This window comes from Sphaerodactylus townsendi, linkage group LG07, assembly GCF_021028975.2.
Source record: "Sphaerodactylus townsendi isolate TG3544 linkage group LG07, MPM_Stown_v2.3, whole genome shotgun sequence".
In the NCBI taxonomy this organism is placed as follows: Eukaryota; Metazoa; Chordata; class Lepidosauria; order Squamata; family Sphaerodactylidae; genus Sphaerodactylus; species Sphaerodactylus townsendi.
The window spans coordinates 42617951-42762129 of NC_059431.1; the positions used below are offsets into that span (position 1 = coordinate 42617951).

Here is a 144179-nt window from a genome sequence, read left to right on the forward strand (position 1 = left end):
ACTGTAGTTTAGTGCAACCATAAAGGATCCCCCCTGGCAAAGCAGTATCCCATTACATCATTGCTTCACATGCATTCATTCTGTTCAATATTGTTGGCTGTTTCAGGTTAACTACCAAAATTATTTGCCTGAGAAGCAAGATTTAATTGTCTTACAACTACCTCTGTGAAATACAATAGGGATAACAAGTACCCATTGATTATACTATTGGATAGAATAAGGGTCTCTTTTTCTTGCATTTCTCATTCATTTTGTCATTGCATTCTCTTTGAAAGAGACCAAATGGGTCCCAGCAGGTGAAATCAAAGAAATGTGAAAGGACCCCTTTGATGAATGACAATAACACAACTGCCCTCCCAGTTCCTTCATGCCCTCCTAAGCCCCCCTATTTTGGAAGATTATAAAACCTTATTAAAACATGCCTTGGTAGATATCGATTGAGGCAGAACTAAAGTAAAATCCACAATTGCAGTACGGATCAGAGAACAGGACTTTCCTCAATGGCCACTAAAGCCAACTAAGCTTACTAGTGGGATTTTTTTGGGGGGGGGGAGGGTACTTAAAATAGTTGTACTTAACTTCACACCACTATTTGAGAAACTCCTACAATAATACCAGTATTGTCAATTACCATACTGTTGTGAAGATATCAATAGTAACAGAAAGAACTCTGACCTACACAATGTCTGTAGTAAAGATCTTGGCCCAAAAGAAATTGAAATAATTCTAATAACCTGTTGCTAATTTTGAGACAATAACAGTGGATATTTAAAATACAATGCATAAATAGTTAAAATAAAATTTGAAAGATTATCCCAAACTAGATTATTATGACAATATTTGATGTTAGGTCAGTGTGTTTTCATGACAATTTTTATTATACAGCCTTCCTGAAAATAATCACTTTATGACAGTCATCCAACCTACCATAATATGTCAGCTGAGGAGAACGCTCTCTAATAACACTGTGTGTTAATTAACTGTCAGTGGAGGGCTTTTATCACACTGCAATTCAAATGATAGCTGGAAATCACATAATAAGTTCTTTTTAAACCTTCTACATTGCACTAATGTCAATGCCAATGATCAGGGTTGATTCTAGTGTTTCTAGATTATGCTCAAACTATACATTACAGCAATGAGAATCTTTGTCATGGGTTTACATTTGCTTAATTTGAATACTTTGCCTTTGTGTTACTCTTTGCAAGACATCTATCGATGACTATGACTGTTCTCCACCAGAAGTAGATTCTGAATTCAGTTATTGGTTGCGGGGGGAGGGAGGTGGGAGGGGGAGAAGGAATACCGATTAAAACAATCCATTTCCAAATAGACACTATATTATGCTATGATAATAACTGATGGTTTGATTCAACAAACGGCTGAAATGATTCTTCTCAAATTAATCATTAGTGCAGAATGAAATAATTGTCTAGATTATAATGATACTGATATTAATTCTGATCCTAGTCTGCAAAGATAAGGACTTTTGCTATTTATTATTAATAGACTGAGTTGAAGAAACAGCACAGAGAAAGAGAGTGAATAGGGGGAAGTGTTCTCTAATAGTCAGCAATCAGTTATAAAAATTAGCAATATGGTCAGGCATTTGGAGACAAAAATGTGTGTCACCTTTCAAATAGCTACAATGTTTTGATGTCTGATGGTTTAAAAACTCTCAAATATGTGCTCATCGAGGAGGTGGGGTCTGTTATCTGTACAGAACATATATTAGGGCTTTTGTTGCCACTAACATGCTGCATGTTTAAAATATTAGTATCAAAAAACATCTGACAGAAGAAAATCCTGGAAGGATAAAAAATACTGCCATGATAAAAGAAATCTGATGAGACATGAAAGGTATGCATACAAAGTAAGAGGCTTTTTGAAAGAGAGGACTACAAAAGAAAAGAATTAATTATGTTTTCCCTATATATTTATGACTGTATTGGTTTTTGACGGATCTATATGCATTTTTAGTCTAATAGTTGTTTTGGCTGTGTTTATTTTCCTTCCCCCGTGACATCTGTCAGTGTTCACCTTTGATTTCACACAATGCCTGTTGCAGTTCTCCCATCCACAATCCAATGATGCATCCCTATCTCTATGTAATATGTGTCATTAATAAATATTTTGATTATGATTTAAATATTGTGTTCAAAACCATTTGTAATCTAACTTGGATCTAACTGCAGAAAAAAGTATGCGAATCACAAAGCAGTGCTGTTCAGCTGGGAAGCGTTAAAGCCCATCTAGTTTAAACTGTGGCAGTGTTCCATGGCAGTTGCCTGAGCAAATTTTATAAAGATAGCATGCTAGCTGCAAAGCTTTAATTTTTAAAAATGCCACTCAGGATGAACTGGCTGAATTATAATGCTAATTGTATTTTCATTTGATTCTACTTTTCAAAGGAAAAACACTGCATGTGCAGTTTATATTAAAACTGATCTGGAGGTTTTGCAGCTCGTGTTCCCTAGAGGACAATCATTGGCTCAAAAATGTGCTAATTCATCCAATACCTTTTATTTACAAAAAAATTACCTATCTTCTACCTGAAGATGCCAGCCCAGTTACAGTACACTGTGAATAAAAGAAGACTCTCTTCTTGTTCATACTTCTTTGTCTAAAAATAGATTTGTGCAAACCTCTATCCCAAATTACATTATGTATGCTGAGAAATACAGTTGTCAACTAATTGAGGATAAGCTGTAACAAACTATTGTAGTTGCCCTCATTGCCTACCAATTATCTACAGTGATTATAATTAGGACTAATATTTTTTCATATGTTAGGAGCTTATGGGCAATCATTTGCTGATGGTTATTTTATTGTTGCTGTACATCATGACATTTTTCTCCAAATAAAGTAAAAAGTAAAAACAGTCTCGCTCTTAGATATCAAATGATTTACAGTGTATTTAATATAAAAAACTGCTAGTTTGCCATGCGACACATTTCTATTTCCTCACCTCTTTTTTAAGATCTTTGATTACAGATCATAAAATAATATGTATCAGCTACCTATAGTATTACTTATCAACACAAACACACGAATAATGAATTTATCTTCTCTTTCAGGCAGTCTGACACCAATGGAGTTAAAACAACCTGTTGAATAAAAACCCAAGTACTTGGCAGAGTTGTGTACAGGACACCAAATTTACCCAGGAAAAAGATGTGTGAGTCAAATACTATCAAGTTGCAAACAGCTTTCAAGGCATTGGAGAAACGGAAGTGGTTTGCCATTGCCTTCCTCTCCAGGGCCTCCTTGATGGTCTCCCTTCCAAATACCAATCCTGCTTAGTTTCCAATATCTGACAATATTGGTCTATCCCATGCTGCCTTCCCTCTCCCAAGAAACAAGATACCAGCATAAATGTACATTTTGCAAACAGAAATGGGAATTCTCAAGCTCATCCCGAAGAGCATGGACTAAAGTTAATGGACTACATTTGATTCTCACTTCATGTGGCAGATAAAGCTTGCACAGGCATCCTGGAGTGAACAGGCTGGATCCAGCACAAAATTTCTGCTTGCACTAGAGCTTTTGCTAAGTGAAAATGCAAAAGGAAGACTTATATAAAGTCAGACTTGTATTACCACTGATATTTCAATTTGTGCACGACCATATGTAAACAATTTCTGGACACTATGATATATAGGGTTGAAAGTGCAGGTTGTTGCACAAGATCTTGTGAAAGTAAGACCATGCTTCAGTCCACATGTTTTTGCCCGCACATCACTGGATCCAGGCCATCTGTAATATTTGATAATGAAACCTGTAATATCCTCTTCTTCACTGTGAATATGAATTGTATGTTTTTATAACCATAATTCATTTTGAAGACAATGTGAATATCAGATATTAATTGACTTTAACATCTGATTTATGCCCACCTGAGCTGAACATGTTGAAAAGTATAAAATAAGATACTGGTTCACTAACAGATAATAAAGTTTGTTCAGGAAACAGGATTTCTAATCAAACAGGTCCATAATCAAGAAACTCTGACAATAGAAAATCTCTGATTTTATGCATTTATTTCTATTATTCTTTCACTTCCAGTTGCAGACATATCATTTAACTCTAGATTAATTAGTTTCTACTAAATCACAGCACTAGAATCAACTAGGCCCGTAATTGTGACAGGGGGCAGGGCACGTGGTAATAGCTCCTGGAGGCAGGGAGCATGCGTGACCCTGGGCCGGCCAGGCGGCTGAGCCTCACCACCCGGCAATGGTCATGCAACATGCACATGGGCTTGAGGGTGGAGTATGCTCCCTATATATTAGGCAGTGCGCAGTTGCTCCTGCCTTTTTCGACGCCTGGAAGCAAACTGACCCACCCTCCCTGAAGTAAGGGTTGGGGTTTTGTTTTCTCTTTATTTTTGCAGCTCTGGGTGGTTTGGGCAGAGGAGCACATCCTTGGGGGGGGGCTGAGCTTGCGTGCCGGACCTCCCCATGTATGGGGGCCTCCATAAGAGGCTTGAGATGGGGCGGGCTCAAGGCGCATGCTGCGGAGGCCTCTGCAGGCAAGTCTGACACCCTAGCAGTTTGGGGGCCACAAGGACGGGCAGATGCTCCCTGGTCCAGTACCTCTCTGTCCTCCCCAATAAGAATTAGGGTTGTCGCCGGGGGCAGCAATGGGGGCTGACCGGCTCCTAACGATGTGCTCCTCTTGCTCACCAAGCTTCTGTATAATAAAGGGCTGTGGCCCAATTTAATCCAAGCCGTGTCCTGTGATTATTACAAAGCATCTGCACATCTGGCTGCAAAGACTAAATCACACAAGTGCTTCGCGGGGAAATTATTACTTATAGGCCAATTAGTATTTTCCGTGGAAGACCTCAAGATTTTCAAGGTGGCATGCACTTATGTGTATTAAGAACTGAACCTTCTAACTGGAAGAAATAAATCTTGAGATTTAAAAAAATACTTCATAGCTACTATACTGTATCGAGATATCAGGACAATTTCCTAAACCCTCTTAACCCCTTCCTTAGGTTTTTCTGCAATCCTACAAACAATCTCCTGGGAGTAAGACCCATTGAATAAAATAAGATTTACATCTGAGTACATCTTCTTGAACCCCTGGCAGTTGCCTTGTTTTTCATGATCATAAGTTGTTGGGTCATCCTCACACCACTGCAAGAATTCATGTCTGTCTAACTACTGTTTCATACATCATGTAAAATAGTTTCAGCTGGATCTTTCATACTGGCCTTCTACATGCAGAATATCATATAACCTATAAAATAAAAGCATTTGGAACATCAATTATTTACCAGGAAGGGGTTAAAAATGAACAGGAAAACATCTTAAATTGTCTTTTATTGCTGAGAGATTTCCAGGTTTCCATTAAATACCATTGTGCTGAAATTGTGGAAGAAGGTTAATTTGGTTTCTTTTCATTCAAGTGCAAAGCAGTTAAAAATAGAAATTAAATTTACACCAAGTTCATTTGGTTTTGGAAACACTATTCAGTTAGGCTTGGGGATCTGTAATAGACCCCAAAATGCATCTCATCGCAGAGCATTTATGCTTGCCAGCGTAAACGCCTTTCCTTTTAAAGTTATGGCTGGTAGATTTCAAGGTGTTTTGCTCTCAGATAGATGATGCTCATGCCCTGTTAACGCCATGGATACAATTCAGCATATCCTAGAATGTCAGCTTCACTCCGCTCTATGTAGTTACTATATAACCCTCCGGGGGAGGGCCGGTATAAAAATGTAATAATAAATAAATAAATAAATCCCGATCCTTAAAGCCAAAACTAATTTCCCTTTGGTCTATGTAATGAATTATCTATTAAATGATGCATCTTCTGCATCTAAGGTTGCTACGTATTTAGCAGAAGTATTACCTCAAAAACGACATTAAAATGTGATTCTCGATCTATTCAAATATTTAACCACATAGATGCAACTTTTGAGACTTAAATTATTGTGCTACACACAAGAAGTTACTTAAACCAACTTAATTAACATTAGTATATTATAATAGGTCTCTGGTGAGTCTGTACATATAGTTTATCCTAACTTTGTGACTTGGGATTTTTATAGCTGTATTGTTGTTTGCGATACGAACATACTATATGTAGAATTATTTATGCCTAATAAAGGTTTACTGAAGACCCCAAAATGACATCACTGTTCCTCTACCCCTTAATTTTTACCCAGATGCTTTCAACTTGGCTTCCAGGATTTAAATCATGGACCTGTTCACAGGCATAATCATCCCTAACACATAGTGATACTCTTCCTCCTTTCCTATTTGGTCTATTCCTCTGAAATAGATTATACCCCTCAATTATTACATTGTATTCATGAGACTTATCCCACCAGGTTTCAGTGATGTTTATATCATATTTGCTTTGCTGTGTTAAAAATTCATTGTGTCTATTTCCCATGCTCTGTGCATTAGTGTAGAGAACCTAAGTGTATGGGTGAGCCAGCGAACCCAGCAGAGCCTCAGACAGAGCACAGGAATGCCTGCACCATCTGTTGTCTTCTGGGTGCACACGCTCACCTGTCACAAGACCCCCGTGACTCACGGGTCACAAGATGCCCCAGACAAAGGGACAAAGGATACATACCCCCAGGTATGGATTAGGCCCAGACAGGAACGTTTCCTCCCGCACGTACGCAGCCCCTATGAGTCATGTATTGTGCAACATTCTCCCACTCTCCCGCCTTCCCCAAAACTCTAATAAAAGGTGCCAGGGACCGCAGCTCGGCAGATTAGCCTGCTGCTGGCTTCTCTCCACCGGATGTTATCGCTGCGTCTCGTCTCTTCATTGCATCGCCCATAACGACTTCACCTAAGGCTAGGGGTCATTTCCCTGGCTGTTTTTAAGGTTTTCTTCCTCCCATTGTTGACATCTTGAACTGTTAACTCGTCTCTATAATGTTCAGACTATTGTGTCCAGAACTTGATGAACTCCTGTCCTCAAGAATACTGTCTCCCAACCTTACATAATTCAGTTTAAAGCCCTCTTGATCAGGTTTGTAAGCCTCCTAGTAAAAATATTTCTTCCAGATGCCATGAGATCCAACCCACCCCATATCTCTATCTCTCTATATTGCTGGAGGGGAATAGGAGGCAGTTTGGTGATAGAACCACTCCCAATTCTTTATGCTTTATCATAAGGTCCAAGAAACTCACTTTCAATGCTAGCACATACACCAAATGATTACAAGCTGTTCCAAGAGATTTCCTTGCAATAGAGATAATGCCACAGAAGCTGATGCAGTTCCAACTGTTACCTCCATAGCAACAAATAATTTCATGATTTAATCAAATTAAATATTAGCAAATGTATTTCAAACATTGATAAGTGCCAGGAAAATTGTCCTAAATCTACACTGTACAATTTGAATGTACATTCCAACCTAACATGAAATTCCTTCAATGAACTGAATGTCAAACTGAACTCTAGAAAGTAACCACTACATTTGCTGGAGACATCAAAGGGTGGGTAGAATGAGAGAGAAGTCAATTCTGATTTTTGCAACTTCTCTGCTATGCTTCTGAGCTACACCATTACATTAACACAATTTGAGCATTTAATTTTCTCTGTTAAAACTAAAATAAAGTTGATGATGCTTTTATAACACACATTTAATGTGAATGCTAAATTATACACTGTTACATAGAGTTAACATGTTTCACATTGATATATTTTTATTCACTTGTTAAAAGTCCCTCTTTCATGAATACTTGTGACGATGAGGCATTTATCCACCACTCTTGCATGCTGGAGAGATGGTTATTCTAGTCAAGAAACCCAATTTCCATACATTACAATTATTTGGGATTGTTACTAATGTATGATAATGTAAGGAAAGTGTAGGCTTTCTTCCTCAATTTCTGGGGAGGAGTTATTTTATATCATTAAGTTACAGTACTCTCACTTTGAACCAAATTCTCTAGATCAGTAAATTTATTGCCAGATGATTATTCAAACAGAAGAGAATGGAGAGGGGGATCCAGCTAGCTTTTCTGCTGCTTCTAGAAAGAATATTTAACTCCAAAGTGGCTACCTGACATTCACAATGAAATCCTAAAAAGCATTACACCTTCTAAATCTATTGAAGTCAATGGAATTAGAAGGGTACTATTTTGTTTAGGATTGCACTATTAGCCCCGTTCATTTGGCCTGACCTGTGCCCAATCACAAAGCACTACATCTCTAAGCCATCTTGTATTTGAACACTAATATACAAAGTTTTTAAAGCAATGTGCAATTTTTCAGTTGACTATAGGTAACAGTTTAGATATGAGCAAGTTACACAATTAAGAACTTAAAAAAGAAAACTCCTCTCTCATGAGCGATTTAAATCTCTTCAGAAGAATGATCAAGAATACTTGCAGAATGTATTCAAGAAAACATGTTATAGCAGTGGTGGCGAACCTTTGGCACTCCAGATGTTATGGACTACAATTCCCATCAGCCCCTGCCAGCATGGCCAATTGGCCATGCTGGCAGGGGCTGATGGGAATTGTAGTCCATAACATCTGGAGTGCCAAAGGTTTGCCACCATGGTGTTATAGTATTCTAAGTTCCGCTCGTGAAATTGGTGGATTCTTTCTGCTTACATTAACGAAATAAGCTGACCTGTGTTGTGCACTTGAGAAAGTACATTTGATATTAGCATAAGAGACTCTTTTAGGAGGGAGTTCCACTAATGGAGTAAAACTACAGGAAAAGTCTGCTAGCCTGTCGACACTAATCTACGTTCTGAAGGGTCTCCATTGAGAATCTTAACTGATGGGCTGGTTGAAAGTGGCAGGCTATTTTGTCTGAGTGGACAGCCTCTTTGGCTTGGTGCATTTCTATTGGAATTTTTTAAAATCATGTAGCATGGAAGCATTTATTGATATTCCACATCCCCTCTCCTTTTGCTAGGGATTGCCTCGCCCATCAACAATAGAGGGTGTCTAGGAGGTAACAGCATGAGATCTAGTCCATCATATCAGTGTTTTCGTTTTTATAATTGGAAGCCTGCTCTTCCCAAGATAGTTTGTATTCCTTTGTACCTTTGTAATCAAATCTGTGCCCCTTTACCTGTTAAATTCTATCCCTCTGATTTTTGTTTTTGTTTTTTAAATATATTTTAAAGGCATATTGTACAGTTTGAAAAAGGTTTGAAGCAACTTTGGCTGGAAGATCTTCTGACTGATTGGCAATAGAGACCCTCACAACATATTTGTTTATTCTCACACATTTCCATTAGAAGAAGAGCAGCTAAAGCAACTAACAAGGTAAAATACATTCGTATTAAAACAGACAAAATTTAAATAATATCAGATAGCAGCACATTTAAATAAATCAGAGAATTAGAGACATCAACCAGTAAAAACAACCAACAGATCCTGAGAGACAGAGGCTGTTTCCGCACAGCCCAATAACAGCGCCCTAGGGACGGTAAAAACACCATCCCTAGGGCACTGTTCGCACAGCAGGTGCTGCTGCATTGCAGTAGCGCCATGCTCGTGCTGCCCAAGCGGCGCAAAAATGCTGCTTTTGAACCTTGCTCAGGGAGCAAGGTTTTTTAAAGTGGCATCTTCCACCCGCTGTCATGTGAACGGCAATGGGTGGAAGGCGGCATTGTTCCTGTGCCAGCCCCAAATGCCTCCTTACATCCTCCTGGCTTCCATCACTCTGTGGAGGTCAGGGGACATGCCACCTGGCCTCCATCCCTGCAGCCATTGCTCTGGCCATGGGGGCATGTCCCCTTGCCTCCACAGAGCAACAGAAGCCAGGAGGAGGTAAGGAGGCATTTGGGATGCTGCACAGCTGTGTGGAGCCTGCCAGCAGGGCTGTTTATGTGAATGGCCCCGGGGCTTGCATCAGCATGGTTCATGCCGATGCAGCCTTGCTTCTCTGGCTATGCAGAAACAGTCAGAGAGAGAGAGGGAGAGAGAGGGAGGGAGAGAGAGAGAGAGAGAGAGAGAGAGAGAGAGAGAGAGAGAGAGTTGCTGAATGGTGTGAAGAAGAGGGCCAGACAAGCCTTTTGAGCAGTGAGTGCCGTAATATGAATGCAATGGAAACAAAAATCCTCACTTGCAGAAAGATGGCTTCTTCTCTTCACTGGCTGTTTCACTAAGGTTTGTTGTCATGGGTAGCTTTGAAGTAACTGCTTGATCAAGAATTCTAGATGCCACTGAGTGGAGATCCCGTCCTCCAAACCTAAGAGACCCACGTGTACATCTGAGCACACACAAATTCCTGGATCAGAAAGGCTTCCTAATTTTTGAAGGGTGCTGAAGCTACCTCTGAATGCAGTCAAACTATATCATATCCTCCTCTTAGCTGAATAAATATCAAAAAGTACATCATACGTAATGGCACTGTTTTGTCCTACAGTTTAGTTGAATATAGGAATGTGATGGTATGCAGTAGGCCTTTCTTAATGGTTATGTGCACACAGCTTTGTTAAATATACAGCTATCTACCAGGTTCAATTTCTGATGAAATTATTATACTCACATTGATTGGGATGAGTGATCTAGACTGTCTGGTTCTATCCAATTCAATTTCCATCAGGAAAACAAATACTGGCAGCTGGGCACATAAGCGTCACAAAGGAAACAAAAGATATATATGGCTTAGCCTTTGAGAACTGTGTGCAAAGGCTTAAAAAGCTACAGCTGAATCTCACAGCATTCCCCTTCTCCTCAGCAAGGCTAGAGAAATCCTCCCAATAGGAGTGAAATGCACAGATATTTGACATCTGATAAGGGTGTGTTAAAACTGACAAAGGTTCTCAAACTCTTGGTCAATTTCAGCTCTACACAGAAGGGACTGCTCTGGGCTTGGGGAAAAGAAATCTTGCCAATTACTGCTTACAATCTTGGCACAGTCACTGGCAGATCAATTACGATGAACTTAGAAAGAGTGTGTACTTTTTGGGAAGGGTATTTGGGGGGTTCAGGTTTAGTAGACCCAGAAATGTTTGAAAAATCCAAAAAAGCTTAAGCCCCATAAAGTTACAGAGTTTTCCCCATTTTCCCCCACATGCAATGTGTGTGTGTGTGGGGGGGGGGGGGGTCCTATTAAACCAGAACCCAAAAATTCCACGCTGCCTCCAAACTCTACATGGGTCTCAGAGATGTCAGGTAATGCCCAGCTGAATGCTGTGCTTGGAAATACCAAGCCCAGCTTTCACCTGTGTGCTGCCTGACACCTCTGAGGGCACATGAATTTTGGAGGTGGCAGGCAGAGCTGAATGCTGGACTCAGCTGTACAAAGGTCATTGTCAGATCTGTACCTCCTGCTGCCTCCAAGAGCCAACCAGCAGGTAAGTGATAAGGGGAGGGAGGGAGGGAGGGAGAGGGAATTTTCCGGGTATTTCCTGAAACATGCTTTTTGACTCCCTTTAAATCACTACCTTTTGGTTTAGATTTGGGTTGGTTCAGCTTTGCTGAATGAACACCCCTATTTAGAAGGGTGTGAGTTTGCTAAGGTCTTTGCTGTAACTTGCACTGAAATGTGCACAGCTGGGTAAGGGTAAGAGGAAGCAAGCAAGTACAGTGAGGGGGAGGGACATGAACAAAAAAAGGTTTCTGAGAACAGAAGAACTTCTTCAGTCAGAAATGTAATCAAAAAGCGGAAAAAATCTCTTTTTTGCACTAGAAGTAGAATAATGCAAGTGGGAAGGTAAGTTTCACAGATGCTGAATAATGTACTTTCAATACTCTTTTAATGCACTTTTACACTGGATTGCACTGTGTGAAATGGCAAAACCCACTTGCAAACAATTGTTAAAGTTCATTGACTGTATTATTTTGACTGTGTGAAAGTGCGAGGTCTCCTCAAAATCCTGTTCAGATGTACTCTAGGAAAGGGTTTTTAAGATTGTGCTGTCCTGATTTGTTGTTGGTCTGTTTACTGACAGAATCTAATTTCCACAGATATATTCAACTTGCTCGCTATTTTTGTGTAGGCAAGAGAGCATTTTGGAATTTTAAAAAATGAGCTTTTCCAAACATTTGCTTTCTGTGTCCCCACATTTTCCCAATTAAATGAAGAGACAGGGTCTACCGATGGTTTCCACTCATCTGAGTCTATGATCTATCCCTGATGACATATTTATAGTATGTATTCATTGATAACATTTCATATCCTGCTTTTTGTCCCCAAATTAACTTCCCAAAATATGATTTAAACAAACACATTAAATTTATAAAATGACATTTAAATAGAAAGGGATATCCTGAACAACATCCCTGCCAAATCTTGGATCTGGGATTGTCATTCAAGATTTATTGCCCAATTCAGGGAGTGGCGGGGGAATCCACTTGTGAAGGCAGATGGGTCTGCGCCAATGGATTTGCCCTCCCTGGGGCACTTACCCTGGCGAAAGGGCAAAAACACCAGTGAATGGTCACTGCGGCCCTCTGGAACACCTGGGCATGGTGCTCAGGGCCATATCAGCTCTCCCACACCTCTGCTGGTGCTGTCAGCACAGCAGGGGTTTGCTGGAGGCATGCCCAGGGATGGAACCAATGTTAGTCAGCTTCTACTCCAGCTTTTGTGGCCTGGATCATGGACATTAAGCCATATGGATTGTTTTTAGTGGTGTGTGTGTGCTTTTCTTCTGCTTCCCCACTTGCCAGAAAGCCCTCTGGAAGGGCAGGGCAGAGGGGCAGCAATGCCATCCCCAGTTGCCTGGGGCTCTGGATTGGGCTGACAAAACCAAGAGCTTTTTAGGATCTCAACCAAATTCCACATCTCTAGCTATACCCAGACTTTAAGTACCTACAACAGGAAGGGAACCCAGGCCTGGATTATAAGCAGCTAGGAGACATGTTCCCACAATTTCAAAACAAACATTTAGTAAGTGAATATATTTTTATACTTCATCCTGAACAAAGAACTGCTGTAGTATAGTGGTTAGAACGTTGGAGTAAAATTGGGCAGGCCTAAGTTCAAATCTACACCCTGCCAAAGAAACTCACTGTAGTCAAGTTAGTCTCTTCTGGCCTAACCTACTTCACATGTAGAAATGTGTTCCCTATTTGAAGGAAAGAATAATATTTATCTGAAGAAGATATACTCTGTTACCAGCCATAATAAATGTTATTAATTAGGCTTCCTTTGCAGCTGATTTTTAAATATGTTATTCAGTTCTTTTCTGTTTTCCTCATTTGTGTTATTCATCTGAGTACTTATTGCATTTGCATGCATTCTGATGTATATATTTATCCATTTTAAAATAGAATTTAATTTTGTGGGTGGTTGTTATTTTTTCTGTTTGCTTAGCATTGCTAAACATGGCTGGTGGAAGAGGGGAGAGCCAGGAACTAACAGGGGGATAATCGTCTCCAATGCAATGACACAACATTTTATAGCATGACCTGGAAGTGACATGCAGGGGGTGACAATGACACCTCCCCCCACTTCACCAGACTGTTTCATTCCACCATCCAGTTCAGTGGTGGTGGCAGGTAGTGGCATAGCAGGCAGGAGATCTCCCACTTTAAGCAAGATTATGATAAGCCTACTTTTCCTTCTATTCCTGTATACCCTGGCAATGGCTATGTAGAGACAGGTTGTTCCTTGTACTGGGCTGCTATCCAAACTGCAGCAGCTCTTTGGCTCACAGTTCTGAAAAGCAGCACCACACAAAATGCGGATGTTTCTGAGAAAAAACATAAAAATGACTGCACTAGCAGGATCAGGAGAAGAAGCAACAAGACCGCAAGAAACAAGAAAGAAACCAGCGCCAGATATTCAGATCTATCCCTCTACCTCATTTTAACATCTGGATGGAAAAAATGCTAACCAAAATATTTGTATGATTTGAATGAGTCACTGCATTCTTTTTTCATTAATGAGACAGCTAGAGTATCCGCTTTGAAGCAGCATTAGTAAAGTTGTATTACATTTTTCTATGGCTGGTCCTTCTCCCAGAGGGTGTGATTCTGAGCTGTTGAAATCAAAGGGGGTTCTGCACAAGGCACTAATGGGATATGGATTGTACCCTAACTACTTTTTTTCTTGGACTTCCCTGGACTTTTGAATAATGGTATCACATCTTTGCCTCAAGGGCCAGTTGCTGAATAATTTCCGGCTTATTAAGATAGTCAGGAAAAGAAGGTAAGCAGGTCTCTAGTTTAATGTTGCCCTATTTTTTGTCATTAACAGTGTTTGACACATTCAGATCTTCCCCATACTTCCACATTATTTTCTGTTGCAAAGACTCCTCAGCTTTCAAACTCCTGCTGTTTTCTCTGTTCTGTCAGCTAATTAAATACACAAATCTGTGAGAAAGGCCCAGTTAAATTCTCCTTGCTAACAAAGCAGATTTCTCAGTAGGCCCAATGTCATATACATTCTGAGATGTCTTGTGAAGCCTCTTCATGAGTAAAATGTTTAGCTACCTTTGTGCCACTTGAGGTTTGTGAATGTCCAGAATTGCAAGAAAGGGACTAAAGACATAGGAAGACATGCCCAAAACAATTGGTAAAAACACCTTTAAGACTAACTAAAATGACATAACACAACGTGCAAGCTTTTTCATTCTTCAGAACTCTTCAGCAAGATGGACATTCAAAAACCAGAAGTGGAAAAGGGAAAAAAATCTTGTGTCATTCGCACTCATTTGACGCTTATTCAGAATTGTGATAATATGTGTATTTGCTTGCAAGTAACTGCTTTCAACTAAATATACATTGGTTCAATCCCCATATTAATTAACTTATGCTGAATTTAACTGAATAAAGCAAAGTGTTATGAAAAGGATATGGAAAGATATTCTGAATCATTTTTATCAAGAATAAAGAGCTATTTTGGAAATGAACTTCTGTTTCAGTCTTAATTAAAAAATAAATCTACACATATTTCTAGGTACATATGCTGAAGAACCAAATGCAGTGCTATCCAAAGAATACATACAGCATTAGAAATCTGGTGGTTTAAATTTCTAAAGTGTTATGATCCATTTTTTCTCAAAATGAGAATCTGAGTGCTACCTGTGTGATCACTACTGTATCTTTAAAAATAGGCCTTCATTATATCTTAATCTTGTGCAATTGTATGAGAAGGAAAATATGGAGTTTCCCAAATTCAATTTTTTTCTGATTCATAAACTATTATTGCTTGAGGTGGCGGGCAGATATGGAATGGTATGGCATATACCTGTATCTTTCAAGACCTCTTGCTGTGGTCACTCTAAGTTGGTTGCACTTTGACAGTACATACTTACATATATTTATCGGGGCCTTTGCAATCATTTATATGCCATGGTACTTCAATAATGCCTTCATTCTTATCAACCTGATACTTCATGCTGGCTTTTTTGCCTTCTTTTACTTTTCCTCTTTCTACATGATGATCACTTGACCAAATCATGTCAGGTTTCTTCTTTCCTCCTATTGCATGGTGGGACAGAGGCACTATTAGTATGCAATCCTAAACACCCTCCCAAACCTACTGACTTCAACTTATACATACCCTCCCAAACCTACTGACTTGAATCAATTTAGAACATTGTAGCTCTTTTTAGAAATGCCCTTTAAATTCCCCTTCTCCCCTTCTTCTATATTTTACAAATCTCTGTCTGGGGGAGGGGGGCACGACCAGGGGACAACTTATTTTTGCACCATTGCAACCCTAACCCTAACCCCGCCCCCCCCAAAAAACAATCCTTTGTAATCTGTGCTATACTGTCCTTGCCGTGGAAATGACCACCATCTATCACAGGAATGGCTGAGGTTATTATAATGGGTGTTGGTAAGTATTCATTTAAATATTTTCCCCTGATCTTTCTGACATATGATTTCAAAATCACAAAACTGTACAGTTTTCTTTACAATATGAATAATGTAAACCTTTCCAAGCTTTACCCCAATATTACCCCATTTTATGTTAGCACTGTACCAGCTTCCAGGCCGGACTGCCAAGCATTACAGCATATCCATACTACAGCGTCCAGGTTTCCTGGGGGAAATGGCAGCTTCAGAGGGTGTACACAATACACTGTGGCCCACTGTGATCCCTCCGTTTCCCAAATTTCACCCTCTCTTAAACACCACCATAAAATCCTCAGGAATTTCCTAAGCCAGAGTTGGCAACAAGTCTTCATTATGTGTTGAATCCAGATAATCTCTCAAATGCAAGCAAAACTATGAAACTGTTCACAGGCTGATTCATAAGGATGCTGAAATCTGCATTTCCTTTTAAACCATTCTGCTCTGACCTGTATCTGTGCTTCCAAGTATTTCAAAGGAAAAAGTTACACAAAACATGTTGTATGAAGCTGTAATTAACCAGTAGGTTAATTACTTAATCAGTAACTGGACTTCAAAAGAACAATAATGCCTAACATGTGAATTACCGTATATACTCGTGTATAAGTCGACCCGCATATAAGTCGAGGCACCTAATTTTACCACAGAAAACTGGGAAAACTTATTGACTCACATATAAGTCGAAGGTGGGAAATGCAGCAGCTACTGGTAAATTTCAAAAATAAAAATAGATACCAATAAAATTACATTAATTGAGGCATCAGTAGGTTAAATGTTTTTGAATATTTATTTAAAAAAACAGTAAACTAGCTCTGTAAGTGGAAAAGAGGGTCAACAAAAACAATATGGTCTCAACAATAACTTTAAAAGTACAAAAACCTTAGCTCAATCAGCAACCAAGCTAAAACACAAGAGTTACAATCCTTCAAAACTGGATTTTTGGTCAGGGGAGGAATGTTTATGTTAACAGTACCAACATTTCTGAGTATCTTTAGGAGACCCTCCTGATGATACCACCCAGGTTTGGTTTAGGGTTAAAGTTGTGAAATTAAATTACCTTGGTCAAGCGTAAGAAACCCAGGCAGAAGGCAGCGGAGATAACATCTAGTGGAGATAAGCCAGCAGCGGAGACGGAGGTCCGATGTTCCTAGAATCTCGATCTGCGGACACAGCACCTTTGTATTACTCTCCAGTGAAGGAGGGAGGACCAGAAATTCGGGAGAGCAGGAGGAGTCGGAGATCATCAGGTGATACATGATCTCATCTGACTCACGTCTTGGGAGAAAATGCAGCGTCTGAGCCTGAAATCACCTGGGGGCAAGATCATTGTCCCTAAGCCCGGTGGTGAGCCAGACAGTTCCACGACCTGTGACTCCTTAGAGGGATGAGAATTGGGGTGCGATGCACAACGGCAAGGCCGCCCAGGTCCGTTGGCGTGCTAGCGTTCTGACACTGCACCTGGTGGCAGTGCACTACTATCTCCTCGCACATTTTGCAAAGCGGGGGGCGAAGTACTGAGAGGCGATTTAAAGGGGCGCTTGTCTCCTCACGATAGGCCCATGGTCAAAGCTGACCAAGCAGCATTGCAACATTAGAACGGATTGCGGGGTAGGGAAATCACGAGGGGTTTCCTACACGTTACAGGCAATATTAGACAGCATTGAGCGAAACAAGATCCGATAACAAGGCATACAATTAAACCAATGCAGGAGCTGTACAATAGCACTCAACCATCCTCCCGGCAGCCAGCTCAGGGCTGACCACCAATGGGGCAAAGCATCATACTTCCAGATTAGATACAACTTCTTGCAGCTCCGCTTTCGTAGCTGGATCAACTGGGAATTATCAGAAAGATTAAAACAACACATATTATAGTACATTCCCACAACCAAGGTGATGCAACAACAACAAATAATCCAATAGCTGACGCGATTGTCTGGGGTGCAGCAGCCCGAAGTTCCTGCTGCTTTCGGAGGCCAGGGCATCCAGGCGGTGGAGATAGGATTGATGGACCCATGCAGAGCCAGCAGCCAGCAATAGTCTTAACATTGTAGGAAGCAGGTCAGGGACCCCACTAGGGGAAGTTGCGAGGGAAGCCGAACTCCGCTTGGAGACGTGCAGCTCCGACAGGAAGTCGAGGAGCAGGCGGAGGCGGCGGCTGGCGTCGGGCTCCCGAGGTGGAGCCACCTGGGAGTGGGACAATGGTGAAGCTGACTGGAGGCAGCAAGAGTTCCGGCAGAAATTGGCGGGGATGTGGATTCGCGTCCACTCTCCCGCAGGTGAACAGCCCCTGGGGAGCAGGATGTTTCGAACGGAGATGTCCTCATGTGTGTACGGATTCCAGCTAGCCCGAGCCCGGCCAGGCGGGCGAATTACGGTTCCCGTTCGCCCGGTGATGCAGGCGCGGAGTGTTGGACTTCGTGGTTAGCGACGTCTTGGTGACAGGGGAAAGCCAGCGGGTTTGGGCAGCCCGGGTCCCCAGTGAAGCTCGCAGAGTACCTGATGGACGAAGGGGCTCAGCCCAGACTCCGCTCCAGAAGTCTCAGGCTTACAGGCGGGGAGCAGGCAGGAGCTTAGCGGCTCCGACTCCTGGAGTAGCCCAGGCAGAAAGATGAGACGTTGGCAGCGGCAGCAAACTGCTCCCAGATGTTGGTCTGGTGGCTTCGTCCGGGGGGTGGCGTCGCCATGACAGGAGGCAACAGAGCAGGCAAAGGATGGTGGTTGCTGAGTTGGTGGTGATGTCGCCAAAGAAGGCTGGGGTTCTCGGGTGTCGGGGTGGTCTTGCTGGCGCAGCGGCGCTGGGAGCCTGGCTGGTGAAATTCGCCTTAGCGTCTCCCAGGTCATCCAGTTAACTGGGCGTTGGCGGCAGCGTTCCTGTCGAGATAAGCTGGGCGGGATCCTCTCTAGAGATCGTTCCATCTCTGGGATGGGGTGTAGTTTCCTCCTGGCGCCATTCCATGGGTGGGCCTCAATAGAGTGTCAGGTCCACGGGAACCTGGGAGAAAGGGACTGAAACATACCCCCCTTTCCCCAGGTTGGGGCTGGTCCCGCCAGGCTCAGTTCTAAGCGGATGGTGGAGGTGGGGCCGAGTTAGTGTTTATATTTAGTATGGGAAGGAAGAAGGCTTGTTTTGCAGCCTGTGAAAGGTTGCTGTCTACAACCCTCCACCGGGGCACTTCCCCTCTCCCTCTTTCTTTAATTGTTCGCCAGGGAGGGCAGGAGGTAGGCGGCCCTGGTGAGAGTAGCTTCAGGCGTCATCAGGGTGCGTCAGGCGAGGTCCGAGCCTGGGGGGGGGGAGGGAACAGGCGAGTCCTAGAGTTGTGGGTATGCATGCTAATCAGCAACACAAAGGGGCTTTGGAAGAGCACCTTTAGGGGGGATGGGTGCATCGAGAATGGAGCAATCAGGCGATTGAGGCCATTCCCTTGCACACACAAGGAGAGGGGGGTTTTCTTTAAAGGGAGTTACACTTACGTGACCTTGGTGTGGCTAATGCAGGAGGCTGGATGGTGCTAAATTTTTTGTGATCCGAATTATCTGGTGCAGCCACATGAGAACCGCTCACTGAAATGACCTGCCGATGAGGCGGAATAAGTCAGAAAGAGCCGGAGAGCAACCTTGTTGGGGTTGCCCAAACCGGTTTATGGGTGAATTTGGTGCAGCAGCACCTAACAGGGCCTGTCCTGACAGTGCCTGCGGTATCAGGATGGGCCCAGATTTTACTAATCAGGGAGGGCCAGTCAGCCATTGGCCCTCCATGCCTAATTCCCGAAAAACAGAAGGAAAAGGGGAGGGAAACAGATTTCCTGTGGAAGTGGGAGGCAACCCGGAGAACACGGTGGAATCAATGATCCGTGGCGGCTTTACCCATCCCAGACCAGAGTCGTTTTAAGCCTGACTCATGGGTCTCTTCCCAGAGATTGACATGGATGTATACGAGCGATGGGGACTGTGAAACTGCCTTTCGAGTCCTGGGCGGCTGTTGACCGTGGCGGTCTCCGTCTTGCCCGGTTTGTCTCCCCACCCCCCCAGATGTGCGGGCAAACTGCGGTCGGCCACACTGGTGAACCCTCGGCTACTCTGATGGCAGTGCTTTATCAAGCGGTGTCCACCAGGCCCTTGAACTTACATCCCCTTCTATAGGCAGAGCCAGGGCTGGGCTGAGAGCTCCCGATAAGCGTCTCCACCGCTTCACCCGGCAGTGGCGTGGGCCTCTTGCCATGTTGGCTGCTGGGGCTCGTAGCCTTTGTGGGTCGGCAGCGGGCAGCGTGTAGAACAGAAAGAATCAGCTGGCGCCCAGCTGGCTCAGCCAGGCAGCTCCTGTGGGATGTTGTCCAGACCTGGAGGTGGATGGGTCCTTGGAGTGCGTGGAGTGATCACTCGAGACGATGAGCAGTCCCTGCTCAGCCCGACATAGAAGGCCTTTGGCACTAACCCAGTGTCCCAGTAGGGATGGGCTGGAATCATACTACTGGGTTGGGGCGACAAGAACCTCGTGGGGAACCCAAGGAGGCAGGGCTGGCCTTGCATTGGCCGAGATGCCACGAAGAGGGGAGTGGTTTTGGCAGGGGCCTTGGCATTTGAGTTTGCTCTAGTACTCTCCTCCTTGGTCCTGGGCTGGGGAGACGCCGGGCGGGAGTTTCCAAGCGAACGTCGTCTCTCAGTGGAAGCCAGCACAGCTTAGCGTGGGCACGGGTTTTGGTAGCCTTCTCTCCTCCTGAGGGAGGACCCTCCTCCATCGGGGTTGTAAGCCCCGCGGGCACCCTACACTCCCTTCCCAGTGTCAGGAGTCTGCAGTTCAGCAGTCATCTGAGAGACCGTCTCCCGCCCGATTGAAGTGCTGCGGCCGAGGAGAGCTAGCAGTGGGCGGAGGATCCAATGTCCTGGCAGGCTTTAGCATGTCGGCCAGTTCCGATTTTTGCCTGAGCCCGTGATTGCCCTGCGGCCTCCATGCGACGTTTACTCACTGCGAGGCATGAGGAGCTTCGCTTTGGAGCCTCCCTGTATCTACCTGCCTCTTGGCTTCCTGGAGCCAGCCTGTTCACAAATTCAGCATAGGGCTCTTGGGGTTTCTGCAGGATGGAGGAAACTCTGTGGGATTGGCTGGCGGCATTGGGGACTTTGTCGTACCTTATGACTCAGAAGGCGACCGTAGGGTAGCCTCAAGCAGGACAATCTGATCGTTAAGGGTTGGCAAAGCATCGAAGCCGTGGCTGGCTGGCGGTGTAGAAGCGCCCGCCAAAGGAGTCGCTGACTCTATTTGAAGCTTATTACTGGCGGAACTCACTTTCAGACCTAAATTACGCGGGGAGCTCAGAACTGTCACGAAGGTGGTTCCAGTCATCTGGAACCATTAGGTGGTTCCTTGCGATGGCCAGCATGCCTCTCCGTGGGGGCTAGTGACTCCGTCCCGCGTCTAACTGCGAACTCGGTAAGGATATTATAGCTCAGAGGCGTTCGACCAGCCGAACTATGCCATCCTCTTGGTATCCTGTGAAGTGGATGGGGCACAATCACAAGAATATCGGCATGCGTCTTCCGTCAGGGTTTCCTTCTTCTGCAGATGCGTGGCTAATGCGGCTCTGAGAAAGTTTCGAAACAGCATGTCACGATGGCGCCGGCCAGTGCAGTGGCCGGAGAAAATGAAGCCGAACAGGAGGCTGACTGAGCAGCAGGAGAGTTAGATGGGTGAAGAGGCGAGGGGCAGAAGGGAGGACAGTCCAATTTAGTGGATAGAGAAAATTCCGGGGTTGAAGTGAAGGTGAAAGTGAAAGGAGGCTGACCTACAGCAGGGAACCCGTGGAGTCTGCAAGGCTGATGGCGACAAAACATTGTCTCCACGTCAGTAGCAGCGACATTGGCGGGCTCTGTGTGTGAAGAGTCGCCCGATGTTTCCCAGTCCTTAAGATTCAATGTCCCCCCTCTGGGTACCATATGGACACTGAGCTTCCAATCTCCTCTCAACCAATTTGCGCAGCTCCCTTCTCTTCACCCGGGGACCCTGCATTTACGTTAGCGCCTTCAGCTTCGTCAGCGTGCTTGTGGTAAGCCCTACTTTTGCAAGCTCCCATACTCACCGGTGTTCGTCGGACGAGAGTGTCTAGGGCCAGCGTGTCTCTGGATCGCCGATCCAGAGGACAGAAGCGATACCAGCAGGAGGTCAGATGCGCCGATCCAGCGGACTTGGTATGGTACCCCAAGCGAAAAAGGGTGGAGGTTCAGGGGATTCGAGTTTGGCACCAGCTTGTAGTCGACCGCAGCGGTCAGCCTGAAACCCGGAGCGAGGCCTTGGAGATAACATCTGGTGGGGGTCGCCAGCAGCGGGAGACCCGAGTCCGTGTTCCTACTTGAATCTCCCGTCACACCGGTTCCCTAGCACCTTTTATTATTTACTCTATCGAGCGTGAAGGAGGAGGAGGACTGGGGAAGTTCAGGCGGGAGAGTGAGGAAGTCATCAGGTGATACATGATCTCATCTGGCTACGTCTTGGAGAAGCGTGCAGCGTCTGAGCCTAATCCTCACCTGGGGGCAAGATCATTGTCCCTGCGCCCGGTGATTGAGCCAGACAGTTCACGACCTGTGACTCATGGGGGGATGAGGAGTAGGAGTGCGATACAACCAGCAGAAGCCACCCAGGTCCGTTGGCGTGCCAACGTTCTACTACGGCACTGCCTGGTCGGCAGTGCACTACTACAAAAGTTATGGACCCTCAAAAGGGTAGCCCCATCTACTATGAGCTTCCATTGGAAACAATAGGGGATGGGAGCACCCACTTTGGGAATCCATAACTTTGGACCCTCTGAACCAAACATCACCAAACCTGGCTGGCATCAGCAAGAGATTATCCTGATGATACCACCCAGGTTCTGTGAAGTTTGGTTCAAGGGGTCCAAAGTTATGGGCCCTCAAATGTACCCCCATCTACTATCAGCTCCCATTGGAAACAATGGGGGATGGGGGCACCCTCTTTGGGGGTCCATAACTTTGGATCCCCTGAACCAAACTTTACCCAACTTGGACGGTATCATCAGCAGAGTCTCTTGAAAAATCCATGAAATGTTGGTGCTGCTAGCCTAAAAAGTGTGCCCCCTGGTGGCCAACAAAATAAAAACCCTAAAATATTTTTTAAAATACATTTCACTCCCATATAAGTCGAGGGGGGCTTTTTAGCACAACAAATGTGCTGAAAAAGATTACTTATATGCAAGTATATATGGTACCCACCTGATCCACAGTTCATTTAAACTATACAGCTGCATTTTTGTCATTCTAATTCCATTAAATTCTCTGGAATTAACTAAAGTTTCCTTTACATAATGTCACAGCCACAGAGGAGGCACTCTCCTAGAATACAATTGTGCATGGCTGCAAGAGACATGAGAACAATATAACTCCTTGGACAAGGCAGGTTTCCCCATCAGATTGGCATCATTTCACAGAGAGTATCAAATGGCTGCACCATTCACACAGTTTGCAGCCATGAATGACTGCACTACCAGAAAGATGAAGGTGTATGTGAAGACAGTCTAATAGTACACCATGGATAACACTTTCCCCACTGAATAGACATGAAAAGGATTCTTAGTAAGTTTGCTTAGAATTGCTCTCTTAAACCCTCTTAAATTCAGGTAACAAAACATGCATTTTCCCTAAAACAGGACCATGTGGCATGTTCCAAATGCAGCAATCTGGATTAAAAGATAATTGTCTTTCCAAACCATGCCAGTTCCTCCTTTCCTGTGTTCAAATTCGGCACACTGCTAATAGGAAGAAAGTTACTATTTCCTATTAAGTTCTGCCCCAGATTTTAAAAATGAATTGCTAATTCTTTTTGGTTTACTTATATCCAGTCAGTTACAGACGCCATGAACAAAATAACATTTCAAGTTATATTGGAGTACCTAATGAATTACAGACCTCTTGATTAATGACACCAGCTTAGCATCACATGAACAGAATATGAAATGTAAAAGAGTACAGTGGTTAGGGGCGAGAAATGGTCTATCTGCTTGGTGTGTTTTCTCCAGTGAGACAGGTCAGACACATGCAAGCTGATCTTTTTTTATTACCTTCTTCTGTTCATACAGTGGTATATTTTTTGGGGTGCTGTGTGGTTTCTGGGCTGTATGGCCGTGTTCTAGCAGCATTCTCTCCTGACATTTCGCCTGCATTTTTTATTTTACAAGTGTACTTTGCCATCTTGGGCTGATGCTCAGTATCAGAATCTTTATCATTCAAATGGCTTGCTGCAGATTCTGCTGAAGTGTCAGTCCTGAGTGCCGACTGTGGCAGCCAGTAAACCTCAATCTCCTAGCCTGGCATGTGGAGTAGAAGAGGGTGTGGAGAGATGGAGTAGGAAAAGCTGAAAGAATACGACATTGGTCAGAGCCATCATCAAATAAGTAAGTGGCAATGGAGTATCTATCATAAAGCCACTGGTGAATTGCAGTTGATGAAAGACATACTTCACCCAACTGTACTGGAGTTTATGTATTTTACTAACCTTATTTCATTGGGCTGAAGCCACTGAGTTTTATGAGACTCCCAATCTTGCTCCAGTCTGAAATAAATTCCTTGTAAGTTTTATATCAGAGCTTGACAATAGCTTTTGGGCCAAACATACACTCCAACTGACTGATATTTCTCTCTGTTACTTAGGAGCCTAAGATGGTACTTAGCTGTTTGGTGACAAAGGAGGTAGATATAGGACTTATCAGTATTCTCCTTTGTTATATCCTTGACAATGTTTTATTGGATGGCTGCTTGGAAATTTGTAGAAGGAGGGAATCAGGAAACTGGCTTGCTACAGCAGGGTAGCAGCAGCTTAGTCCCACCTTACTTTTCCCTTTTCCTGCAGATATTTAACCTGGCAAGCTAATCAGCTTGGTAGATCTGGATAAAGCCCCTTCTGCACATGCAGAATAATGCACTTTCAATCCACTTTCAATGCACTTTGCAGTTGGATTTTACTGTGCAGAATGGCAAAATCCACTTGCAAACAATTGTGAAAGTGGATTGAAAGTGCATTATTCTGCATGTGCGGAAGGGGCCTAAGCACAGATTTGCACATTTTTGTTTGTACACTAAGTTTGTTGCAATCTGGAACTCTTTTCTTTTCTGATGTAATTTGAGAGTGTTATTATTATTTTTAAATACCAACCTCCACTTAACAGCCCTATTTATAGCTGTTGTCCTGGTGAAAGCACCACAAGGTGCTTCATGGAAAGATTTCGCTACAGTCTCAACCAACTCATCCTTCTCATCTGCACATGAGAAGATAAACATACTAAACTTCTGGACTCTCCACTTTGGGTTCTGGAGTCTTGGTTGCCCTTCTGAACTCCATATGTGGATAAGGTCCAAAGAATGAATTTTGGTACAGCTAAATGCTTAGATGTACCTACAGGGGAGTGCCCTCTTATTATAATAAAGGGAAGGGAGAGAGGAGGGAGGGGGCCTGACATGTGGTTGTGGCCCGCCCACCCTGCTTTCTCTCTGGGAAATACAGCAGCTTTAAAATACCTAAATAAATATATTGTTGGCAGTCATCCATGTTTGCCTTTTCCTCTTTGCCTGGTAGAAAATTGAATCTGTGGCTTTTTTGTATGGGTTGCCTCAGCAATGATAACCTTGGTAGATATTATTCAGTCCACATGTTTGATTAATGGACATCATGAAACTGTAGGTGACAGTAGGTGTGATCCAGAGAAAAAGGGCATATATACACATAGTTTCCTACCATACTGATGGGTGCTGTCAACTTGAAAAGCACCAATTGTTTACTGATTTGGGGTGCAATCGCAATTCCTAACCTGGGAATGGGAATTGTGTTCAGTTCCCTGTTCACGATTTATGTTTGTTTCTGTGTGTACTGTGTGTTTTGTTTTAGAAAAATCTTTTGAAAGTTTCCATTCATCATGTACAGGACTCTCTCTCTTTCACAGCTAGTATGCCTTACATTACTTACAACACCCTGTGAGGTGGGTGGGGCTGAGAGAGGTCCGAAAAGCTGTGACTAGCCCAAGGTCACCCAGCTGGTGTGTGTGGGAGTGCACAGGCTAATCTGAATTCCCCAGATAAGCCTCCACAGCTCAAGCAGCAGAGCAGGGAATCAAACCCGGTTCCTCCAGATTAGAGTGCACCTGCTCTTAACCACTACGCCACATTGAAAGTGATGCTGTTTCACGGTGGAGGATAATCCACTCCAAAACAGCATCACTTTCAATGTTGTTTAACTGGGGACCCCAGATTCTCCCTTTAAGGTGGATTTAAAAGGAGAATTTGGGCTCTCTAGTTTAAACACCATTGAATGTGATGCTGTTTGGGGGTGGATTCCAGCATCACAGCGGCTGCCAGGGGGTGTGGGTGTATGCAAAACTCAGATGTTGCACTGGGCTCCATTTTCCCTCTATGCCTCTGCCCAGAGGGGAGGGCAGAAGGAACTGCCAGCTGCTGGCTGGAAGTCCAGCTGGTGGGGGGCAGAGGAGGGCAGGGTGGGGGAGTCTGCCGTCCCTGGCCTTGGAGAGCTGCTTTTATAAGCACTAGATTGGGGGTGGGACTTGGGGAGGCATGGCCATTCCCTAGGGGAGGGTGGGGGTGTGACCCCACCCCCAAACCACCCCCATAGAAAATCTATACCTACATCCCTGCTGGCAAATATAGAACATTTAGGATTGTATAGTGACTAAACTCTACAGTTCCACAGTATACTCAATGGCATGTACTTTTACAAAGCTCAAGTAGTGAAGTTCAAAGAGGCTCTAACTTTCCTACCCCCTAATAGGGCTATGTACCTCAGCATTAGTGAGCTGCAATAAAATGCTATGCCTGCTACTGAGGCAGCTCAGATAGAGCAGAGAAGAAATTAGGGTCCAGCTACTTCCAGCTACTTACAATGTGGGAACAAATTGCAAGCTTCAGATTCTATTAAAGCTACATTATTTAACTACCCATAATAGCATTTGACAAAATGAATTATGGCTGTTGCTGCTGGTAAATGGTCTCCTTTTACATGGCACCGGATGGTAGCCAGTTGCACTTTTACAATAGCGACAACAATCTGCTTTAGCAGATAATAGAATAACCCACTTTAAAAGCACTTGTGTGTGCTAAAAATAAAATGCTTGTCAAGAGAACAAGCTACAACAACCTGGCTGTCCCTTGAACAAGTTACAACATTGTTTTATTTTGTAGTATAGATGGGACTTTTCCTGTATGGTATATCGAGACTGGAAGGTCAAGGTACCATCTGTACAGCACAATAAGATTGTGTTGTAACTGAGTCCCTTGGTACAGATGTATTTGTAGTAAAGTGGAACCTTCAATGCACTGACTGCTACAGATCACATTTCCTCTGTTCTCTTTCTTCATGCTTACGCGCACACAGAGAGATACAGACACACACATGCAATGTGCCCTGACGAGGTCTCTAGAGAATCATACTTTCCCACTTACTGTAATAGGAAGTGCTTTGATTTAATGACAAACTCATTATCTGTCAAAATCAGGAGATCTAAAGAATCACAGTTAACTTTCTGCAAGTAATCCAAAGTGGGGGTGGGGGGGGTGGGCAAAGAAAGTGAGCAAGCCAGCTCATTACTCTCAGCAGGCAGTTGGGAAAGAGATTTTATTAGTTTTCTCAGGGAGAAGAGGAAGAAGAAGAATGGAGCCATAGAAACACAGAAAGTAAGGATGGCGGTTTTGTACTAGTTGGGGAAAAGCTATCTAAATGGCCTTATTCTTGTATGGCAGCAGCACAGCATTATTTCTCATATATTTTATTCTGCTGTTGCACCAAATTGTTCATCCTCTGCTTTATCCTCACAATAGATGCGGGTAAGGCTGAGATAGATTGACTGGGAAAAGCTCGATGTCAACTAAATAAATAATAAGACTCATGGCTGAGTTATGATTTGAACCCATGTCTGCCCAGGAGTCCTAATCTAACACTGTAATCACTGTATATACTGGTCTGGAACATTGCTTCTAGATAGGAGGAATGAACAAATGAATAAGATACAAAGCAAAAAAGAACTAAGCCCCCAGTATGGAATCTAAAATCCAAGCTTCTCCATGAATTCACCCAGAAGGAAAAGTTATTTTGGTTCTGTCTATTTGTTATTCTATTTCTAGACATTGCTATTTCTGAAGTTTAAAATGAAGAGGATTTTTTTTAAAGAAAATGGTTACCTGAGCTGATAAGACCACCAGTGAAGCATGGCATTAGAATTTGTTCCATGATTCCTGTCAGAAATGTATTCAACTCTAGGGCTAAAAAGGTTCTTTGCTCTGACAACTGTTCTGAGAACACAGTTCATTTTCTGGTAGTTAGTAAACCAGTAGATTCTTCTCCATCGACTGTTCCATTCTACTAGGTGTTCCTAGAATATTTCTAGATGAAACAGAACTACAAGCCAAGATGTGGCTGGTAAGTTCTAATCACTGTTCAAGAAGCAGACTTCTCCAATGTCTCTGTCTTCCTCAGTATGTCTGTATACCTGGATATTGACTTAAGAAAATCCAAATGGAAACCCCTTTTTCTTTAATGTTTTTAATACAACTAAAATGAACAGCAAGTTTTTAATCCCTGAAAACTTTTGGAAATTATTGTTGTTCCATGTCTCTGTCACAGCTGAATGAACTGAGGTCAGTAAAAGGGGCAGCAAGGGAAGATAGCAACTCAACATATAATCTGGCAGGGGTTTCCACTCAGAAGAGGTGTCAGGTGTCCCTGTAAAGTTTTATCTCAGTAGCCATGTTGTATGCCATGGAAGGCCAGTCAGCCAGCAGGCTACTTCATAGGCAGTTGACTGGAGATAGAGGCAAACTTGTTTTCACAACAGAACTAAACTAGACAAAATGTGAGAGATGTATATAATGAGGAAAAATGTGAATGTTTAGACTAATGGTTAATGTTTAGACAAATTCAAGCCTGCAAGTAGCAGAAACTCATAACCTTGAGCCAGGGGTATACCTGCCAGAAGGACATGTGGGGTCCCCGGGCACCACTCTTTTGATCATGTGGGGGGCACAAAATTGCCCCCCACACCCCTCTGGCAAAGCTGCAAATTTCTCCACAGTCGCTGCTGGCCTGTGCTAAGTCAGACCCATCAAGCAAGGAACGTGGAGCTGTGCCGCCTTAAAGGTGCAGGAGGCACCATTGCTGCAACCGCCATCCCTCCTCCCCTCCCCTCCTGGCACACAAGCAGGGGGGTGGAAAAGTCTGGTTTTTCCTTGGGCGTCATTTTCTTCTGGTACACCTCTGCCTTGAGCTGTCTTTACCTACATAAAGTTAAGCTGCTGTTGCTTACAGATTTCATGTTTAAAATAATCATAAATGGTAGGTATTTCCCACAGGTACCATTTATTTTAAATAAGTGCTTATATAGAAGTATGGAATGAAGGGCTACAAAGGAAAATCTGTATCCATTGATCCAGGCAAAACTGAAGTGTAACATGTAGCACTTTTTTAATCAGCTTCAGATTATATGCTACCTAAAGCTTTCTTTTGAAAGTCATTGATCCCATGAAGGTTTTGTTGGTGTAGAAAATGTTAGCAGAGTAAAGTATCACAGTTGCTGCTGGTTAGCGTAAATAAACTTTACTAAAAAAAACAGAACAGAAGCGTAAAATAGTAGAAAACAATAAAACTGTCCTCTCTAATCTTAGTTTCAGTGCTGCATTGTGAGAAGGTGTGACTCCAACTGACTTAGAACAAAGAAGTTTACAACTTCCCTCCAAGTGTGTGCAGGGGCGGAGCGAGGGGGAACTACGTCTGGGGCACATGTGTACCCTACACCCCCACCCCACCCCCACCACGCCCCGGAATGCCCCCCAAACACCCAGCCATGCCCCCGGCACTCCCCAACCACACACCCCCAGTGTGTGCCCGGGGCATTGCACCCCCCCCCATTGGCACTACACCACTGAGGGTGTGTGTGCTTAGAAACACATTGTTTATGTCAATATATTGATTAGCTAATGACAATCAATAGATCACTTCATTAATGCAGGTAACTAGTTACTCGACGCCTCATTCGCTATGCTAATCTAGGTAATGTTTACTAACTAACAGCATCATTAATATGACTGAAGAGCTGAAATTTGCACATACATCCTCTAATGATCTTCACATAATAACTGACTGAAAACTTAAATTGGTCCAAAATGTGGCAACCAAGTTGCTGGTGAAGGCTGGATCCAGAGATTATATCAGTCTGCACTGCCTGTCTATTTGTTACTGGGCATAATTCAAAGAAACTTTAAAGCCTCTAAACAGCTTAGGACCAGGCTACCTGAGCTGCTTTCTCCCATATTGTCCTGCTTATCAGTTAGGGTCATCACCTCAGTGAGTGGAAGCCAGAGGAGGGCCTTCACAGTGTTGGTATCCCATCTGTGAATGTCCTTCTTTAAGCTACCTGATGCCAACTCTGTTAGCATATAAATGCTAGACTAAAACTTTTGATTCATACAAATTTGTAACTATTTTTTTCCCCTTTTAACTATCCCAATCCTAGCAGTTTTTTCCTACCTGTTGGTGCTTTCACAGCCACCCTTTAAGTACATTTTATGCTGCTGGTTTTTAATGACTGCTGTTTCTAACACATACATGGTTTTACTATGAAGAAATTACTTTTAGTGACTTTTTCTTAGTAGTTCTACTGATTTATTTTTATGTGATTATTTAGTGTTTTATTTTTTGCATGCAGCCTATAAATGTGCTTAATCACTTAATTAGAGATGCCAACAATTTCTTCAATAAAGCATAGTGAAGATTTTGCCACATTTTTCAATGCTGACCGGTACAAGTAGAATTTTCTAGCTAAATGCTGTTGTACTGAGATTATATCAACAACCTGATTTATGTCATTTATTTGGAAGCAACCGCCATAGATATGTATGGGAAGTTGTTCAGACCAGGATTGTGAATGAAGTTACAGATTTATCATCAAATTTTTAGATGAGGTTTTTGATGTTCCTGAAATTTACCACTCACAATCACAGTCCTTTTTCATGATGGTTGCTTTTTACAATATTAATTAACAGCTATATAACAGTTCTACTGCTGCAGCAGCTCTCTTTCCACACCTTCTATTAATTTCAAGGAAATCTCAAGATGAGCCTATCCCCTCTGAATGCACTATTAGAATCTGAACAAGAGGTAGACCAAAAGCACAAGTTTCAAGTGGGACATTCCAAGGTTGAAACAATTCCTTCAGGGCAAACTCATCTATGGTCCTTCTGATTTCATAGCAAAAAGTTTTTTTTTAAGCTGACTTTTTTTTTTGCTGAGAAACTTTTCCAGAGCAGCAGAAATCTAGTGCTCAGAACTGGGATGGGATCATTTGGGGTTTCCATTTTTGTAATGAAATATACTTCTAGAAATTAGCAAGACACAGAGCCTCATCCTCCCCTGGCATTTAAGTAATTGAACCATCTTAAGTGTTTCTAATAGAAGAAGTGGGTTATAAGGTATGTCATTAAATGTAAGGGTAATTTGTTCAGTTTCTCCCTGAAGGGTTTTTATGAAGGGACATTCTCACAGCATGTGTAAAGAACCAGTTGGCCACAGACCACTCTTTCCTTAGGTAACAAAGGTGTCCTTTTGAATTAAAGCTGTTTCACACTATGCAGGAAAGGATACATTTGTGGTATACCCACCTCATATTCCCAGAATAAACTCAGTAACCTTTGGAACTGAGAAGTGTGTTGTTGTGATGTAGCAAACTTAAGCCAGGAACTGCAAGTGGCCACAGGTCCTTAGTAAATGTTGAAGATTAGCTGAAAATGTCTTCCTTTGAAACTGTACCATAAACAATGAAGAAAATTGAACCCAATCAGAAATACAGACAAGCAAATTTAATGCATAGCAATAAAATGACAATGAAGGCTATGAAGCTGGGTGTATTAAAGCTGTCTACTCTTGTGCAGCCCGCAACCATTTAGGGCTGGTGGGATCCAAAAATTTTAGTAACAGGTTCCCATAGTGGTGGGATTCAAACAGTGGCATAGCGCCAATGGGACTGGGCAGGGCACAACGGGGGCGTAGCCAGGCATTCCGGGGGTGGGGCATTGCTGGGCGGGGCTGTGGCAAGGACGTAGCCACTGCGCCGGTCCTTGGGCGGGAAACGAATGCACGCAGGCGTAGGCTGCCACGCACGCCGGTGCACCTCCTGCTGGACTGCTTCAAGTTCTGCGCGCTACTGCTGAGGAGCGGAGGAGGGGCGTAATTAAGGCAAAAATCACGTGGCAAAATCACCAATTAGTAACCCCCTCTCGACATACATAAATAATTAGTAACCTACTCTCGGGAACCTGTGAGAACCTGCTGGATCCCACCTCTGCTTGCACTGCTCTAGCAGCTAGAGATGTGTAACAACAACTACAAATGAGCCCCAAATACATCAACATAGCAATGTATCATTCCCAGGGAGACTTATGCCCATTAGAAGTGACTGAAGATAGAATGTGATCTCTGGTCACTCTTTAAAAAATCCTTGTTTCATGCAGTCTGCATCCCTTTGTCAGCTATCTTTTCAAGTTTCAACACTGTCCATGTTACTTCTGGCGAAATTTGTTTAGGTGTTTAACCCATGCAAAAACTCAATCGGGCTAAGTAGCACTTGGAAGATTCTCTAGCGTTGACTTGGTCCATCTTATTTCTGGCTTGTAGATTTATATCCTTCTTCCATTCCTCTACTGTCTCTGGAGTGGATTTTCTGAGCATAGCTGAATGTCTGATTTGTGACCCTTTCAGAACGATTCCATCTCCCCCTGTTCCTGCTTCCACCTTATTGATAGTTTAAACCTCATTTTCAATCTTTTGCTCATGATCCAAAGAAGTGAAAATATAATTATAAATGGAATAGAAGTGTCTCTCTTCAAAAGCAAGTACTGTTGCCGCAGTTGGGAGACACCATAAATGAAGTTCCCATTGCGCATGTGGTTCTGTTGCTGTATGCATACTGTTCCTTTGGAGTATAGCCTGTGGCTGAAGCTTGAGTTAACAGATTGCCTTCCTTTAAAATTGTATCTTATTCCAGAATGTCACAGCTTCATAAAGCATAATAGGATCTATAGAATATGTTTAAGAAAAGTACAGGCCTATATACAAGAGATAACCCTGCTCTGGCTAAATTATTATATTAAATTTCGCCCCTGTATTGGCTGCACACCTCAGCAAATAAATGAAATCTCCATCACCATACTTCGGTAACTGCAAGCTAAACGCTGAATGATTTTGCTTGCATATGTGTACATTCAGTGTCCCCTTTTATCATTACAGTCTTAAATTCCAGGGGACGTCACAGGATCTTTCTCTCTGGTCCGTTGGAAAGCCAGTTTAAGAAAGTCACAAAACTCATGGCAGGGTAATATTAATTTAAAAATGACAGATTTGTTGCATAAGGTGAACATGCTAGTATTGATTGAGATAAAATGGTATCCTACACAACATGAATCATGTAGCAACCAACCTGAGCATAACCTGAAAAGTGACTTCTATAAGATACAAATGAAAAAAAAGTTCAAATGACTGAAAGCTTTAAAAAAATGGTGAAATTCTACAAGAAAGAATAATAACCGACCCCTTCCGTTCGCAGCCTGGGGGTCCACCTGGATTCGTCTCTTTCAGTGGAGACCCAGGTGGCCCATGTAACCCGGGTTGCGTTCTTCCATCTACGTCAGGCCCGGCGTCTGGCCCCCTTCCTCTCCCAGGCGGATCTGGCCACTGTGATCCATGCAACGGTCACCTCCAGACTAGACTATTGCAACTTGCTCTACGCGGGCCTTCCCTTGCAGCTGATCCAGAAACTTAAACTGGTCCAGCATGCGGCGGCTGGCCTGCTTACGGGTAGTGCTATTAGAGATCATATCCTACCTGTGCTGCACTGCTTGCACTGGCTTCCGGTTGAATTCCGGATAGTCTTCAAGGTTCTGGTTTTAACCTTTAAGGCCTTACGCGGTCTGGGACCCTCGTATCTGCAGGGCTGTCTGGCCCCATATGTCCCATCTCGGCCTCTGCGGTCAGCAGAGGCCAATTTGCTGGTGACCCCTGGCCCCTCCATGATGCGGCTGGCCTCCACCCGGGCCAGGGCCTTCACAGCCCTGGCCCCTGCCTGGTGGAATGCTCTCCCTCCAGCTGTCCGGGCCCTCCGGGACCTTAATGAATTCCGCAGGGCCTGTAAGACTGAGCTTTTCCCCCGGGCTTTTGGAGAGACCAGCCGCTGATTGGTACCCCCTCCTCCTCCCCTCCCCCCTTTTTAATTTAACAATCTGGGGCTCTGTTGTTCCCTTTTAGAGGGAGTTTTGATTACTGGATGCCATCCATTTTTCTGAGCTGCTGCTGTTGTTTTTTATGATTACATATTGTATTTTAAAGTGTATTATCATCTTTTATGATGTAACTATTGCTTGTTGTAAACCACCCTGAGCCCTTAGGGGGAGGGCGGTGTATAAATTCAATAATAAATAAAATAAAATAAAATAAAATAATGTATTTGCATATGTCCTCAATATTATCTCAGGAATTAGGATTCTGTTATTCTTTACAAGGTTTCCTGAGGTAACATATGAAACACTGTAAATATCAAGACACACAATACACATAACCTTTATTTGGCATAAAAATAAATATAAAAATAGAAATATATGGATATTAAAAACAAGATCAAGTTCTCTTCTGTTGTTCTTAAGTATGTGTAGCAATCACTTGCAGAAGAAATATCAAGACATTTGCCAATCACTTCTAGATTTCCTTGGCTAAGCACCCGTAATAGGCCAAGGCCCATCCACATGTAGCTACTTTTGGGGGCCGGGATTCTTTTTTCTTCTTCTTTTTTTGCTGTCAATGCACAGTTGATTTATGGCAACTCCATGGGGTTTCCAAGGCAAACTATACTCAGACATGGTTTGCAATAGTCTGCCTCTGCCTCATAATCCTAGATTTCCTGGATGGTCTCCCACCCAAATATTAACCAGAGTCGACCCTCCTTCTCTTCCAAGATCTCTCAAGATTGGACTACCCTGGGCTGGATTAGGGATTTTTTTTGTGGTACACTAAAGTTATGTTAAGATACAGCACAGAAAAGCTTGTCCCTTTCTCCTGCTAGGGTTATTTTTATACATAGCAAAAAAATACATGCAATGTATTCCCATGCTGTGGGCAGCTTTAGCCAATCCTGTACCATTACAGTATGTTGCATTTCCCAGATATATAAATCTTGGTATTATAAAATGCTTTTTATGTGTTAGTGAAACAATAATAGATGGGACTGTTCTAAAATTACTGCTAAATATTAGATTTTCATTTCTGAATGGTGATGCAACAGGCCAAGCATTATGTGAACTGGGAAAGTGTCTTCTTCTCCCCCTTCCCCAACAAAGCCTACAAATAGTTTTGTGCTACCTACTGAACTGAACTCAAGCTGTTTTGCTCTTCACCTGTGACCCAGAAGAATCACCCTCCTGCTCTCTCTCCATTGCAACAGCAATAACTGCACAATTTTGCACTCACTGTAATCACTCAAACCATAGGTGTGCATGAGGAGTAGCCAGGGCCTGAAGTAGATGACAGAATACCAGTAGGCAATTAAAAAAGCCATTCCCTGTTTATTTTTCTGCAAGATATGCAAAGCAAAGAAAGTTTGAGTCTGCTGAAACCTACTTAGTTTCTTTCATGGGAGCATTAATTTTCCTCCCCTATGACCAGCAGAGAGTTGCCAATTTCCAGGCAGGGCTTGAAGATCTCCTGGAATTTCAATTTATCTTCAGATGGTAGAAATCAGTTCTCCTGGAGAAAATGGCTGCTTTGGAGAGTGGACATTGTACCCCACTGAAGTTCCTCCCCTCTTCAAACCCCACCATCCTCAGATTCAACCCCCAAATCTCTAGGAATTTCCCAACCCAGAATAAGCAAACCTAGACCAGAATGGCTTCTGAGATTTTATGGGGCTTAACTGACACATATCTTTGCAGTGATAAGAATTAGAATCTTCATATTTTAAAATGGAAATGAAGATATTTGCACCAAATTTTGGTGCACGGTGTGTTTTCTTAATTTCACTACAAATTTGTCCCTTCCCCACTACCTCACTGATTTTTTTATATGCATGGCAATTGATTCACGTGAACAGCTTATTACTTATAATAAGTAATTAAACCCATATGCCCAAGGAACAGTTTAAAACATTTTCAATCCAGCTGTTATTTCATATGCACTCATTTACCGATTTACAGCTCCATCCATACCATTTACTTTTGCCTAGTCTGTGGCTGTTCGTGCACAGCACAATTACACCAAGATTGAGCTGGGATCATATATACCTGGGCTATTTTACCCTAGTTTCGGCATACACACAGTTCCCTGCTTCTGCCCAGAGTTAGTAATGCTCCAGTTTGCTCTGCATGATCCGGACTTCTGTATTTCCTTTGGAAGCATTTCTGAACATGCCCATTGTCCCATGATCCAATTGGCTGTTGCTTTTGAGTGGCAGCTTGAATGGATGTCAGGTAGGGAGATCAGCCAGCTGGGTGGGAACAATACACTTGGTCTGCCCCCGATTGGTGTTTTTGTGTATGTGCTGTGGGAATGGAAGAAATTGATCTGTGTTTTTAATGGTTTTAAATAAAATTTTGCTGTCAGAGAGAGAAAACTAGTGAATAGGTCTGCTAATTGATTTAAAATAAGGCTTGTACTGAGGAAAATAGACCAAGTGATTGTTCTGATTGGCTGTTGCATTTGAGTGGCAGCTGCAAGCACCTGTGAGCTTGCCCAGTATCCCGTGTTCTGATTGGCTTCTGTTTTTGAGTGGCAGCTTGAATGAACGTTAGACGGGGAGATCAGCCGGCTGGGCGTGAAAAATAAACTGGTCCTGCTCATGATTGGTTTTTGCACAAGCAGTGTCCCACCGGAATTTTTTAAAAGACCTCCAGACTGATGATTTTTGAAAATCCCGGGGTAAGGTAAATATCATGGGGGGACACCAGGGCAGACCCTGTGCAGCTTCAGTAGCCATGTGGAATTCCTGGCTGCACAGGAATATTTTCTGTGCTCACGCGAGGATATTTTGACCATATAAAAATGGTCTGCATTATCTTTATGATATGACTGAGTTATATGACTGTTCTTGAAACAAGCAGTTGCTACATGCTTCTTCCTCATCATTATCACATAGTGATACTTTCATGAATGCATCTTCTATTATGTCAAAGACATTACAGAATTAATTACAAGGAATAATATAGAAAGAAACTTGGAAATAATTAACAAACAAACCCAAAAGGAGAAAATACAGCACCCGTGGACTGGCCATGTTACTTACTGTGTGTCTTATTTGCTTGCCTATGATACCAGGTGCAATTTACAGAAGTAATCATTAAGTAGATTTCAAGAAAAAACATATCATTAATAAGTTACAGCTGCAAAACTGGTTTAAATGAAACCAATGATATTTACTTGGGTGTAATTCTACTTTGTGTGTTGTGCTTTCTGGTTTATACCACTTGGAGGTTGGCAATGATGGAGTTTACTACACAGAGAAGTGGCTAACACATTGATAAAAGGATAAAAGGAAAATATTTATCGGGATCAACATTTAGGATAGGAAAGATTAAAATATAGCATGCCGCTATCTTGCTAGCTAGGAAGAGTCTCTGCAACTGACTTCTAAGAAGAAGAAGCATAACAGACCTGAAAGTATCTGTCTACGGACAGACAAGAGGTGACACAAAAGGATGGAGGGGTCACTAACTTTACAGCCCTTTCATGCTGACCACTTGCTAGTCCCCTGTTGGGTTCTCTTCTCCATTCCTTTTCACATTAGACATTTGTCAAACCCTGGATTATGATCTAAATCAGACTCTGTAACTTGAAGCTTAAGTAGCCTTTATTGGGAGATACATGGGTAAGAGGGGGAAAGCTAGTCCTGCCAGAACCTTCAAACAACCACAGTATATCAAACCCTGTTCCTCCTCCCCCTTTCTAGCCCATAATACTATCCCACACTGCAGAAGTCACAAAGATCAGGAATGCAGAATGAACTCAAGGTCAGAAGAGAAAGTATTTAGCTGTGAGAGTCTCTTCTCAAGAAAACGAAAGTATTTTGGCCATCTCAGTACAGCTCCCCTCCCCCCTGATGCTCCTCTGCTGGTTACCAGGCTCCAGCCTGAAATTCTGCTGCCCTTAAGGCCTCCCCCCCACCCCCCACCCCCCGTGGCTGGTCAGGATAAGAGCGGTGGAAAGCCTTTATTAATTTATCGCTTCTCAGCCTTTGGGCTAAGAAAGTATTCTCTATGTAATTTTGGGGCCCGCACATGACTGGCATCAACCCATTCATTACAACCAGGGGAAAAGTGAGTCCAAGACACTAGGTATTGCAAATGCTTGCTGTGGAGGCAGGAGTCCAAGATGGCTTCCACCACATGGTGCAATTTGCCTTAAAGTGGAGGTGGACCATCTCTTCGAAGGTGCCACACATCTGGGAGGGGTGCTTCTTCAACAGACTGCAATGAAAAACAGGGTGAATTTTTCACAAATTCTTAGGAAGGTCTAGTTCCACAGTCACTTCATTGATCTTACAGGTGATTCTAAAAGATCCAATATATTTCTGGCCCAACTTATGACACCCCTGAACTCCCTGCAAATTTTTCATGGCCAAATATACCCATTCAGCCACCCCCAGAGTCATTGGTTTTCATTTATTGTCAGCCTGCACTTTTTGAGAGTCTTTTGCTTGCTGAAGTGTCTTTTGGATCAGCCCCAGGCCTGTTTAATCAAATCAATCCACTCTTGGAGGTTGGGGGGTCCTCACACTTCACACCCCAGAAAAGGGAAAGGCTTAGCAATGTGTCCATATAGTGTTTAAAATGGGCTTTTGCCTGTGCTGCTGTGCACCACATTATTATATGCATATTCTGCAAAGGGAAGGAGGTCAGCCCAGTCATCTTGGTGATAGTTAATGTAACACCACAAGTATTGTTCCAGGGTAGCATTGGTTCGTTGGCTCTGACCTTCGCTTGCCATGTGATAAGCAGGTGTAAGGGGTATTTATTGCACATAGAGACTGCATTTAAGCCTCTATAATCCATGCATGCCCTTGGAATAAACCCACATACCAAGTTGTGGCTTCTCCTTCTATCAAGGCACCCACATCATGGATCTGGTCTACCTCATTTTCGTATTCCTCAGCATGACGTTGCGTATAGGTTTCCACTTGCACAAGAAAGGAGGGCAGAATATCTGGGTTGCCATCAAACTTGACGTGCAGTTTACGCCGTCAGGGCTCCCCTCCCCCATGATGCTCCTCTGCTGGTTGCCAGGCTCCAGCCTGACTCTACTTGGGATAATTGTTTCCTCCTCTGTCTGCAGATATTTAAACCAGGACATGGCCAGAGACTTTTCAGGCAAGGTAGGAAGCTGGGGAGGGATTTATAGCACACAGCTCCAGCTGGGTATTACCTGGAATGACTTTGTTCTCTCCGCTCTCTGCAGGTATTGAACCTAGATGTGTCCAAAGGGCTCTGGCTCACAGCCTCAGGATAATGACAAACAGTTCAGTGAATTAGGACCAACCAAGAATATGTTTATGTTTTTTGTTTGCTTAAATTATATTATTTGGCCATTTCTGTATACTACTTTGGGTACCTTCAAGGAAAACCAGCATAAAATATAAAGGTAAATAGACACATAATTTTTTTAAAGAACCAAACTGAGTTTGAAATGAATCCCCACTTTAAAAGAAACACAAAAACAAAAACATCTATAGCAGTAGAACAGAGAAAAACCAATAACTAGAGCATGAATTTCGAGGCAAGGAAGCAACAACCACTACTATGATCTAACCTAAATAAAATCTTGTTGTAATAAAACTCTTACTCTGGCATCTAAAGATAGTAATGATGGCCCTGAGCAAAGGTAGAGAAGAAAGCAATTCCATAGCTAGGGTTGCCGACAACACTTAGAGATTTGGAACTGGAGCTTAGAAGGGGGGCTTTAAGGAATGGAGGAATTTCAGTGGGGTATATTGTCATAGAGTCCAGTCACCACCTGGAGGTTGTTACTCATAAGTAATATACTGCTGTATAGTAGCAGGGGTTTTTCTCTGCTTCTGAATGGCCTGCAAGCTGTCATAAATACAGATGGACTGCTATACTACAGCCAAGGCAGGCTTGTCTTAAATGACTTTCTCACCTCTGAAGGGGAGGAGGGTCAGAGTGTCCTCTCAGTGCATGCTTGTGAACAGTTTGTACCTCTGTTCAGTGTTCTGTCAGCTATATACCACACTCTCTGCCTATCTAAAAGTTATTTGAATGCTCGTCCCATCATCCTAATTATGTCAGGAAAATGTAAATGCAAAGCTCTAAATTCATAATTCAGAAGGTTCATGATTCTATTTTATTTCTCATCAATGAATGTAATCATTTTGAGCTGCTATTTGAAATGGGTCATGATTTTTTGATTAATAAAATGCTTTTGATGTCATGTTTACACTTGTTTATTTCTATAGTACTATGCTAACTTTTGCCATTCTCTGAGAAGCTGATATTATTTTGGAATTAATATGTTTTCGTCCCAGCCTCTGGCTTCTGGAGCCCATTGACATTAAAAAAAATTTTTTGGGGGAACAGATAAAACATACTTGGGGAGGGGGGGGGTCACGTGGATATGTTTGTGTATCTCTGATATCAGTTTCTAATCAAATATATATTTTCACCTACTAGCCTCACATTTAATTAATCAAATTTTAGTTTCTTTCTAATTTTAATAAGCATAGATTTTATCATGATGTCTTTTTATTGAAAAGAGTCTGTGTCAGATTTTTATCCAACTTGAGGGAGATTTCAAGCCTGTTATTCTTCTGTATAGATTAATAACTAGAATCTTGTAGCCAAGTGATTCAACTAAAAATGTGCAATTCAGCTTCCTTGACCAGCTTCTTGGCCATCATCACCTTCTTAGGATTGCCTGGTCACAATGCTGCAGTGATGAGGAGAAGCTACAATTGGCTCATTTCTCCTCTCAGGGGATTCTCAGGAGGCTCAAGAATCTAGAGATCTTCTGGCCCCCAATACTCAAAACCTCCATTCCATCCTGTGTTCCTTCTTGGTATGCATCCATAATTTTGGAGTATCATGGCTTACAATCTCATGGAAAACGTTAGCACCTACACTTTCACCTGTGTCATTGTAAACCTTTATTTTCTAGTTTTCACAGGATCCTGGCCAATCTGCACAGTGGGTCATTTCACAGAACTATTTTTACCACATGATAACAGCTGCCAGTGTGGTGTAGTGGTTAAGCATGGCATAGTGCAGGGGTAGGGAACCTGCGGCTCTCCAGATGTTCAGGAACTACAATTCCCATCAGCCCCTACCAGCATGGCCAATTGGCCATGCTGACAGAGGCTGATGGGAATTGTAGTTCCTGAACAACTGGAGAACCGCAGGTTCCCTACCCCTGGCATAGTGGTTAAGAGTTTGTAAGCCACTTTGAAATTCCTTACAGTTTAGGAAAGCAGAGTATAAATCCAAACTCCTCCTCGTCCTCATCCTCCTCCTCCTCGTCCTCCTCGTCCTCCTCCTCCGCCGCCGCCACCGTCATCACCTCTGCTGCTAAGTCCCCTATGGGTTGCTCAAAACACCTTGGTAGATGTTAAATGTAGCTTGTTCTTTTATCAGTGCACATGCTTCATATCTTTGCTGGACAGGCATCTCACAGTTTGTGTGCAAAAATATCCAGAAAAGTAACAGCAGGATGATAGCTGCATGTCAAAAATAATGTAAAAATAGGCCTACAATTGACCTGGTAACAAGCATTTAAGACTGAACAATATACTGAAAAGGCATACATGATAAAAATCATGGGAGCTGTAAAACCTTAAGAGACATTCATGACCTGGAATGTAGACTTTTATGCCTTGCAGGGAGGTACAAAATGGCACAAAATGTGAGAGTGATACCTTGGAGATTCAGGTTGTGCTCAAATGTAAGTTGGACCCTGAAGGAGCAAATACCTTCCCCTACATTTGCACATAATTTTAATTTCTTTAGCCGACTTCCAGATTGGTAGAATTAACTCCTTTCCAATTAGACTTGCCCTTAAAATAAAATGTCCTTGATCTTTGCTAATATGTGTAATGGAATCCAAATCCCCAAGGATAAAGATTTGAGTTTTCAGAAGCACGTTTAGTCTCATTTTTGTATTTACACTTTATTACTATTCCAGGGAATTAATTCATATATTTAAGCAGCAGCACATCCTGGAAAACTAAGTCCCACCTACTCTTCATCACCTCTACCCCAAGCATCGGCAGGCACCTTAAAATGGCACATAAGTTACAAGAGAATTGTGTTTGAGAAGTAACACAGCTGAGCAATGTGAAGGCAAGAGCTGCTGGGCACAGTCTAGCTACAACAAGGTGGAATCTACGCAGGCTTCCCAATGAGCAAATCAACAGGTAGCAGCAAGCAATCTTGGTGGGATGGCAAGTGTATGACTTTGGTAACAGTGTATTTCAAGCATATGCTTTTCATTCCTCACAATATTTTACAATTATTATGGGGGCATGGAAAGATATTGGAGAGCAGGGGCAAACTGGGTTGTTACAATGGCCCAGGAGTAAGCCGAATGCAGCATAGGATTTCCTGTGGCCTCCTCTTGCACTGCCACATTCTGGATCCTATCCATGCACCCCTGGGGTGGCACCATGTTGGATTCAGCCAACAGCTGTTTGGAGGAGGCAACACACAAGCCTATCCCATGTTTCAGAGCTGCCAAAAAGCCTCAGAGCTGGCAGCCCTATTGTGTCTTATATAAATTTTTGCTCCAAAAGATGCATAGGGCTTATTTTCAGGGGATGTCTTAATTTTCCCATGATTTTGTGATTCCCACATGACCAGATCAGCTGTGCCGGGGAATCTGTAACTAGGACTTGTTTTTGGAGTTGGGCTTATATTTCAAGCATCCTTCAAAAATCCCCAAAAATCATGCTAGGGTTTATTTTCAGGGTAGGTTTTATTTTCGGGGAAACAGGGTAGTAGGACATGTACTGGGCTAAATACAGCAATTGATGTGAATCAGTATAAAACAGGTTCATGTGAAATTTGTAACAATGTAATCATAGTGATGGTGGTAGTGATGGTGATGGTGATGGTGATGATGATGATGATGATGATGATGATAGACTCTACCTTCCCTGATTGATAAACTATACCTTCCTCAGAAATCTGGTGGCAGAGAGTGACTGCAAGTATAGCAGACAGTGGAGGAGAAGAAACATGTGCTGGCCCATTTTGTGAATGATAGTCAAGAACAGACATTGATTGAGGTGAAGAATGTGATTAAAACGAGGACTGAAGGCTGGCACAACAAAGCATTGCACTGCCAATTTCTGGAGAAGATCAAGGACAAGAGGGACAATGAAAAGACCTGGCTGTGGTTAACAACTGGAACCAGTGGTGGGATTAAGATAATGTAACAATTGGTTCCAGTGGTTGGATTCAAATAATTTAACAACTGGTTGTTTACAAGCACCATTTTAACAACTGGTTCTGCCAAGGTGGTGCGAACCTGCTGAATCCCACCACTGACTGGAACTCTGAAAAAGGAACCGGAATCACTGATTTTAGCTGCTCTAGAGCAGACCATTGAGACATATACTATCAACGCCAGATTTGAAAAATCCTGAGATCATGCAAAGAGCAGATTGTGCAAGGAAGCTCATGAACCTATAGATCATGTACTCAACTGCTGCAAAAATATCGCCCAGACTGAGTACAAACAGAGGCACAACACAATGGCCAAGATGATCTACTGGAATTTATGCAAGAACTAGCGGGGCCCGGCCCCACGTTGCTGTGGCTTATTGTGGTGAAATGGGAAAGGAACAGTAGGAGCAAATCAATTGCAGAGGCCAGCAGTACGTGCTCATGGAAACACGCAGGCTGATACTGTGCGATGTCATTGATGTGTGTGACCGCATCCTCCCTCACTTCTGTTCCCTTGAATGGCACCCCTCCCCTCCCTCCCTCCCCTTTCCCTTTGCTAGAGTGGGTGGGTCATATCCAGATGCTGGGGCCCCTCCCTCTCCTCCCTTGCATGCCACTCCTCACTCTCTCCCCTCCCTAACTTCTCTTCCCTTGCATGCCTCCCCCTCCGTCCCTTCCCTCTCCCACCCTCTCTTCCCTTGCATGCCACCCCTCCCCTCCCCCTCCCTCCCTTCTGTCTCCCTCTGCTAGGGTGGGTGGGTCATATCCAGATGCTGGGCTCGCTCCCTCCCCTCCCTTGCATGCCACCCCTCCCTTTCTGTCCCCTCCCGCACTTCTCTTCCCTTGCATGCCTCCCCCTCCGTCCCTTCCCTCTCTCTCCGCTGAATGTGTATGAGAGTAGGTGTGTTGTGTGGTAGCAGTGGGTGAGGCACAGAGAGTGAAAGGTACCTGCATGTGAGGGGAGGGAACCCCACCTGACGTCTCACACGGCAAACGTGTGTATGTGTTTCACGTCCACTCGAGTTATTGCCTATGTACTGTTTTCACTGTTCATATCTGTAATGAAAGGCCAACAACCAGTTAAAGAACTGGCAGCTGTAACATTAAACAAAATTAAATAATAATAGTAATAATAATAATAATGTGTATGAAGCCAAAGTAAAAACTGAGCACACTATCTTGACTGCTTACATGTGTACCAGTTAAGATGAGAGCCTGGTGGGTAACTGTATAGGAACACTAACCTTTCTCTTAAAGCAAGTAGTTTTTGATCCTATAATTGTACTTCATTGGACCTGTGCATTACACTGCTTTTGCTTGTACTGATGACTTTGTATCATGTGGCCAATAAAAGGGCAGGAGAGATCAAGGCCTGAGAGGCAGGTTGACCTGTTGCTTCCATTTTACAGCAGATACCACTGTCATTAATTCTCTGCCTTTTCACCTTTATAGAAGTGCTATATTCTCTTGGGACTTGGCTAATCAGTATCACTTAGAACAGACACAGATGCTCTGACATTCCTGGCTGCAGATCCATCCCTCTTCTTTCTGTTTTCTGAATATGAGCAATGGCACAAAATAGGAATGTGGTGTCAAAAAGAAAAACCTAATGATGTGTGGGAAATATGTTCTTACTTCAACTGCATTTCTGATTTTAATCAATATAGTAAACATGTTGCTTGTTTATTATTCATATTCCTTCCAGTCTGCCGAATGCCATGTTTGAAAACAAAATTGGAGAAATATAGATTATTTGACATTTGATATCCTGTTAAGGTTTGGCTATTGACATTGCACAAGTACTTTGACACTCAAGGCTGCATTGACAATATGCATTATGACTACCAGCCCTACTGTGAGTTGAATCCCTCATTTTTCAAATGATGTCAGAGAAATGAGAGTCACCCTTTGGCCACTGAAAACTATGCCAGGGATCATGGGACCTACATGGCCAAGTAAGCCGGAGTTTACAGTGAGGAGGAAACCTTGGCAATATGGAACAGAAGGACTAAAAGATGTAACCATATGTTACAAAATTTAGCAGATTCTGTCATTAGAGCTATTAGTATGTAACCATTGCATTAAACAATTTATGAGGAATCCCATGTGGAATTCTTAGGGGATTGATATACTTCCCCTTCTCTGCTCTGTGTATTTGTCTGTCATTCATCCACCCACTGATCTGTCTCGTAACCTGCTTTTTTTTCCAATGCAAAGTGTACATGATTCTCCCATACTTTTATACCCTTACAACAGCCATGGGATTGCGTGGCAAATCAGCTAAGATGCACAGCTAGACCTGAACAGCACTGTGCAAAGAAACCAACTGTATCTCAGTCAGGTGGAATTGGTGAATTTCATTCAACTATGAGGGGAGGGGGTACTATGTTTTTCCATTAGCTTAGTAAATTTAATCACAACCATGGTATAAAGGAGTGGGGGAATGTGCCTCATGATCTCCAATACACTCGCCAGCTAGAGTTTCAGTAGCTTCCCTCTTTCCTTTTGTGCTCCTTAACTGATTCACAGCTGCTATGAATGTCCCATGCCTCTAAGAACATGCAGACTCTGCTGCACCAAACATAAGAATGTGAGCTGCAGATCTACAGGGAAATTCTCATATAGGGTTGATTTAGGATGTAGGTGAGAAAATCCTTATTTATTCTATTCTCCAACAAATGCTGTACAGATCAATTCCTTTATTTTCTCTAATACTGTGAATTTTTATCATTTACAAGTAAGTAGTAGTAGAAGTTTGGATTTATACCCCATTTTTCTCAACTATAAGGAGGCTCAAAGCAGTTTACAAACTTCTTCCCTTCCGCTCCCCACAGCAGGCGCCTGGTGAGGTGGGTGGGGCTGCAAGAGATCAAAGAGAACTGTGACTAGCCCAAAGTCTCCCAGCAGACTTCATGTGCAGGAGAGGGGAAACAAACCTGATTCACCAGGTTAGAGTCCATTGCTCAGTTGAAGGGGTGGGGAATCAAATCTGGTTTTTCAGATTACAGTCCACAGCTCTTAACTACTACACCATGCTGTGTTCAATGGGTCTTATTCTTATGTAAGATTACATGGGACAAACAGTTTCCAAAGACACTATACTAAGAACTGCAGCCATAAGGACCTTTCTCTACTGCAATGAGGTTATAAGGAAATTTCCTTTAATCTCTGTTTTATCTCCTCCTTTCCTTCCCCACATGGAGATTTTCTCATAGCCCTGTGTTTCTGAGGTTTGTTTGTTTGTCTGTAATTCACCCTGTCATGGAGCTGTGAGGATTTCAAATTATTGAGAGGAAGGCATGTTAGTATGCCACAGCCAGAGTTTGGACATAAAAATAATTCTATTGTGCCTAAGTATTTCTAAACTAACGGCATAATGAAATGAAATACTGCCAGGACTGAGGAATTTACAGGCAATGACCCATTAGTACAGCAACTTTCATTAGATCCTCAGTCACTATGCATGCAATAGTAAGAGATCTATAGCCTAGGAGGAAGTTGTGCTGGCATGCACAGTTTTTGAAACAAAAATCTGTGTATATGTGAAGCTACCCAAGTCAATTCTTCTGCCTCATTAAATCAGGCATCTGATGAAATAGGCAATACTCACAAGACTTTTTGTTGTTTAGGATTATGAAAGTCAGCTGTACTCCCCCCCCCCCCCATGACTCAGCCTCTAAACTCAGGTTTCCAGCTCTATAGGTCAGTTTCCCCATAGCTCTACTGATGGCATAAGAATACATTAGCAGTTTATCTTCCTTTATTCATCTGTAAACCCTCAAATTTTACTTCTATAGGAATACACTTAGAGGGAAAGGTGTCATGACCTGCTAACATCTTAGCCAGCATCCTGCCATATTTCTTTCTACAGAGAGCTTAATGCTGAAGCAGCCTTGAGCAGGCTCGTATGGTGTAGGGACAGGGGTTACCCTTTGTTCCCAGGCACCAGTAATCTGGTCACATGGGGCTCAAAATTGCCCCCCGCATGACCAGGAAGACAGCAAGGCAGCAGGAAGTTTTGGGTGCCCTTGGCCCCACCCATGTCATTATGGGCATAAGGGGGCACCTGGAGAACGGCTGTCTCCGGGCGCCATTTTCCCACCTCTGGCCATGACAATTGTTTTTGCTTTCCATTTCTCCCTGTACTAGGCTATTCTTATCTAGTCCTTCAGCTGCAGTGGGAGGGTTGGGACTGAATGTCTTCATTCCAAGTTCTCACCATCAAAGGAATGTGTGTGCAAGTGAGTGTGTGAGTTTGTGACAGTACTTTCCCACCACTGGGAAGGTAAGGTGGGGGGACGGGGGACAAGTTGTTGGCTTAACATGCTGAGAATATAATGCTTTGCCTGTTCCAATGAAGAGGCGTAGCTGGACCATACTGCGCCCAGTGTGCACTCTGTGTTTTCTGCCCTCCCCCTTTTCGTGGCACCCTGCCTCCCCGCCATACACACTTACCTTAGTTCAGCCTGGAAAAATGGCCTGTTCCCTTCAGGTTCCCTTCAGGCTGAAAACAGCCTGGTGGGAACTACACTTCCCAGGAAACCTTGGGGCTTGCAAGGTCTCCTGGGAAGTGCAGTTCCCACCAGGCTGTTTTCAGTCTGAAGGATACAGGCCACTTCTCCAGCCTGCACTGTTTCAATAAGGTAAATGTGGGGGCAGGGGGGGCACTGCGGGGGGAATGGGGTGTCACGGGGGTGATTTTCCACCCCCAGGCATGCACCTGGTGCAACGTGCACCCCCTGGCCCCCTGGTAGCTCCACCTCTGTTCCAATGTTCCCAATTCTGACAATATAAGTCAATAGCTTTTCTATGCTCCCAATCAATAAATAAGAATTCTGCTTTCTAAGTACTGATTCATTTAATGGACAAGTTTGGGGTTGTGACAGGAATTTATTATGATTAGAGCCTAAAGAGGCAGATCATGTTTGTTTCCAGCTGGAAGACAGCAACCAGCCCTTTCAAGAACTGAAGTTTTGAAATTGAGCTTTATTGCTTTAGGGTTGTCAACCTTCAGGTGAGGTTTGGTGATCTCCAGAATGCAGAGATCAATTCCACTGGAGAAAGTGGTTGCTTTGGAGAATGGACTCTATGGCATTGGACCCCCTGAGGTCCTCCCCAGGGTTGCCAGCCTTCAGGTGATGGTTGGAGATCTCCCACTATTACAACTGATCAATTCACCTGGAGAAAATAGCTGCTTTGGAAGGTGTATTTCAATGGCATTATACCCCCATTGAAGTCTCTTTTCTCCCCAAACCCAGCTAGGGGTCAGCAGCAAGTGGCATGCTGACACTGTCTGAGGTCATAAACGTACTAGATTTGTCTGGGCAACCAATGGGGGTGCATGGAAAGGTGGGTGGTGACAAGGAATCACTCCCAGGAAAACCTCAGAAGTGACATCATTCCTCTCCAGGAGTTGACTTAAAGTCTAGAGTAAAACCAAAAGAGTTTTTGATTACTCCAAGCTGCAGTGTGAAACAAGAGACAGAATGAGGAATCTGTTGGGGGTACTGGCAACCCTACCTGAGAAGCAATACAGCTCAATTTCAAAACTTCAGTTCTTGAAAGGGCTGGTTGCTGTCTTTCTTCAACACATGAAGCTGCCTGAGTCAGATCATTGGTCTTGCAAAGTCAGGTTCCCAGCTTCCAGGTCTGCCAAAATTACAAAATCCCCAGACTATAGAAATCAGTTCCGCTGGAGAAAATGGCTGACTTGGAAGGTAGTCTATAAACTGCTGACATCCCTCTCCTCCTCAAATCCCACACGCTCCAGGCTCCACCCCCAAATCTCTAGGAATTTTCCAATCTGGAGTGAGCAACCTTATATCAAGCTCAGTATCTTATCTGATAACCATTATCCAGGATCTCAAAGGTCGTGCCAATCTTTGGTTTTTCATCTCTATTTCTTACACTGCATCATGGATGTAGGTAAGGGGGGGTTCTCGGGTTTGAACCCCCCCATTCATGTCCGAAGCTTCGCCCCTCTGTTTGTGGGTTTTTAAAACATTTTAGTGCTTTTTTGGTTTTTAACCTGCAGGGGTGCATTGTTTGGGATAGCAGCACCAAACTTTCAGGGATTGTTTGGGGGGCTCTCCTGATGATATTACCTGGGTTTGGTGAGGTTTGGTTCAGGGGGACCAAAGTTATGGACTCCCAAAGGGGGTGCCCCCATCCTCCATTGTTTCCAATGGGAGCTAATAGAAGATGGGGGCTACAGCTTTGAGGGTCCATAACTTCGGACTCCCTGAACCAAACTTCACCAAACCTGGGATGTATTATCAGGAGAGTCTCTTATTGATACCACCCAGGTTTTGTGACGTTTGGTCCAGGGAGTCCAAAGCTATGGACTCCCAAAGGGGGTGCCCCCATCCTCCATTGTTTTCAATTGGAGCTAATAGAAGATGAAGGCTACAGCTTTGAGGGTCTATAGCTTTGAACATCCTGAACCAAACTTCACCAAACCTGGGATGTACTATCATGAGAGTCTCTTATTTATATCACCCAGGTTTTGTGACGTTTGGTCCAGGGAGTCCAAAGCTATGGACTCCCAAAGGGGGTGCCCCCATCCCCCATTGTTTCCAATGGGAGCTAATAGGAGATGGGGGCTACACCTTTGAGGGTCAGTAACTTTGGACCCCCTGAACCAAACTTCACCAAACCTGGTATCATTAGGAGAGACTCCTAAAGATACTCTGAAAGTTTGGTGCTTCTAGCTTAACAATTGCACCCCTGACAGCAGGCACCCCCCAATTTTCCCAGATTCTCCTTTTAAATCTACCCCCTTCGGCATGGATTTAAAGGGAGAATCTGAGGTCCTCGGTTTAGAAGAAGAAGAAGAGTTTGGATTTATACCCCCCTTTCTCTCCTGTAGGAGACTCGAAGGGGCTTACAGTCTCCTTGCCCTTGCTCCCTCACTACAAACACCCTGTGAGGTGGGTGGGGCTGAGAGACCTCCGAAAAGCTGTGGCTAGCCCAAGGTCACCTAGCTGGCATGTGTGGAAGTGCACAGGCTAATCTGAATTCCCCAGATAAGCCTCCACAGCTCAAGCGGTAGAGCAGGGAATCAAACCCGGTTCCTCCAGATTAGAATGCACCTGCTCTTAGCCACTTCGCCACATTGAAAGTGATGCTGTTTCAAGGTGGGGGATAATCCTCCCCAAAACAGCATCACTTTCAATGTTGTTTAACTAGGGACCCTTTAAGGTGGATTTAAAAGGAGAATTTGGGCTCTCTAGTTTAAACACGATTGAAAGTGATGCTGTTTGGGGGTGGATTCCAGCATCACAGCAGCTGCCCGGGAGGGGGGGGCACAAAACTCAGATTTTGCACCAGGCTCCATTTTCCCTCTATGCCTCTGCCCAGAGGGGAGGGGCAGGGGGAGGGCAGGGCAGTCTGCCATCCCTGACCTCGGAGAGCTGCTTTTATAAGCACTAGGCCAGGGGCGGGGCTTGGTAAGGTGTGGCCATGCCCTAGGGGCGGGTGGGGGTGTGGCCCCCATAAAAAATCTATACCTACATTCCTGCACTGCATGATCTACATTTAAATTACCCCCATACCTAGTTTTTGGAAATCATCTTCAAACGCCCTGCTATGAATTAATCTTCCTGTCTTCAGACAATAAGAGGGTGGTGACAAAGCCTTGGGCCTTTTCTGTGGCTGCACTTCACTCATGACATTCAATTCCAAAAAGCTTTTGATGGGCACCAACTTTAATATCACTCAGATGCCAAGTTGAGGTGTTTCTATTCTCCTAAGCATTTGACAACATATTTTTAAAATGCCGTTCATGCTTCTAAATTACATGAATTATTATTCTGTTTTATATTTGTATATGCTTAGATCATTTAAAATTTATGAGGCAGCTTGAAGTCAAGGAAGGAAGGAAGGAAGGAAGGAAGGAAGGAAGGAAGGAAGGAAGGAAGGAAGGAAGGAAGGAAGGAAGGAAGGAAGGAAGGAAGGAAGGAAGGAAGCTGTGTACCAAATAACAAACTTTCTGTGTGAGATGGTACCATTATTCAGCCCAACTGATGTTTAAAATATTGGACCTGCGCTTCAGGGTTGAAGAACAAATTAAAAATTAAAAATAAATAAATGTTCTTTGAGTAAGAAAAAAAGCATGCATGTTGAATTACATTGCAATGTTGTGGTTGTTGTTAAGGTTGTTACAAATGTTAACAACATCAAAATATAACAGAAAGTAAGTTAAAAAAATTGAAGTGTGTTTGTACCATGAAAACTGAAGTGAACCCGCAGGACCAGGCTGCCTGACCAGTGGAAATACATCAGCTTAAATACAAATGATTCAATTGAACTAGGTTGTGAATAAGGCTTTGTGCTTTCTTTGACACTCAGTTGGCACACAGCAGCTGCAAACATTTTCAATAGAATTGGAATGAATTGCTCCATGCATATTCATGAACAAAATTCATGTGCACCTGATCAAAACAAGAATTCTAATTCACTCAACACCTTTTGCAAAGACTACAGATCTATTTTGATGTTGTTAACATACTTTGCACTTTGGTTCTTGACCACTTTAGTATTTTGGTTTGCTTTTGATGGAAGGTAAATTGCGTTCAGCATTTGTCTGAGGAACAGGTCTAGGTGGGCAACCATGCTGGACCAAACAGTGCCAGCAAGAGAGTTGCCAGTGGGTCATCTTCCTGAACACATACAAATGATCTTCTTTGGACCCAGGCTAGACTGAAAGCATGCATTCAGTGACTAGTTCTAAAACTGGTATTAATTCATGTCAATGTTTGAATTTTCATAGCTGTATTTCAGTTTAATCATGTGAACATGAGTTTACAAAAATGTGTAACAAAGTAATTACAAAGGGGCATCATAGGTTTACTGAAATAAAATGCTGCACAAATTATCCATATGACAGCTTCTACTTTTATTTTATGTCTACAGCTGCAAGAGGTAGTTGGCCAGCAGAACCTGTAGCTGGAAGTTCCATTGTTACATACCTTGCCTTGAGTTCCACGTTGGGAGATACAGTAATGAAGAAATAGCCACAATCTTCATGTATTTGGTAACAAAAAGAAGAGTTCCTAAGGTCTCACATTCATCTAAAAATGAGATATTTTTTCATGAGGACAGAAACTCTTATGAGTTTAATGATGCATTGAGATCAGGTGTGATGTAATGGTTAGAGTAGCCTTGTACCCACATTACAGTGACAACAGTGACAATGCAAGGACAACCTATGTAGGTGTACAATTTATTTCTCTTTATCCATGTGTTCAGTAATGCTTGTGTTATATTCAGTGTGCATACAGGTTTAGACCCACATTTATCCAGGTTTAGACCCATATTTGTCCTTGACTTCATTTGAAAAGTCAGCTTGCACTGGCAAACAGAGGTGCGCACATATGTGCAGATGTCTGTGCATTTACTGTAATGTGTGAACAAAGCTGGGATCTAGGAGACCCAGGTTCAAGTCCCCACTTTGCTATGATAACTTGTTGGGTGGCCTTGGGCCAGTCACACACCTTCAGCCTGAACCACCTCATAGGATTGTTGTGAGGATAAATTATAGAAAGAGAATAGTATAAGCTCTTTGGATCCCACTGTGGGAAAAATGGGGTATAAATGAAATGAATAAATAAAATACCTTGAATGCATTGTGTCAACTTCTTAGGGTTTTTTAAGGTCCTATTAGAAAAACATTGCCAAACTGCAACAAGAAGAGGAAGTGGTTGTTATATTCCACTTTTCTCTACCTTTAGGGAGTCTCAAAAAAGCTTACAATCACCTTCCCTTTCCCTCTCCACATCTTGTGAGGTAGGTGGGGCTGAGAGAGTTCAGAGAGAACTGTAACTGGCCCAAGATTGTCCAGCAGGCTTCATGTGTTGCAATGGAGCAACAAATCTTATTCAGCAGTTAAGAGCCCACTTCTCATGCAGATAATGAAGAATGAAACCTGGTTCTCCAGATTAGAGTCCACTGTTTTAACCACTACACCACACTGGCTCTTGCAATTTGTTTTAGACTTTCAAAAACTGTAGGAAAAGATGCCATCCTGCTGCATGTTGCCTTATTCCTAACAATAAACTATGGGACTGGATGAAAGTTACAGCAGATTGTGCACCAATCACTTATGCAGATTTAAGGGGATCAGCAGAAGTTATAGGTTATAGTCTGGCAAGCCTAAATTAGACCAGGAAATGAAAAAAAATCACTGCTTTCTTTTTGTCTAATGGATGATCTGATTCTTTTTTTATTTTAAAAAACGTGATTTAGGAAAATAAGCAGAGTCTGTGTAAAGAAAAAGGAAGACATGATCATTTGGCTGAAAATAAAACACCTAAGGATAATGAAGCTAATAGCTAATGAAAAAAATGACAGCAATAAGATATACATTGAATGACTGGTCAGCTCTCTCCTTGACAGAGACAATTTAATTACATTTCATTATAATTGCATCAGCTCTTGCTAGGCTACAGTTAGGAGGCTGTCAGTTTCATTTTAAACTCTGGTTTTTGGTATTTAAAATATTGGCCCATTTCAAAATACAAGAAGTTGAAACCCAGCACATTGTCAAAACTGACAGACAAATGCAATTTCAGCTCTTTCCCAAGATGGGAGAGTAGAGTGGTATGGTGTGAGGAGACATGGGAATGAAACCGTTATTTGAAACCATGAAGAAAAATACAACTTTCTGACATTTTCGTGTGAAGTGTTTCCCAGCTTTAAAAGCATAAAAATGAGTATTCAGTTGAAGCCAGACAAAACGTTTGTGTTGATTCCTGAGAATCCTGTATGCCTGGTTTGTTCTTTGTCCAAATTGCAGTCTAAATGAGAGCTGGCACCGACTTCATCATCGTCAGTCTTTATTATGGTCATGGACTAATACATTAAAACAGTACATATATAGGCACAGATTTAGAAACCTAACATTAATGTTTGCTAAAGATATTTGGAAAACAGAGAGCCAGTTTTAAGGTAAGATCCTATCCTCCTCGTAAGTTATGGAAATATAGTCTGAAGTACATGTCTTCTTTCCTTACCACCTACCAGCCAATCAACCTTTACCTACCCTACTGTTCAGACTTTCCCTCCTTCCCTTACCCTGATAGCTGGTGAAATTCTAGCTGCATGGATTGCATGGATGCTAGCTGGAAGGCTCAGTTGTGAGGTACAGGTTGTCAGGCCTGGGCCCAGCTTCTTGAGAACAGCACCTCACTTTCCCATGTATCCCTTTCATCATAATATTTTTCAGTTTTCTTTCCTTCTGGTAATCCATATATGTTCTCTCTTTTCTCTGCCTCCTTCTCTCCTTCCACCCACCAGCCAACCTACCTTTTATCTGTTCCCCATCTTCAGCTATCTTTAGAATTTATTTACTTCATTTGTACCTCACCCTTTTTCCACAGTGGGAAACCAAAGCAGCTTAAATAAAAAACATAGGGGTTTTTGTTTTTTAGTTGTCAGATTTTTTTCTGTAAAGCTTTGGCTTTTCTCAAGTTTGTAGAATATGTCTTGTCTGTTCATGGCTCCAGTCTCTGGATTTAAGTATCTACAGATGAGGTCATGCAAGGAATTAAATATATCAATACCAGCAAGAAACATCTGAAGTTACCTTGGGTTGGATACAGAACCCCCCCCCCCCCCCCGAGCATTTCCTTCCAGCTCCAAGAAAGCTGATTCCAAGCTTTTCATGCTGATGTAGAAATTTTTTAACATGGGTCTAGAGTAGCAATGTGGGGAAAAGGGGGACAAAAATGGCTCCCCTCTTCTGGCAGCATGATAGAAGGAGCAAGAAAGACAATTTTGCCTTATTCCCCTTCTTGACTGAAGTCCTTCATATCACTTCCATGTGGATCCCACAACTCTGAGAAATAGCTTTTGGGGGGTCAGAAGGGACTGCTGAGAGATAGGACAGTGTGGAAGATCTACAGATGCATTCTGCTAATAGACCACTGAATCCAATCTTCTTGTGAGTGTTTTTCTGTGAAGAAAATAAATATATTTTGAAGTGAGCAGGCTCAAGTATGGGGGCAAGGGGATATTTTAATGGGCCTAGGGATCAGTGGCACAGCGATGGCATGATCTGTAAATAAATTACCAGAAGAATAAAAATGAAGCAAAATTGTTGCTCAGCTTGAGGATTTTTATGCAAACGTACTGCCTTGTATGTCTGTATCTGTATAAAGTGCTGCTCAAGTATGAGACAGAAAAGAGTTCATGATGAGATGCAAAAGAAATAGTCTCCTTTCTCTCAGAAAACAAACCAAAATATTATTCAGGGAGAATTATTTTATGCAGCTACTGATAATGTGACATTAGATCACAGATTCAAAGCAACCAGCAATATTTATTTAAAATTATTTTCTGGCCTAAAATATGTCAGTGCCTGGAAAAAGTTCTTAAATGTTTATTTTAAAAGTATGCAACAGAAATTATTAAAAAATAATCCTTATGAAATATTGTATTTAAGCATCACCTCAAGACTGCAGCTATAAAATCAATCAACGTATTAACTATCTAGCCAACAAACATGAAAATTACAAAAAAAATTAAACATTCATCTGCACAATATACTTTGTAGCATTTGTATGTCTATCATCTGTTATTGGTATGCAAAGTTCAAATGCTTACTCTTGTTTTGCCAATATGCTGATGTAATAAAATTAAGGCAAGAAATCCCTTCACATTAAAAAGTATATAAGATCAATTCCCTACAGTTTCTGTTACAGCTGTCTCTTGTTAACCCATAATGCTCACATTACAGTTCCAGTCTGAATGCCAAATCTGTGAACTAGACAAATTTATTTATGATTCATTGCACAAAAAGTTATGCCTTAAAAAAAACCACCTGAATTTGAGTAAAAAACTGGTTTCAAATGAACTGCCAGTGATATAATTTCCAGCCCAGCTCGTACTGATTACAGGACTGAATAGATATTTGGGGACTGGGGGGCAGGGGAGAGATACAAAATAAGAAGTGCCTTGAAGCCAATGTTCCAAGTGTGGAAAAGTGCCCTTTTATACTCAATGTCAGTAGTAGAATAACTGCCACGTAATCATAGCTGAATATTCACCCTTTCTTTATCTAGGGCCAGGAACAGGAACATAGAAATTGACATCTAGAAAGGAAAAGAAAACACCTCTTTTTAAGCAAACCTCCTTAGCCAGCACATCCACAGAGAAAGAAAAATGAATATGCTGAAAATGATGGCAGTGGTACTAAGCTTTAATGACTGCCTTCTCTCTGACCCTAAACTGGGCCTCTGAAGGTGTAGTATTTAATACGGAGAGCAGGGACAATGTACCTTCTCACAATTAATAGAAAGTGCTGTTTAGTAATTAAAGGGTGAAGTGGGGCATGATGAACATATGGAAAAGGAGACCCTTAATAAGTGATAGAGCCTTCAAAAGAAATTGCTAATTAGTATGCATTTGATGTGTACTATACCAATTTTAAGACTTTGCCTTGAATAAATTGCTATGTTGGGTGTTCGAAGGAGTGGTGAGATTAGCATTTACAAAGGGGGCAATTTTCTGTCTTCTTGACTCTGTTAAATGGAGGAAATAACTTTCAAGACTGAAGCAGTAGTTAACCCATCAATCATTCTCACAGCTGGAAACTGGGGATCCCAAATGCTGAGATGAGTTAATCCACCAGTTAATAAGTTCATAGTGGCACCATATGGCGCTGGTCCACTCCACATGAGGGCAGGGACAGAACTGTTTACAGAGGCATGCTGCTTTCTCAGGTACCTGTAGTCCAAACAGCTGAATACAGAATCCTTTGTTCCAGGGAATCAATCTACTCTGCACAGTAAAATGACTGAACTGATCAGTTCAGAGCACATAATTGTTAGCTAATCTTGGGGAATCGTGTCCCACTCATACAGAAGGGATAAAGGGATGATGACACTGCTCAGATTTCCTGCTCAGTCCTGGAGGCCCTTTCTTCTGGACATGATAAGCATTGAATAAAGCTGCCACAGGTAAAGACCCAACCTGGATTCCTTGTTCACCTGGCTTTAAATGACAAAGGTAACACAAGACTCAGGAAGGTTCTTTTTAAGTGTCTTTAAAATATTGGTTTCTTTATGAGAAAAAAACATCAGGATGAAAAACTGTCCTGTCTTTTGACGGACTTTGTGTGTATCCTTTTTTACTTAAACATTTTGCTTAGAGCAGAGGATACAGATAAATGCCTTTACAAACTCACACCTCTGAAGCATTTTATCATACATATGGGTTCCCCAAAACTCACATCACATGAGAAATCAAATTTGTAATGCAATGAACTATGTATTTAATTGAAAGCCTTAAGTTTTGTTAAGAAAAAGTACTTAATTTGCTACCATTGGATATCTTCTTTCCTAACATTTTAACTTACTTGGTCGGTTGACCAGGCTGTTTCCACAATTCCATTTTGGGGTTGAAAAACTTCCAAGCACTCTGATATAATTAGTGCTGTGACAGGTACAAGTGTCCTTTAAACACTAATTAAGCTATCTCTGACATTTAGGCTCTTTCCGTACGGGCCAAAATCAATGCTGTCGGGCCAGTAAAACACCATTTTGGTGGGGACCCTTCGCACAGGCGCCACTGCCAAATCGATGCAGCGGTGCTCTGTTCCCGCCCAAACAGTGTTTTCAACAAACGGTGTTTTAGCAAACACCAGCTTCCATTTGGTGCCATGCGAACGGCACCGGGTGGAAGTCGGTGTTTTTCCCCCGGCCCTCCCAAACGCTTCTTACCTCCGGTCTCCTTCTGTCGCATTGTGGATGCCAGGAGACACGCCTCCTGGCCTCCAATTCCAGGATTGTTGCTCAGGCCAGGGGGGGCGTGTCCCCTGGCCTCCACAACATGATGGAAGGAAATGGGAGGTAAGCAGCATTGCGGAGCGGTGCAGCCTGTGCAAAGGCTGAGCCACAGGCAGTGCGCCCAGCAGGACCATCCGTGCGAACAGTCTCACGGGGGTGCAGCGGCATAAACTATGCCGCTGCACTCCCACAAGCTGGCCATGTGGAAAGGGCCTTTGTTAAGCAGAAGTACATCAATCCACACATTTTTTTAAAAAAAAATACAAGCAGGAGACCCACATGGACTTGCAGGGGGCATCTCATCCAGGCTAGACTATTGTAACTCGCTCTATGTGGGCCTTCCCTTACAGTTGATCCGGAAGCTAAAGCTGGTCCATGCTGACAATTGGACAGATGGAGTTTTCATCTTTCTTTTACATTCAAGGATTTTATGCAGTCATTTTTTTACTTTAAGAATGGTGGATTCTGCACGGGCAAAAAATATATAATGGGTGTAGAACATTATATAAACTGGGTTTTTGCCAGGGATGACTTTGCAGAGTACCTGTTCCCAAAGCAAGTTTGGCCCATTTTATTCCGCTCAACCCTGATTTTTCAATTGCTAAACCAGCAATCCTTTTGCACAATCCTGGGTTGGAGGTGCTCCTGCATAAACACAACGGGTAGAAGATGCATTATTCCCCTCCCTTCTACCCATTCACTTTAAGTTGCAAGCTGTCTACTGTCAGGGAGAATCCACCTGCCAACCATTCTGTGCAGGTTGCCCAGCAGGTTGTGTGCAGATTCTCTGAGCACCCAACAGTGTACACTATCCCTCAAGCATGTTTTCTCCCTGTAACAGCAAGTATGACCCATCTACAGCAACACATTCATTATTGCCTGACCATTGCAGGAAGGTCTTTTTTTCCTTCCCCCCCCCTTTTGTGTGTTGCACATGCACAGCTATGCAGGTGGAGCCGATTGGATTGTGGGACAATTGGCATGGCTGCAGAGGTTCATTTCTGTACACTTGTACAGCTACTCTCATGTTGCAGGAGAAAGTTTTTAAAAGAGAAGTGTCTCTGTGTGAAGGCTCCAATCACTGCCTGAATGGGTGAAGGACTCACATGTGAATGGGGAAAGGGAAAACTTTATAATGACAGCAACCCATTATACATATGCTATGCGGAATCCACCCATGAGGAAACAATGCAACAGAAGAATGTGAGAGACACTGCAAAAAAGTCAGAGTTATTTTATTTAATTTAAATTATGCCCCATTGAGGAATTTGTGTATGCTCATGAGCCATTTTGATTGCTATTATATCCACCATCCCTACCATTCTTACTTAGTAATCTGGGGCCACTCTCTCTCAAATTCCTACCACAAACGAATGGTTTAAGAATAAAAGGGAACAGGAGAGAGTCATATACACTTCTCTGAGTTCCTTGGAAGAAAGACATGATAAAAATATGATTGATAGCTTAGATAGTACTGAATGTTTAAACAGAACATTGCACCGTGACTTGTGCACAAAATACTTTTTTCTTTCTTAGCAGCACTAGAACTCAGAGAATAACTTTACTGGCCATCAAGATTCTCACGTATTCCCCTACTCTTTTTTCCCTCTGAATATCATATCACAAATTTCAGCTGATATCTCTTTTAATTTCAAAGGAAATCCACTACACTTTGGAATGCTCTGTCTGCAGTCTGGGCAATTAAGGAACTATGTACTTCTACAGAAAGCTTTGATGACCCTGGATAGTTTTTATCATGTGTTTGGATAGTTTGCTAATTATTCGGCATTCTACTGATTTTTAACATGTATTTAAATTGTCAAATGTTACTATTTAGTGTTTTTAGTGGATTTGAAAAAAAATTGTGGTACAAGACTTTAATTAATTATTGTGACTTAGAGGGTTTTAAAAATTGAGATCCACTGCATCCTTAGGCACTCAGAACTTGCCTTTTTTAAAAAGAAAAGAAAAGAAAAGGCCCATTTAGAAACTGCAGTGTGTTTTCTAATACACTATTCTCAGTGAGATGTGAGGTTGGATCAAATGGTTCTCTTCTGGTAAGATAGAAATATTCCATTAGAGTGTGATGCCTTTTTTCAGTATAAGGGCCCTTCCCGCAACTCCTTCTAACAACATGGGCCCATCAGATTCAACTAGAAGTATACAATTTCCAGAAATTTTGAAGTCATGTGGGGGCTTCAAAGGGGTGCTTTTTTCTTCATAGGGAGAACAGCAAATTTGGGAAAATATTAAAATATATGCAATGCTTACTTGCCTATCATACCTAAAATATTTTGCCATTTTAACAACATAAAATACATAATTTAACAACATAAAATACATACTTTATATCTTAGCATATAAAACTGTATTAATTGGCATATTTATGCAGTTTGAAGTAAAAATTACTTAATTTTCTCTAAGGCCGTTTCCGCATGGCCATCGAGGCGCCTCCACGCCGGCAAGAATTCTGCCGGCGTGGAGGCGGAGGCCGTTCGCATGCAGGCATGAGGACAGCCTCTGGAGAGGCCGGCAGAGTGACGAGTGGCTCCACATGGAGCAGCCTCTTCCCCCCTTCCCTTTCCCATTTACCGCTCGTGTCGCCGTCCTGCGGGCCTCCTCAGCCCCGCCCACGCTGCCCTCCGACCTCCAGGGGTGGGGAGGGACAGCAAGTGGGAGGGACTTAGGAGGCCAGCAGGTACGGCGACACGAGGTAAATGGTGCGAAAGGGAAGATACAGCGTGTTCCCGGGCTGTGCGGTTTGCACTGGCGCCGCCGGGAAAGATCGCTTTCTCAACAACAAACCCTTTAAAGTTGGTTGTTGTTTAGGGCGCTCCTCGACGCCTTAAGCCCTGGGGGGAGGGGGGGATGCTAGTCAGGTCAGCACTGCTGCGTTGCAGCAGCGCCGCCTATGCGAACGGCGGCCTGGGGGCGGCGTTTTTACCGCCCCCAGGCCGTCGTTTTTGGCCCATGCGGAAAGGGCCTAAGCAAAACTGCAGAGGCACCCAGTACTAATAAAAAGTGGGTTGTAAAGTGCTGTACCTAGTGCTATCTTGGCACATTTCACTCACTGGAAATTTTTTGAGAACACTGCAGACTTTATATATATTTCTATATCCATCTTTTCCAATATTTTTTCAAATTTCCCATTTTTATATTTAAAAAACAGAAAAAGAAACCCCTTGACAGTGATATATACTTTGAATAAATAAAGCCTTGTCTTATAAATTATTCCACTCACTCCAAAACAACATATTGTGTTATCCAAAATTCCCATAGGAAAAATTGAACAAAAAATCTCAGACTTTCATTTGATCTATTTTAAGCAACAGCATTTCTTAAAAAGCATTTCACTCATCTTAAAGAAAAATTAACTCATTAAAAATAAAACATAGTGTTTTCTAGTGCTTCTCAAAATTTCTATCACTAAAATGCAGGGGGAGTCATATTTTCACACTATACATTTTGAGTTGCCGTAGAAAAAAATCCAAAGATTAAGAAAGAAGCAAAATGCTTCACTGGAGGTCTTTTATTCCTAGTGTTCCTAAAAAAAATCTTATTCATTCCATTCGAAACACTGAAAATGTGGAAAGGACAGTTTTCTCTTCTCCATCTATGTTGTTTGAGGGAAATATTCCAGATCACTTCTCCCTGGCCAAAACATTCTTGGGTCAAGGATAACAGCAGCCCCAGAAAGTTTATGTCCCAGTTTCCCAAAAGCATTCACCTTGAGATACTGGTTTGAGAAATGTTTTCCATCACTGGACTTGTAAGTCCAAACATATTTTACTAACCCTGGTCATTTCCACAAAGCAGAAATAAAACATCTTGAGAATGTTTTAAAAACCATTTTGGGGAAGAAGTTCACATAGTTCTCTGCCCCAATACATCTTCAGAACATGTTATTTCTCTCAACCCGGCTTTTTCAAAAATTGCAAAACTAGCAATCTTTCCCCCTCAGTCCAGGTTGAAGATATTTCTTGTCTCGTGAGAGAACAAAAGCAGGCAGGAAATGCTTTATTTCACCTGCGCAAACCTCTTAATTTCTTTTTTGCCGTTTGCACCCACCATTTTGTGTGCTGCTGCAGATTCTCCGTGAAAGTTCCGCATGGAGATCACCTCTGCTTGCAGCTCATCCATGCACAATTTTGCTGTAAAAAATTGATGATTAAAGGGTTTTTTTGTCCAGTGATTCCATGCCTGTGTCATTTTTCTTTTTCTTTTGTTTTGAGGATGTTTGTGAAGCTATGATGTCATGATTAGAGATGCTGCAATGTGTGCATATTTGTGTTGTCATAGCTTCACAGACATTCCCCTCAAAATAAAAAAAGAGGAGAAATGACATGCATATGGGATTGCTAGTCAAATGAATTTTATTCATCTACTTTTTTCAGCAAAATCATGCATGGATGAGCTGCAAGCAGAGGAAATCTGGAGAAAGCCTTAACCAGATCACAGAGGCAGTAGAATCTCTGCAGCAGCACACAAAATGATAGACGCAACTCTGAGGTTAACCAGAGTTCCCTTGGCCAGCAGGTGGGAAAAAGAAACATTTTGGCTGGCAACACTTGTGGTCTCCATGATGTGGGAACTAAAAAAGCCAAAACAATCTTTTTAAAACATTGGCAGAACATTTTTTTCCTGTGTGGAAAGGATCCATGATATTGACATATGTGACCTGATTAAGCAGACCTGAAAGGCAACTTACTCTTAGTAATACCATCTTAAAGTACTTTTTATGGGGGGTAGGGAATTCAAGACTATTTCATCTGATGCTGTAAAAGCTCAGACATAACAAATAACCAGATTGTCCCTACTCTGACAAACTGGAGCCCTTTCCACACAGCAAATGTAAAACGGGTTGCAGGTGGGATAAATGAACCCATCATAGCCCTGGGCCATTTGCATGGCTGGGCATCCTGTGGTCAGTGAGCACATTGGCTGGGGTGCACACCATCACAAGGAGGTGCTCCCCCCCAAGCTCACCTCCCTCTGCTGTGTAGCTAAGAAGCCTGGCAGGCATGGACCTCCACAGCCATACTGCCATACCTGTGCTTCTCTATAGCTATGCAGCAGAGAGGCGGGGGCTGGGAAATAAGGGGAAGCGCAGCCAAGTAATGCATTTCCCAGGGCGGCCGTTTGCTTGGCTATGGCTCCAATCCACATTAAAACAAAAGAATTTCAGATAGTGTGATTCTTGAAAAACCAGGTTTTTGGGGAACGCATAGCAGACTTGTATAAGGAGCAGGATCTGTGCGAATTCCCCACCCCCCAGTGTGGGTTTTATACCATAGTTAGCTTGCATTTATTGGCCCATACAAAAGGGGCCTGGCAGAGACGACAGGTTCTGAGTTGCCAAGAAACAGTCAAGAGGGGGTGGCACTTCAGTCTCACTTTAATTAACTAACTAACCAATTTACCTTTCTCTTCTCTGGATTGACAGTAAACCTCAATGCTTATCTCTAACCCTTTTCTGAGGGCAGCAGCAACATTTGTCAGGAATAGCAAATGCTTATTTTTATTGTAAGTGTATTTGCAGTTTTGTATGCCATTAAAGGTTGAAATTGAAAATTGAAAATGCTTATTTGTAAAGAATTTGCCTACATTATTACCATTGCTGTGCCTCAGATTTTAAATAAACTTAACACTGAGAACAATATATAGGAGAGGATTAATTGTGTGGGTGTGTTAAGTTCCATCAAGTCTTAAACTGACCCTATGAAGTAATGGCATTCAAAATGTCCTATCATTAACAGCCTTGCTCAGGTCCTGCAAACTGAGAACCATGGCTTCCTTGACTGAGTCAATCTATCTTACGTTGAGTCTTTCTCTTTTCTTGCTGCCTTCATCTTTTCCTAGCATTGTTGTAATTTCCAGTGACTCTTGTCTTTTCATAATGTGACCAAAGTATGATAGCCTCATTTTGACTGCTAGGGAAAGCAATGGCAAAGCCACAAGGAGACAGGGGGTGCATCGTGCACCAGGCGCATGCCTGGGGGTGCAAAAATCGCCCCCAGGCCCCTCCCCCTTCCCCACCACAGCGCCCCCATGGTGCCCCTGTTAGGGACAGGTCAGGGCCCTGTCCTTAGAGCTAAAGCTCTCTCCGGTTACTCACAAATAACCATCCATAAGCTTCTTCAGTGTTAAGAGTTTTATTGTTCAATTCTGCGCAGAAGAGGGAACTCTCCTCTGTCAGCAACAGGGAGGAGGTTCAAAGGGGCTGTTGCTTGTGTAACATAATTTATACCCTCTTACAAACATCCCTCCTTGTCTTCTGACTATTGGTTTGAGTCAAGAAGACGTATACAGACCTGGTCAATAGTTTCCAATTCCACCTTTTACCATACACCTTTTCATCCCATATTTGGTGCAACTTAAGTTAAAAAACATCTTAATGCACAAAGGTTTTTATAACAACTAAGTTTCTATTTTACTGTTATCTGTATTTGTAAGCTTCTGCTAATTCCTTATCTCCTTGGTGGGGCCCTGTTCTCTTTCAACTCAAGACTAGTGTCAGGCTGCTCTGAGTTTCGTTTTTTTTGCTTCCTTTGTGTTAACCAGACTTCACTGAAAAGTGCAGAAATCTCCCCCACTTCTCCTAAGCAAGGCCTCTCTACTAATAAAATTACAATTCTTTGTTTAACTAACAGCATCTTACTGACCTTTTATAAATTACCTCTAATATACTTTATATGATTAAATATATGGCTTAAAACACTGTGAACTATATATGTGTACATATCAACAGCCTTGCTCAGGTCCTGCAAACTGAGAACCATGGCTTCCTTGACTGAGTCAATCTATCTTACGTTGAGTCTTTCTCTTTTCTTGCTGCCTTCAACTTTTCCTAGCATTGTTGTAATTTCCAGTGACTCTTGTCTTTTCATAATGTGACCAAAGTATGATAGCCTCATTTTGACTTCTAGGGAAAGCAATGGCAAAGCCACAAGGAGGCAGGGGGTGCATCGTGCACCAGGCGCATGCCTGGGGGTGCAAAAATCGCCCCCAGGCCCCTCCCCCTTCCCCACCGCAGCGCCCCCATTGTGCCCCCACTCCCCTTTCCACACTTACCTTAGTTTCTTTTTCAGAACTTTTTCAGGCTTCAAAAGGCCTTGTTCTCAGTAAAAACGGCCTGAGGAACTACAGTTCCCAGGAGACCTTTGGGCTCACAATGTCTCCTGGGAAGTATAGTTTCCATCAGGCCTTTTTTTTACTGAGAACAAGGCCTTTTGCCTGAAACAAAGGCCATTTGCCTGAACAAGCCTGAAAAAGTTGTCAAAAAGGAACTAAGATAAGTGGGGAAAAGGGGAAAGCGGGGCACCGTGGGGGGGGCGCCGTGGGGGGTATGGGAGGTGGAAAATGTGGAATGCGCACTGGGGACAGTTTGGCCCAGCTACACCTCTGAGGGAAAGTTCAGTCTTGATTTTATCTAAACAATGAACTGTGCCCTTATCAAAAGTCAATTAAAGAAATGATTGCTTTGGATCCTGTTCAACTGCTTGCTTCACATCCTATCAAAATGCAAAATGAATAAATAATTAATAAGAAAAAATATTATTTTAAAAATACTTGGGGTTTTTACTACTGCTGCAATAGGAGAGGGGCCTTTTGAAGGGTAGCTTTTATAATTTGGGCAGTTTTCCCAATCTTATCTATGTCCATTCAGTGTTTGGAAAAATGTACTCTTTTAAACAGACAATTTCTTTTAACTGCCATGAACTCCTCAGCAGGAATGTTTTGGAACAGAGTTTCAGAACTCCCCTCAAGCTTCTATGGAAAAAAATTCATTCAGAATGAAGGAAAGGTATGTGTTGTGAAATGAGCAAGATACAAAGATGGTTTTTTGATACTGTTGTGTCAGAGACTGAGTAAAAGCTTCTACTATATGTGCATCTCAGCTGGTACACTGAGTTCTCAAAAAAGTAGCATTTTCCAAAGTTTACACACATTTTAATGTTTATATGGTGTTCTGTAGAAAACAAATTTACACACACACAAATTTGGTCCCTCAACCAACCTGGTTAAAACTAAGCCCGTTTCCGCATGGGCCAAAAACGTCGGCCTGGGGGCGGTAAAAACACCCCCCCCCCAGGCCGCCGTTCGCACAGGTGGCGCTGCTGAAATGCAGCAGCGCCGACCTGGCTGCCCTTCCCCTCCCTCAGGGCGGCGTCAGGCCGCCCTAAAAAACACCCCTTTAAAGGGTTGTTTTTGAGGGAACAGCGCGTCTTCCCGCCGGCTGGTGCGCTTAACAGCACTGCCCGGGGAACACGCACGCTGTTTCCGTTCCCTTTCCCACTCACCTTGTCCCCATCGTCAGCCTGCTGGCCTCCGAAACCCCTCCCTCACTGTCCCCCGACCCCTGGAGGTCGGAGGGCAGCGTGGGCGGGGCTTCGGAGGCCAGCAGGCCAACGACGGGCACAAGGTGAGTGGGAACGGGAAGGGGGCAGAGGCGTCCATCTTGCTGGAGTCCGCCTGTCGATCCACTGTGGGCCTCTCCTGAGAGTCGCAGCTCCATACTTGCTATAAGTCTGCAGATAGCTCTCACGGCCTCCATACACCGGCAGGGAATTCTTTGCCGGGCGTAGAGGCGCCACAAAGGGGCCGTGCGGAAACGGCCTAAGAGATTGTTTCTATCTTCCAAGGAAATGTCCCTCCAAATTTTAGGCGGCGTTCTTTTGTTATCAATATTATACTAATTTACTGTATATAGTACACTACTCTAACTTTGTAATCCACTTTTACTGATCTGTTCTTATTTAGTTGCTTTTAATTATGTGATCTGCTTTGACTCTCATAAGAAAAATGGATTATTAATAAAGTAAATAAATACATTTACTAAGGCAACAAAAGGTAGATTTATTACTCTGCATAATTTCAACTCCAGAAAAAATTATCCTGGAGTAGGTATGAAGTCTCCTAGAATTACAACTGATCTCCAGTTTTACAACTGATCCAGACTATAGATGTAAGTTCCCCCAGGGCACATGGCAGGTTTATAGGGTGAACCCAATGGTATTAAACCTCATGGAGGTCTCCTCACTAACTTTCTCCCTCCCAATGATCCAGCTTCCCTTCCCCCCCGCTCAATCTCCAGGAATTTCTCAACTCAAAACTGTAATTTCTCAACTTTGAGCTTGAAACCTTTTGTGACTGCTCCAATGAACTGTTGCCATTGTCACCAAATAAGGTCTGAAAAGCCAAGAGCCACACCATTCAAGATCAAAGATGAAGAAGAACTGCAACCAGAAGAATGGCTCTGCTTTGGCATCTTTCGTTGGTCGCTGGTCCTGCCAAGTCAGAGTGACATATTCTCCCTCTGAGTAGAAATAGTGATTATGGGGGAAAGTGCTGTCAAGTGCCATCTGATGTATAGCAACCTTGTAGCATTTTCAAAGCAAGAGACATTCAGAAGTGGCTTGCCAATGCCTGCCTCTGTGAGAGCTGAGAGAGTTCTGAAAGAACTGTGACTGGCACAAAGTCACCCAGCTGTCTTCATGAGGAGGAGTGGGGAATTAAACCCAGTTCTCCAGATTAGAGTCTGCCACTCTTAACCACTACACCATGCTGGCTGTCAGTAGATATAGTAGGTCTGTAGATATGAGAAGGCTGGGTCTGAGAGACACAGTCAGGGAGGAGGAAAGGAGCAGATTGCAAATCAGAAAAAAAAGGCAGTAAGTTTCATATGTTGCCAAACCCAGTAGTACAAACATCCAAAATGGCACGAGAATAATTAAGGTGAGCAGGACGGGGGCATCTCTGTGTTGTAGTGTCTGGTACTAGAAGAGCAGTCCTTGAGTTTGGATTAAACCTACTTTATTCATTTCCAGAGTATCATTATTATTCATTTTCGTGGGTCTATTATCAAGAGCTCTTTGCTACTGAGCCAATTTTAGAATCCTTGTTGTTAGAGAGATTTGTGGATGTTCTGTGATTGGAGCTAGATCTGACCGGTGTCTGTTTCTGCTTTCAAGTCACAAAGAGCTTTCAAGGCAAGGAATGTTCAGAGGTGGTTTGTCATTGTCTGTATCATGCCTCTAATATTTCTTGAAGGTCTTGAATCCAAATACTTGTCAGGGTCAAGGTTGAGATTGGGTGATTGGTTCAAGGTCATCGAGCAAGTTACAGTGGCAGAGTGAGAATCTAAACTTGGATCCTAGTCCAGCACTTTAATCACTACTCTGAACTGGCTCAGGTTGTGGCTTACTAGTTTCTAATACTGGCTAAAATGTTAGAATCTGTGCTGTCATGGAAAGATTTGGAAGGGAAGAGAGCTGAAGATTCATGTAATCCCATGAAAAGCCATGTGGAGAGTGAGAAGAACAATAGACAGAGAAGGGAAAGGGTCAGAGGGCAGCTCCCAAGTTAAGATACTGAGAGGGACTTCCAATTCAAGGCGATAATGGTTATAACACTTTGAATGATGTAAAGTTCCCCAATATTCAGACATCCTGAGTTGCTCACTCCAACAGATAGTTCAATAAAACTGTAATTTAACACTTGTAAAACAAACCATGGCATTGAATTGAGCGATCAAGAAACAGCTTTATTTGATGAAATGGCAATAGGTAAACTGAAACTTTTGACAATATTTCATACATATGGGTACAAACATTTCAGATTAAAACGATTCTAGGTGTATATATGCATAGGGAAGGATGGGAGATCATTGCCTGAATGATGCTGAAGGCACATTACAGCAATTTTACTGAGTCTTAGCCAATTCTGTTTTGGCAGTGCCCTAACAGGAAGTCACCTGAGAACCTGGAATCCCTGGAAAGATGGAATATAAATGAATACATAATCACATTTTAAATCACATTCTTCTGAAGACATGAAGTAGGTCATATCATTTGGGCTGGCTCCTTGGAGCTATCCAGTTGCACAGTGCTTAGCAACAAGTGACCTGTTAAATGATGACAAATCCTTTGGTTAGTGGCATTAGACCTTTGACCTTATGACATAAGGCTGTATCCAAGGAGCAGTCTAGTGACAGGAATGCAATAAACTGTTTGTAATCTCATGTTCTGAAAAGAAATTACATCAAAGCCAGCTGTTACACCACTTGTCATTAATGGCTGACAGCATGTTAACTAAACTTGAACCATTATATTTTGAAATGCGCTTACCTCTCAACTATTAAAGGCCCATCTCTGCACTCCTGACAGAACAAGAGCCATTCCACATAAATGTGTCTCCCATTTAATCTTACTGCAGTGTGCCTCTTCACACTTTTATTTTCCTAATATGATAACTGGTATTATATTAAGTGGTTTGATACCACAGAAGGATATAATCTTCAGTTGTTCGAGTATAACACACATATATTTGGACATTTTGCATATTGCTCATCCCCACTATCTGCCAGTGTCACATTGTAATCTAGAAGTTATGGGCTTTGTTTTCAGGACTATAGTTACAATGCAATCCTAGGAATGCTTTCTTGGGAGTAAGCCCCATTGAATAGACCTAAACAGGATTTGGAATATATAGACTGCAGTCTTTAGTATGTGGAACTGTGCCTCAGAAATCATATTAGATGGCCTTCAGATAATTCAAAATTCCTTTAAAACTGGATTTGACAGTTCCAGCAAATTTTTTTGTTTAAAGCAATTTCAATATGATTTCATTTTTCCCTCTCTTCTGAGGATAATAACATTCTTTCTTGGTTTCCAAATTTCCCCCAAACTGGAAAACTTACTGTTCCACAGAATATTACATGTTGTACTAATGTGAGATAAAGCATTTTTATACAAATGGAGAAAATGTTCCAGTTTTTTTCCAGGATCTTGCAATTAGAAGGCTCAGTAAACTTGCCATTAATTCTCATTGTCATTGTCTTGAAAGAACAAAAAGTACAGTGGTCAAAGGTTCCAGTGATATCCTAATGTAAGAAGAGTCCTATCAGGACAGATCAGCTATCTCCCTTAATGCTTGAAAGGGATGATACACTAGTGTGTTGTATTGGTTAAAAGGAGTAAACTCTAATCTAGAGAATCAGGTTTGGTTGCCCACTCCTCCACATGAGCAGCAGACTCTTATCTGATGAACTGGATTTGTTTCCCTGCTCCTACACATGAAGCCTGCTGGGTGACTTCGGACTAGTCACAGTTGCTTCCAAACTGTCTCAGCCCCACCTACCTCACAAGATGTCTGTTGTGGGAAGAGGAAGGGAAGGAGTTTGCAAACCACTTTGAGACTGATTACATGATAGAAAGACAGACTCTTCTTCTTCTAAATAGGTATACAGAAGGGTGTCTTTTGGTAGGAACAGATTAACACACCATATTCCAGACTCTGTTCTGAATTATGCTGTGTACATACAGCATCTTTGTCCTTCAGTAAGCACATCAGCATCCTACTGTTTGAGGTTGACAGAAAGGGAATCCAGTTTGATTGCATATGATTTACAACACTTGAGAAATTGAAATCTGACAGTTCTAGTGGAATCCTAGAAATCAGGTGGATAGAATGGGGTTGAAAACTTATTCATACAGCTGAGAAGACAGCCAAAGATTGACAGGGGTAAAGGAGTTGGGAGGCTGGAGAAATAAGACTGGATAGAGAGTGTTATGGCTTGAAATAGATGTTCAGATAGATTGGATTGAGGGGAAAGAGAAGTGCACTTCAATTTATGCCTGATTCTTGAGGAAAAATCAGGTTTAATAATTGAAATGAGATTGATGGGATATGAATCTGCAAACAAGAACTTTGGGGAGAGAGATGGAGGTGACAGATGTCTGTAAAAACCTCCTCAACATATAGCCCCAGGGGTGGATCCGCCAGAAGGACATTTGGGGTCAAAATCATGCCCCCACTTGATCAAGTGGCCAGGGGGGTCACCTCTATTGGAGGCCATGCCTGCCTCGCTCGAGCAGGCACAGCCTCCGATGGAGGGGGGCCAGTCCAGCAGGCACCCCTCAACTCGACTCAATGGGTGCCCGGTGGGCCCATGGCAGGATCCCAGCCCAGCACCAGCTGCTTCCAGGCCCCCCCCCCACTTCTATTGGAGGCTGCACCTGCTCAAGCAAGGCAGGCTCGGCCTCCAGTAGAGGTGATGGGTGGCTTCTGGTAGACCGTAAATGGGACCGGGCAGGGGACTTGGGAGTGTGTGCAAAATAAGGTCTTGTCCTGGGTGCCATTTTGGGCCTATACACCTCTGTATAGCCCACTTTGTTCTGTTCACTTTGCTCTGCAGTGCCATCATAAGCAGATGGCCAACCCCTCCCTGAAAGCTAGATCCAGTTTTTAGGCAGAACTTTTTTGCACATGACCAGTAGAGAAGGATTGTGGTCGGAACCCTAAAAATTGAATTTATATTGAGAAGATTCATTGTGGTTCCTTTTTTCCTCCATTAGTAAACTTTTGAGATAAGTTGAACTGAAAGAGTGACTGTCCCATTGTTACTTAGGGAGATTCATAGCCCAGGCAGGAACATGAGCCATGTCATCCTATTCCAACTCCAGTACACAAAGCACTGTATTATACTGCCTGCACACCCAAAAGCTGATGTGGAATGGTATGGTCTAGGCCGTTGTGCCGATCTCAGAAGTTAATCTGAATCTGACAGATGTTGATTTTGTTGATCTGAAGATGTTTCAAGTGCTACTTTAGCATTTTTGGAATATTGTCCAGGGTGCCGATTAGCACTGCAGATGGGTTATGCCATAGTCACTGAATCTTGATTTTCAAATCATGATATTTAATGACCTTCTCATGTTCTTTTTCACCAACCCTGCTGCCACCAGGTATTTCTGTGTCAATGATGGTCATTTTCTTGTCCTTAATTACGTTGATGTCTGCTGTATTATGTGCCAACACTTTGTGTGTTTGGATTCGGTGCAGTTGAAGCACCAGAAGAAATTCAGAGAGAGGACCCAGGAGCTAAAGCTAGGCTTTGCATTATCTCAAACTTCTGTCTGGCATGGGATCTGCTGAATCCAGACATTCTGTTTATGCTTTTTGGCCGGGCACAGAACAATGTGAAAGAAATTCAGACCAAAAACATGTTCTGTGATTGGCCAAAGAATGATATTGTTACTAAGCTGAAACCTTATTGGACATTATAACTTTCTGCCCCCACTTCCACCCTCCCCTATCTTGAGTTTCTAGGCTGTAGAAACCTAGGCTGCCATGTAATTGCAAAGTGCATGACAGCCATTGACCAAATAGTACGGCTTCATACTATTTGTCCTGCTTGTCCATCAAGAATGCCTCCCTCTTGTTGCCCAGGAAACCACAGGGCAGGAAGAGGGCAGGGGATAATTTCTGCTGCCTCAGAAATTCAGCAAAGGAGGAACTTTTACCAGGCCATTAGAAGCCACTTCTATGCCCACCAGAAACCCAAAAAAGGCAAGTTGGAAAGAGGAGTTAACATTTGAACTCTTATCACCAACCTTATACAGAGGGTGGGAACCGGATTGTGTGAAATAGACAATAAACCAATAAAAGCTGAATAAAGAATTGGCTTTTATCGGCTTAGTATATTTGGCTCTTGGGAGGGGAGGGGGTCAGCTCAGCTTTACCTGAATGCACAAACCTAATAACAATATTTTCTGCAGCAGTTGATCAATGCAGCACCTGAAACTCTCACACATACACAATTTTGAATTTATTTTATGAATTACCTTGCAAAGCCTTCACAAATGTCTTCAGTATTAAAATAAACTTGATTTGCTTGCCATAAACATTTATTTCTGATGATAAAAGATTAGTAGGCAGTACGGTAATCTGTTTGTTGCATTTGCCTAACAAAGAAAAAAAAGCAAATTTTTAGATACAGTTTTGTCAGGAATGTGAATGCCAGTTGCATAGAACTTACCTAGTGTTTTGACAGCTCTACGAAGACTCTCACAATGTCTCTGTTATGGTAATATCTCCCATTAATTAATACGTATTCTCTTCTCACAGTTTTGATAGATCCATGGAAGTTGTTAACACAACACACAGATTCACAGTTGCACAGGTACGTGTTTTCTGTGTTATATGCTTCATGGATAAGAAATGTTGTCGAAAGGAAGACAAGAAATTAATGCAAAATGCTGGAAAGAAAAAGAATGTAATTAGAGTTTTCCCACAGAAAGCAACAAGCCTGGTTTATAATACACTGCAATGTTTTCCCCAAGCTTGTTATAAATGTTGCATGTTTCAGTTGCCTCATTTATTTCAACTGACAGAAAAACTGTGTGCACATGGAGTTTTCCATTGTATCAAAATGAATGAGGGGGGTCTATGCAGGTGCAAGAGTTCCATGTGTGCATCATGGCTCTTATGCCCACAGGAAATCAGGGGCTGAAATGTGTTTGTGCGCACATTTTAAAGCAGTGCTATTGCTGTCTCTAGTTCTATACTCACCAGCTAACTAGAACAGTGTACCCACTATTAGTTCTCTCTCCTTCTACAGGTAAAAGCATGATATAAGAACACCTAAAATAAGTATATTGTGTTCACTTTTAGTGATCAGAATGGCTAACTAATTAATAGGTTGGTCCAACTCCCAGAAGCCCACAACAATTATTAGAAGTTCAAGCAATAATGTATTGGTATTAATTGAGTCAGAACCTTTAATCACCTTTAATTTATACAAGATCTTGCATACAAGATACATTTCACAGTGACGGTCTGTGTGTGTAGTGCTGTCTAGTCATAACTAAGTTTTGGCAATCCCCAACAAAGGGGTTTTCAAGACGGGAGAGAAGCAGAAGTGGGTTGACATTGCCTTGTTTTGCAAATTCATCCTTTGTGGCCTCCCTTCCAAGTACTGACCCTTCTTAGCTGCCCAAATCTGACAAGATCAAATTATCTCATGCCACCTGCCCTCCCACATTTCACAGTATCTTTACATATTTTCTAGTTTTGCAGTTTTTCCTACCTACCTTGGCTTCTAAATTACAGGAAAGATATAAACTTACTCTCATTAGGACAAATGTGATCTCCTGCTGGTGATGTTCTGTTTGCACCTTAGGACTTTTCCACAGGAGTAATTTACTACATATCTTTACTGCCAAATTTTTTCTTTCTTTTAATTCTGCATGTTTTTGGTTCCAGAAATGTCTTTTCGAAAACCAGCATGGTGTAGTGGTTCAGAGCAGGTGGATTCTAATCTGGAGAGCTGGGTTTGATTCCCCACTCCTCCACATGACTGGAGATCTCTTATCTGGTGAACCAGGTTTGTCTCCCCACTCCTACACATGAAGCCTCCTGGGTGATCTTGGGCTAGTCACAGTTCTCTCAGATCTCTCCCAGCCCAACCTATCTCACAAGATGTCTTTTGTGGGGAGAAGAAGGAGTTTTTACGCTGTGTTGTGACTCTTCATGATTGGGAAAAGTGGGTTATAAATCCAAACTCTTCTTTTTCTTTCTTTCACTTTTCCTCCGTTATTTTCCTGAGCACTTTTATCATGACTTTTTAATCAATTTCTGAGCCAGCTTCCCTTGAGCATGTGATCATGTTAAAACAGTTTTTATTTCTCTGTCCCCTAAGCACCTGGCCCTTATCTACACCTCCATGTTTTCAAAAGGATTTTTTTTCTCTTTGACATATTGAACTAGCAACGTAAAAGTCAGAGACACACACAAACAAGCAGGGTTGATTAGATCAGCTTTGTCAATTTCATATAGAACTTGCAATGAAATGTTCAGGCAGTGATACAAACAAACAGGTGTCTCACAAGGTGTCTGTTGTGGAGAGAGGAAAGAGTTTATAAGCTGCTTTGTGACTCTTTATGACTGAGAAAAGTGAGCTATAAACCCATTCTCCTCCTCTTCTTGGTTACATTTTGCCTCAGCTGTTTTCCTGAGCACTTTTATCATGACTTTTTAATCAATTTCTGAGCCAGCTTCCCTTGAGCATGTGATCATGTTAAAACAGTTTTTATTGTCTGCCCCCTAAACACCTGGCCTTTATTCACACCTCTATGTTTTCAAAAGGATTTTTTTTCTCTTTGTCATATTGAACTAGCAATGTAAAGGTCAAGCAGAGGCACACAAACAATTGGATCAGCTTTGCCAGTTTCACATAGAACTTGAATTGGAATGTTCAGGCAGTGATACTAATAAACAGGGTTAATTTTTGTGGGTGGGATGGGCTACAATGTAAACTTAGAACACAGACACAAGCCATGTTGATTATATCTGCTTGGTCAATTTTATTTTAAATTAGTAGTGTAACTTAAGGCAAAGAAAGGCTGTGTCAGCAGTTATGAGTGAGTGAAATTGACAAGGAAAGTTGGTTCTGAAGGAGGAAATTGACAAACGACTACTGCAGCAATGGTGTGTTATTGCAGCTCTAATTTAGCCAAAAATTGTCTCCTTGGGTGCGGGGATGGGCTATATTTCTTCAGGTAATGGCATCTAACCCAGTTGTAATTCAGGTTCTATTCCATCAGGTAATGGCACCTAATATTTTTTTGGCTTCTATTTTTTGCAAATACTTGGACCTGAACCATACTCCATGTAATTGTCCAACCCCTCCTTCAGCCATTTTCTCCTTCCTCTTTTCCTCAGTTTTCAAAAGGCAGCAGGTAAAGCAGGGAGGGGGAAATTTTTCTTTAATTCAGCATTGTTCAGGATCCAGTTATTTGGCTCTCTTTTATTGCTGCCTTTTTATTTAAAAAAAACCCTGGAAAAAAGGTATTTTTCAGAGAGGTTTTCTTATCAGATTTACCAAATGCCCACCTCTAATTTTGGGTACACTTGTAAAATGAAGCAAGGAAGATCTCAGTTGCTTCATCAGACACCACTGAAATGAATAAGAAACAATATATGAGCTGCCATTTTGGTAACTTGGAAAATGGGAGGTTTTTAACGGATTATGTAAATGTAGTACTTGCATACACAGAAATATAGAACATTTATTTATTGTAATAAAGAATAACTTTTACAGTTATATGCTCAGTTTCTGATGTGGAAGCTGCAATCTTAATTAGACTTTCCTGGGTGTAACTGAAAAATTTCCTGTGAGATTTCTTGCTTAGATTTTCTCCCACAGTATAGTGTTGCATTGTCTCTTTAGCATGATAGTGAAGGAGCCATGTCCTGACTGTTCTACAGTATGATGATCAGGTACACCAGGAAACACTTTCTCACATGCTGCTCAATATATACATGAGGACCCTCTATCTATTATAGCAGAGGCTGCAAAGCTAGTTCAGGGCTGAGAAAGTTGCTAAGAAGTTTTTGAGAAGCAGTTTGGTTTCTCCAATGTCCACAGCTGTTTGTGATAAAACACTGAACTGACATTGGTATGGAATTTGCATTGTCTGCACAATTACTAGTATTATACCTGTTCAGCCTGCACATTCAAAACCATACTATTGCAAACACAACTCCAGCACTAAGCTTGGAAAGACTGAGTTGAATTTTATGACATCTGTAATATTGAAATCCTTAACTGAGATTTTCAGTATGAGTTTCCTTGAAAATCAACACAATGATAATAATTTCCAAGACAGAACCAGTAAACTGTCCAGTTGGTAAAAGAACTGGTGAACTGACTGGAAAGATAAGTAATCAAGTATAAGTCAAGAAAAGAAAAATCACTAGGAAGGTTACACTGTTCTAAAGGACTTACAAGATAGTGTCTTTATTACAATGTGACGATTATCTGGTTAAAGAGACAACACTGCAAAGACAAAGCTTTACACTTAGACTCCTTGTTCATCTCTTTTTAAAAACGTCTACTGACAAATTATGTGAGCACAATCCAGTCCTTGTTCTTTTTATGATTAGAGAGAAAAGGTCAGTCACCTTTGACATGGCATGAGCAGCTGAGTGAATGACACCACTTGAAAGAAAGACAGAAACAGAAAGAGCAGAGCACAACCTAAAACCAGCTCAGAACTAAATGGACTCCAAGCACAAGGTGTTATTCAGGGGCTCCAGGAAGTTAACGATTGACTGCATCTTGTCCAGACTTCTAGATGTGGCCATCTTTGATACCAGTGTACAGAGGTGACTGTTTACTTGCCTGCTCTCAAACCTGAAGTGTGCATAAGAACATATCTCAAAAGAAGCACTTAAAATCCCATTGAGTTGTCAGCTATAATATTAGGAACTTTCAACTGTTCTGTCAACCTGATTCTTGTGCAGTTATGCTTAAGACAGCAAAAGTCTCATTCTATGGCAGAGAAAATAACATTAAGGAAAGCCATTCACTGTATGAAATTTGTCCTGTGAAAGTTCATTGTAAAATCCCTAAAGGCAGATTTTAAAACCATAGGCAAAATTTGAACAGGGAATTGCTGAGATTGATGTTATCTGTTCTGTTTCTTGGGCCTATGCAAGACATTGGGTGGGATTCAGCAGGTTCGCACCACTTCAGCAAAACTGGGGTCACTATCCACTCACCATAAGCCGCGGGGTCACCTCTTTAAAAGCCACGGGGGTCCTGGACGCTCCCCACATCTCTGGCGCTCACTGCGCGGCTGCCAGGGATTTACCTCTCTCCCCTTACTCTGGCTGCTGGCAAACGGTTAGTCTCCGCTTAAAAGAGCAACTTTTAAAACCCAGCGAGTGCAGCTGGGTTATGAAAGAACTCCTCGCTGTTTGCGCTGTGGCGGCTGATTCGCCAGGTGGCCAAGCAGCTCCACGGCCAATCAGGGGAACAGGGAGCCATCTTGTTAAGTGGGGGTGTCCCCGCTAAAAGTGCAAGGCCAGTAGTGATAGCGTAGACGCGTGCGACGCACATCCAGTCGAAGTCACGTCTTCACGCGTCTCAATCGGTGTTCAAAAGCTCGTGCCGGCTTCAGCAAATGGAAAATGTCGGTAGCCCGAAATGCGAATGAGGAAAGTACAAGAGGGCGCGTCGCGGTGCGACTGGCTTCTGCTTTCACCTCCAAACACTGCTGGGATGACGTGAAAGTCTCCACAGAAAAGCGCCAGCCAACGATTTACTGGGCTGACGCCAGCATGTGCGGATCGTCTTAATAGAGGGCTGTTAGCGCCTCTTTGATGACGTTCGCACTCACGCTCGTGCAAACCTATCATAAACAACCTCTTCCCCAGCCAATCACACTGGAGACTCCGCCCTCGGCTGGTCAGCCACTTTCGCAAAGTAACTCATGACGCGACTTTTATGTTAAACTGACGGCCAATGGAGCGCTTCCATTCCCCTCTATTGCAACGGAACTCCCGCTCTTTGCTGCCCGCTGTTATTTCCCGCAAGAATTACGGTAAACGTGTGGGAACAAATGTCTCCGGTGGTCAGAGTAGCCCGCGATGGAGGCTTTTCATCATGACGGGGTAAAGCGTTGCAGTTTAGTGAGGTAAGTGGGTAGTGGCCCCTGGTTGTTAAAATAGTGCTTGTATACAGCCAGTTGTTAAATTATTTGAATCCCACCACTGGTTGGATTCAGTGGCATGTGAGCAGGAGACTTGCAAAGCTACATATATTTCCCATTTCCCTCTTTTTTTTGCCACAGTACTTCTGTGGGTGCAACAGAAAGGGTGGGACAATTTTACCCAGATTCCCCCTCTTCACCTCATCCTCATAAGCTGCTTGTCTTTTTGTCCACACAGGTCCTGCAAACTCCTTTATCAGCTTTGGGAGCTCTCAAGGGGTTGCTGAGGGAAGGGAGAAGGTGAGGAAGAATGGTTCCCGCACTTCATAGAAATAATCCTGAAGTATTTAGAATGATCACAAGAGTAAGTTAAATGATGTAAGTTCACTTTGTATGGAAACGCTGATGGATCCTGAGTCTCTTCACAACAACAAAAGGACACCTTGAGGCACTTCAAAGGCTACCAAAGTCACTTACAATGCTATAAGGGAGACCTGGAATCCTCCCTCATGGAAGGAATTCATTTGGTTGGATCTAATGACTAACTGTTGCTGAGCTGGATCCACTGGCTCCTTTTTGAAAAATGAAAAAAAAGTATTTTATTGCAGGAAATCTTTCTTTTTTGGAAGAAGACTCAGCAGAAGAGATTCAGCGGATCCAGCAAGGCAGAAAAGAATGATTGGATCCAACCCACTAAAACCAAAAGCTTACCATCTGATAGCACTCACTGATATTACAATATATTTAAATAAAATATTCTTTGTGTAAAAGTGATATCAAATAATTCCCTGTGATTTTGTCAAATTACAAAAATATTGTGTGAGTTCAGCCTATGAAAATATGTACAAAGAAAAGTGTAAGCATACTACAGAGATTTCACAAATATTTAACTTCCAATATGGCACCCAAGTATTTACAGAACTGGAACTTAGAGCAGGTTGATTCTACTAAGTATAAGAAAGATGACAGGAATCCATGACTATTTTCACTTCTTATCTTTGTGAAAAAACAAACAAACCCTTGCTGGTATTTTATAGTACAATCAAAATCAACTTCATTAGATTCCATTAAATTAGTTGAATGTGAAATCAGAGGAAAGTGAATACCAGCTTGGGTTCCCGAAGAAGTTAATATGACAAAATAATGATTAAATTGCCATTTTAAAACTGTTAGTCTTAAATGACTGGAAATGATACATTTTCTTAATGTGAATAAATATTTCATTAGCATCATAGTTTATATATTCCATTTAATAAAGACTGGACTGATGTGAAAGTTCAATTCAGATATTCTAATAACAGGATTAACTATGAATCATAAGACACTGTTGCAGATGACCATATTATATACATAATTAATGTATGTAAATCTTGGATAAACTAATGCATATCATTAGTGATGCATATTCAGAAACAGCTGGTAAGATGGGGTGGGAACTACTGTTGATTCTTTATGGCATACGCATGAAATGCATGTTGTGAATTTTTTAATGGGGGGTAGTTTCTTAGAATGTACACTGAACAACATATTTAGCAAGGCTTTCTGCAGTGACCTAGTTTTCACACTGTAACATCTATAGCAAAATCAAAAAGTGGGTGGCCAGAATGGCAGCAGTGTAAGGGCTGGAGTTTTGGCTTGAATCATAGTAAGCTCAGAGGTGTGAATACTTAAGTTTGAATTTGCTCTTACTAACATGGATACTCTAAAGTTTAGTTGTACTAGAACTTGCATAAGACACCAGAGTCATAGCCAGCTAGATAGAATTGCCATGTCTCCAAATAGGTTTTCCAAGATACGTATGAACGTTCTGAGATTTCCTAATAATCGAATGTGAAGGTTGGGGCTTTAAAGGCTATTTAAGAAGAGGTAGCATAATGTACAGCTTGACAAAGTGGCCTCTACCCCAACCTTCTACTGACAAACTTAACTCACATGGAGTTCTTACATATGTGACATCGGGGAAAAGGGATTTTAAAAGCCAATAAATTTTTAAATTGCTAGCCAACTTGGTGGCCCTTGTGAGAGCAGATAGGCAGGGTGTAAATTCTGTAAAATGAAATAAATGGATATTGCCCAGTATTTGTGATCCTTAACCATCCCCAAACAGATGAAAGAATAGCACAGAATGGGCAAATAGCATATTGTATGTGCAATCACATGGCTCACATATAATCTACTGTGTCATAGAGGCGCCAAAGGCTGACGTAGGAAAGGCATTAATTGGCTAATTGGTCCCACAAGAATGAAAAATGCTGGTCATTCCCACAATGGGTAGGATCCTACCAGTATGCTGACTCAATCTTTCTTGACTTCCTTCCTCATTGTAGCCAATGTCCCTCTTCCATCAACTTAAATCCAGTCATCTTCATATTTCCAGCTTATTTTTCTCAGAATATCATTGTGTGTTTATAGAATTATCCTTGGGTTCTTGGAAGATAATGTCTCATTTTGCTGTTCATGGTGAAACTTATGTCACTTATTATTCCACAAGTGAACAGCAGCACTGTTCTTATACATAGCTATGCCTTTGCAAGTGCTTCTAGTTCAGCATAGTTCTTGGGATTCAGTGACTGCTGCATTATCAGATAATATGCTTTTCCTATTCTTAAAAAAATGTTAGACTGTCATTTTGGTAACCACAACCTACTCACAGCTAAATATTAGACAAGCTAAACAGTGCTATAGTTTAGCTTGTCTGCTGACAAGCTAAACAGTATTATATCAAGAAGAAATATTGCGACATATTTTATTACTAAAGGCAAGATTGCAGTCAGCGTGCCAGAATCAATATGAATTTATGATCCAAGACTGAAGAACCTTGGTAACAGGAGGTGTTGGAACCCCAAAGGTCTGTTTTTCTTACTTTTGGAATTATTCTCCAGACTGGTGACATTTCTGTTTAGGAATCAAAGTCATATCTCTAAGATAGAGATAGTCTACTGACTATTAATAATGTTAATGAAAAAATGCTGCCTGTTTCCCCAGTTTAATTAGCACACACTTAGCCCCAACAGCTGACAGAGCTTGCTTCTTGAGAAGACTCTTCAGTACTCATGAATGTCATTGGTGAACCTTTGTGGGGCTTAACTTGTTAATAATCCTTTAGAGGAAAAAAATATTGTTTCTTGTTTTCAAATTGGTTTGATAGTACATATGGAAACAGTAAAGCTCCGTCATAACTCATAAATGCATAGCAATTCATGTAAAAAGTATAGAATATTTCAGGCAATACCAGCAAACCAAGTAAAATACCTAAATCTCATTCTTTCAAAGTTCTCCAGGGCAAACCTCCTGTTATCGGTGTGCAGATCTATAAAGGAGGAAAATAGGGGGACAAAAATTCTGGGATCCTTAGGTACATGTTCTTGTAGTCAAACATAATGTGTGAACATAGTAATTATAGGTATGGCCAGCAGAAGTTCCTCTAATCATAATATGTTTCCCATTCACTTCTATCATACAAATGTCTACAAGTCTTGTCATATGACAGTGACGGTAATGATACATTTGTTTATACAAACACATTTGTTTATACAAATGTATAATCAGATTCAGAAGTATGTCCAAGCAGATTTTTTTCTGAAGAAGCCATCAATTTGGCTTTCAAAAAAGATTTTTTTTAAAAAAACTACAAAATGTCCAGATTTTGCAGTGATAAAGACCCAGAGGCATAGCAAGTGGGAAAAGCACCCAGTGCACTGGTGCATCCTCCGCCCCATCCCACCCCAGAATGCCCTGTCACGCCCCAGGAAGCCCCTGCCACACCACGCCACACCACGCCCACACCATGCCCCCACAGGGGTGCACGCCCAGTGTGTTGCGCACCACCCTTGGAACTACGCCTCTGTAAAGACCTCATTTTGAAATATTTGGAAAAAATCCTAAACTTGCATAGGATACAGTAGTTTCATAACACTAAGCATCAAACTGTAAAAGTTCATCCTGTTTCTGGTGCTTGTTCTCCCCCTCATCCTGCGTCCTGGCAGAACCTGCTTGCAAGTACTACTTTTCCCCTTAACACGCTTTTGATCAGTTTCATGGGGAGGAACGGGGGCCCAATCTGTGTTTGAAATTCCTGCTGTGGAGCGTGATGCAAGTCTAGCAACCAATCTGCTCTTGACGGGCGCTGAGCTATGCGCATGCAACCTCTTCCGGATTTCAATTTCACCATTGGTCTTGGCGTTAGCATAATGAAAAACAGCTTAAACAATTAACCGTTCACCCTTCCAAACGAGCGAAAACCTGCTTAGTGCCTAAACGCTAAAACATTCATCCTTGCAAATGAGAAAACCTCAGGTTAGCAAGTCACAGGGAAAAATTTTCTGCCCCTGTCCTGTCCCAACACAGCACGCCAGCCAATCAGGAGAGACCCACAAAGGAGATTGTGTGGTAATGGTGATTGCTACAGTTCTGGGATCCAAGATAGGTCTACATGTCTTCGCTGCGGTGGGGAGGTTGGAACCTTGATTAAAAGGTGCAGTTTCTTTACAAACTTGGTTTGATCTAGATAGAATTTCCCCATGGGGAATCGACCAAAGAGAAGGGCCTTCATCCTCTCCTCAGAACTATTGTTCTGACCTGAAATGGCTAGGATGGAGGGTAATTTGTTTCTTTCGAGAAAATCAAGTGTACATCAGGGAAAATGTGGATTGCAGGGATCATATGGGTTTCCCCAACTAGAGCTGCAGAAATTATTGAAGAATCTGTTTCCTTGCCTTCAGTTTCCCCAGTTGGTCAAATGGTGCCCCAGGGGCAATTTCAAATAATGGAAATGGTGGGAGGGGGGACAGCTGAAGTCCTTTCTTCATAAATGACATAGTTGCAGTCTGAATCAGCCACTCATGCATGCAACACACATCTGGCAACACACATAGGCTGGAATCCCAAGACCCATTACTCCATACTGTGTAACTCATCCCTTTCAAGGTAAATCAAGCTAGTCACTACATGCATTCCTGTAGCTGAAGAAGATTTATAGGCTTCCTATACAATTGTCTGATCACACACCGAACAGGACAAACAACATGGCTGTGTATTGTTGAAGGCTTTCACGGTCGGATTCAACAGGTTCTGGTGGGTTTTCTGGGCTGTGTGGCTGTGGTCTGGTGAATCTTGTTCCTAATGTTCCTAACGTTAGGAACAAGATCCACCAGACCACGGTCACACAGCCCGGAAAACCCACCAGAACATGGCTGTGGTCAAACAGTATAAATCATTCAAAGCATATCTTGTAGCATTTCTTCCCTTTCTGCATTCTGTCTGTCCCTCTCTCTATATACGTGTGTGTGTTCTCTCTCTGTGATATATGTGTGTGTGTTTGTTTTTTGCTCTCTCCCCATCTACTTAAGTGTATTACCATTGAATGAAAGAGTGTAGCCACATGAGGCATTCTTTTCTCCAGGGATTAAGCAGAGATGCTTCATCAAGAAAGGAGATGGATGCACTGATTGGAGTGGAGTGATTGAGTATAAATACTCAGTTCCCAAAAAGAACAGTAAGGGAATTCTGCCAAGGAGGAAGCTTCCAAAGTGCTAGGTAATTGCACATTAATACACATCCAGTGCTTGCAGTAAAGCAGTTAGTACAGATTGAGAAGATCTCATGGTTTAATATTTTAAAATTTGTTTGAAACATTTATGTCCATCTTTTAGCTACCTAGTCCTATCTTGAATCAGCTGCAGCAGATGTACACTGAAACAGCTGTAAAATAGCAATACTTTTTGTCCTATAATAACTACTCCATCTCAAGATCTCAAAAGCACTTTACAAACACACAGTATGAAGTAGGACTCACAACACTGCTTTTGTATAGAACCTCCACAGTGAATTCCATTCATGGCATTTAAGTACACAAAAACAAGTTTCCAACATTCCACATACCCTCCCACATTCTACACACTCTAGGGTGCCCTTTGAATGTACTTCCAGCCACATGACAGTCACTCTTCTGAAAGTCAATCCTATGCAGCTTGCAGCAGTGTTTGAATGATGCAACCACGTGGGTAGGGTCAACTGCTGAGTCTTTCCTATGAAGTTGGCACTCCTGGTTGGGTGCCCGTTTCATTGGTTTGAATCAGGAAATTGGTCCCTGCCCACCTGCTTGTGTCATTCAGAGGAAGCTCTCAACAATGCATTGACTCATAGGTAATCATCCTTCATGCAGTTAAAAGCCACTGCTATATATTTATCATATTTTTATTTTGCACGTTCTAAGAAGTACAGGGTTATCTTCTCCTAGTGCTGTAGGTATAGATTTTTTATGCGGTGGGTTCAGTGACTGAGCTGACTTTCTGGCTGTTCCATTCCATGCATTGTTTCAAGCAAGCCGGACATGTAATGGGAGGGGTTTGAACTTGTGAAAAAAAAACCCTTACCTACGTGCCTGTCTTCTCCCTATTTATCCTTTACAATAGCCCAGTGATGGGCAACCTTTTGAGTTTGGTGTGTCAAAATTCGCCAAAAAACTGAGCATAACTGGGGTGATGTGTCACTTCGAGAAAAAAACCATAATTTCATGATATTTATAGTTTAAATAGTGGTAAAATGGAGTCTGCACTATGCTGCAAGATGGTGGTCCTTATGTAAATTAAGATGGCTGCCGCTATTTCTAATGGCGGGAAACAGGACCCATAGCATAGGCCCTCACGTCTCCCAGCCTCCCCCTCACTTATCTCAGTAATGATGTTCAATGACCTCCTGCTGTGGTCTTTTCTCCTCTCACTGCCTCAGCTTGTTCTTCCTCTGCTGCTTTTCTCCAGCTTTCTGTCCCCTTCTCTGTCCTTTCCCTCACTGGCTGCTTTTCTCCAGCTTTCTGTCCCCTTCTCTGTCCTTTCCCTCACTGGCTGCTTTTCTCCAGCTTTCTGTCCCCTTCTCTGTCCTTTCCCTCTCTGCTGTTGTTCCCCAGCTCCCTCCCTCCCTACTGGCTCCCCCATGTCCTCTCCCACCCTTCTCTTCCCTCGCACGTTCCACCGACTACCACCAAGCTTACTCCCGAGTAATGCATGCCTTGGAGCCAACCAACCATTTTTTCTAAACTCAAAGCTCAGTATTCAGGTTAAATTGCCGTGTTGGCACTTTGCCATAAATAAGTAGGTGTGGGGTTGCAGTTTGGGCACTCGGTCTCAAAAAGGCTCGCCATCACTGCCCTAGAAGGTGTTGGATTGAGAAAAAGTGACTGGCCCAAAATCATCCAGGGAGCTTCATGGCTGAATGGGGTTTTCAGCCCAGGTCTTGCCAGCTGTAATCTAACTACTACACTACACCGGGTCTCAATCTGAAGGATACTTTGTATGAAAAAGAATAAGAACTCACATAGTTCTTAATAATTGAGGAACTAAGGACAGAAAGTAAAACTCCAGCAGTGCCTCAAGATCATTTGTATTAGCATTTGGGAACATTGTTGCGGTAGCAGAAAAATCAACTCTATATTTTGAAAGTGTGACCTGATCATTAGAGGGAGGTTACTGCGCACTCAGGAGTCCTTGCCATTTACAAGTTACCACCACCATGACCACCACCACCACCTCACTTGATACATCTTGCCTATCAAACTTATAACAATGAAGGACCAAGATATTTATTGCATTCATGACATTAAGCCACAAAACACCACCACAATGCAGATTTTTTTTTTCAAAGATGGGAATCCTCTGCTTATCAGACATTTCCCATTCAGTTTTTAGAGAGGGGGCCATTCATTTTACACAGAATCATTTTTCCAAATGCAAGTCCATAAATGTAGGAGCTCAATCTGCATAGCATTCTGAAAAAAATTGCAGATGTATCAGATTAACTAGTCAGGACCCAATGAATAAGATCATTTATTAGATTAATGAATTATCTGTTGATTGGCAATACTGCTTTATGACTGGTGAAGACATCTTTTGTGAAACACAATATAACTGGCAAGATTCATGAAACTTCCTTAAGCACTAGTTGAAACATTCCCTGGTGTGGTGCTGAGAAGTACACATAAAGCTTTCCTTGAAAGTAGTAAATTCCTGCAGTAACCAATTTGCTCAGATTCCACTCTCACTGAAATACTTTTTGCTATTATACCATTTTGTGGTACCTTCAAAGTTTCAGTAGAGAATTTCCTTGATAAAGAAGGAGTATATTCCCCATCACAAAACAACAACAACAACAAAAGGTTTAGGAAATTGCTTCAATGTCTAGGAAGTTAGTGGTGTTTCCTACAGATTCTGATGATTTAAGCTTTTTTTATTTGCAATACTTCTAGCATTTAACAAGACCTTGAAATCAAAACTATCAGATTTACCTACCCTGTGTAAAAGCAGCATATCAGGTGGCCATGTCATGCTACACAATGGTTTGCTTCTGTTTTAAAAGAGGCAATGTAGATTTTTAAAATATATCAATTAATTGCAATGTACAACCAGTGCTCCTTCTTCTTCTGGGAGCTATGACAACCCCAAGAGTGACATATTGAAGAACTATGACATAAACTCCAAAGGCAATGCAACATGAAGGGAAGTCCAAGTATTGCAGAATGTACAGCCGTTGGTCCTGAAACATAGCCGAACTAAGTATCTTGTACATGAGCACTTTCCAACCATTACAGATACCATCAGCTCAATTCTCCAGTGTAAATACAGCCTGGTAAAGAGCTGTGTAATAATCATTTTATATCAGCATTGACAAAAGCAAAAGACTGAGAAGCTTTAAAAAGATCTTTTTCTCTTCTTAAATAATTAAATTTCTAAAAGCAATAAGATAAGAAACTGGCAGTCCATTAAGTGCCTTTGTGCTCTCATCTTGGCTCTGAACCATAGAATCAGAGAAGTTAGATTCGGAAAAGCATCTAGAGTCCCTCTTTTATCAACCTTCTAAAAGCAGGATTGTTTCCCTAGGTTCTGGTGCTTTTTTTCTCATTTAACAGAGATATGGAGCTTTCAACATTATCACAACCAGAGACGCATATCTGTTATGAATTGAGGTTGGTACTCAGGCTAAATTTACCTATTCAGAATTGTATTCTTCAGATCTTGCATAAATATTATTACACTGACTCACAAAATATGGTGTGTGTGAGTGAGTGTGAGCTACTCCCCCCCCCCTCATAGTTTCTTCAAGTAGCTCATGCTGGTATTCCTAATTCTCCCTAATGTTTTCCTAATGTTCTCCTAATGTTTTTTTTCTAGCAATGTGTGTGGTAGGTTAGAGAGAAAGAGACAGACAGACAGACAGATGGGGAGGCTTTTTGTGCACTTACTGCTTGCTGCACAGCTCTTTTCAGTGGGTTTTTCCCACAGTTATCTGTTCAAACTGAGGAGAATCCCACTGTGAGTCCCCAGATGAGTCAGCTGCCATTTTGCTTGCCTGAATATCAGCATATGCCTGAATATCAGCATATTCATAATAAATATAAAGTATGAATCATTCCTGGACAAGGGGGTGCAACACTATAAAGAGATTTTAAAAATATATAACCCAGTTCTTCTTTTGCCAAAATTCTGAAACACAGGATGCAAATTTCAAAGTGAGCAAGAAGACAATGCATGTACCAGTAAAATAGTTACCTTGTTGTCATAATCTATTAGCCATGTTCATGTCAGCCTCATGTTGTATTAGTCATAGTATTCACTAATCTGATATGAAAATTGCCGAAACAATTGCACAGTCGTGTCTTATTAGGGAAATCAAACACTAAATACCTATGATATTAATGCAACTCAGAGAAAATGGCTGGTCTCTGAAAAGATACCAACATGTTATCTAAGAAATGTTCATGCTAATTTACTGAATTTAGTTTTATTCATTCCAGAGAAGAAAGAGATTGGTGAACCATTTGGAAAGGGCTGCCCACTACAATGTTTTGATTTGCTTGAAAATTTTATATTTTCAAGGAATCACTCTTTACTTTTGGCCCTTTTATTTTACAGTTAACTCGAGTTAAATAAATTTTATGCTAGCTTTGATTACTTTGTTTTTATGCTGCTTTTAAGTAATTTGATCTTTACAGATGTTCTGCTGTTGCCTTGATTTCATTTGCCTGTACTTTATTGAATAGCCAGCTTCCCTGCTGCATTTAAATTTTAACTGTTTTTAATCTGATTGTTAGAAGCAGCAGCAGAGGCTAATAGCAAAATAGGAGGGGAGGGAGTAGAAGGGGCTGACTAGGCATAATGCTGACATACCTTCAAGATATGCTGGCATGTCTCTGAGATGTGTCAGTGGGGCTAAGCCCTGGCTGGATACTGGCATAGTAATATCATGGAGAAACAACAACATGGTAGGGGAAACTGCTGCCCCAGAGGCATGGCACAAGTTCCTAAACCCACCTGTTACGGCCTTAACAGGGGAAGGGGATTTAGGAAAGGGATTCTCCACCAGCTGCTAAGAGTGTAACAGCACACGTTTAGAATTTTAAGTAGCACAGGGGAATAAAAGCTAAAACTCATGTTGGCTGCGAGAGGTTGGCCGAGGGGATCTTTGGGACTATGTCTACGGGGAAGGAATTCTGGCAAAGAATATTCCACAGAGGAGCGCAAGAGTCCAATTGAGTTTAAATGTTTTATATAAATTTGGTTCAAAAATACATACATACAGTAAGGCACAAGAGCACATACATTCAAGTTCTAGTATATAAAAAGGTTTGAAGGATAGATTGGGAGGATAGAGGAGGAATGGGGTTTTTTGCAGGGTAATACGTTACCTAACGATTCTTAGGAGTAGACGAAGTAGAAGGCAGGGATTCCACGCCAGCACAGAAACCCAATGAAGGACGAATTCGTGTCTCACACCAACAAGACCAAGGGAGGAACGTGTGGCAATGAGCAAGGTGCTCCAGGTGAACTGGATTTTTATAGGGTAGATCGTTCCTTGGCGGGAAAAGGAACCAATCAGAGCAAGTTTTACTTCTGCAGCATCTGTGCTGGATTTGGGGTGCTGACCTCGATGAGTCAGCTCACCTACTGCTAACCCCGTGACAATAGGGCCAGAATTACATTGTTAAGATAAATGAGGGAGGGCTGCAATGCTCCCATGCAGATTAACCCTGTAGGGTCACTGCCCAAGATATTCAGATTTTGGCTGAGACCTTTAGACTTGGGAGAGGTAAAGGCTTTTAGGAGAGCCATTACAAAAGGAGGGGAAATGCAGAGCAGTAAGTATTTGCTGCTGACCTGTGTTTCCAAGCAAAACAAAGAATACAGTATCTGCTGGCAGGGTGACTTTCCATATCCTTTGTCTTTAACAGTTTCTATAGCAAGGTGTGGTAATCAAGCATGCTAGTAACTCAAATGAGACCTCCAGGTTACCAGGAGTAACTCATTATCTTAATTCAGCTTTTGTTAAAGTAGTTTTGACCTTCAGCTTGTGGCCAAGTGATCATGCAGCTACCTACACCCAGAGGAGTGCTTTTTGGCAACTGGCTCTTGCCAATATGATTTTAAAGCAGAAATATATATAAATAATATTCTGGGGGTGTCAGGGGCCATAACACACCCATTCCCCAGCCCAGGAATGATCCCCAAATCCCCAAATTCAGTAGAAAGTTACATCATAAAAAAACATGATGTGCCCATAGATTTAAATAGAATGGGAGTGACCAGACCTAGATAGTTTGGTTGCTGGAAGACAGAAGGACTTATAGCTCATAAAGCAACCCAGAGGAAGGCCACTCTCCTAGCTACATCTAACAGTATGTCAGCATTACTACTACGTTTCTTTTACAGCAGTGGCCACTCCTTTATCCCTTCTGCCCTCAAATTTTTCAATGCCAAAGTCGCCTTGAGGTTGCTTTACAGAGTCCCAATTTGGATTCAAGCTATTAACCACTCCTTGAATTCTCTTCAATCCAATTTTTTTCATAAGATAACTGGACTCCCAAATTGCATGCCCTATGCAGCCCTTTGTCTGGAGTTAGGTCAAAAGTCCTTGGAATCAGCCACTTGGCTGAGGGCTTTTAGATTCTGGCTGCGAATTCATTTTCTCTCGAACTGTAATTCCCTGGTCCACTTTCTGCTCTCTGACATCCATTCCAACCCCTGGTTTTCCATAATTGAAGAAAAAATGGCCTCTTTTGGACTGTCAGTGGATTCATTTTGCCCTTTGTCCTATTCAGAAGCTTATAGAAAATTAAAAGGTCAACTATTGGATAGAGAGTTCTCTACCCTAATCACCGCAGCCAAGAAAACATGCTCCCCCCTGTATTTTTCTCTCCCATTTGAATGGGGCCACTTGGCACACTACCTGTATTGCTTAATAAACCCTGCTCAAAGGAGAGCCATAATGCTCGCCAGGTTTAATGTTATGCCTTCTGCCTTGTTACATGGCAGATTTAATAAGCAAGAAAAGGCTAAAAGATTGTGCCCATGTAATGATGGCTCAGTTTAATCTCTGGCCCACCAATTACTACACTGTCTCAGATTCAAGGAAATCAGATCCAAGTATGTGAATCTTACTCCTTTACATTTACCTGATCTCCCCGGTTTAATTAGATTACACTACTTGTTGGACAATCGTGATTCTTCTCTCTGTATGATAGTGGCAGACTTTCTCCTGGAAATTACTAAATGCCAGTAGATTTCCTTCGACCTAACATTTATTTCCTGTATTGTATATGCTTTTTAATCCATTTTTTATTATTGTTGTACTGTTGTCTATGCCAATAAAGGCTTGCTAATTAATTAAAATAGAATGGAAGAGGCCAATTACACTCTCCCAGTCCAGTCTCGCTGACAAGTCACTGTAGAGCACAGGATGATGACTGCAGCTGCAACCAATCATCTTCTTCCCCAGCAGATATCAAGCCCCCTCCCTCTCTGTCAATCACAGTCACCCCCCAGCCCACACTACATAAACCCCAGCCAGAATGCAATGCAGCAGCAGCAATGGCTGGAACAGTTGCAGAGCACTTCCTGGCAAGATAGAGTCTGCCAGAACCACCCAGTATGGCTGTTGCTAGCAAGGCATAGTGCTGTTTGCCATCACTACAAATTTCTGTTTAGCATTTGCAGGGAGTGTAGTACACTCCCAGCCACTCTGCTCAGTCACCAGTTCACAACAGCTGTGGGGGCATACTGCATCTGGAAGCTTTTTGACCAGCAGGTCAGCTTCATTCTCATGTATGCTAAGCTAGGGAAAGTTCAGCCTCTCCACTCTGGCCCCTGGGAACACCTTACAAAAGACATTGATGCCATGCTGATCAGAGGGAGTTAGCAACACAGTCCTTCTTCATGATTTGCCGTTCAGTAAAGTCCGGGATGTTCTACAGCTCTGACCCTTCCTGCTTGTTTGTGAGCCATGTCCCTTTCTGTTCCACCTCCTCCTTTCACCTATAACTTCCCCTTCCACCTATGACCAGAAGCGGAGCGAGGGGAAACTGCACCCAGGGTGTATGCCCTGTGCCCCTGCCGCAGCATCACCCACCCCCGTCCCAGAAAGCCCCTGGAACACCCCCACTACACCCCCACTGCAGCGTCCGCCCAGGGCGTCACCCCCCCAGCCTCATTGGCACTACGCCACTACCTATGATACATCTGAGAAGGTGGGCTTTCACTTCCGGATATCTATACTAGGATTTCTGCTGTTGTTCTTTCTGGTACAGTGGCACTGGATCTCTGTTCAGGTCACCTGCAAAACTTAGCAGTGTCCAATTGCACCTTGATGACTGACCCCATATATTGGTTCCCACCCCTTTCTGATACACATGCATGCTGCAGGCTACCAGACCAAGGGTCACCCCAGGCCAGAGGGCAAAAGTGGCAAAGTATGGAGCACCCTGGCGGCAGAGGCGTAGCTGGGCCAAACTGTGCCCAATGTGCAGTCTATATTTTCCACCACCCCATGCCCCCCCCACGGTGCCCCCCTTCCCACACTTATTCACAGTTCAGGCTTAAAAACAACCTGATGGGAACTATACTTCCCAGGAGACCTTGTGAGCCCCAAATTCTCCTGGGAACTGTAGTTCCTCGGGCCATTTTTAGCCTATACTGTGAACAGGTCTTTTTTTCAGCCAGAAAAGGAAAAGAAAAGGAACTAAGGTAAGTGTGGGAAGGGGTGGGGGTCGGGCGCCTCAAGGGGGTGCCATGGGGGCACTGCGGGGGGGAAGGGGGAGGGGCCTGGGGGTGATTTTTCACCCCCAGGCATGCACCCGGTGCACAGCATCCCCCTGCCCCTTGTAGTTCCACCACTGCCTGGTGGCGGCAAGATAAAGACAGGAAGCAATGGGGGCCAGATACCTGGGATGCCTCTAGGAAACAACAAAGCAGCCAGCCCACGGGCCTAGTACTGGTCTGAAAAGCTGTGCTCGCCCCCCAGGCACTATTTTCTGTGCCTATACACCTGGCTAACCCAGGGTCTTCCCATTGATCTATGACAGTTTTGCCTGGCCCCATGCAGCTGGTGGTGATTTCAGAGCTGCAGTGGAGAGCCTAATGGCTGCTGGCCTACTTCCTTTGAATTTACTCTGCAGTGCTTAGTTTGCTGTTCTTGAGTGTGGGAGTGGAGGGTTTGTGCTAACCTCTTTCTATTCTTGCCTTTCTATTTTTACTTTTTTAGGGAATGGCTGTATGTGAGCAACAATTTTGCTACAAGTCAGGTCCTTGACACCATATGGGTGCCTTTCCACTACTGGCTGGGGAGTGAGGTGCTCAGGTCATGTGCCTCTTTCAGAGATGCACTGGTGCTTAGTTTCCTCACTGTCCACTTGCTTCTGGGGGCAAGGGGCTTGAGTGCAGCGGCCAGATTGGCAAGTAGTGATAGGCTGTGCCTCTGTGTGCTACTTACAGCAGTGTCATAGGTATAGATTTTTAATGGAGGGTTTGGGGTGGCGTCATGCTCCCACCCACCTCTGGGGGTGTGGCCTTCCCAAGCCCCACCCCTGACTTCAGCCCGCACCTCTCAAGCCCCCGACCTCAGTGCTTATAAAAACAGCTCTCTGAGGCCAGGGACGGCAGACTCTTCTGCCCCCCGTGTCCTCCCCACCGGCTGGGCTCCCAGCCGGCAGCCGGCAGTCCCTTCTGCCCTCCCCTCCGGGCAGAGGTGTAGCCAGGGAAAATGGAGCCCAGTGCAAAATCTGAGTTTTGCGAGGGGGGCCATGGGTGGCTTCTGTGATGCTGGAATCCACCCCCAAGCATTATCACTTTCAATGGTGTTTAAACTAGGGAGCCCAGATTCTCCTTTTAAATCCACCTTAAAGGGAGAATCTGGGGTCCCCAGTTAAAATAACATTGAAAGTGATGCTTTTTGGGATGGATTATCCCCCACCCTAAAACAGCATCACTTTCAATGTTTAAACTGGGGACCTCAGATTCTCCCTTTAAATCCATGCTGAAGGGGGTGGATTTAAAAGGAGAATCTGGGAAAATTGGGGGGTTCCTGCTGTTAGGGGTGCAATTGTTAAGCTAGCGCCATCAAAATTTCAGGGTATCTTTAGGAGACTCTCCTGATGATACCTGCCAGGTTTGGTGAAGTTTGGTCCAGGGGGTCCAAAGTTATGGACCCTCAAATGTGTAGCCCCAATTTTCTATTAGCTCCCATTGGAAACAATGTGGGATGGGGGCACCCCCTTTGGGAGTCCATAACTTTGGACCCCTGAACCAAACCTCACCAAGTATGGGTGGTATCATCAAGAGAGTCTCCCAACAAATCCCTGCAATTCTGGTGCTGCTAGCCTAAAAACTGCGCCCCCTGCAGGCCAAAAACTGAAAGAAATGAAACAATACAAAAAAATCACAAATGGGGGTGCAGCGCTTCAGACATATAATGTGGGGGGTTGAACCCGAGAACCCCATCCATTACCTACGTCCTTGACTTACAGGAGTGTCATCAGCTACCACTGTCTAATTGGTTGATATGTTGCCAGGGTTGTATTGTAATTTCCCCCTTTTGGAACATCCATAGGTAATGGACAAGTGGCCCTGATTTTGTGTTGATGGCTGAACACCACCACTGCAGCAGCCTTCAGCAGCCTTCATGATTGTGCTGTCCAAGGATGTAGCATTCCCCCCTCCAAACAAAATATAGTATATATTTATTTTAAAAGAAATGAAGTAGAGTCAAGCTATTTTAGTGCAGAGAATTGCACTGAGACAAACTTTCCCACCATTCTCACAATGGCATTCTCACAATACCCTTTACTACCTCCCCTCCCTCACAGTGGCAGGAAGACTTTTAGCAGCATTACACTCTTGGGGGAGTCTTTGTGTTGCTCTGGTGAAGGCTGTTTTTTGAGGTAGAGACATCAAATTTCAGTGTAGCTGCTAATGCTTCCTCTTACAAGAGCCCACAAGTTTGGTTAAGTTTATATCAAGGGGTCTAATTTTATAGGCATATGTTTTCCTGCAAATTCTACAAATTTGGTGGCTCTGCCTTGAAAAACAACCCCCACAGAGCCCCAGAAAGATTTGTCATAGGGTAACACGGAACTGCTCCTTTTAAAAATCAAAGGCCAAGACTTTCAGGTCATAGCCCCACTGCCTTGTGAGAATTCTGCCGCTGCAAGCCTCAGCTCTCAAGACCTATGCGCGGCGGCCCCAGGGGAGGTCATGAGGACAGGTGGCTCCGCATGGAGCCGCCTCTGCCCCCTTCCCCGTCCCACTCACCTTGTCCCCGTCGTCGGCCTGCTGGCCTCTGAAGCCCCGCCCACGCTGCCCTCCAACCTCCAGGGGTCTGAGGACAGTGAGGGAGGGGCTGCAGAGGCCAGCAGGCCAACGACGGGGACAAGGTGAGTGGGACGGGGAAGGGAAACAGCGTGTTCCCGGCAGTGCTGTTCGCACCGCGCCGCCGGGAACAGGCTGTTGCGGCAAAAACAACCCTTTAAAGGGTTGTTGTTTAGGGCGGCCTGATGCCGCCCTGGGGGAGGGGGAGCGCAGTCAGGTCGGCGCTGCTGCGTTGCAGCAGCACCGCCTGTGCGAATGGCTCCCTGGGGACGGCATTTATCCCGTCCCCAGGGCGCCATAAAAAGACCGTGCGGAAACGGCCAAAGGGAATGGTTCCTACGTTAGTTAATGCAAAAACTTCATGGGGCTGGGAGGGGACACTATTTTGTATTGTAGAAGCACCAAAGTTGGGTCTTTTGATCCAATCTACACAAGCTTGGTGTTCTTGTAATGAGAGTCACCTGCAGATATGCTGCAGATTTGGTGGCTGAACCTCAAAAACTGCCCCTCCAGAGCCCCACAAAGATAATAAATCTAAAAGTTCGGAAAAATAACAAAATCTGGGTTGAAGTTTTTTTAGTATTTGCCTTTTCAGCTCCATTAAAATAATGCCTCTTTTTTCAGCTTTTTTTCCTGGTTCAGCATATCCAAATACAGACCCCTAGATAATATTCAATCTAAGAAGGTTAAATTTTAATATTTATTTTAAAGTAACATTTCGTACATACAGAGAATCTGTCATGCATACAGATGAAATTATCTTGGGTTTACAGTATGATTATGATGATTGCTTTGGAGGGCTTGGCTTAAGAAGTCTAGCACTGACACACATTATTTTATGGAAAAAAATAAAGTTCTCAATTGGCTCTTAATGCCATCTGAAGAAGGAAATGGTTTAAAACTAGCTGCCACACAAATAATCTTAGCTGAAATTTTGAATATATTTTAGAAAGTAATGAACTTCAACTGACTCATCTGAATGTTGAATAGTGCAAGTATTTTAGTATCTATTCTTACCTGAAATGATCAAGAAAAATTAAACTGTCTTAAAAATACAATACCCATTTCAGAAGCATTAAAATATTAAAGGGCTTGCTATTGTTGTTCACCTGAACCAAGTCTAAGGGATATTTGTCTTTTGTACTTGTCCAGGAGGAGACATCAGTAATTACACTGCCATATGCCACCTTTCAATGTTTGAGTTAGTTGTGATTTTTTTAATGTGACTATCATTTCCCCTCCAGTTCCAAAAGTGTTGGTCACCCAACACTCTCTGCAATATTAACCAATTTCTCTGAAGGGACTGACTCCCAAATTCCTCTTATTTAAAGTGAAAGAAATTATTCAAGGTTGAACAACCCAAGTGAATCCTTTCTGATCCACCTAGAATTATAATTGGTGCATCTTCAGGACTTTTCTGGTTGGACCATGACAGTTTGAGTGCACTGCCAAATTCACAAAGTCAACCACAGTAGGTGCTTTAGCAGCAAACCCTGCTCACATGTATCCAGAGATCATTCTCTCTCTAACATGGACTGGAAATGCTCTGCAGTCTGATCTGACAATAAAACCAAATGCAAATAGAAATGGATTCCCTCCCAACAGATTAATTTTAAGCAGTTTTAAGTATTTTAAAGTCTCTTTCATATATGCAATGTTTTTTTCCATTAGACACTTAAGACCTCATTTGCAAACATTCCTCTATGAATTATGCTAATATAAGACCCAATTGCATTCCACCAATGCAAAGGCTTTCAGAATTGGGCATATTTTATGAAGCTGCTATCATATGGATAATTTTTCCATGGTGATGTAATGTCATAAAAGATTCTCCCAAAATGACTGCTACTGTACTATGTTATTGTTTATACTGGAAATACTGAAATGAAGCCGTTATCATGAAATTGAAATTAGAGGTTATTTTTTTTTTGCCGGTGGTGGTTGTGATGGTAATCCCAATTAGCCACCAAACAATTCTGTAAGTGGTGAAGTTTTCACAACTTCCAGAGCTTGGTTATGAGTACGAGTAGTGAAAGTCCCCTTCTCATTCAGCCTGCCAGAAGCCCCTGATGAGATAAAATGGACTTAAATAGCAGAACCTGTCACATTTTGAAATACCACCTACAACACCATACATGCTTATTCCTCTTGATTTTGAGATTATACTGTATATTAATCTATGGGGAGTCAAAATGCACTTCAGAAGTCAAAAATAACTTCAAATAGGTTGTATAAAATAGTTGGAATAAAGGAAGGGGGGCTCAGTGTTAACCAGTGAGGATAAATTGAAGTTTGTTGACAAGTGTCAGTTTTGATCTAACAATGTGTTTAAGTGTACCCATGATGATAATTCCCTTATTCATAATATTTTTTAAACATTCATAAGAACATTTATATTTATTTTTTACTGGGGGAACAGATATTTTAAGAAAACAACTGAAATGTATGCTACCAATTTACAGAAAATTCTAAATGCCAGGACATTACCATTTAAAAGACCATAGGCTGTTTTCACAAGGCTTTGGCGAAGGAAAAAAAATTGCTTGTCTTAAATACTCTCAGTCATAGATGCAAAACAAAACTGCTTTGTTACAGCTGGGAAATCACTTTGTGTTTTACAAATATAGATTTTAAACTATTTGCTGTTTTAAAGTATATTTCTTAAAATATTTTTAAAAAACAACCTCTCAGCTTCATTTATAATAAATTTAGTATCTTTTTACAAGTTTGGGATTTTTTTTTTAAGGAAGAGAGAAAAATTAAGAGGTTATGAATATTGACACAGAAGACAGCTTTTATTTACCTAAGTCTTGTTTACATTAAAGCTCTTCACAGGCTACCCCCTGAGTCTACAGGTTCTAAACCAATGTCAGGGAGCTGTCTGGGTATTTTTTCCCACGTATTGGGCCACTATTCCACTAACAATAGAGGCCCATTAACGTTTGGCCCTTCAAGTTAGGACGGCCCAAGCCTCAGTTTCAGGACGTCTGCCCAATATGTAAAATAATGGAATGAATGGATTCCTTGGAAACAACGATAACAAGACCTGGCTGAGCTAACTCTGACAGCATGTGGTAATTTTCCAGCCCACTGACCCTGCAAAGAGAGCCTGAACACAATGCTTCGACTGCAGGGCAGGTTGGCCTGAATAGCTGCAAACAAGTGCAGAATATCTGATGATGTCATACATACAATTTGACAGATGGAACCAGATTTTTTTTAAACACACACAAGCCCAACTTAACTATTTTGTTTCATATTTGTTGTTCAATCCCTTAATTAGCCCGCTCTTCAAACACCTTGGAAAATAGCATGATCACATATGGGATTTAGGCAGCAAAGTAGTTGTGTCAATTATTGATAGGGTGAATTAGGAAAAGAGAGCTGTCATGGGCTGATGGAAATACTTCTGTTTTTACCATAAACTGCACTTGAATCTTGTTCTCCCTCTGTGTAGCAGAAAAGCACAGTGGCTGTGCCTATCAGGAAAACAGTGTTACTTCAGCAAATGCTAATTATCCTTTAGGATCTGAGAAATAAAGATGCTGGAACAAGAGACAGGAAGTGGTTTAGAACCTTCTGTTTATTTCCTTACTATACAATTGGGGAAGAGAATTAGTGGTTAATAATGACTGTGTGGATCTGTGTTAATGCACAGCAGTTTCAAAGCAAACATGTATGATTGTGATGTCCTAAAAGGAAAAAAATATTAGCAATCATAGTGGCACAAGGAAGACGAAAAGTGTTGCAAATGGAAATACACAAAGCTTGTTGGTTGTTCTGCCAAAGCTTGTTGGTTTTTAAGAAGGCAGTATTTTTAAGAAGGAAATGGTGCCAACTCCTGTTGGAAGGATTTTAACTAGCAGTTATTGGGAAAGATCTCACTGTGTCTGAGGTCCTGAAGAGCTGCTGTTAATCAGAGAAGGCAATACTGAGCTAAAGGCACCATCAATCTAATTCAGTATTAGGGCAGCTTCATACATTCGTATGCTCAGTACCAGTTCAGTCTTGCCTCCACCACTTTATGATTAGACTTGGGCATAAAATGATGCTATCCCTTTTCATTTTCTGAGAAATGAGCAGGAAAAAAGTGCAGAACATAGATAAGCATTTGGCCTAGATCTCCATTGAATAAGCCTTAGAAGCAGCTACTTTGTAAGTTTTTCTTAAGTGTGGAACATAAGTTTGTCTTATGTGTCAAATATCAGAAAGGTGTCCTCTGAATACTACAGTGTGTAGTGACAAGAATGTCTTCTACAACACAACAAATCATTTCAGTGTGCGGAAATTACAAAAATAATTCCAGAGAGATAGATAGGTTAGCCTGTAGCAGCAAAATAAAACAGGAGGAGTGCATTGCAACCTTACAGACTAACAAAATCCAGTCCAGCAATAGCCTCCATGAGACAGAGCACATTTTATCAGATGCATGAAGTGTCCCTTAATTACACTGAAGTACTGATTATATATTCCTATTGACTACATAACGCAGGGTTATAAGCAGTATAAGAACTTTATCTCCACTGCCTACCCCAGATGTGTAGCTGCTAGGGAGAGGGGTGGGGCATCTTGCCCCAGATGTGCGCCAGTGCAAAGGCAGGGTGGGGGAGTGGTAGGGACACAGGGTACACACGGGGCACAGTTCCCTCTTGATACGTCTCTGGCCTACCCCAACAGAGGTTGGCATCTTGTGGCCCATATGTGTAATGTCTTATGGGCCTGATATTTAGCAGGGGATGCTTCTGCCATTAATTATAATGAAGGGTTTAGGAAAAGTGCATCCCAAGACAAAACTGTGCACTGAGACCTTATCCATGACCAGGTCTGGAGGGTCACAATTCACCCATATACCAAGCCTTAAAACATCACCTTCCTATTAAAAAGGATGGGTCTCGGCTGTTCTGTTCGGAATTTAACCAAGGAAAGTGCCATAAACAGCAGTGCAGATTCAAATATGTTTGTAAGTCATGCCTTAGGCGAGACCCCAGGTTTTCATGTGGGAAGGAAGGTAGCCAGCAGCCCTTTCAAGGAGCCCAACCCACCAATCCAGCAAGGTAGGAGGCAGAGGCGTACCGGGGGTAAATGGCGCCAGGAGACAAATTGTCTCCAGGATGCCCACCAGGCTCCACCCCCTGATGCCTCAGGCTCCACCCACACACACACTGCCCTCGACCCTGCCCATATTACCATGGACATGGGCAAGGTCTAGGGTGCCCACCTCCCCCCCCAAGACTTCCCATGTCAGCTAGGCTCCCAGCTGGCAGCCTGCAGTCTCTTCTGACCTCCCCTCTGGGCAGGCCAGAATATACTGCAGTCCCGGCCTCAGAGACCTGCTTTTATAAGCACTGAGGCCGGGGGTAGGGCAGAAAGGGGTGGGACTTCCTGCTCCCCAAGCCCCACCCCTGCCCTCAGTGCTTATAAAAGCAGGTCTCCGAGGCCGGGACTGAAGTTTCTTTTGGCCTGCCCGGAGGGGAGGTCAGAAGAGACTGCAGACTGCTGGCTGGGGAGGAAGGGAGAGTCCAGGGTGGGGTTGAGGGTGCTTGGAGGCAGCCAGAAGTCCTGCTGCCTCATCGTTTTTGCATGCCTCAACTGATACGGGCAGGGTCGAGGCACGCAAAAATGACAAGGCAGCAGGACTTCCTGGTCATGTGCCCCCCACGTGACCAGAAGAGTGGCGCCTGGGGAAAAGGGGTACCCCTTGTCCCTAGATAGATATGCCACTGGTAGGAGGGATAGGGGGTTGGGCACCTCCACCACTAGCACCTCCTCTTAGTTCTCTAGCTGGGCCAGGCTTAGGGAAGCAAACTGCCACCGCCATCCAGTTCAGCTCTCTGGTGACCCTGCTGCAGGCTTATTCCAACAAAGCAGCTGTAAAATACTTGCTAAAGGGCTTTACAGAGGACCTATGAAGAGGACTGGGTGGCCACCGATTGCAGCAACCTAAAATCTGCCCGGGACCTGCACCATGTATTTGCCTCCAAAATTGAGAAAGAATGCAGGGCATGCTGGGTTACTGGTCATTTTCCTGAACCCCCGTCACAAATCTGAGGGTCTCCCCATTGGGGGTGGTCCCCAAAAAAGCTCCTGGGATGTACCGCCTCATTCATAATCTATTCTACCCCCACAGTTCCTCTGTTAATGATGCCATTGACCCCAACTTATGCTCTGCGCTATGCATCCCTGGACCACAGCATTTCCATTGTTTACTCCCGTGGCCCCAGGGCTCTCCTGGCAAAGTGTGCCATTCAGTCAGCCTTCCATCTTCTGCCCATCCATCCAGACGATTTCTGCCTATTAGACTTTAAGTTCCAGGGTCTATGGTATGTGGATAAAACTATGCCCATGGGCTGCTCAGTTGCCTGTGCTGCCTTCGAGGCATTCAGTTCCTTCCTCAAATGGGTGGTAAAAGGGTACACAGTCAGCCCCTACATCACACACTATGTGGATTATTTCCTTTTAGTGAGCCCAGTGGAGTCTGGCCCCTGCCATACCAGGTTGTCTGCCTTCTAGGCCTTTGCCAAAGAACTGGGGGTACTACTGGAAGGGGAAAAGATGGTGGGCCCCACCACTCAATTGGTTTACCTGGGTGTTTTATTAAATACTGTTCAGGGCACTTCTTGCATGCCAAGGGTTAAGCTGAGTACCCTGTTTGCTCTTCCAGGACCTCTTGGGCAAGAGAAAATGTGCTCTTTAGGAGTTGCAGGTGGTCCTTAACTTTGCTGCCAGAGTTGTGGCACCTGGGCGCGCATTCTGTGCGCAATTGTCCAGGGCCACATCAGGGGCCTCCTCCTCACACCATTTCATCAAATTGGGCAAGGATTTAAAGTTGGATTTGACTCTGGTTTACTGAGGGACCTCACTTTCCTGGAGTTTTTCCCCATCCTGGTTGCAGTTTATTTGATGTGTGACTTATTTAAGGACAACCATGTTCTCTTTTGGTGTGACAACCAAGCAGTTGTCAGGGTTATTAATTGCCAAACATCCCACTTCAAGCGGATCATGCATTTAGTGTAGCGCTTTGTTATATGCTTGGTTCATAACATCTATTTCTCAGCTAAATATATTCCAGGCACTGATAATGGCATTGTGGGTGCCTTGTCTCGTTTCCAGGAAGAGAGGTTCCCATCCCAGGCCCCCTAACACGAGATCTCACCCTGAAATGTTTCCTGTGGAACCTTGGCAGCACCTGATCATCCAGGGAGTTCTTGGGTCCCTGTCCCCCACAACGCGGTAGGCATACTAACTGGGCCTGCCTTCCTGGTCTTCTTGGTCCCCTCGGCCCCTCATGTTTTCACCCCCTTCACAGAGGGGGTGGTTCTTTGCTACCTGGCACACCTTCAGAGTCAGGGCCAGGCCTCCAATACCTTGTGCATGCACCTAGCTGCCATTTCCTTTTACTGCAAGGCATTGGGCATAGCTTCTCGGGGGGGGGGGGGGGGATGTCGCTCTTTCCTTGCTAGGGGAGCAATTAAAGGGTGGAGCCACTTAACACCATGTCCCCATGGCAGCCGCAGGCCCATTACCCTAGTCATGCTGGTGGGCCTGTGCAGTCAGCTGTTGAGTATCTGCTTCTCCCAGTTCTAATTAAAGCTGTTCTAGGCAGCCTTTTTTTGCCATCTTCAGGGCTTTTCGCTGCAGTGAGTTGGTGCCCACATCCAAGGATGACCATAGGGGCAGGGACCTATGAGTTGGACCTATGAGTGAATGGCCTTAAGGTGCGCATCTGACTTTGCCAATCCAAGACAGATCAGAACGTCTGTGCGACCACAGTGGTCCTTGGGGCTTCCCCCTCAGGATTGCCCTGTCCAGTCAGAGACACACCTTGGCCTCACCAGCCATGCAACCACGTTTTGGATGGGACAGAGAGGGATGCACTGGGAGGCCTTGCTGCCAATACTGGATGGAGCAATTGCAAAGGACAGACCACCTCACACCTTGATCATCCAGCTAGGAGATAATGATCTGCTCACAGAAAAGAGTGTGTTGCTGGCTCACAGCATGGTGTTGGACTTGGAATTCATGCTGCGCTGGTTGCCAGGGTCACACCTATTGGAGCATCAAGTATGGCATGGAGAATTGGCCTGGGAGAAGGTGGACCTGGTTAGACACAGGACCAATAAGACAGTGGCATGCCTTGTGCAATCTCTGGGGGGGCAGGTGCATCGGCCACTTAGAAATTTTGTTTCACCTTCCAGCGCAGTATCAGAATGATGGCATCCATCGGTTGGAATGGGGTATGGACCTTTGGCTGCACAGCATCAGATCCGCGTTAAGTGATTGGTTGTTGGCTTAGGAAGCTTTGGCGGGAGCGAAGTGGCCTTGCTCTTTGGCGGGTTGCTCGTTCAGGGGAGGAAGAGCCTGTGTGCTGGGGTGGGGGCCTCCATAAGTGGCCTGGGGGTGGTAACAAGCATGTGTACCGCATGCCCAGGCAGGGGCTGCAGGTGGCTCGTGCCCCCTGGCAGCAAGTGGAGTTCATCCACAGGCCAGCACTCAGATGGCTCCCACTATCTTGCTGCTCCGGGTGTTGGCTTCGGGCTGGGGGGATGGTTATTACTGGTGGACAGCAGACATGCTGCCCATGCCGAATGCATCCCCTATGCCATGCCTCTGCTTCTTTCAGCCAGCACACCAATAAACAGGCTGTGGCCAAATTTTATTCCACCCAATGTGGTTGTCTGTGTTGACATTCCGCACCCTCGAGCTCATTCTCCCCTCCTCATGTGGCAAAGCATGGCTGAAAATTACCTTGGCTGCCATTACTGCCTGGGAGTGGGCAGGGAGAGGGAAGAATTCAGAGTCGGCATCCAGCCCAGCAGGCAGAGCCATGACTGCCAGCCCAAGCATGTGATGTAGGTGGAGGGAGTGGGGCCGCAGCCTTATAACGGCACTCAAGCTACGGCATCTTCTCCACCCACCCTCCCTCATTTTTCTGACCTTGTAGTGTTGCCCTATTGCTTGTTTGGCTTTGTTGTTATTCACATTTATCCGTCACAGTCTGGTGGGTTGCATATGGGAACTGATCTGTTCAGGGGAGGAAGAGCCTGCGTGCTGGGGGGGGGCTCCATAAGAGACCTGGGAAGTGGTAGTGAGCCTGTGTACCGCATGCCTAGGCGCGGGCTGTGGGTGGCTCATGCTCCCTGGCAGCAAGGGGAATTCATCCATAGGCCAGCGCCCATATGGCTCCCACTATCTTGCAGCTCCAGGTATTGGTTTTCCCCCCATGAATTGGGCTGGGGGAAGGTTATTACTGGGGGACAGCAGATGTGCTGCTCAATGCCAGATCTGTCCCCTATGCTGCGCCTCTGCTTCCTTCAGCCAGCATACCAATAAACAGGCTGTGGCCACATTTTATTCCACACAAGGTGGTTGTCTGTGTTGTCTTTCCACACTCTTGAGCTCATTCTCCCCGCCTCACGCAGCAAAGTTTAAACCCCTAAGGATGCATTTTTTAAAAAAATATATGGGGAGCAATTGTCAGGTGCTATTATTACAAGAGTCCACTTGGTAATGGAGGCTGAAGATCTAGCAGAGAAACATGCAAAAGTTCTACAGCCTGACAGGGTTTTTTCCCCCTGTATGGCACATATATACTCAGTATCTTTGTCAGAATTATGAGATTATTCTGACAACACTGATGTCAGTAAAGGATATTGTGACTAAAGAGACAGGACTTCAACATTTTATCCAATCCAGATTAAAAACTCCAGTAGTCAAAATGCTTCTTTTTCATCTTCCTTTTATGATCCCCTTTTAAGCTGAGTAAAACTCATGCCTCTGCCATGTTGGCTGGTGGAGAAAAAAAGTGACATCTCTTCATTCAAGGACAAAATGGCAAAAATAGATGAAATAAATACTTATTTTCTAGGTATGAAAACCATTTTGCTGGAACCCTGAGTCTTTAGAGAAGGCATAATCGTCAGAGATGGCTCTCTTAAAGCTGTTAATGTATAAAGAATCCCCTGCTGTGTGCTACAAGGATGTAATTTTCATCTTGGGGTTCCTCTGACTAAACAGCTCAACTTAGCTCTTTGGTTTGTGACATCAGAGAAATCCTCAGTGAAATTATAACCTTGGGAATACCCCCATGGCTGCTTTTATTTCAACTAAAGATTTTTGGACAACTTATATATCACAAAAGAGGAAGTTAACAGTAAGCAGTAAAAATACTGTAATGTTTATTTAATGCACCAGATCCTACTCTGGGTATAAAATTAAAGGCGAATCTGAAGACCAGAGTTTTTAAAGGAACAATCATGCAGGTTTTTGTTTTGTGAGCACAGCTGGTTTGGCTTTTTCCCTTCAAATAGTATTCATTATGTGCTATTCATACAGTCTGCCTCAAATCAGCTGCAGAGTACAGTGACCCAAGAATAGGTCATAAGTGATTATGATAGAATTCTCTTCTGTGCTATACTCACATGTAGATATGAGTAGGCTGCCAATTATGGGCACAATCTATTCAAAACTTTCATTCAGGAAGTTAGCACTATTTTAAACCAATGCAAATGCAGGGAGTTGTTTCTTACAGATTTGCCTCACTAGTAGGCCACTTTTCTCTAGCGCAAGCAGCCTTCCACAGATGCTTGAAACATCTAGTACTGCAGGAAACACTACTTTTTGGTGTCATGCAACTCACACTTTCAGGCATGACTGATGCCTGACTGCTTCAATTGCTACAAAGGAAGAGAGGGTTTTTTTCTTATGTAGGGTTATAGCCTACTTTATAATATTTATATTTTGTCTAAAATATATAGAACAATTTTCTAAAATCTGAACAATAGAGACCAAATATGTGTGGCTGTTTTGAATTAGTATTCATAAGAAATTAAATCCCGGTGGTGAAGCACTGGAAAGTTCTTGTAAATCTCAAGTGACATATTTGCCACTTGGAATAGATTTACAGTTAAAGTCCTAAACAAAGTTACATCCTTCTAAGCCATTGACTTGAATGGATTTAGACGGGTGTCAGTCTGCTTAGGACTGTGCAGATAATCAGCTGATTGTGCCCCTTACCAATTGTGAGGTATTAAAGATGTTGATCTCACTTGCTTTTGACAAGATATTTCAGACAGGAAAATTTCTCTCTGTGCAGAAATATTTGAACATGAACTATTACAAAGGGGAAAATAAGGAGAAAGCACAGGAAAATGTCTGTTTAACCTACACACCTTTGCACAATAAGTTTCCTTTTGTGGCTGAATAATTTGTAATTTGTTATTTTTTTTAGTGACAGACCCACCATCCTAATATTTTAGGGCTTTGCACTTTCAGGGCTAACTCTGTTGGCATAGGTGATGTTAGACATAGGACAGATCTCTCTGCCCCCAGCTGACTTTGTGCATTTCCAATAGACAAACTACTCAAAATTATTTTAGAGCTCACAAAAGCAAGAGAGTGTATGCTGAGCAAGCAAATATCAGAGGTACAATAATCATTGCCCATTACAGTTATCACTGCGGATTATTCATGCTGCTATTAGCTGGAGAGGTACAACACCTGAATAATTAGATATATAATTGCATATTCAAATAACTTGACTTCTGTTTTAGATTAGAAGACATGCTGACTTCAAGATAGGAAATTATGTTAGAACCTGATCTCTCTCTTTGCCACTCTGTCTGCATGTGTATATGCTGATAATTTCACGTTCTTCCATCAGAGGGGAATGTTTTTAAAGAAAATATTTTTATTATTCTTTGGAAGAATGCTTATGCTGCACTTCTGTACATTTATGACAGGCAGTGCTGCTTTGTACAGAATTTTGTCTGAACAGCCATTGAGAGGAAGTAAAAGTATTTTCCATCCAAAGTGAGCCAAACCAGATGAGTCTCCATATCTCAAGAAAGATCCCAACATTTTAAAAAACTGAACTGTCAACTGCGTGGGGATTTGGGACAAGGGCATGAAGATGAGGAGATGATCAAACTATCCCCTCAAATGGTTTTCCTCACCTGAAATTGCCCCAAGGAATCCCCAGTAAGGCAAACATATGAGCATTTGAGCATAGATGGGGTGGGGATGTTATATATTGTCTTGTTGCCTCCAACTTGTTGTGATCCTATGGGTTAATGACCTACCATTAGCAAATCTGCAAACAATATATCCCATGGCCATTTTAGATTCAGAAAATAGTTCAAGGAGGAGGTTTTCGCACTGTATGCCTGATGCAAAATGGACCACGAGCCAAATTACACAGTTTTAGAATTTGCCTAGAGCTCTGGACATAAAACCTTATTGTTTCATCTGGTTTGATTCTCTCAAGATTGACTGTGAGCCTCACATAAAGGTCTATAGAGGCAGGAAAAGAACTTGAGAAGCTTCAGAGGTTTCTGATTGGAAATACAATACAGTAACAGATCATTTTAGTAATCTGAGAGCCCTTCCGCATTGTCGTGCTCGACTTGAGGTCGACTAGAGTCCGACACGAGTCCTCCGCACAGACGTAGCGTCGGACTCGTGTCGGACTCGACTCACCTCCCTCTCGCCGTTGATTTTCTCGACCCTGCTGGGAGGCCGAGTCGACCGGCCGACTCAGGTTGCGCTCGAGTCGAGGCCGGCGGAATGCGGAATCTCCGCCGACTCGACGCGGCCATCCAGCCAATCAACGTATTAGTATGTTCGCGCATGCGCAGAAGCGGGAGACTCGTGGCGGCGGCGCATGCGCAGAACGAGGAAACGTCGCGGAGGTGGTCCGCCCTCTGAGCTTCCGAGCTCAGCTCGTAAGCTGAGTCGAGCTCACAACTCAATCGTGGAAAGCAACGCATGAGGGAGGTGGAGTCCGCCCTCTGAGCTTCCTCGGCCTCCGGAGACCACGAATGCGGCTAAGCTGTGCTTGGGAGGTGAAACGGGAGGACTTCGAAGTGCAGGTAAGAATTTCCGAAGTGAAACCTTGAGTCGCACTTCGTGTGTCCGGAAGGGGCCTGAGTGATCAAATGTGAAAGATCCAGACTGAGTATGATAGTTCTCAACATCACATAGGACAGTAGCCTTAATGTGAATTGATTAGCATTGCTTCTCAAGAAAGCTGACTCTCAAGTAAAATTCTGCAATTGTGTGCTGCGATCAGGGATGCTTGATCAAATGCCAGTTTGACTTGTGTCTTCCTTACTGGTAGTGATCACTGGAGCCACATGTTACATACAGTAGAACCTTGAAAATCGCTGATAATCTGTCCGGAGATTATCGGCAATTTACGAAAATGACGTATTTTGAGGTACGCTGTTTGTGCATGCGCAAACGCCATCGTCGGAAATCGGCGCCTGGCAATTGTCAATTTCTGAAATCGACTATTGTCGAAGGCACCGATTTTCGAGGTTCTACTTTAAGCTACATCCAAACAGTTCCAACAAACTGAATTGTGCAAAGAAGATACATACACATATATAGATTTCCCTACACTTCCCACAAACATTTGGTAGATTGTCAGTGCAACCCTAAACTAAGTTAAGCCCTTTTGAGTCCACTGAAGTCAATAGGCGTAACATGTCATAACTCTTTTTACTACTGTTTTGTGTGTTATAGCAGCTTTTGTAATGGTGACCAATGGTTTGGGATGTGACTTCAAATCCACATGCAATATAACATGGGAGTCTTACTGTTGATAATAGTTTCATCTCAAGAGGCAAAAAAACCCCTCTGTTTTACCTTCCTATCCTTTCTTTCTGCCACCCCTCTGCCACCCCCACCCCCCATATACTGGAATCATGAGGAATTCCAAGTGGTCCCCATAAATGCCCATGTAGCTCTTTTTTATGGTCTCTCATATAACTCTTTATATGACTGTTTAATTTTCTATTTAGGACAACTTAACTGTTGCATGCTCTAATAAGCACAAAAAGAAAGCCAGACCCTGTCTGGAAGGATGTGGAGGTTACCCAGAGGTTTTCCAGATTGATGGTTTCACTTGGTGGATGACCTTAAAATGAACTTTGACTAAACTTTGCTCTTTGTGGACTTGGCAGTTTACATTTGGAAATCTTGGTTGTCTGCAACCCAGCGTATTTAGCATGGGACTCCTGCCTTCAATAGATTGGAGCATTATCATGTTTTTCAAAACTAGAATTTCTGTTCATTTCAAGAATTACATGATAGCTATTTCAGCTCATTTCCAAATTAGTTTAATTTAATTAATGACAGGCAGCCATTTAGTCTATATTTTGGTCTGTCTTTTTATTAAACTGCAAGAGATTTTAAATAATTTCAAGTAAAAAAACCCTTATTGAGTGGTGATTGTTTTTTAAGTGGTAAAAGTTAAAGTTAGCTTTTTTTTGCAGGTACTACATTTCATTTTTGTAACTTTTTCAGAATTTTAGGTTGAAGCCTTCTACCCTAAGCAGTTCTACAAATCTAAAACTAAACAGGCTGACACTCTAGGTCAAGTATCAGTCGCTATCATCATGTATTGCCATGTTGGCTTGCCAATCTTCTTTCTAAGTATAGCATTTATGTTTACTGTGGCTATACAAAGTCTTAAGGAAATGTCAGTATTTGGTATGAGAGCCTTTTCTCTGCTCAGCTTTTCCAAGGGCAGAAATATTGTTTCCCTGGCCTTGTAATGACCCCAATGAATAAGAAAACAGCAAAATTCAAAACATCTGCAAATCAGGGTAAAGCACTAACCATCACACATCTTTATGCGTTGTATCTCCCTAAAACAGCCTTAGCCAGACTCAAACAGATCTTTGCTGCTCCCATTTCCACATAGAGATCAGGTGTGGCACGCCTGACCTCCATGTGGAGATGGGAGCAGAGATGTGGAGATTTCAAATGGGGCAAGCCCCACCCACCGGCCTTCAACTGCACTCCCAAATGGGGAGTTCCCGACTGGGGTGCAGTTGGACAGCTGGAGTGCAGCTGCAAAATGCACCCTCCAGAAGTGGCACCTGGGTCTCAAGACCACCACCCCCACGCCACTTCTTAGTGCCTCCTTTTATCACCACAGTTGATTTATTTTCTTTGAACTCTTAATTTAAAACTTGTTTTTGCTCTAAACTGACTTGGGCTGTTACAGCTGAAAGACTATCATTATAGAAAAGAAATAAGTCTCAGCAAGAGTTCAGACTTTACAACTTACAAGCTACAAACAAAGCTGGAAAGCTATGTAATGTGGCCCATCAAGGATTCAGAACTATTTGTGGATGGGGAAGTAAATGTGTGGGATTGTGAAAATGGGTTCAGGCTATAATAACTAGTTGGTGATTTGTGTTGTCTTAACATGATCTTTGCTGCAACTAGGATTGGATTATGATTCAGTGGTAGAGTAGAAGAAGATCCTTGCCCATATCTCCTTCCCACAGCTCCCCTTTTTGATCCACAAAAAGCTGACACTGGAACTAGGAGACCTACATAGACAAAAAAGATTTGCAGAATGGGGAGCTTCAGTGAGGAGGGAGTACTGAATGAAGTTGGTCTTGTGTTATCTTATTTTAGTGGGGCCTCTTGCACTAGTAGGAGTGCATCTGTAGGGAATGCAATCTGAAGCCCCACCTTCACATAGCTTGAGTGAGCAAAGACAGAGATAGGAGTGAAGGAACTCCCCAGAAGCCATAACTGGTTGATATTGTATCTGACACACACATTTAAAAAAAAACACAGAATGAAGGTTATTTGCTGGCCTCCTGTTGTTTGAGGAGTTTGTGGAAGCCATCATGGACCAACATTCTTGTTTTCTTGCCATGTTGCTTGGGGTAGTGATAAATCTGACCTTCCTTTTGTGCCAGCAGATCATAGCTCAAGCTTAACTTCATTTGCTCACATGTTAAGAGTGTTCAGTAACAATACTTTCTTCAAAGGGGAAAAAACATATTTCATAAATTAAAAGCAATGTAACATTCTTAAAACATGGGATTTCCTCATGACTAAGAAAAGCCCAAAAGGAAATTTCCAAAGTTTTGTGAATCCTGAAAGCAAATTTTGCTTGCCGAAAAATATCAGTTTTCATAAAGATAAGTAAGTTAATCACATAATTCTTAGGGTTTACCTAGATACCTTTTGTGTCTCAGTAGCACTGATTAGTTTGAGGAGAATTTTGTGAGGGTCGGATCTTGACAGGTGGCAGATTCTGGTTGTACACAACCATCTACCTTTAGGAAAAAGATTCTCACAAACAACAGATGGGTGGTACAATCAAGAGAAGCCCATGGCTGGAGCTGCACTATAATCAGAAAGGAAAGGTGGCCTTTTTGTTTTAATTTAAGAGCCTATGATAAAAGACTCAAATCCACAAGGGGAAGCCTGTGGTAGCACTGGTGAAGAATTACAGCATGTCATTCAATATCGCAGCCATTGTTAACTGGAACTTTAGCCAGTCAATAAGGCATATTAATTATCCAAAAGGAGGCAGAGTAAATGTTCAGCATCTAATTCAGGTGGTCTTTGGAAATGAGGCACATTTTGTTTTTAATGAAGGTACAAAAGCAGGTGCAACACATGACTCTCCAGACCAAATGAGTGGATGAAAACTGCATATATATTCTGGATGCAAATCTATGAGTCAAGGGGGAAAGGGTGAGTTTTGTTTTTAAAAACTGAACAAACATTTCATTTAGCATTTTGCCGACTCCATAATCATCCAGAGTATGCCATTCTGCTACCACCCAGACTTCCATTCAATGGTTTGTTTAAGCTGAAAGTGGGAAAGTAACTAACACAAATACATTCATTGTCCATGCTCTAATAGAATTAAGATTCAGAAAACACTTACTGCATTTCAATGAGATGTGATATACACTATGTGTGTTGTTTAGTTGTCCTCCCCTCCCCACTGCAGCAGCTCCTAAGAATAGTAAAAGAGAAAGACTAGAATTTTTAAGCTCATAAATACAAAGTACCCTGTGTTTAAAAACGGTTCAGATTTTGACACAAACAGACAAATGCCAGGAAACACACAGTGGAAGCTGGCAATGTGATTGCTACCATTTCTATTGTGGAATGAGACAGAGAAGGAGAGCAAAAACATCATATCACTGAGAGCTGCATGGCTGCATACTCTGCCCACCAGACTGAAGCAGCTATTGAGTCAATATTGTATAGATTTCTCAAATGCATGGCATTCACCCAACAGACAAAGCACAGCCATTTCCCCCCCCCTGAACACTGGGCAAATTATTTAGAAGGGCAATTTGTAATGTCTTTGACTGAAAATGTACATTGTCATATAACCACCTCTGTGCAGACTTAGAGGAACATAAAATTGGTGCTGCATAGAACATGTCCACAACTGAGAATAACAAACTGGGCATAAAGGAAAGCCACATAAGGAGACACAAAATAGATCTGCTATACAGAAAGATCAAAATAAGAGAGCTGGATAAAATAAGATTTTGTGGAACTACAGTAGTGCCTCTGATACTGCACTACTCAAGGATGTAGGTAAGGGGGGGTTCTCGGGTTCAACCCCCCCATTACATGTCTGAAGCGCCGCCCCCCGTTTGTGGTTTTTTTGTATTTTTAAAGTTTTTTTGGTTTTGGCCTGCAGAGGGAGACGTTTTTAGGCTAGCACCACCAAAATTTCAGGGATGTTTCGGGAGACTCTCCTGATGATACTACCCAGGTTTGGTGAGGTTTGGTTCGGGGGTCCAAAGTTATGGCCTTCCCAAAGGGGCTGTCCCCATCCCCCATTGTTTCCAATGGGAGCTAGTAGAAGATGGGGGCTACACCTTTGAGGGTTCATAATTTTGGACCCCCTGAACCAAACTTTGCCAAACCTGGGTGGTATCATCAGGAGAATCTCCTAAAGATACACTGAAAGTTTGGTGCTGCTAGCTTAACAATCGCATCCCTGACAGCAGGCACTCCCCAGATTTCCCCAGATTCCCCTTTTAAATCCACCCCCTTCAGCATGGATTTAAAGGGATAATCTGAGGTCCCCAGTTTAAACATTGAAAGTGATGCTGTTTCAGGCTGGGGGATAATACACCCTCAAACAGCATCACTTTCAATGTTGTTTTAACTGGGGGCCCCAGATTCTGCCTTTAAGGTGGATTTAAAAGGAAAATCTGGGCTCCCTAGTTTAAACACCATTGAAAATGATGCTGCTTGGGGGTGGATCCCAGCATCACAACGGTTGCTGCAAAACTCAGATTTTGCACTGGGCTCCATCTTCCCTAGCTATGCTTCTGCCCAGAGGGGAGGGCAGAAGGGACTGCCGGCCTGGAGCCCAGCTGGTGGGGGGAGCAGGGCAGGGAGTCTGCCATCCCTGGCCTTCGAGAGGTGATTTTATAAGCACTGAGGCTGGGGACAGGGATTGGGGAGGCATGGCCATGCTCCTAGGGGCGGGTGGGGGCATGGTACCACCCCTGAACCCCCCCCCCCAAAAAGCCTATACCTACGTCCCTGGCACTACTATCTTCTGGCATAAAGCTGCCTATATTTCACAAACTCCATTCAGAGCTGAATCTGCAATGCTGAAGGTTTCAGTTTGCTGGTTTTAATGAAATACATAGTTTAAATTATTGCAGAGCAATAATCATGGTGCTTTTGTAAAGGAAGAATGAAAACGTTCAGTTTCCTAAATTTGCTTTGCAAACACTCCTTGCAGTACATCTGTTCCTTTTTTGTTTTTTTACTAATAGTGCACTGAGGACAGAAGGTGTAAATAGATGTGAAGGGGGAGTAAGTGCCAGAATGACTCTGTGTTTGCACAAGGGATTGGGTTGTGAGATGTCTTTGGGCCTTTCCCCACTCGAAGTGATCCCCCCTATGCCGCACACTGCTCTTAGCGCGCGGCATCCCTGGTGCGCGCTACTGGAAGGCCACCACAACTCCCCGGGCTCAGGCAGGTTACCAACAGGAGCCATTTTCTCCAGGAAGGCTCTTGTGGGATGCCAAGGTGCAAGACTGAGGGAGCTGCACCAGACGGCAGTGTCGGGCATGGCTTCGGCTGTGGTCATTTCTGTCGTGGGGAGTCCCTGAAGGACCCTCAAGCAAGGCTTACTTGAAGAGAGTAGCGCAGGGCTTAAGGTAAGTGGGGAAAGGCCCTTTGGTGTAGGGTTGCCAGTTCAGGGTTGGGAAACACCTAGAGATTTTTGGGGAAGAGCCTGAGGAGTGCACGGTTTGGGATGGAGAGAGAATGTAATAGGGTATAATGTCATAGAGTTCACCTTCCAAAGTGGCCATTTTTGCAAGTGAATTGATATCTGTCACTTGTAGACCCATTGTAATAGCAGGAGATATCCAGCCACCACCTGGAGGTTGGAAAGCCTACTTTGGTTATTCCAGCATAATGACTCTATACCAAGGTGGAGGAACAGGAAATGAGGGTGCTCCTACATTAATCTCTGCAATTAGAACAAATTACACAAATTACCAAAGTGTGATAATCTGGGAACTTCTAGCAGGGCACATAGCAGGGCACATAACGGGGCACAAACGAGCCTCATTCCCATCTCCACAGGGCCTTGTTATCATGCATTTAAGGACATAACCATATAGAAGAAAGTTAGTATGAACTAGCTACCAAAATTAAATATATTTCCAATTGGTATAGCATAGACTATATTCATGAAAATTGAAATTACTGTTCCATATTTTAGAATGTGAATATTAATTTTGCCCCAGATCACATGAACTTAACTCAGACCACTTGTCAAGAAATCACAGAGAAGAGCCATACCTTCAATCAGTACTGCTCTACCATGAACCTAAAGAAGCTTTCCCTAATCATTTACTTAAAAACCAAAGACCAGATGGCATGCTAAACTGACAATCTCACAAGTGATGATAATAGCACTAATAACAGTTTAACATAAACTATATTGGTATTAAAATATGGTGATGATGGTGTGGTAACAGTGGCAATAAATTCTTATGATTCACAAATTAGCATTTGGAATGCCTAATTCCCAAGAATACTTAAAATTGTTTACTGCAGATCAGCATTTTAATTAGTTTACATTGTTCCATAAGACAATTGGCATTAATTGAATATTAATTGGCATTAACTGAAGATCCCCAGGCCCCATCTGAGGTTGTCATGATGGCATCCCAAGAAACAATGCATTGAAGAACTATGCAGAAGAGATTAAATGATGATGGCTTCCTACAAAGAGGAATCTTTTGATGAAAAAACTGCAGTTTTAAACAATGATGTGAAAGCAGTACTCCATACAACTGAAAGAAACAGGTCTCTAGAAATATTTGGGATATCCATAGAGTTTTTTCAAGCCACAATCAGAATCCCAACATGAGTGCACAAGGAAAACATGTTACTCCAACTTAACTCTCATAAATACCACTAAGTAGTTTTAAATTACCTTTCATTTTAAATCAGCTCTTTTAATTATCATTTTATTATTGCATTCTCTTTTCTAAAACACATAACCTTGCATATGAGACGTGCTCCTTTCTGCACATATATGCTCACCTACCATCACATGTTGATGATGCCTTTGTATCTATAGGAGTAGAGAATATTTAGGACAGGGGTGCTGTGTGGTTTCCGGGCTGTATGGTTGTGTTCTAGCAGCATTCTCTCCTGACGTTTCGCCTGCATCTGTGGCTGGCATCTTCAGAGATCTGAATATCCTCTGAAGATGCCAGCCACAGATGCAGGCAAAACGTCAGGAGAGAATGCTGCTGGAACACGGCCATACAGCCCGGAAACCACACAGCACCCAAGTGATTCCAGCCATGAAAGCCTTCGACAATACAATATTTAGGACTTATTCCTCTTGTGAAATATGTATTCAAAGCAACTTGGAGTAAAAAAAAGTCACCAGGAGTAGGTGAGATAGCAATAGAACCAATTTCAAGGCACAGAAATGGAATCCATCTACGGTAAATATTTAAAATAATATGCCAACAAATATGGAAAATAAAACAATGGCCCACAGATTGGAAAGGCTCAATTTACACTCCAATTAAAAAAAAGAGAGACATCAAACATTGCAATAATTATTGGACCATCACATCAATTTCTCATGAAGCAAAGTGATGCTCAGAATCTTACAACAAAGACTCTTACCATATATGAAATTTAAAATGCAAGATGTTCAGGTTGGATTCAGAAAAGGAAAAGGCACTTATGCCCACCCCTGACTGCCATGCTATACGTTTTTATCACTATGAGACAGATTTTCCCACCTTTCCTTTTGGGTCCCCTGGGATTAAGTAGCCTTTCTGGTAATGTGTGATGGTTTCAGGCTATAGTTCTAATATTATCCCACCCCAAGGTGTAGAATGCCTTTTCTTTTCAAACTAATCCCCTGAAAAATGGCACTGAAGAACTGAGGCAGGTTTAAACAAGTTAAAAAGAACATTTATTGAACAAATAAAGATGGAATTATGAAGAAAATCAGAAAATGGAAATCAGACAGGAGCAAGCTATGTACAATCTTAGGTTTCTGTCACAGGCACAGAATTTTATCAAGCTTTCTAGATTTCAGGCAGCGCCATCCAAGTGACAATGCAGGTGGCAGTGGCCCCACTGCTTCAAGAGAGGCTTCTTGGAGGTGGCTGGAGGTTTGCAAACCAAAACAATCTCCCCGCTGCCAAGAAGCCTCTAAGGGCTGAATAGACAGAAGCAACCCTCCAGATTGGCTGCTGTTGATGTAAACTAATGAATGGGCAGGAGGAAGCCAACTAATATCAGTTCCTGACCCAGCCACATTCTCAGACTCCTGCCCTTGCTGTGCTGACAGCAGCATCATGGGTGCTGGGACTCTGGTGCAGCATCCCATGCCAAGTTCCAGTGCCAGGGGAAGCCGGTGGTGGGCACAGACTGGTGGGTTTGCTCCTCTAGTGGGATAAATATCCCTGGGAGGGCATTTCGGCTGGCAGAAGCCTGCACCATTTCTCCCACCAGACATGGAGTTCTTGGTTTCTTAGATGTTATATTTCGTATGAAGTTGCAGTTTTGTCGTGAGTTACTCTTAGATGTTACTGACTTTTGGACTCAAAATGTTACTGACTTATGTTATTGATTTATGGTCTCTGGGTGGCATCTTTTCTCTCAATACACACAACCACTCCATGTTAGACACTCACTCTACAGAAATCTCATGTATGTGGTAACTTCAGCAGATCACTAATACACCAGACAGGGATTCATCCTTGGAGTACAATTCCCTTGCTAACTGGCTTAGGAATTCAAACTCCCAGAAGATATATTCCCCTCATTCTTAATTTATGATCACTGTGGAAAATCTGTCCCTACTATTCCACCTCTACCCTGACCAATAAATAAACTTACATATATTAGATTAGATTCACTTTCTGGCTGAAATTCTCTCAAGGTAAATTTTCACACACAAAGGGATTTGATATTAACACACTGGAATCCAAACCACAAAAACAGTCAATCTTTGCCCTCTCAGACAGACACATCCTCCCTCTGTTAATCAGCTGGTTGCTCCACCAATCAGAGCACGTCAGCTTACCCAATCAGAGTGCTGTTCAGTTCCTATGATTTTTCCCCCTTGCACTCTGTTTGTGAGTGCACTTTGTTTTCAGCTGTACTTCCAAATCTTATTTATCTGTCCATCACAGCACCAGCGAGCATATTGAAAATTTATTATGGTTACTGAAGCAATGAGAGAATTTCAAAAGAAAAAAGTTTATGTTTTACAGCAAAGCTTTCAACAATATGACTCATAAAAGTCTATGGCTAGTTTTCAAAGAAATGGGTTTGCCACAACACCTGATTGTTTTGATGTGCAACTTGTATTGTAGACACGGGGCTACTGTTAGGACAGATTATAGAGAAAGGGAATGGGTTCCAGTTGGCAAAGGTGTCAAACAAGGATGTATACTATTTCCCTGTCAGTTCAATCTATATGCAGACTATACCATAAAGAAAGTTGGGTTAGATTTAGATTATTGTTCTCAGTCTCTAGGACGGGGTTGCATGCAGCTAGTCAAGCATTTCACCTCCTCTGCGCCACATCAACTCAGGCCTTCTGCCATCACCATTCCAGCAGAGTGAGAGTATCCCCTTAGGATACCCTGGCTTGTGTCCTGCTCAGTGGAGGCCTTGTGACTTTTTCAGGATCTGGGGGCAAGACCTCCCTTGCAGGCTCAGGCAGAGCAGTCTCTGTTGCTACTGGACTATTGTCAGTAGGTGCCTTGTTGGTGCTAGCTGCTCCCTGGTGCCCTGGTTCTCCTCAGCCACCTTCCTTGGCTTCTCAGACTCCTCCCCAGAAAATTCTAAATCTGAGTCACTAGACTGGTCAGAGAGGATCATGACACATAGCAAGTCAAAACTTTATTCTTAATTTTACATCCTGCTGAACATTTTAAAATGTTAACCAAGATTCATTTGTGTGTGTGTGTGTGTTGCCCATTTTCTTTACTGCACATGAGTATTTCAATATCTCCTACATACATGGTCTTCAGTATCAACATGAAAGTTTCCTTGTGGAAGTGAAAGAAAAATGTTTGTTTTTCTGGAAACAGAGTTTTTATAATCAGCAATGAAGGGTGGGGTGAAGTAGAAGGCAGTGGCAGTTACTGGGTCCAAGAACCTCTTTGTCGGTGAAGCTTTTCCACAGTCAAACAATAACACCTCTGATCAACAGTCCCTGTGTGTCTAGCTTAAGGCTAGCTACTGCTGGTTGGAGCTGATGGTGGTAAAAACCCAAGATGGTGGTACATGTAGTGGTGGGATTTAGCAGGTTCGCACCACTTCGGCAGAACCGGTCGTTAAAATAATGCTTGTAAACAACCAGTTGTTAAATTATTTGAATCCCACCACCAGAACCAGCTGTTAAATTATTTGAATTCCACCACTGGGTACATGGCTGATCTGCTCTGCAATCAATAGAATTTTTAGGGTACTTTCTTTTTTTTTTCAGGGTACTTTCTTAACTGGCAGTTTAAAAACTCCAAAATTTTAAAACCTGGAGCCCACCCCAGTTTTTTTCTCACATTTACCAATTAATCCATTCAGCCCTAGCATAAACCCAGCTCTTCTTGTATGACTGTAAGAGAGGATGGATTGCACTAACAGTCCCCCAGATTGGCACACTTGGAGGGAAGATAAGAAGATGCAGCAGGCCCTGGATAGTTTTTTGACTCTGGAAATTATTTGCAAAACCTGCTAGTTGTGAATATGATTGGAAATACATTTCCATTTAATAAAATTGGACATAGCCAATATTATGACAGTGAGATGTCCTATTAAATTGTACAACAATAAGCTGATGTCACCAGCCAGTCACTTACCAGCCCAGCCCATTTGCTACAAGAATGCTATGCTTGGTGAAAGAAATAAAATCTTGACACTGACACATACATCTAAAATGTGGGAGGGGGGGGCTAGGTTTGAAAATCTTATTCATGTTGAGCTATAACCCTGATCTACTTTGGCACTGCAAAGCATTCATGACTGCTGTCAAGGCAAAAATGAAATTGATGTCACTGAACTTAGTGCTGCACTTGGTTGCCTCCAAGCACAGGCGATTACAACACAGGTTGGCTGTGGAGGTTATCGTGATTATAAATGTTTGGGTTTCAAAGAAGACACAAAATGGAAGCTCAAGAACGCAGCAAGCAATTATGAATCTTTGGGATGTGTAAGCTAATTCCTCTTTGAAGGATCAAATGGTTCTAGATAAGCAAAACTGCTGGAATATGTAAACTCCAGTTTATAATCTAATATCAGGATGCCTAGATCCTGATGCAAGCAATGGCAGGTCCCCTACACTGCTGCAGTGTACATATCAGCAAGCCAGCAGCTGCAATGAGGAATTATATTCTATTCTATATTTATTATCCACCCTATATCACAGTCTCAGGGTGAGTTACAAGAAAACATGCAACGTTAAAACCATGACAGTAAACACAATAAAACCCCATTCTAAAAACACAATACAATCCCATTCTAAAAACTCAGTTCTAAAATACAATAAAACCCCATTCTAAAAACCCAGACACAATTTAAAATCTCCCACACCCACCACACCCATTCACAAAAAAGGAGGGATATGTGGAAGTCCTGGGGTCCTTCCAGCCAAACACCTGGGTGAAGATGGCCTTCACCAGGAGCTGGAACTACGAGAGAGTAGGTGCCCAGCAAACCTCTAGAGGAAAGGCATTCCACAGTGTAGGACCGGTGTGAGAAGACCCTCCTGACTGTTCCCATCCCCCTTACCTCTGACAGGGACAGAACAGCCAGAACAGCCAGGGACCTCCCCCTCTGAGCTCAACATTCAGGCAGGAATATATGGGCTGATATAAGACTGAAGCTGTATGAGGCTTTATAGGTTAACACTAGCACTTTGAAATGAATCTGGTAGCACACCAGAAGCCAGTGCAAACTCCTCAAAATAGGGGTGATGTGATCCTGATAAAAAGCACCAGTCAACAGATAAACTTCTGTATTCTGCACCAGCTCAAGCTTCCTGACTATCCTCAAAGGCAGCCCAATGTATAACTCATTTCAATAACCTAATCTGGCAGTTACCAGAACATGGATAATTGTGCCCAAGTCATGTTGGTCCAGGAAAACACAGAGCTGGCGCACATTCCAGAGATGTTTATGGGTCCTCCTGGTCATCGTTGCCACCTGGGTTTTCAGAGAAAGTGCCCCATCCATGATGACCCCAAGATCCCACACCTGGTCAAATCCATGGAAGCCACCAGGCAGTAGTCCAGCGCTCAGGCAGCTTTATCTCAATTAGTCATGATGGGCAAGGATTCAAGGAACAGGTGATCAGCCAGAGCCCTGCAAGCAAATTGTCCATGTTCTCAGGTCATAACAACAGAAATTGATCCCATACAACTTGGCCAGGCAGTTCTTTGGAGATCACCTCAGAATTGTTCAAAACCATGGATTCTCACTCCACATCAATCTGAGTGACTTTACTTTGAAAATATTTTGCAAAATCATCACAGCTGACCTTTGAGGACAAAGTCATTCCTCTCCGCCTGAAGGTGAACATCAACCCATTCACCACTCAGAAGACTTCAGCTCACTGGCGTTCCTGCCTAGGGACATGGGGTACCCCTTGTCCCCGGGTGCATCGATTGAGGTCACGTGGGGGGCGCCAAAACATCCTCCTACACAGGGAGGGATTGAGCAAGCCCTAGAAAGCAGGCACTGAAGCAGCCGACTGTTCCCAGTGCCTGTCGTAGCCCCGCCCACTCTGTACGGTGGGCTGGAATGTCCAGGGGGCGGGGGAGAAGTCCCACTGGGCTCCCAGGAGCAGGACTGGGGAGCTCCGCCTCCCCTCCCTCTAACCCAGCATGCCTAATTCGCTAAGTGTGGCATTACTCAGAAGCCTTCTCCCGGCAGCCGGGCACCGGGAGGCACAGGAAAAGGCAAGCTGAGCAGGGAGCCCAGAAGCAGCAGCAGAACTGAAGATGATGCTGTTTGCTTGGTAAACCTTCAGATGGGGGTTGACTTGTGAGAGATTTACATGCTTACAAGTTAATTCCCCTTGCACTGGCTTGGAGCTGTTTCTCAGGCTAGCAGCCTACCTCACAGGGTTGGTGTGAGGACACAATTAGGAAAGTGGTGGGGAGGGAGCCATGACTGTTTTTCTGGGGGTAGGAGGTGATTTGTGAGAGATGATGCTGATGTTTGCTTGGGAAACCTTCAGATGGGGGGTGACTTGTGAGAGATTTACATGCTTACAAGTTAATTCCCACTTGCACTGGCTTGGAGCTCTTTCTGAGGCTAACAACCTACCTCATAGGGTTGGTGTGAGGACACAATTAGGAAATAGAGTTGGTGGGGAGAAAGCCATGTATGTTTTGCTGGAGGTGGGAGGTGTTTTGTGAGCTGGTGCAAAAAATCATTGTTTGGTCGTTGTGGGGGAGGGTGGTCGTCCATACCTGGGGTGGGGGTGGGGGGGCACCAAACTCAGATTTTGTCCCCGGGCTCCAGTTTGCCTAGATTTGCCCCTGCTTCAGCTAGACGGTTATTTGCAGATACTGAAGGCAGAGATGAAAACCCTCAATGGTCAATTCCCTACGGTCAATTAATTGCGGGATACTCACATGAAATATCCAGGTTTCAGGAAGAACTCCCCACTGTTTAACTGCCGAACACGAATTCATCGCGGTTCTGGTGCTCCCTCTCCCCCTTATCATGTGCTTTTAAAGAACCTGCATGGAAGTGCACCTTTTTTTAAAAAAACACGCTGAAGGCGGATCAGTGGGGAGGATCAGGGGTTGAATGTAGGTTTGTTTCCCCACCATTGGAAATGATGTGGAGCCTTCCAGCCAATCAGAGAGCAATGGGCTGTGCGCGAAGCATGCGCAGACCTTTTTTTTGTTTCGTGCTGGTGGAGGAATGTGATTTCTGTGCCAACAGTAAACTAAAACTAGACTTTCGTGCCAGCGCAGCTGCAAGGGTAAAGAGTGGCGAAGCCGCACATAAACGTAGCTTAGCGCGAAAAACAGCTACTGTTCTATCTACGCATGTGAATGGTGATGTAGCTGCATAAAAAAAGTTTTAAAATCTCCACCCCAACACAGTGCAACAGTCAATCAGGACGAGGAAGAAAGAGCTGCTGAGCAGATCGTGCATTCGATAGCATGATCATGGGGAGTGCTGCACTTTTTGAAACCATGATAGACATCGATGTCTTCAACACATACACGCTGCAGTGGGGAGGGTGAAACTGTGATGAAAAGCTGCCATTTCTTTTGAAACCTGGTTGTATCTGGATTTAATTTTTCACTGGGGATTCCACCTTTGCTGCCTTTACCACCATCTGGTAGGCTCAATAATGTGCTCTCACTGATATCCAGTCAGATTCACAGTGAGTTTTCCTCCATTTGCATTCAAGCCATCATTCTAATTGCTTCATAGCCCTAAGCTTCCCTAGGGAGGTCTACTAGCGGGCTATCCAGACTTTACCAGTAAGTCAAGGGCGCTTCGGAGCAATTGTGTCAACAGCCCTGGTCATCTTGCAGTAATAGTGTAGGCATTTCCAACAGGAGAAATCCAGGTAGCCAAAACCATAAAGGATATTTTTGCCTAGTCTTCCACATACTATGAATCAGCATAATGCATTAGTGGCTGCTACTAAGTTCTTAGCAGGAGTTCTCTAGAACAGCCCCCCCCCCCCCATGCCCCATGTACAAGCTCACTAGACATTTGATTTCTATGTTCATGGTAACTTGTGTTAACTGTTCAACAGTTGTAACAATTAAAGATATCTATCCAATTAATATGGAACTATGTTCACTGGTCACCCTTTTAAAAACTGATAATCATCTGATTAATCTTGTACAGTAAATAAATGCCCTGATGTAACAGAGCACACAAAGGGCTTTGATTCAGGGAAAGAAAAATGATGTGTTATTACTTTGAAAAGCTCACTGTTAGTACAGATTGCAGAAGCCTAGCAAAATTCTGAAGATCTGTGATGTTTGTTTTGAGATTTAGGATGATTTTCTGGCTGTAATAATAAAAGCCCTGTCTGCTCTTTACTTGCTTGCACATAAATTCAGATAACATCCAAAAGCTGACAAATCAGCTTTCAAAAACTGAAAGAGCAGAAATATTACAGAAATTTTCACATCCATCTTTCAAGAAATTTCCATACAAGAGATTGGAATAATCACGGTGAGACGGAGGGGAAAGAAAGCCTGGCATAACAAAATGTTACATGTTTAAAGCCAAATCCACAGGGCTGATGCCGAATTAAACCAACCCAAGCTGTTCAAATAAAAATAAGTGGGGGTAGGGGAGATATTACAAAAAACTTTATCTTCAGCAACAATTTGATGCTTGATTTTAGGGTCCTGTGCTTTAAAATGAAACAGTACTATCTAGCAAGAAGTTCTACTGAAATGCATGGAAGCTGCAGGACAGCCAGGGAAATGCACACTAAAACGGCAACACTGGCCCCAGTGACATGGTCACTCAAGGGTGCATTACAGTCAGTAGTGACAAACTGGTCATAGAATTCAGCATATAAAGAAATGCTTGAGAAAAATTAGGTATCACATTATGTGCAGAAAAATGGATCTGGCCAGTGATGTCTCATATGACTCGCAGAAACAGAACATACTGTGCCAGGAAAAAACCCTGGGCCAATTAGGTTAGGATACAGATTACATCACAATAGCAGAGACAATCACAGATGGCATGTAGAAGGCCCCACATTCACACCTTGGCACCTCCACTTAAACACCTCAGGCTGGAAGTATTGGGAATGACTTTTTGTTATGCTTGGGACCACCAAGCATTCCTTTCAAAACACAGGAACTCGAAATGGTGGTTATTTTAACTGATGTCCTGCATGATCAGAAAACAAGCATGGTGGCCTCCAAAGAGCACAACTCAGAAATTAGTGAGAAAATGACAAAGAACTGTGTTTACTAGAGTGTAAATCTCAAGTTTGTCAGTTAACTCTTCCCAAACACATTACTACATCTTTTTCTGCATGAGACCCCAGAAAACTGCTTCCAGTACAAGTAGAGAGTGGTGAGTCAAACTGTCTGGCTAGGGAAAGGGCAACCTCATATGTTCAATTTTAACAGAATTCACTTTTCACTGAAACTGAATTTGATGAAGAATTTTTATTTTCTTTTTATGGTGCAGAGTATGCACATCCTTGCATATACATTAATTAACAGTAGTGCCCTTCAGATTTAAGTAGCATTATACAATGACATTGATTCTACCTCTCAGTTCTCAGGATAAGGCTTTTAGCCTCTTTTCTGGGGTTTAGACCCATTCTGGCCATTTTCCAGGCTTGACTTGAAGATTTATGATGCTCTTGCTGGGAAAATTCTGTATCTTGCACATTCCTTGAAGTCTTAAAGCTGACATTTCTGTTGCTCTGGTGGAAGGTAGCTGTTTTGTAGGTCATGATCACACATGGTGAGCCAGCCCAACACACTAATACCCCATAGGGAGTGTCTAAGATGAGGTCTAAAACCATCAATTTGATCTGCTATTTGGCAGGCAGCCCATGAAGAGTGTGTGCTGATGTGTTTTTTACCACTGTAAGGTCAACAGCTTCCTACCTTGCTACAGAGAATTACAATAATCAAGATGAGGTCATAAATGCATAGATCAACACTGTTAAAACAACACCTAACAGGAGAGAAACTGCCTTCTGCCTGAGGCAGGAAATCCTTTTGTGTTTTTATTTGTTTCTGACATATTCCAAGCTGTGCAGGAGAGCTGAGGTCTGCAAAACCAAAGTGGACATACAAAATTAAACCTGGTACCCAAGAAATGTAAGCCAGCCAAATGGATAGGCAGAGGACTCTGGATGAAGTGGTCCTTATCCTTTCATTATTCCCGTAGTTAAGAGACAGTGAAATCCTGTGGGCTGGAGTAACTCTGCTTAGGATGGCATTGTAAGAAACTGATATAACACCAGAAGTGTTAAGTTGCCCCCATTTTACTGTTTAAACATTTATTTTATGAAATATTTTCTTTTAGAAAATATGTATTTTTAGACAATTCCCTGTTCACCAGGCATTGTAGTAACAGAATTCAACGGACATTTCTGTTCCTGTTATTTGCTGAGAGCTTTTCATTGTCACCCAGAACAAAAATGAAATGGCAGGATTAGGAGGAAGACAGAAACTGCTAGAAAGGAACTCCTTGGAAGGTTTAGATACTTGATTAAGCTAGCAAGGATAGCATACCTCTTATTCAAGAACTTCCACATATGTTTGAATAATTGGGTCAAGCAAATCCAGGCTGGAACTGCCCATGCTATTTTATTGAAGAGTGTGTATTTAGGGTCAACAAGCATGTCATTTTTCATGCTTCTTATGGCTGACATTCATACAATGCATGGTCTTGTTTGGAGTAACATAGCCTCAAGCAAGGTGATCCGGGCAAACCCAAAAGAGCAATGCAGGCCAAACTATATGTGATGCTGGGAGATGTATGATTAATTTACAGAAGGGAAAAGAACCTGTCTGGCTCTAATGCGAACTTAAAAACTCTATTTTTAATGAAAATAATTAAAACCTTTATGTAACAAAACCACAACATTTCATCAACAACAAAGTATACATATTATAAATAACAACCACAGAACAATGAATAATACATACACAGGTGATCCCAAAGACAATAATATCAAGTCTCTGTAATAAAGGTATCACTTTAAAAGAGATCCACTAAAGGTGTAGATGTAAGGGATACCAAGTGTCTGATGCCTGTAAATACTCAACTTCCGTGAATGAGCTTCATGCAGTGGTGTAGCGCCAAGGGGCCATCTTGAGTGCAGTCCTTAAAACCTACTAAGATCTAGATTTCCACAGTACAGATGTAGAAAAAGTAATGGTCCAAACAGAACCAGAAAACAGATTGGATATATTGCTCTCTGAAGTCCCTGAAACGATGGAACGCATTTGCTGTTCTCCATAATCTTTTGAATGGGCTTCATAGTATCCTGAAGTATTGATTCAAAACTGGATATGAGCAGATTACCCTTGTACATTTTCCCTTTTCCCCATTGCAGGTTAGTAATTAACGTTAGTATGTGGCATAATTTAATACATTAAAATACAAATTAAATGACCCATTCAGGTCCTGTTTGAGTAATTACCAGCCTCAGTGTATTACCTGGAATTCTGCATTGATTGACTTTCAGTTTAAAAGTCAAACTGGCTTTAAGGCCAGATAAACTACATTTTAACTACCATGTTTCCCTGAAAATAAGACAGTGTCTTAGGCCATTTCCGCACGGCCTCCCTGTCGCCTCCACGCCGGCGAGAATTCCACCGGCGTGGAGGCGAAGGCCGTTCGCATGCACGCATGCGGACGGCCTCAGCAGAGGCCGGCAAATGGCAGGCAGCTCCGCACGGAGCCGCCTCTTCCCCCCTGCCCGTCCCACTCACCTTGTCCCCATGGTACAGCCTGCTGGCGGTCGAGCTGCCCTGGAAGCCTCCAGGGCCAGTCCAGGAGGGACAGTGTGTAGAGGCGGCGGCCTTCAATGGCCAGCAGGCGGTTTATGGGGACAGAGACGATGAGGACATGGCAGGGAGATAGCGTGTTCCCGGCGGCGCAATGGTTGCGTGACTGGGCTACCCAGCGCCGCCGGGAAGACGCTTTCCCCCCAACAACAACCTTTAAAGGGTTGTTGTTTAGGGCGGCCTGATGCCGCCCTGGGGGAGGGGGAGGGCAGTCAGGTGAACGGCGGCCTGGGGGTGGCATTTTTACCGCCCCCAGGCCGTTGTTTTTGGCCCATGCGGAAAGGGCCTTATATTAATTTTTGCTCCCAAAGATGCTCTATGTCTTATTTTCAGGGGATGTCTTATTTTTCTGTGTTCTGTTCGTCAGGCATGCTTCCAAACAAAATTTTTGCTACGTCTTACTTTCAGGGATGCCTTATATTTCGCACTTCAGCAAAACCTCTACTACGTCTTATTTTCAGGGGATGTCTTTTATTCGGGGATGTCTTTTATTCGGGGTAACATGACAAAAACTGTATTTGTTTATATTCTTAGCACAAATACGTGACTTTAGGTCGTATTTTTAATTTAAACCATTTTTTTAAAAGATAGCCAATCACCATTATGTGTTTCATACTTCCAAATACTATTACTATGTGATCCTTACTGGCACTCTCTTTGTTAAACTCAAAACCTCTGAAATGTTAAGCCATTCCACAGCACATCATCTCCATGCTAAAAACCTATGGCATGAATGTCACAGAATACTGCCATTAGTTTCATTCCATGATAAGATTTATTTCTCATATTTCTTCTATTTTTCCCATATGTGTGCATGTGTGCACACATATATCTTTTCTAAGCTTCAATAGAGGCTATTTTTTCCACACAAAAGAAATAAATATATGTTTTATGAACTTCTGCCCCCAAGGATTCTTGAAAATTCAGACTGTGATAGTCTAGTTCAAACCTGCATCCCATTGCCTCAGCAACAGAAACCTGCTGGTGCATAGGTCAGTTGACTGTAGCTTTAACAAGAACACTCTCACCATGGGAGGTCTAGATTTCATTCTTATTTGTACTTTGATACAACCCCCCTCCCAAATGTTTCTTTTTTATCATGTGCCGCTTTCAGTGTCAAAACTTGCCTGAAAGAGCTAGCATGCAGAATCCCTGCTTTCTAAAACACTCTGAAACTTGCAAGGTCAAAGGTATTCTTCTTTACAGAATGGAGTTGATTTCAGAGTGAAGGCTACCCCTTTGGCCATTTACCAGACAGACTGTACTTTGTGTTTGTGCTTTTCCAGTACTGTCGCCCTCCTAGGATCACCATGGTATGCTAGACCAGCAATAATATTTACCATCTTGTCAGGCAGCCAGAAGTGACGGGCTTAATGAAAAGAGTTTTTGGTTCTTGTTTCTTCTATCCTTCTTGCTGCTCAGCAGAAGCCCTAGCTATTTCCCCTAGCTATTTAGGAATCATTCCATAACATACTTATTTAGCACACTTTTGTTATTGATATGGTTAAGCAGAAACCTATAAAAACTGAAAGTTGAACAGTACTGGGGAAAAAAGATGGGTAGATAGCATGTTGTTGTTTTTTTCATTCACACTCATGTCAACAAATATTTAATGAGTTTGCATGGAAAAGGGAGAAATTAAAACTGGGTTGTCTTTATGTCATACAAACAAGTATCTTCATAGTTGTGAAATTAAACTAAGAGCTTATCTACGCAACTGTGTTTGTCACATGATAATTACAAGGAACTACAAATACAAACTGATCTTCTATTAAGTCTCTTTCATGGGATGATCGTTACAAACTAATACACTTCTGTCTTGATAAATATCACTTAATCGAAAGATATGAATTAGCCACTCATGGTACACTTCATTGTTACTCACTTGCCAGGCCACTCCTATTCAGATGCCCTCACCTATTGACCTTTACTCACAGATATATATACTCCACTTGCTTTCCTTTCCTGCTATCATATCCTCTGAAGATGCCTGCCACAGATGCAGGCGAAACATCAGGCGATAATGCTACTAGAACACGACCATACAGCCTGGAAACCACACAGCACCCCAGTGATTCTGGCCGTGAAAGCCTTTGACAATACATTGAGACATATTTGTTTGTTTGTTTTTTGCTGTGCCCTGGTTTATTTATGTATTGTTTTTCTTGCTGTAAACTGCTTTAGAGGCTTTTCAGAGAAAAGCAGAAAACAAAAAATTAAACAGAGATCCTATGTATGGCTCATTCTGCACTTGCAGAATAATGCACTTTCAAACTGCTTTCAGTGCTCTTTGAAGCTGTGCGGAATGGCAAAATCCACTTGCAAACAGTTGTGAAAGTGGTTTGAAAACGCATTATTTTGCGTGTGCGGAAGGGGCCTATGTGTTGCAACCAGAGCAGGAACCCAGTGTTTCATGTCTGCACCAGGGAAAATGAAATGATGCTTAGGCCCTGGTGCTAGAAACCACTTTCTTCTTACAAAGGTGGAAAGACATTGATTTTAGAGTAAGCTACTTTAAAATAATCATCCTGAGTTCAGCTGTATAACATGATGGTTAGAGGAAATATGCCCTTTTTAGGTTTAGACTGGAACATTGCTTAACCAGTAAATATAATTTTTCAAAAGCCTGCTCAACTGAAATGGACCCCCTGATGAATGAGACATTTTTTAAAAGTTAATTATCCTGATACACCAACTATTGGTGGTAAGCATTATCTTCGAAGAAATATTCTCCTTTATCACACTCTAAATGCCTCTTCTAAAATGGAACATTCTGCTGCTGGCTGCTCACAGGCTTTTTCTGTAACCCATGTTGTGGAATACTCTTCTGGAAGAAATCTGAAGTCTCCGGCTCATTCTGCACATGCAGAATAATGCACTTTCAAACTGCTTTCAGTGCTCTTTGAAGCTGTGCGGAATAGCAAAATCCACTTGCAAACAGTTGTGAAAGTGGTTTGAAAACGCATTATTTTGCGTGTGCGGAAGGGGCCTACATCTCTCTTTCAGTTTTGGAGGTTTTGTAAAACTCAGCTCTTTAGATGATCCTTTGCCTCCTCAAGAGAATTGGTCTGTGGGTGTACTGTAAGACCGTGATTTGTACTGAATGAAACTTTTAATGCTTCTTGTTGTTTTAATTCTGTGGTCTGTAGAAATATGCTTCTTTAATGTTTTTTAATGTGTTGTTGTTATACAATTTGAGTCAAGTTATCTAGTAGAAAGGTGGGATTATAAATATGGTAAATAAATGTGTCAATAGCTCTGCCCTTTGACCAAAAAAAGACTCATTTTATTCTGGCCACCACTGTCTTTTCCAGCAGGAGGCTCAGGTCCAACTGCACCTCCACCTGCTCCTTTAAGGGGATTGCAACATCATCTAAAACAAGAGACACCTCAGTTCATGGGTCAATCTTTCCTTTTATCCATAGCACCTCCATTTTGTCAGGATTACCGTATATACTCATGTATAAGTCGAATTTTTCAGCACATTTTCAATGCTGAAAAAGCTCCCCTCGACTTATACGCGGGTCATTAAAAAATTTTATGTTTTTACTTTGCCGGCCAGCAAGGGCATACAGATGATGATGAGGAATCCAGTTTTGAAGGATTTTAACTCTTGTGTTTTAGCTTGGTTGTTGGTTGAGCTAAGGTTTTTATACTTTTAAAGTTATTGTTGATACCATATTGTTCTTGTTGACCCTCTTTTCCACTTACAGAGCCAGTTTACTGTTTGTCTTTGAAATAAATATTCAAAAACATTTAACCTACTGATGCCTCAATTGATGTAATTTTATTGGCATCTATTTTTATTTTTGAAATTTACCAGCAGCTGCTGCATTTCCCACCCTCGACTTATACGCGAATCAATAAGTTTTCCCAGTTTTTTGTGGTAAAATTAGGTGCCTCGACTTATATGCGGGTCGACTTATACACGAGTATATACGGTAAGTTTCAGCTTGCTAGCCTTCATCCACCTCAAAACTGCCTACAGTACTTAGTTTTCAAAGCCTCTGAGAGATATGCTGGAAATGCAACATAGGGCTGAATATCATCTACATATTAGTGACAATCCATCCCAGATCTCCAGATTACTTCTCTCAGTAAATTAAGGTAGTTGTTAAAAGGCATACGGGACAACATGGAATCTTGTGGGGTCCTATAGACCACAGGTCAAAATGCTGAGCAGCAGTTCCCCAGCACCACTCTCTGAAACCAGTCCTAACTATGGCCCCTTCCGCACACGCAAAATAATGCGTTTTCAAACCACTTTCACAACTGTTTGCAAGTGGATTTTGCTATTCCTTTGTAAGCTTGTGAGCGCTTGAAAGCAGTTTCTAGAAAGTGCATTATTGTCTGCATGATGCTTAGGAATGGGAGTTTGTATAGACATCATCCAAAAAAATGTCATGATTAATGGTACCAAAAGCTGTTGAGCTTCCAGTAATATCAACAGGGTTTCAATCCCCTCATCCTTCCCTGGCCCAGGTCATCCACCATGGTGACCAAGGTTGTTTCAGTCCCATACCTCGGCCTATAACCACACTGGAAAAGATCCTAACAATGGCACAAAGGAAAGAGTAAAATTCCCCTTTCCTCACACCGTGGATGTCAAATGTATATGCCTCATATCCATACAATCTGTTTATGATTACAGATAAGCACTTCCATCATGAGAGAAGGAGTAGTGATTTCTGCAGATTTCCTCCCTACAACTGGAGACCACTACTTTGGTCCCTAATACTGTCCATGAAAGTCTGCTGACTGAAGCAGACCAACCATTTTAATTTACCGGGAAAGTTCCCAGTGGACAGTTACCCTGAAGGCCTTACTGCTGGCCAATTGCCTTCATTTTAATGTCTCATTTGCCCTGTCTGATGACATCCAGGAACAAAACTTCAGGAGATGGAGCGGCTGTATTAGAAGAGGGAAGCAGAAAATACTCTGCACCTCTCATGAATCTCATAGGTTAAACACTCTGTGAGTCATTCTTCCTTGAATCTTCCAACATCAGTCCGTCTTGAGTGCTTTACAAATGCAGACCATTGAAGATTAAACCATTTTATTTCATAGATCTCTGTTCAGTACGCCACCTTCTATTTCTTGCTGTTCTCATTCCTGACCCTCAGGTTCAGCAGATTCTGTTTGTCTATCGTCGATAGAGATGTCTGCCTCCCCACCAGTCGGAAGGATTTGGCTCTTGGCCAAGGTGTATTATTAACTCCACTAACCAGAAACTCTTGATTTAGCAAATTGCCAGCCCTCCCCATTTGTTACAAGAACATTTTGAACTCAACACATTTGTTGTAGTGTGAAAATGTGCTGCCAAGCAGATTCTCACAGTCCCAGCTTGAAACTCACTGCACCCTACAAGGCTCCTGCCACTTAAAAAAAACCTCCAGAATTCCCATGAAAAGCTACGCAACCCACTTCAGTGTGGTGAAAGCCAAGGAAGGTACAATTATTGCTAAAAAAAATAGAAGTTATTAATGGTGCATTTTGCCTCAAACCTTTGCAAGGACAATGCTGCATTGTTGGTAATGTGAATGTACCGCACTTTACCAGTTCACCATATGCTACAGTAAGAAGTTGCTAGGTTACATAGAGCATCAAGAATTCAGAGAACAATGTGCTTATATCTTTTTTTTTCCAATGGTGGAAAAAAATCAGTATTGACATAAAATACAGTGTGGCACTGAAGTAATTTTGCAGGGAAGAGATGAGAGGAAAGAGGCCTTTCATCTCAGTGACAGCAGTTTGCTTCTTGTTGTGACTTACAGAGGGCAACAGCAGGACAGCACACTGGGATGTCAGTCTGAAGGAGAATGCTTGCAGCACCTGTACCCTGGCAACAGCAGCTTGAGTCGGGCAATCCAAACAGCAGAACAACTGCTGTCCTGAGCTGTAGCACCTGGTCCTGCAGAGGCCAATGACAGTTTTAAAAATGTCTGTACTTGGGGTGCAAAGAGCCAGTCCTTGCATGCTGCAAAACAAATCTGACAGATCAAGAGGAGGATCTTGGCCTACTGGCCCTGTGACTCCCACTTTATTATTCTTATCGCTGTCATTCTGTTCATAAATAATGTTATAATTTACAGTCAGGCATTGTGCAGCTAAGATGATTGATGTCACTTGGGCATGAATAATTATTTCAGTAGTTTTAATAATGGATCATCAGTGAAACACAGCATGGGGGAGCTCTCTCCTAAGAGGAGCCATTGATTCACTGTAGAATATGATAAACTGAAGTCCCAGAAACATGTAGTGAATGGCCACAATTCAACAGAGATTTCAGTGGCCTGTAGAGTTCAATTTTATGCACATTGACTTGGAAGCAAGCCCTATAGACCTCAGTGGCATTTACTTTTGAGTAAATTCACATAGTTTAGCTCTGTGCTGAACTACAGTCACTGTTTCTCTGGAGATCAGTTATACCTCTAAAAGTGCCATCTCAAGCAGAGTTACAGCCTTCAGAGAGGTTTGACTCTGCTTAGGACTGACCTGAAGTACAGCCCACCTGTAAAGATACAGGATAATCCAGTGGGTCCATCACATGCACTCTCAAATGTGCCTGCCTTCTTGTAAGTAGGGTTATCCAGGATGTCTTTTAAGTTGGGCTGTCCGGGTTGGGAAATACATGGATATTTTGGGGTGGTGCTTGAGGAAGGTGGGATTTAAGAAGGGGGGGGACTTCAGTGGGATATAATGTCATAGAGCCCACCTTCCAAAGCAGCTATTTTCTTCAGGTGAACTAATCTTTGTTGCCTGGAGCTCACTTGTAACATTGGGAGATCTCCAACTACCACCTGGAGCTTGGCAATCCTACTTGCAATTCCTGTGATAATACTGCAATGAGACTGGGAGTGCATAAAAGGAAATGCCCATGCATTGAGCAGTGAAAGCAGAAAAAGGCAGGAAGGGTGGAGCAGGCAATAGCACCATGCCATTACCATTTGTGAGTCTTCTATTCTTGGCATGAGGGCCACCAAACTTGAAGGCATTGATCAATGGCATTTTTCTTCCACTTGGCTTCCTCAGCTCAGGCTGGCATACATAGTTGTCCCCTTCTCCACGTGATCCTCCTAAAAACTCTGTGAAGTAGGTAAGGCTGTAAGAAAATGGTGAACCCAAGATTAGTCTTTGAGTTTTAAAGCTGACTGGGCATATGTACCTGGTTCTTCCCACTTCAAATCCAACATATTCTTCATTCATTGATTCTATATGGCAACAAAAACATTCAGGATCAATATGAACATTCAGGAACAATATGAATATTGAGCGCTACCATGGTGTAGTAGTTAACAGTGGCAGACTCTAATCTGCAGAATTGGATTTAATTCCCCACCCCTCCACATGAAGCCTGCTGGGTGACCTTTTGCCAATCATAGTTCTCTCAGAATCTTCTCAGCCCACATGGATGCAGGCAATGGCAAATCACTTCTGAATGTCTCCTGCTTTGAAAAGCCTACAGAGTCACCATAAGTCAGGTGTCATTTGGTGGCATATATATGGACACACACATCAACCTATGCTCCAATATCATGGGTAGCAAATATGGCCACTGCCCAGCACTTAAGGTAAGCACACTTAGACCTGTTGAGGCTGAGGTAAACCAGAGTCTGAGTTGGATCCAGACAACTGCAAGTAATGTTCCTTTTGCTACATGGACATTTCCCATCTCCCCTTCCTACTGCAGCTCACAATTTCTGTAACTCAAGAGGAGGGGGTCATGGATATTCTCAATATATGTACAAGTGTCTCATGCTTGCACAAGGATTACTTGGAAGCCAACTCTGTGTTTAATTGTATGCATTAAATTGTTATTGCAATTTATAATAATAAGATTACACATGTCTCATGAAACTTTAAACCTTGGCCATTTGTGCACTTGTGGTCTGCTCCAGAGTGAGCATACATGATACATTCCCTTTGAGTCAGATTTTCGATTGTGCACTCGTTTTCCATATTCCCAAATTCACTACACTACACATGAGAGAATCACCATGGTTTCCAGAAGCAAGGAAAGTGCAAGTTTTTCTCTGCCTTTGCAGGAAAAGTTAAGGAGATGGCATGTGTCACTCTCTCTTCAGGCTTTCTAGCTTCTCCCTCATTTCCCTCACCCTACTTCCACCATTTGAGACTGATCAGAAGGGCTTCTTTTATTTATTTATTTTGTTTCAAGTCTAACAGTCCATTGATGGAGCAAAGCACCATGCCAGCAAAAGACCAGACAGAAGTCAGCAAAAAAAAAAAAGCAGCAAGCAACAAAAACAAGGAAGCAGCGAGGGGGGGGGGCAGTAATTCCATCACTTCCACCATTACATTAAGAGTGATCTGAAGGGGTTTTTTAAAAAATATTAGCAGTGAAGATCGAGCGATCTATCTTTAATACAGTGAAATAATGCTAGACTAAAGACAGAAAACAAAAAAAGGCACCAAAAGGGGATTGCAAGAGAAAGTCAGCAATGGCCGGGCAAAATGGCAGGATCAGTTCTGCTCATCTAGAGATGCTTTGCAGGAGACTTCCTTTTTAAGGGGAAAACCATGGAGAAACTCACTACGAAGCACATCCCAAACAGTCAGAGGCATTCCTCCCATTGGGCAAAGTGGGCAGCTGCCCAGGGCGCCACCTTGTGGTGGGCGACAAAATTGCAGCTCCGTTTGTGGGGGATTTTGTATTTTCAGTGTTTCCTGTTTTTGGCCTGCAGGGGACGCAGATTTTAGGCTAGCAGCACCAAAATTTCAGGGATTTTTTGGAAGACTCTCCTGATGATATGACCCAGGTTTGGTGAGGTTTGGTTTAGGGCAGTGGTGGGATCCAAAAATTTTAATAACAGGTTCCGATGGTGGTGGGATTCAAACAGTGGCGCCGTCGCACACATGCACCTCCAGTCCCTATTGGGCAGGGAGGTTGCTTTAGTAACCCCTTCTCGGCACTCAGAAAAAATTAATAACCACTTCTAGAGAAGTGGTGAGAACTAGTTGGATCCCACCTCTGGTTTAGGGAGTCCAAAGTTAGGGAGCCCAAAGGGAGTGCCCCCATCCCCCATTGTTTCCAATGGGAGCTAATAGGAGATGGGGCTATACCTTTGAGGGTCCATAACTTTGGACCCCCTGAACCAAACTTTACCAAACCTGGGTGGTATCATCAGTAGGGTCTCACGAAGATATTCTGAAATGTTGGTGCTGCTATCTTAATAATTGCACCCCTGACAATGGGCACCCCCTAAATTTCCCCAGATTCTCTTTTTAAATCCTCTCCCTTCCTGTCAATGCTTGTTTTCTTTCTTTCTTTTATTCCCTCAATGCCTAATAAAGGTGGTGGTTGTTGTTGTTGTTGTTGTTGTTAAATCCACCCCCTTTGGCATGAATTTAAAAGGAGAATCTGAGGTCCCCAGTTTTAACATTGAAAGGGATGCTGTTTCAGGGTGGGGGACAATCCACCCCAAAATAGCATCACTTTCAATGTTGTTTAAACTGGGGACCCCAGATTCTCCCTTTAAGGTGGATTTAAAAGGAGAATCTGGGCTCCCTAGTTTAAACACCATTGAAAATAATACTGTTTGGGGGTGGATTCCAGCATCACTTGTTTAAACTAGGGAGCCCAGAGTCTCCTTTTAAATCCACCTTAAAAGGAGAATCTGGGGTCATCAGTTTAAATAATATTGAAAGTGATGCTGTTTCCCCCAATTTGGAGGACTGGATACAACACCATAAAACGTTTTCATAGCAGTAATAAAACATTTTGAAAGCATTTTAAAAATGTTTTCCAAAAATTATTTCTGCTGTGTGGCATGGCCCATTGCTGTGTCCAGATTTGTGAGTTTGGGGATGTTCTATAATGTGATGATGACTGTGAAACGACCTGGTGGAAAAAAATCATTGTTTGGTCACAGTGGAAGAGGGTGACCGCCCATGGGGGGGGGGGGGGCGGCATCAGACGCAGGTTTTGCCCAGGGCTCCAGTTTGCCTAGGTACGCCTCTGCAAACAGTAAGTGCACAAAAGGCCCATTTCTAACAAAAGCAGCATAGCCATTTTCCCCGTTTGGAAGAGTGGGATCAGCACTGTCTTCAACAAGGTTTTAATCACAATTGTTGTTATGTACATATCTTACAAAACCAGCCTGTAGAGAGTGTTATTCAACAGTGGTGCTTTCCTTGTTTCTCTTGATACTCCTGAGGTGGTGGTGAGGAACTGTTATGGTTTCTGCAGTCATTACTTTTATCTTCTTGGTATTCAGCTGTAGTCTTGCTTTGGCACTTTCTCCTTTACCAGCAGTTGTTTGGGGTCTTCACTATTTTCTGCCAGCAATGTGGTATCATCAGCATATTTGAAATTGTTGATGTTCCTCCCCTAAATTTTTACTCCACCTTCATCTAAACCTAGTCCAGCTTTTCTTATTATATATTCTGCATACAGATTGAAGAGATAGGGAGATAAAACACATCCTTGTCTAACACCTTTGCCAATTGGAAACCATTCTGTTTCTCCACATTCTATCCTAACAGTAGCCTCTTGTCCAGAGGTTGCATATTAAAACAATCAGATGCTGTGACACCCAGCTATGGCTGGTTTCTTTTAAAACCAGCCATAGCTTTTCATGATCCACTCAGCCAAAAGTTTTTCTGTAATCTATGAAACTCCAGTAGATTTTCCTCTAAAATTCTCTTGCGTCCTCCAGTAACCAATATAAATTTGCAATATGATCCTTAGTGTCTCTTCCTTTTCTGAGCCCAGCTTGAACATCAGGCATTTCTCAGTCCATATATGGTCACAGTCTTTGTTGTAAGATTTCAAGCATCACTTTGTGTGAGAAAACGCTTTACGCACACATTATATACTGGCAGCTCAGTATTACTGCTGATTCACCACATAGACGTTATTAGAGAGAATAATCAAGAGAATAATCAAAGGGCTGATCCTGTATGTCTTCCTGTTTGATACTGATTTATTTACATTAGCTGAAACCCTGTGCTATGATACACTACACTGAAGTAGCAGATCATAAATATTAAAAAAATTAAAAATAACAACAAACAAAAATATTTTTGACTGTAGAAAACTATCAGGAAGAAAGATCTCAGACTAGGAATTTCCCTGATGTATTGATTTTCTGTAAATAATTATATTTTAAAATGTGGGGAGCATAAAAAAATCTGTAGGCTGAAGTGGGGCTGTTAGAAGCTCAGTTCTTGCAATAAAGAAGCATACTGAGCATATCTCTGGCATTATCCCATGGCTCTAAAACTATACTGCAGTGTAGAAGCAACATGGGATGTTTAGAGTCACATGGAGCATACCACATGGGTGACGTATAATCTCCTGAGAACAGGACCCAAATGGGTTTATGAGGCATTCACCCATGCAATTGTGTTGGTTTAAATCTTTCTGTGGGATTTCAACTCCTTCCTACTTGGTTTCAACTTATCTTTGTTACCATAGTGATATGAAATGTAGACACACCCTAATAATCAGTTCCTGAAATGGTTTCTCATTCCTTGTTTGAAGATATGTAGTATGTGAATCTTTGGAAAGATCAGTGTTAATGAAGAAATGTGGAGGACTAAAATATATTTCAGAGGTTCACCCAGGTTCATTAACCCAGACTGGTCACAGCAATCTTGTAAGCTGCTTACAAGGAGAAACAGCATGGTTATGGAATAAAGGCTGTAGGGAATGACTTTCCATTAGTTTGTATACAAAGGCCATCTATATATATAAAAAGCTGTGACTTTGTTAGTCACGCCCTAACGCCGAAATGGCTGGACGGATTGCCCCCAAATTTTCACATGACATTCCTCCCTGTTGCGGGCAGGTAATCGGACCTTCAAATCGCCGAAAGTCCATACCTGTAAAATGTCTTTTTCCTGGCCATGAAGCTGGCTGTGTTTAACTGTCACTCTTAGAATGTTCGTCCATCATTTCTGTGGCTTGAGGGCTTGGTATGAGGGCTTAGAATGTTCGTGCAGATGGCCAGAGATGAGCAGTGAAAACAGTAAATAGGTAATACTGTTAGGTAATATGAGTGGAAGTGAAACACATACACACTTTGCCGTGTGAGATGTCAGGTGGGGTTCCCCCCCTCACATGCAGGTAACTTTCACTCACTGTGCCTCACCCACTGCTACCACACAACACACATACTCTCATCCACATCCAGCTCATCCTCACACACCTCACTCTGCCCTCCCTCACATCCAACCACCACTTACCCACTTCCTCACCCATATTTGCCACAGTTCTCTTTTATTAAAAGCAAGCTGGAGTTTGCCTTTTTCTTCTAAGAAAATCCACGGGGTGGGGGCGAACCAACACTACTGGCTCCACTTCTTTTGCACATGGCCCTTTAAGAACCCAGGGAGTTGGCCTTGATCTGAGCGCCTCACCACCCTGCCTCTGCTGCCTGACTGGGATAGCCTGCTTGCCCCAGTTCTGCCTTACCCAAGCCAGGACTGTGCATGTCAACCAGCCTCATGGACAGAGGGATTTGCACTCTGGACAGTTCCATTGTGGAATGGAAAGGGTTACCTTATACTAAAAAAAAAGACACCACCATATAACAATGTGAATTGAAAAGGGAAAGAGGGATTCCATTTGACCACCCCAAAAGGCTATGCTGCAGATCATTGGACCTGCATGGACATCTGTGTGGGTTGCAGACTGTGATTTGAAGGACAATTGCCACAGCAATGCACGGCCGGGCCCCGCTAGTATATTAATAAAATGTTTGGGAGCACCTGCACCAGAATCAAACCTATGGCTTCCTCGTTGTATACTATGATGCACACAGAAAGCAACAGGTTTCAAATGATTTTTTCTAACTGGGGTGTGCAGGGGGGAGGTGTTTGTTTTGTTTCTTGCAGAGAGAAAAGGAAAAACCTGCTGCCAACGCTGGATTTTATAGGCAAGCCAATGGTACATAAGCAGCTCAATGACTCCATATTAATTATCCCATATCTTTATTTGCAGTACATGATAATCTTCGTAATCTGGAATCCTCTATGTGAATGGCAAAGGAGGATCTTGCAACAGGATAAATTATTGGAGATGACTTCAGGTGACTTCCAAATTAGGAGTTTACCATTGGTGCATCTTCTTTTTCTTTGTCTGAAAGGCAGTATTCCATATGCCAAAATAGACAAGTTGTTGGAAATCCATCAATGGATCTTCCATCTCATTAAGCTTCTATAAACAGCATCAGAGGAAGGATTTGGATTGGAACTATGGCACTGGATGAGGGATCAATCCTCCCCCCTCCACACAGAAACAAAACATCTGTTTACATCTCCCTAAGGAGTGAAAATACATGTGTTCCATCCTTTAGCAATAACTGGTCTGGAAACCATTCCAGAGATGTAAACATGTTGGTCTGTTACAGCAAAATAAAGACTAGCCTAATTTAGAGCTCACTGGAATCAGCTTTGCTAGTCTTTGAGGTGCCACTACACTTGTTTTATTTTGGATAAAAAAAACTACAAGAGGAGCATACTGAGGTCTAAGATACACCCAGAGGATAACGGGAAGGGAGAATGCTAAGATGGTAGAATTAAATGCTCCAGTTCAGACTGTAAAGTTTTCCTTCAAATCAAACAGCCAGTATAGACTTGTCCTGTTCATAATCAGAGTAGTAAAACAGTGATGTATTTTCATCCCAGTCAGTGTGACTGAAATGCCCATTGATGCATAGGCAGTTCCTTTGTATAGGGATTGGGGCAGGTCTGCAGATGGGGTAGGTGCACAGGTGTAGCTGTCTAAGGTCCAAAGCTTTGTGAGCTTTAGCATGAATTGAGTCATCCCTCCCCAATTAATAGAGGTGGACCTTTGTGCCTGCTATAAATGCATTACATTGCACAGCTCCACTTTGCTTGGTATGAGCTGAGTCACTGCAGAAAAGGGAGTCCCCACACCTGTTACCTGATCTTTTCCCTGTAAGGATTCAGCACCATCTGCTCACAAATGTCTGCCAAGGCCCCTCCCAGAGCAACAGTGGGTATCCTGTTTCTGCCTTACTTTTAAAAATTCAAATATTTTGGCACTCAACCTAGATAGATCGGTCTTCTTGGATCATGACAATCCTTCCCCTGTTGCAGATCCCAAACCAGAACTTGCCTAAGAGTCGGGGGGGGGGGGGGGGGGGGGAATGCAGTTTTTCAACGATCGTTAAGGTGCTGCTTCAGGAGGGTGTCTCAGGCATTCACTTCTGAAGTGCGCTTTAAAGAGCTAACTCCATAGTTGGAAACTGAACGGCAGAGGCTTGCAAAAGCCACCAGTAGTACACCTGTTATGCCTACTGGGCAGTGGTGGGATTCAGCAGGTTTGCACCACTTCAGCAGAACTAGTTCTTAAAATGGTGCTTGTAAACAACCGATTGTTAAATTATTTGAATCCCGCCACTGCTACTGGGTATATTCGGTCCAAAAGAAGCGGAGGATAAATAGGGGAGAATAAGTCAAACCGGTTTCAGACCCAATCAACCTGCTCGCAGAGACGAGCTTAGCAAGCAACCGCAACCATCGCCCCTTTCCTTTCTTGCTCAACAGGCTGCAAACTTGACCTTTCAGAGCACGGCGACGTGCAGATTGCAGAGGGGAACTCGTCGCCTCCCTCCCCCCTGTTTTTCCTCAGGTCTCCATTCTGTTGGTTCTGCTCTGAGAAAGCTCTAATCCGAGCGCCGGGCGGGCAAAAAGGAGGGGGACGAACACATGCAGCGCTCTCGCTGGCATTGACCTCAGCCTCGCGAACGGAGAAAGGCAGAAGCAAGACGGCGGGCGCGCTCAGGACTCGTGTGTCGCGCGGTTTATTTGCATCCTCTCTGATGATTGGCTACTGGATAGGAAGGCGTGTCGATAAAATGCTCCCCCCCTCCCCCGCAATTGATTTGTAAAGGGCGTTTCTCACGCCGAAGGAAAATATAATCGCAAACGAGTAGTGTGCGCTGGGCCCGCTAGGGGGAGCGGTGCCCCAATTTTGGTGTCCCCTCTCACGCCTTCCCCTCTCTAAATAGCCATTCGTCCTGAAAAGTGCAATGCAGCCGGAGTCCAGTGAGCAGCTTCCACGCCTAAAACCATTCCTTTTAGAAAGCGAAGGGGTGGGGGTCGCAATCCAATCTGAATAATTCCCTATTAGAAACAGCAAATTAAGTCTGTGCGTCAGCGGTGCCGGGAAAAAAAAAGACCCCTATCTTATAGGCATAAACACACGCCAGATATCTATCGGTGCAATAGGCATGCGCACAGCAAAACGTCGAATTGCCCAACATTTCAGAATGCAGTCCAAGCCTGTTAATTTGAAGTCAGACTCTTGATATGTTTATTAAAAGTCACAAACTGATTGTCATCTCCTGCTTAAGATACACCAAGCTTTTATTTCCACAAATATCCTACAGATCACCCAGACGAGCATACATTACTCGCATCCACGTCCAGGACTCCTTGGCGGAAGGGTCAAAATGGAAAGAATGAATCAGCGTCGCAGGAGAAGCTTGAAACAAACAGAAACGTGTATCTGATTAAGTAGACTCTGTAGCCCATAGACGCTCATAGCACGGTAACCTGTCAGGTCCCAGAAAATTCACATTTGTTTTTGCTCTTTCCACAATAAGCTCTTTGGAAACACACTGAGAGACCCCCCGCCCCAAAAAACTCCTACTAATTTTAATTGAAGTCAAGCAGTGGGAAATTAATTAGAGTAAAATTTCCGGGGGAAGAGGATTCGAGTAATGTAGTCCTAGTGCATGAGGATTTGGAAGTACAAACCATGAAATACCCAACCACTTTAACACAAAACATGCATAAGCGTTCGGGTTCTCCAGAACTCTTCAACAGGTTGGCTGGTAAAGACAAAGATTAAAGACAAAGATGTTTCACGCTCAGATCCCGTCCTCTCCGGTTTAAATACCAAGTCTGATCAAGAGCTCTAGAACCTGAGATCTTGTGCATTGTTTTGTGTTATTTCGCTTGGTCCTAATAAAAGGTTGGTTCTGAATTGGATCACAGAAACTACCTGCAACCAGGAGCAAATTGCCTTGAGATGGATTGGATCTATTCCCATCTGACTCATGAAAGATACCCGAAAATCTAACCTGAAATCAACATGTTGTTAATCTTTAAGGTGCCACAACACTCCTTTTTACTTTTGCTTCAATAGACTAACCCGTCTGGAACAGTGTTCTTTGCCTTTCCACTTTAAAACCCACTGGATTTCCGTGGGGAATCTCAGTACAACCATAAACAGAGCTACAAGGCTTAAAGTCCGTTGAAATAAGTGGCCTTTTTAAAAAGGACGTCGCTCTGGTCAGAACTGATATAAGCAAAGTGGCTCTGCTCCAATTTGTCAGGAATTTCAAAGTGCTTAAAGCTGGCCGAGAATATCGGATCCGGATGCCGGTGTGCAACATACATTGTATTGAGCTGCAGCAGAAAGGCACGAAGTTTGACCCAAGCAAATGGATACTTGATCAGATAGGAGTTAGATTTTTAGATAAGAGGACATTCTACTTGGTTGAGTTGCTGTTTTTAAGATGCTTCATAGAGGGCAGTGTCCTTTAATGGCAAAGGAATGAGGAACCCAGTGGATTTAACACCCACCAGTTTAAAGCTTCGGTCCTATGCATACTTACTTGTCAACGCAATGTGCACACAGCCACGCCCCTCTAAATCCATATAGGATCTCATTCTAAGCCGTGTGGAACTCAGGGTGGACAAAGCTGCAAAGGAGCCAGCAGCAGCAACAGAGACTTTTGCCCAAGTGCAACGGTTTGGTGGATTTGTGCATGTAGCAGGTTGTGCACTGTGTGCGTTTTTTGTTTTTAAGCTTTTGGAATGCTTAAATAATGTCCCGTCCCCCCCCCCACCCCCGAGCAAATTCCCCTGGTTTCGGAGGGCAGAGATAGAGGGGAAAGAAAAATATTTGATGTCCTGTTCCACAAGACTTGGAGACATTCTTTACCTATTCTTGATTTTCGTAAAGGTTTGCAAGCAGCAAGATGTGACCAGGATTTACTACATTTATTAGTGTACCTCTATACTGATGGGGGCGGGGGAGGAGGCTCATAATTCCGCGGGTCACATGAACCTGTCATATACAGACTAGGACCTTTGGTCCATCCACGTCAGTATTGTCTGCTCAGACTGGCAGCGGCTGTCCAGAGTCTCAGGCTGCGAGGTGTCACATCACCTACTGCCTGATCTTTCTTTCTTTCTTTCTTTCTTTCTTTCTTTCTTTCTTTCTTTCTTTCTTTCTTTCTTTCTTTCTTTCTTTCTTTCTTTCTTTCTTTCTTTCTTTCTTTCTTTCTTTTTGGCAATGCCGGGGATTGAACGTGCGACCTTCTGGAGGCTTACCAGCTACTCTACTGTTGAGCCACGGTCCCTCCCTTTTGCACACCCACACCCCGGGGCAATTGCTCATTATTGCATTATTTATTC

General features: G+C 42.9%; 1 long non-coding RNA gene across 3 annotated transcripts; it reads left to right on the forward strand.

Moving 5' to 3' along the window:
* The first annotated feature begins 13667 nt into the window (after positions 1 to 13667).
* Positions 13668 to 84848, forward strand: LOC125436447. 3 transcript variants are annotated; one of them, XR_007245057.1, is made up of 5 exons: positions 13668 to 14103; positions 72932 to 72986; positions 78539 to 78682; positions 80991 to 80993; positions 84837 to 84848. It is a non-coding gene; the product is annotated as an uncharacterized LOC125436447 (long non-coding RNA). The 3 variants fall into 3 exon arrangements; XR_007245058.1 differs by lacking the exons at positions 13668 to 14103; positions 72932 to 72986 and adding an exon at positions 74141 to 74189; XR_007245059.1 differs by lacking the exons at positions 78539 to 78682; positions 80991 to 80993; positions 84837 to 84848 and adding an exon at positions 74069 to 74112.
* The last annotated feature ends 59331 nt before the right edge of the window (positions 84849 to 144179 follow it).